The sequence below is a fragment of the Parasteatoda tepidariorum genome, chromosome 5 (genome assembly GCF_982258835.1).
Source record: "Parasteatoda tepidariorum strain Cologne lab strain chromosome 5, Ptep-v5.0, whole genome shotgun sequence".
In the NCBI taxonomy this organism is placed as follows: domain Eukaryota; kingdom Metazoa; phylum Arthropoda; class Arachnida; order Araneae; family Theridiidae; genus Parasteatoda; species Parasteatoda tepidariorum.
Window position 1 is genome coordinate 93,387,781 of NC_141759.1, and position 144,179 is coordinate 93,531,959.

The 144,179-nt window shown below is 29.6% G+C and overlaps 2 protein-coding genes and 1 long non-coding RNA gene across 9 annotated transcripts; 2 read left to right on the forward strand and 1 right to left on the reverse strand.

The window, feature by feature from the left end:
• The first annotated feature begins 9,711 nt into the window (after window positions 1-9,711).
• LOC107436544 (dnaJ homolog subfamily C member 5) lies at window positions 9,712-33,322 on the forward strand. Of its 3 annotated transcripts, none has more exons than XM_087164542.1 (9): window positions 9,716-9,885; window positions 15,723-15,811; window positions 17,433-17,533; window positions 20,287-20,368; window positions 23,313-23,369; window positions 23,543-23,695; window positions 24,447-24,587; window positions 26,002-26,052; window positions 29,848-31,277. In XM_087164542.1, the coding sequence occupies exons 3-9, from the start codon at window positions 17,505-17,507 to the stop codon at window positions 30,019-30,021; spliced, it is 687 nt and encodes a 228-aa protein (XP_087020668.1). In that variant the 5' UTR covers window positions 9,716-9,885; window positions 15,723-15,811; window positions 17,433-17,504; the 3' UTR covers window positions 30,022-31,277. The 3 variants fall into 3 exon arrangements, with proteins under 3 accessions (XP_087020667.1, XP_087020668.1, XP_087020669.1); XM_087164543.1 differs by having other exon boundaries at window positions 9,745-10,184; XM_087164541.1 differs by lacking the exon at window positions 17,433-17,533 and having other exon boundaries at window positions 9,712-9,885; window positions 29,848-33,322.
• Window positions 33,323-37,189: 3,867 nt separating this feature from the next.
• Window positions 37,190-82,084, reverse strand: LOC107436552 (uncharacterized). 4 transcript variants are annotated; one of them, XM_043042240.3, is made up of 11 exons: window positions 81,831-82,084; window positions 59,971-60,080; window positions 57,997-58,127; window positions 57,230-57,405; window positions 55,296-55,461; window positions 52,644-52,758; window positions 50,864-50,973; window positions 49,587-49,921; window positions 47,668-47,948; window positions 46,407-46,891; window positions 37,190-44,470 (listed from the first exon to the last, which is right to left on the reverse strand). In XM_043042240.3, the coding sequence occupies exons 1-11, from the start codon at window positions 81,908-81,910 to the stop codon at window positions 42,491-42,493; spliced, it is 3,969 nt and encodes a 1,322-aa protein (XP_042898174.2). In that variant the 5' UTR covers window positions 81,911-82,084; the 3' UTR covers window positions 37,190-42,490. The 4 variants fall into 4 exon arrangements, with proteins under 4 accessions (XP_042898174.2, XP_087020671.1, XP_087020670.1 ...); XM_087164545.1 differs by lacking the exon at window positions 81,831-82,084 and adding an exon at window positions 64,260-64,370; XM_087164544.1 differs by lacking the exon at window positions 81,831-82,084 and adding an exon at window positions 62,705-62,917.
• Window positions 82,085-82,217: 133 nt separating this feature from the next.
• LOC139426471 (uncharacterized) lies at window positions 82,218-95,714 on the forward strand. 2 transcript variants are annotated; one of them, XR_015433844.1, is made up of 5 exons: window positions 82,218-82,356; window positions 86,124-86,272; window positions 88,439-88,575; window positions 92,173-92,232; window positions 94,542-95,714. It is a non-coding gene; the product is annotated as an uncharacterized LOC139426471 (long non-coding RNA). The 2 variants fall into 2 exon arrangements; XR_011637743.2 differs by lacking the exons at window positions 92,173-92,232; window positions 94,542-95,714 and having other exon boundaries at window positions 88,439-90,599.
• Window positions 95,715-144,179: the final 48,465 nt, after the last annotated feature.

A 144,179-nucleotide genomic window follows, 5' to 3' on the forward strand; every position in this document is an offset into this window, starting at 1 on the left:
ATAAAAGGATATTAAATACACAAAAAAAATTAAGCAATCCTACTAAAATGGATTTCAATAACTTTCTAAGTAAATAATAAGCATTTTCTAATTTTAATTTGAAGTAACCATTAAAATATGAATTAAATAACCAATGTAACAATAAGCATTAAAATTTTTAAAAATAAAACGATCTTACTTTTAAATCAGCATTAAACGATAAGTCCAAACAAATTTTGTGCAAAGCAAAACTAAAATTTATTCATATATCACATGTAATCATATATCTAGATATCAAACATAATCACATCCAGCAGTTAAAAACCTTCAAAATCTGAGCTCTCAGTATCTGAGCAAAATAAGTTTATAAGTTCATTGTTCATTTCCGGGTCATCCCCGTCACTAGCACTTTCATCACTTTCGGTTTCGTTGCTTCCGGATAAAAGTTCGGCTTTCTTGAAACCGTTTATTACAGTTTCTTTTTTTACAGCTTTCCATGCTTGTGACACCCATGCGGCGACCTCATCATAACTTGCCCGCCGCATGTGTCCAGATTTAGTAAAGGAGTGGATGCCGCGCTCCATCCAGTTTTCCCACAGCCGCCTAACTTCTTGTTTAAAAACCCCATTCACAGTGAGGTCCAGAGGTTGCAGCACCTTTGTTAGGCCGCCGGGGATAACAGCAAGTTCCGTGGACAATTGTTTCTTGCACATATCTTTGATGGAGTCCATTTTATGGGAGCGCAGCGAGTCGAGGATTAATAATCCGCGTGGCTGGAAAAAAGCACCTTTCCTCCTCCGATAAACCAAATCCAGCCACTGTAGCATCATATCCTCGCACATCCACCCCTTTTCGTTGGCTCTTATTATAACATCTTGAGGAAAATTACCTTTCGGTATTGTTTTCCTCTTGAAGATCAGCAATGGGGGAAGCTTCTCCCCCGTTGCGGAACACCCAAGAACACAGGTGAAGGCCATTTTTTCGTGGCCGGTAGTCACTATGGCCACGGACTTGGTTCCCGTTTCTTCCACAGTCCTGTTTGGAGGGCAGTCAAATGAAAGCGGAACCTCATCCATGTTAATCATTTGTCCGTGATTAAGGCCACGTTCCTCCATTTTTTTCGACACAAAAGTTAAAAAGGAAGCCTTTTTTTCCACCCAATCAGTAGGCAATCGCTGCCCTACTGTAGTTTTTTGCCTTACTGACAAGTTCTTCCTCTTCATGAATCGGAAGCACCAATTCGGGCCTCCTTTAAAATCTTGAATTCCCATCTGGGAAGCAATTAATTTTGCTTGCATCCGAATACGAACAGTAGAGAGGGACAACCCTTTGGCCCTCTGCTCCTTTACCCATGCCGCCAGGTTATCCTCCAGCACTGGCCATCCAACAGTGCCATTGCGCCGAGCACGCTTAGTTTTGGGTAGAGTAGCCAAGACACCCTTTTCAGACTTCCACCTTCGGATGCACCGTTCATCTACATCAAATTCTCGAGCAGCAGCCCGATTTCCAATATCCTCAGCTCTTTTAATAGCTGAAAGCTTAAATGCAGCTGTATAACTTTTCCTCTTAATGGGAGGCATTTGAAATCTAACTTAAAAACAAGTTATGTTGAAATTTAAATAAAACAAAATAACAAAAAAATTAACGAGACAAAAATATTAACGAAAAAAAATATTAACAAAACAAAAATATTAACGAAAAAAAATATTAACAAAACAAAAATATTAACAAAACAAAAACGCAACAGAAGATCAGAATTGAAGATTAAACGATAAAAAAAATAAGCTAAGGAAGAAGATAATCGAACTCTAAAGGCAGAAATACGAGCAATGAAAAAAAAAATCCAAGAAAAAGCGCTCCCCTCCCAAGCATTTAAAACACGTTTCTATATTCCCCTCCCCCTACTTTCTCTTCTCAAATGAGACTTCAGAAAACAGCTCTTTTTTTATTTACTGACTCCGCCTAGGAGGGTGTAAAATTCGCCCACATTGCTTCTTCCTCTCTTCACTGACCTTGAGTTGAAAGTTATAAATTCTTCTTGAATTGTAAGAATATTCAAGGCCATCTCAAGCTCACTGGCACCATTCATTCATCAAACATTCACGTGTTTTTAACAAACAGCTGAAAAAAAGGGGAGTGAATACTTACTGATGAAACCATGACAAGTGGAAGAGACATATTTCCTGGAAAAAAACGGGGAGGAGAGCGTTTGTTTCACAGTGAATGTCATCACTGGCACCACCCTGATTTTCTTCATTCATTCCTTTCTGATTTATGCTTCTCCACTCCACGCCCATCCCCTGCACTCAATTGCTGTTCCTGAGGCAGAAGGGAAAGAAGAACTTTTGTTCTCTTGTAGATAGCGGTTTCCAGTAAGTGATTCTAAGAAGCATGGGGAAAAGGAAATTCCAGGTGCGTTGACCATTCTTTGGAGTAACATTAAAGATGAAAAAATAAATAAAAAGCATAAGTAACAGGTGGAAAAAATGATGATGAAATTTCCAGTGTGGCTTCTAAAAGGCAAAATTTTCTAAAATAATGCTATGTAAAAAAAAAATTTATGCTATATAGGCCGCCCCGTTAGATACGCCTTTTTATTAAATTTTAAAGTTTTAAATCAGTTACGCCGCGGCCTGTCTCCGCGAAATTACGGTAATACAAGAAATTAAATGTTTGTATTTGGAGCACATAGGGTAAAATTTAAACCTAATAATTTTTAATTCTATTTTTGATATTTTGTGGCTGGGGGCAAACACTAAATTTGTCCTATAAGCAATTCTATCTTATTTGACGCATAAGTTCATCAAAATATGCTAGATAAAAATGGGTTATGATAATGAAGTTTTGTGTTTATTGTACTTACTTTAGAGCATTTATAGTTTTTCAACTTATTTATTTAAGAGTATTCTTTTTATTCCTAATTTTTATTGGACTTTAAAACTTATGTTTGAAATTTGTTCTGTTAAATAGTTTTTTTTATTTACAGTATACAAATTGCAATTTACAGTATACAAATATTTACAATATACAAATTTCTCTACAGAGGCTGTTCTAATATTTTACTTTTAAGCATTATGATACTTGTTACTAACAGTAATCATGTGTAAAATTAGCATCTTCCAAAACCATAATTGTACGATATACTAATTAATTTTTTTTCTAAATTATGTAATTTAGAATAAAAATTATTTTAAGATATGTGTTACTTAACTGTTTAAAGGTAAAAGACGTAATAAAATATTGATGTTAACTCTAGTTCTGGGTAATAACAGAACTTTAACATCATAACATATTTCAAGGAAATATTGATATTTCATATTATATAGAGGTATTCCACGTTACTTTATTTTAACATTGGTCTATATTCTCCTCACTCAATTTAAGTTTGTAAGGATTCAGGATAATACAGTACAGAACCCGTTATCCGGAAATCGGAAAACCAAAAAACCGGAACGAAATTCGATAAATTTTCCTGCTATTTTAAAGAAAAATAATAATAATTTCCCTTATAAGAATTTAGGATTTTTCTTTCTTTTTTGAAAGATGTTTACCTTACCATCATTTTGGAAATAATCATTAGTGTATTACTTCATCGTTTTTTACTTTTTAAGATTGTTTCCAAAATTTATTTTTTTTAGTTGGGTTTAACAATAAAAAAAAACGGCTTTTTGTAGTGATTCAGAAAACCGGAAAAATCAGTTATTCCGAATAGCGATGGTCCCGATCGTTCCGGATAATCAGTTCCCTACTGTATAATATTTGATAATTATCATTATCAATAATAATAATAAACAATATCGTTGTTTTTGAAATGTACCACTGTTATGATAAATATTATTTATATGATATATATTATATATATTCAGGATATATATATATATACATGATATTATTAGATAATTATCATTACTGATATTATTCGTAACATTATCTTATTTAATTTCTGTTGACATTTATTATCGTCATTAGTAATTATTGTATATTCATCATTTATCATAAGACGTATATCTATAGAACAGAAAATATATATTGTAAATTTTTTTTTTTTCGAATATCATTATTGTATTTTTTAAAAAAATATCTATATTTCATGATATATTTGTTTAGCTTTTATTAGATCATTTTAACCTAGTCATTTTTTTAAACTAAATTAATAAGAATAATTGTGCATGATTGTTCCATAAGACTGCAGGTACACCTATAATGAACAAATATTTTAATAGATGTTAATCAGTTGTCCTTTTTTGCTATTATAGTTTCAATTTTCCTGTGTTCATAAATGTTTTGTTTGTTTCTATGTATAATAAAGTCCTATAGGATAGTATATTTTTACTTTTTAACTATACCTGAATGACCATATTTTGGGGATGGTTAATTTATTAATAATTTTTCTTGCTTTGTTGATAGTACTCAAAAATCTTTGAAATTAGTAATAGTAATACAGATAAGTAATACTAATTTTGGAATAATATTGTAATACCTACTACTACAGATTTTCTATGGTTTTTAAATCTGACTACAGAATTAGAATCTGAAAACTATGTAAAACTAAAACAAGAAGTTATTTTATGAATTCTTATTTCCTTTTTCGTAATTTGTTCATAGCCAATTATGGAATTTAATTATTATTTAAAAATTTGAAAACCAACTTTGATTTTAGTCGAAGCTTATTTATTTGTACTCAAGTATAAAACAAAATTTTTTTTGATACTTTTTAAACTCTAATCGTTGATTGTAATGCTATTAAATGTATTGGAACTTATTTTATTGCACGGAAAAAATTTAATGTATAAAATATCTGTTAAATGTTTCATGTTGCATTTTAGTATTGATGCAGGAAATACTGCAGAAAATTGTTTCCGGTTGCACAGAAAATTAGTTCTATGACTTTTAAATGAATACTAAAGGTTATCTAACATTGCATTTCAAGTAGTTAAGTTTATTCATTGCTCACCAGTAAATGCAATGCCATTTTTTTTAAATAAATTTTTATAACATAAATGTACTTTTTAAGACCAGTATACTAAGAATATTAGTTATTATGTTTAATATATTGTTAACTAATATGAAGTATGTAGGTAATATATTTAAAGTAATAATAATGCAAAAAAGTTTTTAAGTTTACATCTTTTGCCTGTAAATATTGAATAACTGCCGAGGAAATACTTTTTAAAATTTTCTTCTTGACACTTAGACAATCATAGACCACCGTTACGTGTAGTGCCGTACATTTTAACATGTTTTTTTTAATGTTGGATACATCTAAACATGTGTTTCCGCATTTAATGATTTGCATTATTGTAAGAAGCACTTAGTTCTCTATTTTTGTTAGATTTGAGAAAAAGAAAGGATTTATATCTAATCATTCCATTTTTTTATGTAAAAAAATACATTCTTCAATCACAATAATAACCAATCACAAAAATTTGTAGGATTTGGAATATTAGATTAGCCAAGCAAATATTTAGGCATTTATGGTATTAACAATGAAAAGTTTTTTTAAAAAAACAGTTTTTTTTTAAAGGTTTTTTTTCACATCTTGAACATAGAGATAGGAATTCAAATTCTAATAACTTGGTATGTTTGTTTTCAACAAATGTAAAATTTTTATAAATAAATTCTTACATATATATATGACTATACTATAAATATATATATGACTATATAATATATACATGACTATTTCTGAATAAGGCCTCTTTTCTAATATGTAAATCATTGTTTTTCATGCATTTGTATTTGAATTATGACCGGTGTTAAAAATTTATATTTACATAATATTTATAAATTTGATTATTGTTTATGAAATTATTCATTTGTTTTAAACTCAATTGTTATTTTTATAAAATAAAAAAAAAATTCTTTTATTTATTTTATTTTATGGAGATGAACTACAGTCACTACATTAAAATGTTTGTAACTGTTAAGTTTCCTAAGTTGTGTAATTTATTTTCCCTGAACAAGTTAAAACAACTGTGTATACTAATATATTTATAGGAAAAAATATAATGAATATAATAAAATATCAATAATCTTTCTTTCATATAATATACTTACAGAGCAGTTAAAACTGCAAGGGGGTAAATGATTTTTTTTTTTTCTAGTTAATCTGCAAATTTTCATGACTATATCAGAAAAGTTAAAATAAATAAATAGCTGGATTGAACTAATTTTCCACAATTATGCAAAGGATTTACATCCACGAAAGCTGATTCTAAGAAAAACAAATTTCAAATTACTTGTATTTTCGTTTCATTTGAAACCTTGAAAATAAAAATATACTCGAATGTCACAAGAATATTTATTTATAACCCCTAAAAATTTAAAAACAAAATTAATAATTTTTAATGTAGAGAAAAAAATTACATTTAAAAAAAAATTAGGTTAGACAAAAACAGTTATTTCTTGACCAACTTGATTTCCCCCGAATTCCTCCCTAATCATCCTTACTAATAATTTCTAACGTTTTCTTCATTATACTTTTCTTGGTTCTGCTTGTCTGCTTATAGACAGAAACCATTTTTCCCCAGTTCGACTCACCTTTACTGTGGAATAACTCTTGGGGAGAACTGATTTTTCAAGTTATTAATAGGTGAAAGTTTAGTAATCCTCAAAATGCAAAAAAAAAAAATTTAAAAAAATGGTAATCTAATCGTTATTTTTATGAAAAATGGATGTATACCATTCTTCCCCTTTAGTCTTCCTTTATCACGTGAATAGTGTTCATTTTTTCCTTTAGGAGTTCTGTAAAATGACTTTTAACAGAAATCACAATTGTGACGCTAGTGTAACATTAACATTGTTGTTTTATTCATTTTTAATACTTTGTTGTAATCATTTAAAAAAGTATGCATACAATTATTTTTTAGTTAATAGTGGACTAAAATTTAAAGTTTATTAATTTTCAAAAAAAAAAAAAAAGAAATTTACTTAAATAATTTTCTAGCTTATAAATTTTTTCTCATTAATTACAAGAGTAATTAACAACTACAAAAATTTGTTTTATTTTTATGTGTGAAAGTGATGACCAAATATTTTTTTTTTTTGTACCCTAAGGACTCTTCGTATACATCATTATCTCTTTTTGGCTAGATATTGCTATAATTTGTCTTTGCAATTTGTTTTCTTAGCCAATTTGTTTTTTTAATTCTCTCTCCCCTATTGAGGTAGTAATTTTTACATATTTAAATTAATTCGGGTTGTTTTGGGTTAATTATTTATTGATTAGTTGTTATAAAAATTGTGTTATCTTTCAATCAAGGCCTCAAATATCAAGGTTTGGTTGGTTAAAATACATTTGCTTGTTAAAATGTTCACAATACCATTATGAAAAATTATTTATGCAATAAAACTTCTCATGCTCAAAAATAAAATCTTTTTTTTTTCTGATTTGCTTAAATATTTGCCATCTAATTTGACTATTTCACATTAGTGATAATATATTGTAATATTTTAACTATTCTTTTAATTGTATCAAATTATTTAATGATATCAAATTGCGTTATTGTGTTACATTGAAATTTTATTTTAGTATTTTAAGTTATTGTTTTTTTTTACCTAACTTTAAGGATACAGAAAAATAGACCTTGCGACAAATCTTTAAAATATGTATTCTGTACATATGTTTCTGTTCAAATTGAAAAAGTTTTATAGACTGGACATAGAAAATAGATATTTGAGGTTTTTTAAAAATAATAGCTAATCAATAATAAATTAATATCCAATGAATCCCCATCTTCCTTAAAGTGATAATGATTTATAGAGAAAGTGAAATTCCTTATTTGAGATTATATTTTTGTTTGCTTACTTTACTTATGTTATTTTTTTTCTTGCACAATAATTAGTGAAATATGTTTTAAAATGTAAATCAGTGTATAGATTCTTTGTTAAATCTGTTTATCTTTGGCATCAAATGCATGTGATTGAGTTGTGTGATTTTTTTTTTATGTGTATGTGGGAATGTTAATAAATAGTTGAATGGAATTTGTGTTGGTTTTTCATTATAAATTTTCTAAGTATTAAGCATAATATACAATTTTAAAAAAATGATTGTTTGTTTTCATTGTCGAGTTTAATAAAAAAAAAATTCAATTCACATGTGAGTAAAAATATATTGTGAATAAAAATATCTCTGATGTAACTCATATATGAAATCAATTTTTTGAATTTCTTGCTAGATTTAATTCAAAAAAATAAAGATGTTATTTTTGCTTTAGCATAGAACTAAAAATATCAGTCCTTTGTGCCGGCTAAAAAATACATTTTCTTTTTCCGGTAAAAAAATTAAATTTTTTATCTCATAATTTTTTTTTTATGAAAAATATAGTTTTTTTCTTTTATGTATTTAATTGGCAAATTTGTACCACTTCGTTAATGGCGTCTTGTTTTAAAGTATGTGGAAAATACTTCTCAAATTTTTATTACTTTTATGCACTTCGTTTGAAACTGATTTTGGATGAAAGAATTATTTTCAGACACCCATATATGTCTACAAATATTTATAAAAAAATTTCTGAAAAAAATTTGTTTTGATTCGATCTATCTTCTGATATCTGTTTTACCAAAATTTTATTAATTTTTTTCTTCATTTTTTCTCAATATGAGATTTAAATTTACAGCTAGTTTTATTTGTAGAAATGGACGTTATATTTTTGAAAATGCCTACGCCTGTCTAGCTAACATCACTAACAATCAAATTATGTAGAATCTTTTTTTTTTTGTTGTTGCCATATTTACCTAATTTTTCAAAGGCATCTGCTTAGTTGATACCGACTTGCGAACCATATCAAGTTATATTTTAGACTAAGTTATATTTTAGATTAGGATTTATTGGAAACAGATTTCTTTCAAAAGATTGAGCGTCATATTTACCAAAAACTTCCATGATAGACTTAAAGTAGTTATAGAAAATAATATATATGTATATATTTCCTATTTATTATCTTGGTCTCAACTGAACTTGGCACAATATTTTATATTAGCTTATAAACTTTCACCATCTACTGTCGCTAACTGGTCAGCAAACAACTAGCTGATTAGCTTAGTAACATTTCTCCTGCTGCTCATGGCAGTATTTCTTTCGTGATCATGTCATTACTATTTTTAGTGCAAATCTGATACCTAAAAGTCGGGAATCGGACTTTCTGTCTTCCCTCTTACTCTCGTTTGCGAAAATTTACCATTGGCAAGCTCTATTCTGCCTATTATTCTTGTTACGAATCAGTGGATTAGCTGGAGTAAAAAGTTAAAGAAATATTATTTGAAGTAAAAATAGAAAGAAAAAAAAAACTTTTTGGTATTCATTTCTGCCTGCGATTATCTCCCTCGAGAGAAAAGGAAAATTTTATTGGTGAGTTCTTCACAGGAGAATAATCGGTTCTCAATTTTTAATGACGGAGTTTCTAAGTGAGTAATTGCATGCAAGGTCCCTAAAATTAAAGATACGGTAAAAAACGTGAAAAGAGCCCTGCGCCAACTATAAATCAACTAATAATATGTCAATCAGGTAATAAATGTTTGAAGTCCACACTTTCAAAGAAAAATTCCAGGAAAAATGCTTGCGCATTAAAAAAAAAAGTTATTTAAGCTTTTCACAAGATCAGTCGTTTCTTAAAAATGACAAGATTTCTAAGGGTTCAATTTAAAAATTTAACCGTTTAGAAATAATGCAGCGCAACTATGCTTTGAAAAAAAGTAAAAAAATAATTCATTTTCAAGCTTACTTCACTCTGTAACTGTGACTGTAATTAGTCATCGGTGCAGTTTGTTTATTTTTTACAATAAGTTTTATTGGCATATTTGGATTATTAAATACGTTGTACAAAATTTAATATGATATTTGCTTGCTGTGAACTTTCTGCACTTGGTTTAAACAGGAGTAAAGAATAGCCTACGTTCCTAATTGTGGTACTTATAATATTTTAACTATTCATTTCGCCATTGTTATTTCGCAATGATGAAATTTAGTTTAAGAGTGGATAGTTTATGAAATCTTCAAAGCTATATGTTTTCAATTTTTTTAGGCGCATGATTGTACACAACTTAACTAGCCAACTAACTTATTAATTAGAAAATTTATTTTGAGGCATAGATTATTTAAAAGAAACATGTCAATCTGTTATTTGGTGAAGTGGCCTTTCACTTTTAGTGCTTTATTTCATGTTTGTTATTAACAGGGGTGGCCCAACAGTCTTTGACGCCCCTAGGTGAGAAAAAAAAGTTCCATCCTATACTCATATTTATTTATGAATACCGACGTTGCTCAACAAATGTTTCCCGTCTTTCAAATGAAAACGAAAGTAGTGACTTGAGGGCGTTATCTTTCGATTGCAATATACTATTAATATTTAATCTTGATTAAATGTTTACTTGACTAATTTGGAAAAAACAATGCAAAGTAAACTATCAGAGTAATTAATAATGATGAAACTTGTTTTTTTTTTTTTAATTAATATGCATAAATTTGTTTATAAACAGTACACTATCTGTGAAAAATGTATATAATTATCTAGTTACATGTAGCCATTTATGCTATCTAATTTACATCCATATAGTACTATACCAACATGTATGGCGACTGACATTTCACAGAAAAGGTGAAAAAATTTCAAACAAGCAGATAATGATTTAGGAATTTATTCCACCCTTAGAAAAGAAATTAATACAAAAACATAAATTTTTTAAAATATATTTTGGGGACATTTATGTATTGTGATCTGTCAACCAACTACAATCGTCAAGGCGCCAAATTGATTTCAAAACTTAAATTCTTTTTTTTTTAGGAGTCAATGTCGAGATTTGCAGGGAGTAGCTATGAATATTCTCTTTGAGTTGTGTGATGCCACCTGGACATTACATATTTCAGTGTTTTCATTACAGAAAAAAATGGGAGAGAATTTCTCATCCTTTCTCAAAAACAGGATAAGATTTCAAAAAGTTAAGTGAGATTTCTAAAAATTAAAAAAACGCGAATAGACTTGGAAAAAAAAATTTCTTCAATTATAATACATTTTTAACATTTTCTAATTGAATATTTTTGCTGCATTATCATATGGAAAATGTTCTACATCTACTTTTTAATCAGCTTTTATATTTATTTGGCTGAAAAATACCCGTATTTGTTTTGTTTTGACCGTTTCTACCAACATTTGTATAATTTTCATTAGTCCGTCTTACATTCATGCACAAAAAATTTAAATGTCTTACATGAAGAAACCTTACCTACTGTGAACACGTGGTTGAAGAGAAATGTGTTATGAAAGGGGTTCCGTGGTTCGGGGAGTGGTGTTCTGCTGGGTGCACTGGTTCTGAAGATAACAAGGACCGATGTTCAAAATAATGAAAGATCAAAGAAGAACAGTGAAATGGAAATTATTTAAAATGGCAAAGGTCGAAATTTTGTGCGCATTTTGAAATTGATTAATAGAGTACGCGAACTTCTCGTGTTAATAATTTTTTATTGCGAGAAAAGAAAAATATATGTGAGATTCTTGCGCTGTAGTGAAAACACTGATTACATATTTCCTAGCTTTTAAAATTTCCTTAATTACATAAATTTATATTTTTAATCATTCTTAATCAATAAAGTTGCCAAATTTTGGCGACAGCCTAGTAAATGCACGCCAGAAACTATTGGTAACTTTCAAAAATCAAAGACAAACTCATAGTCATCTCTCGACAAACAAGAACATAATTTTTTTTAAAAATATTTTTTTGGCCTCTCTGCAAAAGTAGTTGTTGCAAATGGGTGTTGAAGGGAGTTATGTTATAACGACTATGTCAACCTTCATCTATCAAAAGGTACCAAGAATCGAGTTAACGTGTTTTATATACTAGTCATTTGGTATTTAATATTTGTAGTGGTAGTTAAGCCACATTACTCCCCTTCCAAAATTTTATCTATGATAGAATTCGATAAACAATTACCACTAGTTGATTCATGCTGTTTATATATTTATATCATTTTCGCTCATTATATTTTTTCTTCATTTTTTTATAGCATTTTGCTCATTATTTTTCTCTTATTTTTGTTTATAGCATTTCGTTCATATTTTTTTCAATATTGTTTATTGACCGGGATACTTTATTTACTTCACCCGATTATTTTTTTTTGAGCAGTATATTTTTAAGCAAATCAGCTGTTTATTGTGGATCATCCATCAAGTTCTTATCACATCCGGAGATCACCAATGAGGGAGATTTATCTTAGACTATGTCAACCTTCATCTATCAAAAGGTACCTCAATGATAGAATCGAGTTAACATGTCTTATATACTAGTAATTTAGTATTTGATATTTGTAGTGGTAGTTACGCCACAGTGTCAATATAAAAATACCCCCTATGTCGCATCATATGTAATGTTTACGATTAAATTTGATTGCATTTCAACAATTATGTATCTAATCCTGCAAGACATGTCTAGTCCTCCATGGAAATATTTGCATACCTGCCAAGTCTCCTGTTTTTTAACGTAGACTCCTGTATTTTATGACTATCTCTCGTTTACCCGTATATTCTCAAATTTTTCCATATTTGTTGAAGAAATTGTTTTAAGAAAATTTTGGTGATAGAATATCCACTGATGGCAAAAGTACTTATCTTATTCCTCAACAGATGGTGTTATCGTCAGTACTGCAGAATTGTGAGTGTTAATAGTTTAAGTCTAGCCCGTGATGGCAGAATTGATAAAGGGGAACCGGGTTTGAATCCCAGGGATGGCTGGTCAATACGAATTCTGCTTCCGATTCGCAACTACCACAGTGTTGGTGTGAAATATCCTCAATGGTAGTCCGATCACGGGTTAGAGTCCCCTTGACGTCAGGTTAACCATTGGAGGTTTTTGTGGTTTTCCACTCCATGTAACTCAAATGTGGTTTAGTTCTACCAAATAGACAAATCTCTCAATTTAGACAAATTTCTCTAAATACTTGATCCAGGAGTTCCCTTGTCTTCTAGTAGGGTACAAAATTGCTAGGCTACTGAGTTGAACATTTGCAGTCGTAAATCCAAAATTGAATCAGTTTTTCAGTGATGGTTATAAATTAAAATAGTTTAAGCAATTATAAATAATGGTTTAAAAAATCTTCTTTGGATTAAGATTTATATACATATTTTTTACTTCGTTAAATGTAAGTGCTTATATTATTTCCAGTTATGAATTTCTCTTTTTGACTTACATGATTGTGCACATTGTATCAAAACTTCACACGTAGCCTAGAAAATCTCACTACTAAAATATTTATTTTACTTCTCCAATGTTGGCAGATTTGCATAATATTGCCATCCAACGTAAAAACTGATGGATATTTGGATATAATGGCACCAGTAACCTTCGCCAAGGTATCAAAGAGACTTCTTTAACTTTAAAAGCTTTTTTTTTTTAAAAATGTAGTGGTTTGTCTGCAGTAGCTCAGCATTATATCCTTCGAATTTGACCTTATCTGTGATTTTGTTTTGTTTCTTGCATCCCAAAAACTGTAAAAAAATGAAATTGCTGATTACCAATCGATTATCATTTTCTTCAGTTAATTTAAATGAGATGAAACAAATATGTTTTTGCTACATCCAAGCTCTTGGGATAATAATTATTTACAATGTGTGTATGAATTCAAGATGAATATTGTGAAGGGTTTGCTTCTAGTTTGTAGAAATGCTATATGAGGCTGCTATTGAAATAATTTTATAGTCTATATTTAGATGGATTAATATGATACTCATTGAGTTCATTCATAGAATAAAAAGTCATGAAATATTTGGTTGAATATAAAAGTTATGAAATATTGATTATACACTGTGGAAACTTCATAATTTTGAAACAATTATATATGCTCTGAAAGCATCGGAGAGATTTCTGTATTAGTTCTTATTCCTAACTTATTGTCAAGTGTTAGTGCTAATTGAGCTTTAGCACTCTCAAAATTAAAAAAAAAAATCTCAGAAAGGTATTAACTTAAAGGGTATAACTCATAGCCACCATGGGCAAATATATGTTTTTTGAAGTTAGAAAATGTTAGTTATGAAGTTAGAAACGTTGCGTATTGTAGAAAGTGGTTAGTGGAAACAGGTCACAATACGGAAATATCCCCTGAAGTATTTATTGCAGGCTATGGATCATACAGACATTTAAATCTCTTCTCATTATAAAACACTTTTTTTTATTCATTCTATTCCAGAGTTTCTCCCTAGGTATAAAAAAGGGTGGGGCACATCCTCTGTAAAGGGGATTCACTTAATATCGTAAATATTTTTCAGAATGGGTAATATTATGTAATAACTGAATTTTATGCTCAATACTTTTTAAATTTTCCTCTCATACTATTTTATGAGTATATTTCAAATGGTAATTCTCTTTCGTGTTCAAAATAAGAGAAAAATTTGTAGTTTATAAAAATAATTAAAGGTATGCTAAAAGGCAATCTCTGTGTATATTTTTTTCTTCTAAAAAAGTAAACTAGCAAAAAATTATTAATTGGTAATCAACTTGAAAGCTTTTTCTTATAATTTAAACAAAAAATTATTGGAAAATAGGATTTAAAGATGCATTTTTTTCAGAAAAGGTATTTATTTAAAAATTAGTTTTAAAGTTTAAAATCACTTAAAAAGAAATTATTAAATCTCCCCCTCCATCCGGAGAAAAAGATACTTATAAAAATTGAACCAGTTGAGAATAATCTTAAAGTAAATATTTGTTATAGTATTAATTTAACCTATAAACACAGATAATTTTATAGCAGAGCTCATTCTAGGCAGGGTAAACTGGGTGCAGCACCCTGCTGCCCTTTTAGTCAAAATAATCCACCCTGTTGCCCCTGAAGAAAAATTGGTGCCCTGATGTAATAGACTCCATATCCTTTTTGTCCTTTCTTTCCTTAACTCTTCTTTATTTTTTCCCCCAAACTCTACAATGGATTTCTTAAACTTTTGTTATTTTTAACTCTTTTTATATAGTTTGTCATTGCTGTCAATACATAGATTTATATGGGAAAGGAAAAATAGCCATCAAGCCCCCCTGTTGCACTTGTCTTTGAAAGTTTGCAGTTACGTCCACTATCATTAAATCATAATTTTTTAATCATTTTAATTATTAAATCATAACTACAGACACTTAAAAACATACATTTATTATTTTAGTAATATATGCATGCATTTTAAATAAATTACTAAGCTAATTAGCTCATTAACTCCATAGATATGTTAATTTATTAATAAAAATTAGTATTTAATACAATTGCATTGCTACTTTTAGTAAAGTTTAAAAAGGAAGAAATTATTGTAATTATTTTTAAACCTTTGCACCCTGCCCTTTTTTCTGCCTAGAATAAGCTCTGTTTATAGGTGTGTAATTATTATTTAAAATCAACTGTGATGAATAAATTATTTCAAAATGGAATATAAAAAAAAATGCAGTGTTTTTAAGGGATGGTGGCTTACTTTTACAAAAAGGGCAAAGACAACGCATTTATTTTATTGGGATCAAAGATAAGCGGGGCAGGCCGCCCTTCAAAAAACTCTTATGGAGAACACTGCTTTTCTTAACATTATTGTGTAAAAATTATTTTTTTAACCTAAAGCAATGTCTTTATTTTAGTTTTGACTTTTAAGAAAAGTATTTAAAAATAAAAATTTATTCATGCAGATGATCGAAGTTTGATTTAAGAAGATTTAAACCTTGTATGTCGTTGCTTATATAGTATTTTAAATCAAGATTATCTTATTTAAAAAATGATTTTCTTTAACTTTCAGATATTTGGAAGTTTTCCTGCAGTTTTACATAATAAGTTTTTGCATACTTAACCAAATTTAATGGCTGATCATCCAGCTCGCAAACTCAGGTAAATTGTAATTGTTATTTTGTTTGATGTTGTAGTTGTATGCATTTTTTGCAATTTAAATCATAGTTAATAAATTATAAATTCTGATATGTGGATCATAAGCTTCTCTCAAATGATTTTGTAACTAAACTATATTATGCTTTATTATATTAAGAATAATGTCTCAATTTATCATAAAAGCTGTAATAGTAGTTAAAATTTTATGTTTTTAGCAGCCAGGGTTGGCAAGATTTTGCCGCAGGTGGAAAAAACCATGGTAAATACCTGTAAAAACCGTCCTGGCAAAAACAGGTTTTTGCCAAGCAAAGTGGCAAAAAGTGGCAAAAACCTATATTTTCCAAGATGAGAGGACAAAAACACATTTTTGATACAAAATTATTCCTAAAATTGAAATATATACTATGAATATAAATAATTACAAAAAAATTAACAAAACTATTATTCCATAATTAAATGATAATGTATCATTTTAGTAGTTTAAAACATTATTGATTGGAAAATTTGTGATTATTCTCTTTTTTCCAGTGAAATGAACTTATTTTTAAATTAATACAAATATAATTTAAAGCATAAAATATCTATCAACATGTGTAGTTAATTATTGTACAAATAATAATATTTATTTGTAAAAAAACATTTATTTTAGGATTCTAAAATGAAAAGAGATCAAAAACTTTCAATCTTTTAAAAATTATTACCCTTAGGTATATTAATTATTAATATGCTAAAAATAATTTTTTCATGTAATGTATCAAAATTATTATTCCTTATGACTGATTTAAATTTGTTTCAAGTATTTTGTAATAATATTTAATCAGCAATTTAGATAATTTGGTTTTTGCCGGCTTTTACCAGTTTTTGCCGGTTTTTACCAGGTTTTTGCCACTGTCCTGGCAAAAACCCCTTTTTGCCGGCAAAAACTCTAACCCTGATAGCAGCTGAATTTTACTTTTTCGTAAGCTGTGAAAAATCAAATAATAAATGAAACAGTTTTTATAACTCAAGGCAATTTTTGAAAAAGAAGGAAGAGCATGTACCAAAAAAAAAATGACAGTAGTTAAAAAAATTTTATTCATTATATTTTGTTAATTCATTTATATTTAATAAATTTGTATGGAAAATTTCTATCAGATTTTTTTTTTTTTTTTGCCACACTCTAACATTTAACTTGTTAACATTATGATAAATTTATTGTTTACGTAATGTTAAGTTTGTTTTTTATCAGTCAACAAAAAATTAAATATTATTATTTTTAAATTTATTTCTTTTATTGATTTTTAAGACCTTTTTATAAATGTTGCGAATTTTTTTTTAATTTTTTTTTAGAATTTCATTAGACGTATTTTAATATGATTGACCATTTTTGAAATTTTGTATCATTTTGCAAAAGTATTTATTGAATTACTTTTGAGAAATTTTTCATTTCATTTTTAAAAAATATAATTTAACTATGAAGATATGAATAGCATAGAGACTACAAAAGCTGTTGCATAATTCTTTTGCAAAGTTATAAAATTTCTTTTTTTTTATAAAACAATTTCTTTAACTTTCAAAAAGTGCTTTCTTTGTACACTGTTTTTATGTGTTTTTGTATCTGAATTATTGATGTTTTGTGTCGTAGGAGCACTATTTCATATCTTTTCCTCTGTCCTCTAAATTTCTCATATTTATAAAATCTTTTTATAAGAAAAAGATGTCTGTTGAAGATACATTATCTCTAAGGTAAGATTTGCCCCACCCCTTCCTTTTTTTTGGCTAATTTTTACTTCTTTTTTAATTTTAATTTTTTTTAATTTAATTTTTTAAATATTTCTTGGATCTATTTCAGTTATGATAGTTAGAAAAGTTGTTGACGCTGTAAACATAATTTTTCGCATTAAGAATGAGGTTTATTAAATTTTTTAAAAGCTTCTTATTAGTTTTATTTAAAAACTAAAAAAATCTAGAGAAGTTAATGAATTAATAGTTTAGTTTTGATATTTTTAGGAAACTTTTTTGTTTAAAACTTTTTTGAAACTTTTTTGTTGTAAATAAAACTGAGTCCTTTTTTTTTAATGTTTTCTTTCATGACAACATTACACACTTACTGTTAAAGCAGGGCATATAACTTTTTTTTACTTTCAGTCAGTAACAGATTAAGCTTGGGTATAGAGCAATTTTATTCATGTAGCTAGCTTTTATCAATTGTTGGCAAAGACTGTAGATTTTAGCGTCTATGTATTGTGGCACATAATACAGTTGTACCATCTTATTAAATTTATGAGCTGAGGCACTCATTGCTACCAATCTTATAAGTTATAATTCACACTTATAAGAAAATAATTTCTGATAAATTATTAATTTTTTACAAGTATAAAAATGCTTAAAACTATTCACCATGTCTACTAAGCTCTGCTACTACTTGAAATTGAATGATTCAGAGAAGCTAATATTTAGTAGTGCCCATGGTTGACTATGCCTATTTGCTCTGAAGCATTTTTATTTTGTAACCATCATTGAACAGTCAACCCAATTTTGAGTTCTTGGCTGCCAATGTATAATTCTGTAGTCTAGTAATTTAAAGCCCAATCGATAATGCAGGGAAACTCTTGGATCAAGTATTGGGAGACATTTTTGATCGAACTAACCTGCATTTGCAACACATGGAGAGAAAAACCTCACGTGGTTAGCCTCGCGGCTAGGCGATTTTAACCCATTATCCGGCTACTGCTGAGGATATTTTGCGTCATCACTGTGGTCACTGCGAGCAGAGTATGTAGTTTGTATCGACCAGCCATCACTGGAATTCAATCCTAGGTCATTTCATTGAGGAGTGCTCTATTTCCTGAGCCACTGTGGCTCTGACCCACCTTATCTCATTACGCCATACCATCTATCCCAATTGTCACATGTCACTGTATGTTATCTAAACATAAAATTGCGCTATTCAGCAGTTCTCTGAAACAATTTGCCTAAAAATAACTGGGGATAACCTTGATATAAACTGACAATTTATTTTTGTATCACTAGGAGGCTTCGCCCCCTGCTCGCTGGCGCTTGCCAACCCCCGGAACTGCTTTCACAGTTCATTTCGGATTGCTTCGCAATCCGTTGCTCGCTCATTGGATACGTTCTTAACGTCTAGCTTTTGTATACATTTTTGAACACTGAAGTTCCGAAAACTTTTCACTGTAGAAAATTCTAAACTTGTGCATTTCAATATTAATTTGAAATTGCAAACAGTTCACATATTTTTCTTAATCACACTATTCTAAATTTCAGTTGTTGAGAAAAGTAACTGTTGTAAGTTTTGTTTTAAAGTCTTTCCCACCAGAGGGCTAAAACCATGTGTTGTAAAGCAATATGAAATAGTACTGAACGCCGGATGTAAAGCATCGGCTTCGATGAAGATAATTTTGTGAGAATTTTTTTGATAATTCGGTGAGAATTTCCCCGATTAGCCATATGATGCTCACTACGTGCTCTTGCGCGCCGAAGCCTATCAATTAAAACGTATTAGTGTTTTATGTAATATAGATTAGCCATATGATGCTCACTACGTGCTCTTGCGCGCCGAAGCCTATCAATTAAAACGTATTAGCGTTTTATGTAATATAGATTAGCCATATGATGCTCACTACGTGCTCTTGCGCGCCGAAGCCTTTCAATTAAAAATGAAAACTGTTGCCAATGCGAGAAAAGAAATATCACCGGTTTTATTGATACATACGTATGTATTAGCGTTTTATATAATATAGATGGTTCTCTATTTCTGTTTGATTCAAAAAGCACATATATTGTTGTCATTAGAATGCATGTCTTTTACAGTTTGATTCAATAAGTAACACCAAGTTATTATTAATTGTCAGAAGTTATCTATAGCAACTAAGGAATATTAAGACAATTTTTATTTATTGAAATATTAAAAATTCCTAATCATGTTATAGAAAAAAATATGTTTAATATGTTTACTGAATTAGATCCAATTACCAATTCCCCATTCTAAATAGTTTAGCACCTATTTTTTACTTATAGGTAGATGATATTTTGATTTGTATATTAGAATATTCCTCATTTTGAATACATGTAGATTCTTTTGATAATTCTCGTTTCTTTCATTTTTTTCCTTCTGTAGTTGCTTAGATAATTCAACATTAAAGTTTACTTATTTGTTATTTTAGCCTTCAGCTTTTACTTCTTTCTACATTTTATTAAATAGAAAATTTTTTGAAAGTGCTAATAAATAGTTTCCTCCTAGAATAACTTGCAATTCAAGTCGTTTTGCCTTATACTTTATCAATGAAAGCATAAGGGAATGAAATTGTTTTACTTGTTTTGCTATCTAAGCAAATAAAATAGTTTTAATTGTGCTTTTTTATGTAAGTGTAAGTAAGCAAAATGGTTTGGCTTGTAATTTACTAATGAAAATATTAGCAAATGTAATAGTTTTACTTTTATTTCTCTGAATTAATTCTGTTTTCTGGTAATTATTTTAGTACAACTGGGGAAAGTTTGTATCAGATTCTTGATCTTCCAAAAACAAGTACTCAGGAGGAAATAAAGAAAAAATATCGTCAGGTAATTATGAAACTTTTATTACTGTAATGCCTTTTTTTAAATTTAAAATTTAAGTTTAGAAAGAAAAAAAAACACAACTCTGGTGCTTATCATTAGCTAATCCCTTCTTTTTTTCTTTAAAAAGCTGAGTTATTAATGTTTGACGTGAAAGTAATATTCCATTGCTACCAATTCTGCAATGTCCTTACACCAGAGCCTAAGGCAGGGACATAGGGGACAGTTGCCCTGGGCCCCCGCATCAAAGGGGGCCCTCAAATCAAAATAGATTTTTTTTTTTTTTTACATTTTCTTTTTTATGAACTATTTTTAAATAAAATATCAATTGTAAAATCCGTCACTTTTATGTCAGCTTCTTTATGAATCTATTGTATGAACACAATCTATATTTCGTAAATCCATGGCTTTCTGGGACGAAATTCAGCTAAATTTTCGCAATTACGATGGAAAAATTTGGCCAATCAAAAGCCTGTATTTTTACATATCGCGAAATGCAATATGTTTACAAAAATACAAGCTTTTGATTGGCTTAATTGAGCCATTGTAATTGCAAAATTTTAGCTGAATTTCGCCCTAATGTCAGCTAGGATATGAATTTTTCGCAGCTTTATGACAAAGTTAATGATCCGAAAACTGCATTCGGCATCATGGGCATAGAATTGTCAGAAAATCTATAAAATGGAGAGAACAACATTTCATCTGCCATTGGAGGGGGGGGGGGAGACTTAAGCTATTTTAGGTTCCAGTCAATTTTCTTGTTATTTATAAAGCTGTGAAAAATTTAAATACCTCCATAAAGTTTTTCATTACTGAAGTAGTGAAGCAGAGGGGGGCCCCCAAGAAAGTTTTTGCCCTGGGCCCCAATTAGGCCAAGTCGGGCCCTGTTCAACACTTGTTATCTACTGGTTGCTTAGCTTGAAAAAAACTATCACTGTAAATGCAAGTTTTAATCACTTTTAATTCTAAACTATCCACTATTTACTTTTTCTCAGAAATGAAACAGTCCTAAATATACATCCTGTATAACTGGTAGTAAGTTTTGGTAGTCAAAAATATTTTTTTCCTGCTAATTTACTCCTGCTGCAGAGATCTAAACTGGTTTTACTACCATGTTTTTCTCCTTTCTAGGCTACTAACAACCCTACTTAAAATCAAATGGTCAAGCATATGTTTGTCATTTTTGAAACTTAAATATGTTTGCTTGCTCTAGTTGCTTGCTTGTAAGTTAGAAAAGTGTTCTATATTGTGATTTGTTTCTAGTTAAAATATTAATTTTTAAATTAAAATAAGAATCCAATTGTTCCACACCTTACCTGTGGAATATATTATTCTTTAACTTTTTTATGCATGATATTTTTATCATATTATCATTCCCTATGTTCTCATTGTAAATTCCATTCCCATTGTGTTTGTCTGCCCAAAACAATCAATTCCAACTCTTACAAAATAAGTAATAATCAACGAAAGTACTACTTTCGCTACCAACATTTTCACAGGTTTGAATTGACTCTACAAATGCAGGAGTTTGAAAAGCAGCGATGGAATGTTTAAAATTCACAAAGATGCTATTGAAGACATTAGTTTTCAGCTAGCTAGCAATTGAAGACATTAGTTTTTCAGAAAATTTCTAATGGTGCATTGTCACTGTTTTGCCTTAAAGGTTTGCAGTTTGGTTATAAAATTCGTTTTGAATCACAATTATTGACATGGTTGGAGGATGAGAAACAATATTTTTTTATTTTGGGCCTATGCAATACCATAATTCTCCATATGTGTGGATTACTGTCCCCTTTAAGGGACATTGTTGTATCTGTATGTATCAGTGTACCCTTTGAGGGACATTGATATATCTGTGTTCTCTTTGAAGAACATTGATTTATCTGCATTCTGTGTATCAGCATTCCCTTTGAGGGACATTGATATATCTGTATAAGTATGTATCAGTGTTCTCTTTGAGGGACATTGGTATATCTGTATATATTTGTGTTTTCTTTGAGGACATTGATTTATCTGTATCTGTGTTCTCTTTGAGGGGCACTGATACATCTGTATATATTTGTGTTTTCTTTGAGGAACTTTGAGTTATCTGTATCAGGGTTTCCGCTACGGTAGCTTTTTCGCAAAATGCGAAAAGACCCCTCAAAAATGCTAAAATTCAATAAAGCATTTTCGCATTTTTGCTAAAGGACTTTACTAAATTCCATTTAAAAAAAAGCTTCCGCGAAAAACCATGACGCTAACATCCATGAAAAAAACTTGATCAAACAAGAAGGATTTATCAGACAAGATTTTATATACCAATGATGTGTCTGAACAGTACCCATTAATAACTTCTGTTATAGAGTATTGTGCAACAATACCAATGCACACTGTTGACTGTGAAAGGGGCTTTAGCTGCCTTAATTTGATTAAAACTAATATTCGAAACAGGTTGTTAATCAACCATGTAAACAATTTGTTAATGATTAATATTGAGGGCCCTGAAAGTGCATTTAACTTTCAAGATGCATTTGTAAAATGGGCAAACATGAAAGAAAGGAAGATTGTTAATTATAAACCAAAATGTTTTGATAAATAATAAATGTGTTTTTTGTTTTGTTATAGGTATTCTTTTTGATATTCTTGTACATTAAGCTATTCTTTGTCAGATAACTTACAGTACTTGTTTGATATAAAGTAATTTTATAAGCCTAATGGCATTTTAGCACTTTGCTAAAACTTTTTTTCAGATTTTAGCTTTTTTGCTAATGAATTTTTAGACTCAGCTTAAACCCTGATCTGTATATGTATGTATCAGCATTTTCTTTGAGAAACATTGATATATCCGTATTTATATGTATCAGTGTTCCCTTTTAAGAACACTGATCTATACATAATATCTACATATAATAAATAAAGAAATATGTTAAGTAAAGTTTTAACTTTTTGTTTTATTTGTCTCTTTTAGCTAGCCCTAAAGTACCATCCAGACAAAAATCGGGATGATCCTGAAGCTTCTGATAAGGTAATTGATCTGTATTTGTTTTTGTAATGTGAAAAATAAAATAATAATAATAATACTTTTGGTACACAACTAGTGACATTTATTAATGCAGTATATATAACAAGTTTGAACTGTAGATGTTTTATTTTTGTGATTTTATTACATTCAAACTAATGATTTCTTTTGAATTTTAGTTTAAAGAAATCAACAAAGCCCATAGTATTCTTAGTGATGAAACCAAAAGAAATATCTATGACAGTTATGGTTCATTAGGTCTTTATGTTGCTGAACATTTTGGCGAGTCCAGTGTAAATACCTACTTCATCCTATCTAGTAAATGGTGTAAAGTAAGTTTGTGCCTTTTATTATTATTTTATATTAATAGTACATTTTTTAATTGTAAATTAATTATAAAGGTTAATTAGAGTCTCATATTTTTTGAGAAATATAAATCCTGAAATTAATTTCCTTTTATGAATAAAAACTTATCAAAATTAAATTCTATGAATTTTCGTTATTTTTCGTTTTATCATTTCATTGTTAACTCCTTCCTTCTCGCTCCTGTGAAAATGACGGGGTGGGGTTTCATCCTCTATTTCTCGCTCCTGTGAAATTTTCGGGCTGGAGTGTTCAGTAGTAACGCACTAATAAGAATGAAACTAATTCATTTCTTTTGCCTGGAAAACATTTTATTTCTCATTTTACATACCAGATGGCAGTACCAGGATATTTTTAAGGTAATTGTAGATAGTTATTTTATTTTTAACTAGATGTCAGCACTAATCAAATACGTGTATTTGGCAAAATAGGCACTTTTATGACTGTTTTCTTGAAAATTATCCGATCGTTAAGGGGTTAAAAAAAGAATAATAAATAGTCTATGTGTTAATATTGAAAAAATAAATTTGTTACCATGTCAGTAAGATAATTAAAGCTTTGTGTAATCATTGCAAAATCTAGTATAGCTTACCATAGTTATTTTCTTCATATATATATATAATTAAATCTGTATTTAGTTTCCCTTTTATTACCAATAATAATAATTAATATGATATAAATTGCCTATTAATCTATATTTTTTACCAATCTATATTTTAGGCTTTGTGCATATTCTGTGCTGTAATTACTGGGTGCTATTTTTGTTGTTGCTGCTTTTGCTGTTGCTGTAACTTCTGCTGCGGTAAATGCAAACCTCCTATGCCTGAAGAAGAGGAGGAAGAAGCTGCTGAAAGAGAAAAGGTAATTTTCATCTTCATAGAACCAATTAATCTAGTTAATGCAGCTCTGTCGTTATTGATAATCTTAACAAACTAAAGAACAGAAAAAAGTAATATTTCACAAATATTAAATCCACTCACATCAATCTTAAATATTACAGTTCTGTTAGGCTAATTAATTTTAACTATGTATTCCTTAATCCTTGATTATAATAAGTAAATAGATTAGGAATATGCTTTCCCAAAGCATTTAAATGAATTGCCATATTTTAAATGTATGTAATTTTTAAATGATGATTTAAAAAAAAAATGAAAACAGACTATAATCACTTTTGCAGATTTGTAGAATTTTTATTTTTTATTATATAATTATTGTAGAATGTATTATTTTAAATAATGTTGTAAAACAATGGCAAAAATATTACATAATGTATTATGCTATGAATATTGTATTACAGTCAATTCGCTATAACTGGAAGTACGATAACTCGAATATTACTATAACTCGATTTTTTTATGAGGTCCCGACCCTTTTATCTTCAATTTCATGTTAATTATTCTCGATTACTCGAATTTTACTCCCTTTAGCTTGATTTTTTTTTTGATCTCTTGAAGCAAGAAAAAAAACCTAGAAGCTGATATCTTGTCCCTTCCTTTGCAACACACACACAATGTCTTTCGCACTCTTCATGGAGAAGCTAAAGCCGTCCCTCTTGAAGTATGTGAACAGTGGTTAAATGAAACGTTACCAAATTTACTTCAAGGATACAGTTAAAATGTTTTCAATATTGATGAAATGGGTTTATTTTTTAAATGTCTTCCAAATAAGACTATGATGTTTAAGGATGGAGGAAATGCGTCTGGGACAGAGAAATTGCCCTTACTTGCTATCGGAAAATACCGAAATCCTCGATGTTTCAAGAATGTAAAAACGTATCCTTTGGATTACAAGTCTAACAAAAAGTTTTGGATGACATCAGTATTATTTGAAGACTATGTAAGAAAATTGGATCGGAAATTCTTCGCTAAGAAAAGAAAACTGATACTCTTTATGGATAAATGCACAGCGCATAGGGATCTACCTAATTTGAAAGCAGTAAACTTGCAGTTTCTCCCGCCAAACACAACAGCAAAGTTGCAGCCGATGGACCAGGGTATCATAAAGTGCTTCAAACAGTCTTATCGTAAATGGCTTGCCAGAAAAATGATCTTAAATATTGTAAGCATTTAGAAAATTTGTAATTAATAAGCATTAATTAAATAATCCGACAATATTTTGAAAGTCCAAAACTGAAACTAATGGTAAGTCGAACTTCCGATATGTCGAAGTTTTTTGTCAGTCCTATCAGATTCGAGTTATCGCGAATACACTGTATTTAGTTAATATGGTAGATGGTTTTTCTGAATACTATTCTTACTTTTATTAATGTTTGCAGTGCTTCAATGGAAAGGAAGAAGAGGACCAAGATGAGGAAAAGTTGGATGAGGTATTTTTATTTTCACTTTGCTTTTCAATCTCATTTCATAATTCTAATATTAAGAAAACTTGCATTCTTGTTTGAATGTTACAATTCTGTTAAGGCAATCCCAAACTTTTGGTTTGATATCTTAATTTATGTGGTCCCTCAGTGAACTGATCGTAAAGACACTGTTCCCAGTAGAAAGTCGAAGTCAAGCATCACTGGCTGCAGTTAGTAAGCGTGTGGGTGACCACTTTGATCAGCCTACGTGGAGAATGAGGGTGCGCTGTATAGGTCCTCATTAAATTGTTCTACTGTCGACCTGTATCCGACTTCGCACGCTGGTCGTCGGGCTGCCGAAGCGAAGGAGCCATCCCCTCTACTGAGGATCAAAATTGTGATGGCATGCAAGGGTCGCATTCCCCCTAAAATTCATGAAATTCCTAAAACTATGTGCAAACCCTAAAATTCCTAAAAATCTGATAAAATTTTGTTGGCGTTCCTAAAAAATTAGAGTTATAGGCTGAATATAAATAAAAAAAGCAATAATCTAAAATATAAGAATTTAACTACATTAATTAAAACTGTTTTAATTTTGCCACATGGGAATTCTGATCCTGAGAGAGGTTTTTCGATAAACAAAGCAATGCTTAATGTGAGTCACCATGAGAATACTATTATGCCTCTTAGACTAAACAAATATACCATTCGAAACTATGGAGGAGTGTTGAAGATCACCACAACACTATTGAGGGCAGTAAAAGAATCTCACAAATCATATCAAGAATATATTAGAAAAATGATCATGATTAATTTGTTTTTCTCTAACTTCTAATATAAATTGCTGATTTGAAATCTAATAATATCACACAATAGTTTTTCTTAATAAAGTAAGGTAAAGGGTAATAATAAAGTTTTGATTAAGAAGGTAAAAATTAAATAAAAATCCAAGTTGGTGTTAATTTATTTTCTCTCTTAATTTATTCTCACTTTTGCCTGTTCCTGAATTATGCACTTAATTTCTGATAGGTAATATGTAAAGTTGAAATTTCATTTTTACACTTTAGAGATTTCATTCTTGACTTAATAAATTTCAGAGCTTTATTTTATGGCTTGCAATTATTTATGATACGAGGCCTGTCTAAAAAGTATCCGACCTTTGGCCGGAACAAATATTTCGAATACCTGACGGAGTTGGGACCCTAATCCCCTTCAAAGTAGGCCCCTTGTGCTTGCACACACTTAGCCCACTGATCCTTCCACTGCTGGAAACACCTCTGGAAGTCTTCCTTTGGAATGGTGTTCAGCTCCGTCGTCGCGTTCAGCATTATCTCTTCTCTACTCTCAAAACTGGATCCTTTTAGTGGCGTCTTCAATTTTGGATACAAGCAGAAGTCGCAAGGAGACAGGTCTGGAGAGTAGAGAGGTTGGCGAACGGTTGTAATTCCATGTTTGGCTAAGAAAGTGTGGATCAATTGGGATGAATGTGCAGAGGTGTGCTTTTTGTTCCGGCGACAACAACTTGGGTACGAATTTTGCAGCCAATCGGTTCATGTTCAAATCTTCACCCAAAATTGCATGTGCAGAATCTTTACTCACTCCAACCTCTTCTGCAATCTCCCGCACTGTCAAACGACGATCTGCCATCACCAAATTTCACAACCTTTCAACATTAACTGCACTCTGAGCAGTTTGAGGCCTGCCACAACGCTGCTCACTCTTCGCTGATGTGCGGTCATCTTTGAATCGGTTGAAACACTCCTTAATTTGTGTTACACCCATCACTTCTTCTCCAAACACCTGCTGAATCTTACGAATTGTTTGGCTTTGAGAATCACCAAGCTTTTGACAGAATTTCATGCAGTATCTTTGCTCAATTCGTTCAGTCATCTTGCGAGAAAACTAAATCTGACGAACACTACGAACAGCACCTTACTTGGCGACCACTAGCCAGCGAGTTGCCCAAGCGAACACGGTGAAAAAATTCAGTCATGTGCATTAAGGTTCCTCCTTCCACTGTGCACTAAGGCGCCGCCTTAAAGTCACTACTTTGGGCAGGAAAAATTAATGTCGGATACTTTTTAGACAGACCTCGTATGTGTGGATGAATTGTAATAATCTTCTGTTGTGTAATAAACTACCGTGTGATCTGTTTTTATCCTTGCAAAATCATATATTACCCCTAAAATTTACCTAAAATTTTTTGAAAAAAGTTCTTAAAATTACCCTAAAATTTTTAAAAACTTTGCTGCTACCCCTGGGCATGTCTTCGGATCATCCTTGGGGATGTTTCCCAGACTGTTGCCAATAGCCCATTGTGCAGCTCTAGTTTGATGTAAATAAAATACCTACCTACCTTAATTTATATGTTTGCTGAGATAGCAACCACTGCAAATTTTCTGAAATATTTTGATAATTTAAAGCTAAATTTTTACTAGACTCTGACCCCACTTCTGAAACTTATTTTATCGTTTGGAATTAATTATTAAACTTCTGGAATATCAACAATATTTATTTTGTGTTTTAATATAATTTTGGAAAGTAATTCAGAAAAATATCTTTATTAATATTGATAATTTTGAAATGTTTGATTTAAAAAACAAAGAAGTAGTCCTTTAACTTCAAAAATTATCATTACAAGTTTGCCCTCGTGTATTTAAATATAATAACGACTGTTTTTTTCCCTTTATGTATATAATTATTTAAAATTTTAAGTTAATTTCAACATACTCTTTTTATGAATGTAAATTGATCTTTCATAAGAAAAATTAATTACTGATTTTTTTAACTCTGGTTATAAATAAGTTTTTGTTTTTAAATATTATACAAAAAATTATTATTTTAATCATTAATACATTTGCATTCGACTTAATAAGTAAACCATAATTAGGTAAGACAAATATTTCAAATTGCTTTTGCTATTGTAAAATAACTTTTTTGTTATTTTAATTTTCGGACATAGTCACATTCCTGTTAATTATCATTATTATCAATCCATTATTGGATGATTGTTTTCGCCAAAAAATTTAATTATTGGAAAATTCTCCTGGTTTTTGTACATTTTAAAAAATTCCCTAAAATTGAGTTAGTTTCCTAAAAAATTCCCTATTGAAACTTATGCACAGATTATTGCTTACTTGAATATTTAAATAAGTATTACTAAAATATAATGAAGCGAGCCTCATTTAAAGAAATCAGTTTTAAACTTTTTTTGTTCTAAAATGTTCAGTTTATATTTATTCAGAACTCCCTTTCTGAATTAATTTTAAAAAAAATCTTAGTTATTTCTTATGAATTAAATGCCTATTATTATACAAAATTATCAGTATACATAATTCACAACATTTCAAGCATATTTAATACCAATCATGACCGGAAAATATTGCACTTTTTCTATTTTGATGTCTATAAAAATCCCTAAAAGTCCCTATATGTAAGATATTTAGTACATTACGCAACAATTATCATGAAATTTATATTTTGTTAAATCTACTGGATTTATTTTTATTTATGTTGGCATCTATGAGATTATAAGTATAAACTGTTTTAGTATTTGATATTTCTTTCTGAAAAAGAGTTCCATTTGGATTGAAAGAAATGCTTTTTCTACTGCGGAAGAAACTTGCCATTCCGGATACAAATATTTTAACATGCTCTGCTAATATATTTTAGAATTTTTTCATGATTTCGCAAATCAGTACAAAAGCTTCTGCTACTCTATTTGTATTTAAATTTATTTGAAAAATTAATTGTTTAATTTACTTTTTATTTTTGTGTCTCCTACACATATTGATTTTAAATCTTCACCATACATTCTTTCAGAGTGCCCCTAACTCTAGTAAAGTTATAACTGCCCAACCAACAAGTTCATCTGAAAAATCAACGGCCATTCCTTTGCCACCACCTGATTCTTCTCTATCTGAAAAAACTAGTCTAAATGCTACACCACAAACAACTTATGATACTGGTACTGGCAAAGAAGAAACTGATAATTAAATATCAATTTTCTAGTAATTGAAGTTGTGTGGAGCAGGGTTCCACTTGGAATCAAAATTACATGTATTGTAAGCTAAGTTTAGTACCAATTTTCATTTTTTTCTTCTTATTCCTAATGCATTCCTGTTGATTACCTGTTACAATATTGTTGCCAGTTTATCAATTAAAATTTATGTTTGATAAGCTTAAGTCTTTCAATAGATAAAAAATCAGGTTTTTATTCAATAACAAGTTTTAATTTGTGAGCTTTAAAATTTTATATATTGTTCACCAATCAACTTTAACATAGGGATTGGTTGAAATTTTAAAATCTTTTGGTGTTAAGCCTTGTTTTTAAATGCTCAGACGTACTTCGTTTCCAAGTTACGACTGAGTTCCTTTTTTTTTTAATTTTATCATAAATTAATAATTCTAAAATTCTACTTTAGTTTTAATTTTAAGAACTTGAAGGATATAATTTACTGAATCTGAGAACTTAATAGATATTTGTCTTTCTTGGACAATGAAATCAAATCTCAGATGAGGAAGATTTGTTGTTTCACAAATTTGAATTCATCTTTTTGAATAATTTATTTTAAATTATTTTAATCCAATTACTATCTGATTAATTCAAAAATGTCAGAATTTTAAGTAATGCTGAACTGTGGGTTCTTCTCTAACTATTTTTTTAGGAAGGAATTTTTTGTTTTTAAAATTTTTAAAAACATTTTCTTATCTAAACATAAAATGTTTTGTTCATTTTCTCCTTCATATAATGTTATAACTATCTAGCGAATGTGACGTTAATTGTATTTTTTGCATTCCTGTTGTTTTTAAATTTTCAAATCATATTTTAAAATTTTCGACTAAATTTTTTATAATTTTCGACTATATATTTTAAAAGTAAGTTTTTTTAAATAATGATTTTATCCCTAAATTTATAATTTTATCGGATGTGATTTAACTTTTACTTATTATCCATGTATGTTACAACTGTACTTTCTTGTCAGTTTGCTCAAGTAAATTTTTTTTATTTAAAAATATTACGAAAAGGCATTTATAACAACCATCATATTATAAACACTTCAATTTATTTAAGAAATATATTTTCCTCTTTTTATTATCAATTGTCAATATATTTGATTGGCACTTTGATTTATATACTTTTTATCTTAAAATGTTAGTATTATTTTTATGTTCTATTTTGTGAAGTTTAAAAAAAAATGTGTTAAATGTATATTGATGTAAATAGAACAATAAATTGTGTGTGTAATGAATTTTTCTTCTAAAACTTTCTGATTGTATTCACAGTTCCATTGTATATTTTTTAAATAATTTCTCAGTACAATTTATTCGTTGTTTTAGTTACTGTTAATGCAAAGAGCTGCAAATTATTGTTAAATTTAAAGGTGCTATTGAAAATATTGCATTTTCATGTCGTAAAAATATTAATACTGAACAAGGCCATAGACATTGTAGTTTTACAGTTTCTTTCTTAAATTTTAAATATCAAAGGATTTGCAAGTATTTTAAGTTATGCTACATTTTCTTGAATATTCTGTTAAGCACTATTTTCTCTTTGAATAATATGCAGGGAGGGGGGGGGGTAATTTTTTTTTTCAAATAACAATGTAAAATTTGAGAATTGCTGAAACTATGACTTAGATAATTGATAAATGTAGTATTGGTTTGTTTTCTAGCCGTTTCTTGGATTGAAGGTTAGCAGAATTCCTTATTTTGATACAAAAAATGTATGTCGTTTTTAATCGGGGATGGCAAAATTTTTCCACAGTGGAAAAAACTATTGAAAAACCCTCTCAGAAGAAGTAGTTTTCTTTCTACTCAAATATAATAAATTTTTTCTAAATTAGAAATATGAAGAATTAAAATTTTTTTTTAATTAGCTTAGCATTTGAGTTTAAATAACGGTTTTAATTTTCAAGTTATAATTAAAATATCATTTTTAAATGAGTGAAAACTTAAAACTGTAATTGGAAAGGAAAATAAGTTGGTGGAATTTCTCAAGACATTAAAATAACTGTAGTTCTTCAGTAATTTACAAAAATGAGTATAGTATAACCTAATTTAATAATTTTATTAACAAACTTTTGAAATACAATCAAATATTAACTCCAACCAACTCTTAAATAATATAATATAGGATTTTAAAATTATGTATAAAACAAAAATAAATATGAAAATAGTAAATTTTTTATACAAAGGAAGTTAAACTTTTAAGTACTAATAAAATTTAATTTCTTAACCCTTTGACACAGAATTTTAATTAAATATTTTTTTGTTATAATTTAGGTCAAAATAAGTGAAAAAAATATTATTTAGAATTTTAGTGATGTACAGTAATGAAATACTGCTCTTTTTCGGCATTAGTGGTAAAATCTTACTAACAACTATCTTTCAACTTTGCGGTTATTTAGGTCTAAGAGAACCAGTTATTCATCATTGAAATTTCTCTTATTTATAAAATCAGTTATTAATAAATTAAGTAGTTTAAAACATAAAAAAAAATGTTTCAATTTTGGATTTTATATTATTTTTATATTATTATTAGTTCCTTTTTTTTTTGCTTCTTTCTTTTTTGTCCAGTTTCTTTCATTGTCCTTTAAGAAATATTTCTTCCAGACAAAATGCCGACCTTGTTTAGAATCAAAATAATAAACTATAAAAAAATATTGAATACATGTAAAATGACAGATGCTTATTTTAAATACACGATTTATGCATAAAATAATTGTTTTGTATTTTTGTTTAGTTTTGTTATATGGGATGCTCTTACTATAATTACATATGTATTAAATTTTAAAAAAAGTTTTTTTTGATCTGATTTTTAGTTTTTGCAACTGCTCAACTACATTTACATCTGTGGTTTTAGTCTAATGTAAATCTAGATTAATATCTGAACACATTTCTAAATAAAATTTAGAATCTTGTTTTTTACAAATAAAATGTAGTTTTAACTAGTTACATTTACGGTCAGTAGCGGAGCTGTTTACAAAAATTCTTTCTACCATGTATTGATATTTTTGTATATGGAAGGGTATTTTCGGCCCTTTATTTTTAAATGTTCAATTGTTATATTTAATTTTATAGTGATATATTAATATCATAATCTTAGTCTTACATGTTTTTGGCTTTATTAGAAAGCTTATTTTTTTCTTTATTTGCCAAAGAGAAAAAGAAAACTGGATTTGTGAAAGTATAGTAATCAATGTATATGGGTGTCAATTATTAAACTAGTCTGATGTGCATATCTTAATAAAAAAGATTTCATCAGTTGTATAATTAAATCAGTACTGTTTGAAAACACTAGCTTTTTTATTTTCTTGAAGTTTCTCACAATTTATTTAAATACTCATAGCCTTTTGCTTTATGTGAATAAAAATTTTATTCGAGCTTAATACTTTTTCTATATGATCAATAACTTATACTTATTTAAAAAGAATATGTGTTTTTATTTCATTATTTATATTGAAGTGCGCCAATTGTTTCTGTAATGCATTCATATTAAGTAAAATTTATATATATATAATATTTTTCAGTTAATAAAAGTTTTTTAGTCACTACATATTTATTCAGGGTTATATCACGACTAAATTTTTTCTTCACAGTATTAGCACATATGGATTCAGGGTCTTATTATGCGGCTGATTTTTTTTTTGCACTGTTAGTAATACATGATTCAGGGTCATATTACTTAATGATTTTTTTTCACTTTTAGTACATAATAATTCATTGCCATATCACTCGATTGATACTTTTTCACACTATTAGTACATAAAATACTCAGGGTTCATATCACACGACTGGTTTTTTTCCCTCACTATTAGTACATAAATATTGAGGGTCCATCTCACACAACTGTTTGTTTTTTTTCTCTCCGCACTATAAATATTCAGGGTCCATGTCACACTTTTTTTCCACACTATTAGTACATAAATATTCAGGATCCATATCACATTACTGATTTTTTTTCACACTATTAGTACATAAATCAGCCTTTCAATGGGTTGATAAATGAGTACCAAGCTTGGGAACTAAGCCCTGGGGGTTCCTTGTTCGGCTGAGCACCTGACCGGAACATCTGCTCCTGCACCCAGGAGCCCAAGAAAACTGAGATGGGCACAGTAGGCCTTGGCCCCTCTATGGGCTGTCGCGCCACTGAGTTTAGTTTTATTAGTACATAAATATTCAGGGTCCATATCACACGACTGATTTTTTTCTTCACTCTTTTGTATGCACGGTAGGTGGAATGTGGTTTTCTACTTCAGATAGCTCAGGAAATTGTGAACACAATCTGCTTCCAATTTGAAACAAAATAAAGTATAAGTATTTTAATAGCTTAATTTAAGTGTTTCTTTCAACAGTCAAACCCCGCTATAGTGAACGAAATGTTCGGTCCCTTGCCTTGCTATACATGAATAATGTTATTTTATTTGGATATAGTGAACCGAAAAAGTGATGAAGTTGGATATAATGAACTTTTTTCTGTCTTTCGACTGATTTTTTTTCTAAATTTTTTTGTAATAATTTTAAATTTCTACTTCAAAATAAATACATATACTGATTTTTAAAACCAGCTATATAAGGGAATGTAATAAGCATTTTTCATTGTTTGCTTCTTTTAATTTCACTTTCCCATCCCTAAACAAACCAAGCAGATGTTTCCAACCTAGGCAGATGATGCACCTGTAAGGTGTCAGTGGGATCAATATGCATTTTCTGTCAGAGGACTATCCAAATTTACAGTTTGTAACATGTGGAAAAATAGGCAATTAACAATTTCTTCTCGTGAAAAAAAAATTTAGATGTCAGAAAAAAGTTGAGAAAAACAGATCACAAGGATGTTGACGAAGCATTACTGAAGTGGTTCAGAATTCGAAGAAGCCGCAATCTTCCAGTATCTGGACATTTGTCGATGAATTTGCTAAGCGATTTCGTGAGACTAATTTTATGTGTTCGAATGGCAGGTTAGACAGAAATTCAGGAAAAATAATCTGAGAGTCGGGAAGTGTTTCCATATGTGATGTTGAGGATTGCTGATCAGCTAAGAATTACTAATTTTATTTTGTGCGCAAGACGAAGAGTAATAAAAAATAACACATTTTTTGTTACTATATAATATTTTTCAGTCATTTATTTGAATAATGTCTAATAAAAGGGAGGAGTTTGGAACCATTAAATTGCCTGTGTAACGGATATAGTGAACTCCCGGTTATAGTGAACCGAAAATAGCAGCCCCTTGAAGGTTCACTATAGTGGGGTTTGACTGTATTTGTGTTTTAAGTCGATCTGTGGTTGCATAATTAATCATAATTTTTTTTTTTTACCTGCAATTTTACTTAACCAAAAAAAATCATGTTAAAATCAGTTATTTTTTCATTCGTAAAGTTTGTATAAGTTAGGCAAAACCATTTTCAGCCTTTACTTAATTCGTGTTCACTAGATATTTAAAAATAAAGGTTTTTTTCTGGTATTTACAATAATAACTAATATTACTACATCATCCACCAACTATCCTTTTCTTAACGAATTAGTATATTTCCCCCCCTAAAAATATAAAATATTCAGTTTGAATGTTTAAGTTAAATAAAACTATTTTGATCAAATAATTTCAAGCAAAATTTTTTTAAACCAGAAGCAAAGGATCAACTGAATTTATGCTCATAAAACATGCCTCATTCAATTTGTTTTCTTTATAGGAAAAACTACCCATTTTTGTGTGTAAGCTTAAATAAAATGTAACAAAAAAGCTTGCGTTAATTATGAATTCTTAGACAATTCTGCACAATTGTAAAAACATGCTTTACGAAACACCTGCACTTGCATTGTTTTTTTTTTTTCCAATTGCATTGCAATATTGTTGAGCATTAATACCAAAGAAAGAAAGAACCTTTATTTTTGTTTAGTTAAAGTAAACTAGGTGAATTTTAAATAGTTTTTTTTTTTTTTTTTGAAAGTAGATACAAGGTATGGAAAAAAAATCAGTCTTTACAATTTTTCAGAATATAAGTTCAAACCTCCTAATTAAGAGTAAAATTAAAACGCACATTTAAATACAGTACAGAACCCGTTATCCGGAAATCAGAAAACCGGAACGAAATTCGATAAATTTTCCCGCCATTTTTTAAACAAAAAATTTTTTTCCTCATAAGATTTTAGGATTTTTCTTTCTTTTTTGAAAGATGTTCACCTTACCATCATTTTGGAAATAATCATTAGTGTATTACTTCATCGTTTTTTCTTCTTTTTAAGATTATTTCCCAAAAAAAATTTTTTTAGTTGGGTTTAACAATAAAAAAACTGCTTTTTGTAGCGAATCAGTTATCCGGAATAGTGATGGTCCCGAATAATCGGTTCCCTACTGTATATAGATAACAGAACGTTTTCTTTTTTACCATAAAAGAAATTATAAATTTGTTTAATTTTGGCACAGTTTAATCACTTTACATTTGCCAATTTTGTCACCTATTAAAAATCAAAATCTTTTAAAAAATACTAATTTAAAATGTATTTATGAATTTCTTTGAAAGACTAATATTATTTAAAAAATTGTTTGAGAGACCAGTCTCTTTCAAATATATTTACAAATAAATGATTTATATTTTCAGTGTTAAGATAAAAATATCATAACCTTCAAATTTGCAAGACACAAGTTTCTTGACATTTAAACGAGTGTCCATTAAAAATAAATGCGAAAGAAAGAATTTTTTTTCTTCCGAAATAAGATTTGCAGGTAAAAATTTAATGGTGCTGGAATCTAGCTGGTGTATATGTTATTTAAATTTTTTATTGTAATAAAAAATAGCTTTGAAAAAAAATAATGAAATTAAAACTGATTAGATGCATTATTGAAATTGTTGGCATTACGGCTCCTATGCTCATTAAAATTTCTCATGGAATATAAAGACTATTTACTAAGAATCAGATAATTCAAAAATGTTTAATGATCTTATAAACTTCCCTTGTGTTTTTTCGTTATTGCTCCTTAGTGATTAATTTATTGTAATGTAATTTTATTTTCCATCTTGTGTCTAAACTAACAAGGATACTTATTTGGACAATTGAAACAGCTAATTTTGTTACATTATTAAGAAATATTTCTTCGTTTGCTTTTAAGAACTAATTGGAAGGTATATATGTATTATAAAATTAAAATAAAGAACAAAAAATATAGAAAATTAATAAACTTTATTTTATTGACAAGTCAGAGTAATTCGTTTTGCTATACATATACAGAAATATACATACAATTTGAGCAAGTAGTCCAAAAACCATTTATGAGTTTTTTTTTAATAGAAAAAACCGTTTAAGTATGAGCGTGACCACACAGAATGAAAAAAAAAATAATAATAATAAATTATAGAGGGAAGCACACATAATTAAATCCGTCGAACTGGCTTGGATTGGGTGTATAATATTAATTTAATAAAATTACTAAAATTATTCTTAAATAAAATGTTATTGGAAGGAATTGAATACATAGGATACTCCTTTAATTTCTTGAATTAACTATTATAACAGGAAGAAATTTTTAATCTAATTATACAAAAGGAGTTTAAGAATATGTAAAATTATTTGTTGAAATAGGTATGTGTTACTCAAAATTCATAGTTTGTACAGGATATGACATGTTACTATTAATGTATGAAACACAGGAATTCTAAAGAATGTCCAGCATTTTTAAGCTAAGTATGAAACGAGAATTATTACATTACTCAATTGCATAAAATGCCTAGGAATTCTATAGAATAAATTATTTTTAGGCAAAGTAAGAAATTTGCGTTTGTTTACTTTGCCTAATCCTTGAATAGGGTGCAAGCATTTATTCTATAGAATAAATGCTTTCAGATTAAGTATGAAAAATTAATGTTTACTTTGCCAAATCATTGTATAGAATACCTAGGCATTGTGAGAAATACATAGCTGGTGTATCATTAGTCATTCTATAAAACGCATATGCAATGTGTGAAATATAAATCATTTCATGCTTTACCAATTGATATTCTATATAATGAATAGGAATTCTACAGAATGCAAGGTTATAAATATTGGCAGTAACAAATACAAGTCTCAAATTTTTAGTTAATAACTTACAAATTGGAAGTTTTTTATCGTTACTTATGAGTATAAAATTTATGTACAATATTGTACTTAATTTATTGCTTCCAACAATCATTTGGACTTTCATTTCAATATTTGTCAGATATGCTTGCATAGTACTTAATTTATTGCTTCTAACAATCATTTAGACTTTCCTTTCAATAATTTGTCAGACATGCTTACATAGCTGCCAATATGAAAAGGTAAAAATTTAATATATTTTTTGAAATAACAAAAGTTTCATACTAACAGTTGCTAATATCTAAAATATTGTAAACACTGGGAATTTTTTGTAGTCTATAAAACAAAAAATATTTCATGAAAAACTATAAAATTAAATTGACGACAATATTTCTCTTTTATGATATAAATAAAATATAGGTTTTAGCTATTTTTATTATATTTCTGAACAGTAAAAAAACATTGAATTTCATTTCAAATTTATTTCAGAAATTGAGAGTCATGAAATTTTTAGAATATTTTAAAACGCAAAACTTTAGGGTAAGTACTATAATGAATCCATCATTTAACAGACAATAAACTGAGTAGTGAAATAAACACCCCTAACTACAAGGAATTATTTAAAATATTCAAAATACAGGAAACTTTTCTGATTAAACCGGGCGAAACTGACAAATGAGTTGGCAGCTATGTGTTCAGAACATTGAGGTACTAAGTCATAAAAGTGAGCATAATTATAAAAAAAGGTTTTTAAAGCCAAGTAATAAATTTTAACAAAAAGCATTATAAAGTAATTGCCAGCGACAGATTAAGATGGATGCTATGACGAAGAGAATAGTTATTAGGATCTACAATTGCAGTCTAATTGAGTCAGCATAACTTTTTTTTAACTGCATATTATTGTATTGCAGGAGTTACTATTTTCCCCACCTGCTCCCAGGCAGAAAAGTGCTAAATGTGTAACTGATAACTTTCTATCATTAACTTAATAGTATTTTACAAAACAAGATGCTAAAGTGACATTTTTAAAGGTGCATAGCCAGATTTAAAAAAAAAAAAAAAACTTTTTTAGGCACTTAAAAAATATTCTTAATCACTTTCTAAGGGGAAAAAAATCATAATTAAGAACTGTACAGTAACAAATTTTTTTATTGTATAATGTTCTTAATTTATAATTATAAAAATTTTTTCAAAAACTTTACAAGATCATGCTAAAATAACTAGTTTCTGATGAATATTGCAGAGAATCATAAAATTTTTTGTAATTTAGAATGACAATCGACACGGCAGAGAAAAAATCTCTTTTTTAAAGATAGAAAATTAAGCGCTTTTTACAAACCCCGAATAAAAAAAAAAAGCACCTTTAAGGGCTTTGAAAAAACGCAAATCAAAAATAAACACTTTTTAAAAATGCTACACACCCTGTTATAATAACAGTTCAAATATAAAATGTTATTTGTTTAAAATTTTTGTACTGATTGGAACATAAAAATTTTATATAGAACATTCCAGAAAACATCTGGATAAACTATCGTAAAACAATTTAAGAGCTTAGTGTAAGAAAGTCTTGTTTTGGAAACGGTTTTTTGACATTTCTATAAAATGTCACAAATAACATATAGTGAATTTATATACCACTTGTAGATTTACTAAATGTTCGTCTTCCAGTAAGCTCTTCAATTATGCTAAGCATATCAAAAATAGAATGAAATATAAATTCATTTGCAAAAACTTAATCTCAAGACACCAATTAATATTGCAGGTCATAGTACTGAATTTTTTTTTTCTTTTCATAATCCTTATTTAGAATAAATTAGCTCAGTCATTTACATTATACCAAAATTAAGATACATCCATTAAATTATAGAAAGCTCCCCTTATCGAATCAGTGCTCATAAAATAATTTTATTTTATCCAGCACAAAGAAAAATGGAGAGCCTGTTCAATTATTTAATAGATAAGAAATACTATAATTAATTAAATATAGTACAATATATTAACTGTTGTGCATATCCTGCATTTTTCAGCTATCACTTAATAAAAGTATCATTCAACATAATAAGTATGATTTTTAATAGCAAAATTTTGGGTAATATTTATACATTCATAGATACAAAGAAAGGTTTATCAATCTTTTTTGTGATTGTATTGATTTTTGCGTAATAATCAATTTTAGGATTACAAACTTGCAATAAATTGCATAGGAAGAAAAAAGGTTTTCATGTCTGATACATTAATTCAAGGTTAATCATAGTTGAGGTAGTTATCAAATGTTTCATCTGTCAAATACATTGGATTTGATGAATTTTAATAACTTGACCTTTGTAGTGATTGACTGCAATGATTCATCAGATTTAGATCTTTTTTTTTCCCTTTTGACTACACTTTTTACCAATAGCTTAAAAATGAAGCATTTAATTTTTATATTTACAATACAAGTTTTTGAATTAATATTTTTTAAACAAGCAAAACTTGATATTTATAAAAATAAATCTGCAAAAATGCATCACTATTTTAATGTTTTCTAAAATGTGCATTAATTGTAACACGAAAGCATATAATTATGTTTATCAGAGGTGGTTGTGACACAAAAGTGAAAAAAAAAAAACTAAAAATTTCATGTGCAAAATATTGATATCAAGTTAACAATTTATGTGCCATAAATGTTTCATTTTTAACTTAATTTTTTTAACTATTTTTATAATAACTAATTCATAAAAAAAGCTACTTCTTACAAGAATAGCGCTATTGGAATCGAGTGAATATAAATCGAGATATTGGACTTAAAAAACACGAAAATACATTGATATTCTGATATTCAATTTTTAAATCACAAAAATAAGAATCACGATGCATAATTCTTAGATCGCTTGAAAACGAATCACAATGCGTAGCTTTTAAATTACGTACAAATATGAAAATCGATGTTTAATACTACAACAGCTTGAGTATGAATCACAATATTGGATCTTAAAAATGCGTGAATACAAATTGTGACATTCAATTTAAACTTGCATAAACATAAATCGGGCTATTGGATTATTAAATCACATGAATAGGTATAACTTTTTAATCAGGTAAATACAAAATTCGATGATTGATATTAATATTGTGTGAATAAGCCTTGTGATATTAGCAGATTCCGATGAAGTTCCAAACATTCAAAATGGCGAAAATCTGCCAAATAAATGAATCTAATTGGTGGAAGAATCTCGTGTATTGAAATGTCTCGTTAACAGGATATAGCAAAAGTTTCAAAATTATGCCAGACTATTACGTTTTTGCTTCTCAGTGGTCCGTAAACCAATGGTCTCGAGACACAATGCGATACTTGAAATTTTTGAGGAAAAATCACATGCCCTGTTTCTAATTTTTAGATCCGGAAGAATGATATGAAAAACCCGGAATACAATTGCCCCTGGTTTATAATACAATTATTATTTTTCTTTCGAGTCGTGCGACAAAAGTTTTATACCCCAATTATTACACGGAAGAATTTAACAATTAAAATGGGTTTTTTCAACTTTTGTGTCTCTTGAATTCCTAATGCTTAATTGAGATTCGTAAAACTCATTGCTAGGAAAATGCTTAAAGAAATTTAAGCAAGATATCTACCATTTTTGATAAACTATTTATAATAATAGATAATTGCAAAATAGAAGGGAGAATCTGTATGTATACTTCTTAAAAATATTTAAATCACCAATATTGTATTATAGTAGTAATTTAACAAAGAAAATTTTTTTTAAAAATGTTATGAAATTGCATTTGAAATCAACATATTTATTTCAATTCCCTTTTCACTAAAGTTTAGTTCCTACAGCTGTCTTACTATTTCCTAAAGAATTTTTTGAACAATCAATCAAATTTAATAGTTGTCGGAAAGGAACATTTAATAGAAATCTTTTCATAACAAATGAAAAATAAATTTTCAAATAAATAACATACAGATATTGGAACAATTTATATATATAAAAAAACTTGAAACACAAGACACATTTATAGTTTCCCCCTTTTTCATAAGTCATAATTTCCTTTGAATTATTTCGTCGAAGAAAAAACTTTTATACAACAATAGTTATAAATACATATATAAATTTCTTTAAAAAAAATTATGATGCACAAAATAAATAAATTTCAAAATGCACAAAGTAAGACGAGCAAAATGTGACAATATATACACACTAAATTCATTTTTCTATAAATGTTAATGCAAATTCACTATAAATTTGCTTTTGTGTCAAAATTAGTCCAATATCACTGAAGGTTGCTAGAAAACCTATAAATTTTCAATGCAAAATAAAGATATTCAAAATAGAAAGATAACAGTAAGAAACTAACATTCCAACAATTGTCTTTTTGCTATGTACAAACTAAGCTTTTCACATATAGTTACTATAAAAAAAGAGTACTAACAAAAAGGTGATGCAGTTGGATCTATTGTTTTAAATCTATCTTTCAAATTTCCATCACTGCTATTATCACAATCAATATTGGAACTATCACTTAGAAGAAAACTTGGAATTGAGCTACTATCAGAGGAAGATAAGTTGGGAGAATTGGAAATCCTATCAGATTTCAGAGTAGTAGTCCGTTTGGGTCGCTGATTGTAACTATTGTAGGAATTATTAGGTGGGACTGTAGCATCGCAAGAATTAAGTGGTGAGGCATAATCCATACTACTTTTTCTATTACGATGAACAGTCCGTTTTTTTTCTTCACTTTTGTCGGAAAGCCTACGTTTCTTGGGGATAGTTTTAGTATTTTTTGGTTTATCTTCGTTTTCTGCAGTCTCTGTTTCAACGAGTCTCGAAGCATCTGAAGAGTTTTTGGACTCGGCTACGTTCTTTTCGCCTTTGTCCGAAAGTCTGCGCTTTTTAGGGATACTTCTGGCATTTTTGGGTTTTTCCTCCTTTTCCACAGTCTCCGTTTCACCTGATGGAGATTTCGAAGCGTCAGACAAGCTTTTGGGCTCGACTGGTTTTTTGCTCGCAGCAAGCTTAGAGAGGGGTTGCGTCTTACGCTCGACTAAACTCTTCTCGGAGGAAGCTAGTCTGAGGCGCCGGGGATCGACAGGGTTGTGAAGCTTTGCCATTCGCGGATCCGCTATAGCGCGTGGCAAGTGGCTTGCGGGAGTGGGTTTTATTTTTTTGATGATCAGGGGAGGAACTATGGGGAGGTCGTCACCATCATGGGAGGGTGATTCTTTGGGAATAGCAATGAATTCTCTCTCAGGTGATGGAGACTTTTTAAAAGAAGTTTTGCCGCTGAACTCGAGTTTCGGAGGGTCGAAACTGTTTTCAGAGTCGGAATCTGGTTCAGACTTAATAGATACATTGTCACTTTTTTCAAGAACAGGCGGTGCAGTGCTTTTTTCTAAAACGGGCGGCTGCGCCATTTTCTTTTCTACAACAGGTTCAACAAGGGCATTTTCAAGGATTGGTGCAGTTTTAAATTCTTGCTGAGGGGGTGATTTAATGGTTTCTACTATCGTTAGATGGGGCGGCGTATCGGAACCAGAATTACTACGAGAGTCTCGCCTGATAGTTCTCGGATCACAAGCTCTTTGGGCAGACATAGGAAGCGGATGTTTAACTTCTTGTGTATTTCCTGAAGACTTAGTGGAAGGATTGCTTTCAAATATGTTGATGAAAGAATCTGGCTTTTCATATTTTAACAGAAGTTCTGGCATTGGAGGAACATTTTTTGGTGGTGGTGGTGGAGGTTTACTGATTTCTTCCTCTTTGCCATTGCTAATTGGAGTTTCAATTTTTGGAGCAGGCTGGAGATGTTTACGAAGACGTGGATCGTTCAGCAACTTTGGGTTTGACTGACTAGCATGTAAATAAGGTGTGTAATTAGGGGGTCTGGTATAGATGCCATGCAATTTGTAGGGCACACTGTCTTTAGGAAATTCATTTGGAAACATATTAGGAGGTTTAATCACTGAGTTTAGATCTAACGAAGGAGAGTTATTTCCATTATTATTATCACTTACAACTGGTTTAGGAGCATTTGAAGTTACTGGAACAGCAGGTGCAGTTCGTGGATCTCTGTTTTTAAGTCGAGGATCCATAGGAGCAGGTTTAGGAAGAGTTTCTTTCGACCCAAAACTGTCAGAAGGAATTGCAACAGGATTAGGCAACAAAGTACGACGCTTAACATCTGGTATCATAGGAGCTCCAGGTATTGAAAGAGCTGGTGGAACTGTAACTGGTTGAGTAGGGGGTGGAACAGATCCTAATATGTCTTTTAGAAATGGTGCTAATAAATTGGGTTGTTGTGATCCAGTTGTAGTTTTAGTTCTTTCCATAGTGTTTTGTTGAATTTTGTTGAGCATTGCCATCAAATTTACAGCAGGTTTGGACTCAACTGGTTTTGGTGGAGGCGGCTGTGAAGAAAAAATGTATAAATTACAATTTTAAACAATAAGTTAAACATTGTTAATTTATTAGGGAATTATGGAATGCTTTTTTAAAAAAATCCTTAGTGTTTGTTTTAAAAAAATTAGTTTAACATGCAAGCTTGCTGTCAGGTTAACATTTATCAACGTGGAACATCTATTTACAGTGTTCATTGATTTATGCCAACAAGTTTTTTTAAAAATTATTTATTAATAAGGCATTGTAATTGTTACAAGGTATTCTAATAAGAGAAAAATTTTTTAAATTGTATCATCTCATAAACACAGCAAAATTAGATTAGTACTGAATAGCAACTGATTCCTAGCAAACCACAATTTCAGTAGTGCAAATATAAATTCATTTCTCGTGTCCAGAAATATTTATAGCAAAAAAAGAAAGAAAAAAAAACATATTAATCTATAATAAAAGTAATATATATCTATATAAAAGGATACTACTTATTTTGATATTTTACAAGTTAAAAAATAATAAATGAAATGCAAAATGAGTTTTTAGATTTATTTTCCAGCTTGTTTCTAAACATTAAATTATGATGCATTTCTATTCCATTTTCAATTAATTTGAAGCATGCATTTACAAGGACCTTTTCCTTAAGGTTTTTTTCCATATAATTTTAGAATTAACATAATAAAGACAGGAACTGCTGCGTATTTAAAAAGTTTATACCGATTCCAAAATAAAAATGAATAAAAATTCCTCGTTAACGAACAATAAAATATATAAACCTCTAAGAAGAGTGAAATATGTTATCATTCAACAACAACAAGATGGGGGAGAGCAGTGAAAAAGCTTAGCGTAAGAGTTCACTTTCTATAGGTGAAGAAATTTAAAATGTCCGGAACATGAGCATATTTTTGGGGGGAGAATTAAAAACTAGAATATTATTCTATATCTTTGGTTTACAAGAGTAGCAAGCTCCTTAAATAAGTTATAAGTCTTTATTTATTCTTCTTCTACAATACACCAAATAAATTGTTTATATTCATACTCCGCCTCTCTATCACTTCAAATTGTTGCGCTTTCTTACTTTAAATCACTGGCATAAAACCAGTTCCCTTTGTACCCTCCGACTTAAATAATAATTGAATCATAAATCAGGGTGCATAGCCAAATCTCTTAACAAAAAATAAGCACCTTTAAAGTACTTTTTTTTTTATTATATACATTTACTAAAGGCAAAATAACTTTCAAAGACTTGACATGATCATGACAAAACAACTAGTTTCTGACAAAGATCTCTTTTCTTGATTACATTAGCCATCATAAAAAGATCGAAAGATTTCTCGGTTCGATTTCAGAGGGTGAAAGAAAAAGCCTGAAATGGAGAATATCTTGCAAAATGCAGCAGAGTTGCACACGAGAGTGCTAGAACCTCACCGTACCCAGCTCAGTAGACGCACATGCGGACTCGCAAGTATAAATCTTAAAAGTATCAAGTATAAATCTTAAAAAATATTTGAGGAAAATATTTTATTTGCATATAAAGTAAATCAAAGGCACTGACTAATCAATAGCCATACAGTCAAATCTAGCCAGCAATGTAACTCACGAGTCTCCAACATAGTTAGTTTTTTCACCATAGGTTAGTTTTTTTAGGCTAGACTACATATATATTTAATAGAATAGCTCTTCAATATAACAGAAGGTAAAAAAGAAATCAATCTTAGAAAAACCCACTTTAGGGTGGGTTTTACTGGGTTTTTCAGAGTGGGTTTTGCCCAGTAAAACCCGGGCGGGTTTTACTTGGTAGGTGGATTTTTTGCAACCCTGCACGTGAACTGGATTCTATCATGAGGTACCTTTTGATAGATGAAGGTTGACATAGTTGATATTTAAATCCCCACAAAACTTTTATTGCCTGATCAGAAAATCAACATAAACCAACATAATTTTTCTACTTACAGCTTGTTGAATTTTCTTCAATACATCAGTCAAAAGTTCATCAGAGTCCTCATCATCATCTTCACTGCTGTACCATTTAGTTTCATCAGGTTTGGAATCCTCTTTTTCTTCATCATCATCATCCTCACACTCTTTCTTAATTTGAGATTCTGTACTTTCAGAAGTATTGAACTGTTTCTGCTGATTGTGCTGCTGGACTCTCATAAACAGCTCTCGCTGCTTCCGAGGCAAGTGACTGGGTATGACGATAGACGGAGCAGGCGGTTCGACAGCAATATTGGCGGTTCCCGCGTCGCTTTTTTCTTTAAAATGCTTATTGGAATCTTGGTTAGAAGCTTCGCTGTCACTTTCTTTGTTTTCCATTACAGATGAGGCAGATTGAGAAAGGAATGGAGGACAATCGACGGAAGATTCCATTTCACTGAACTGGGTGGTTTCGTCAAACTTTATATCATTTGAAAAATCTAAGTCAGAATGAGTATTTTCTGCAAAAAATAAAATAATTTAAGCTTTTAGATACAACAGGAATGAGATTTGCAAAAAAACAGAAAATAAAAATTCAATAATGCTATGTGTAAATATATTTTTAATTGAAAAAAAATTGAAATTAGAGCAAGAAAAAAAGCATGTCAGAAATATATACAGTACAGAACCCGTTATACGGAATTCAGAAAACCGGAAAACCAAAAAACCGGAACAAAATTTGATAAATTTTCCCGCCACTTAAAAAAAAAAATTTTTTTTTTTCCTCATAAAATTTTAGGATTTTTCTTTCTTTTTTGAAAGATTTTTACCTTACAGTCATTTTGGAAATAATCATTAGAGTATTACATTATCGTTTTTTCTTCTTTTTAAGATTATTACCAAATATTTTTTTTAGTTGGGTTTAACAATTAAAAAAAACGGCTTTTTGTAGTGATTCAGAAAACCGGAAAAATCAGTTATCCGGAATAGCGATGGTCCCGATCGTTCAGGATAATCGGTTCCCTACTGTACTACAGTGTGCAGCCACATTTACAATAAAAAATAAGCACCTTTTAAGTATTTCTTCAGCACTCAAAAAATATTTTTAATCACTTTCCAAAAAATATCACAATTAGGATTTGTGCAATAATAAAAATTATTTTTCCTATCGTTTAAAGTTTTTAATTTATAAATATAAAATCAATAAAATTTAAAAACATTTTCAAAAACAGAACATTATCATGATAAAAATTAATGTTATCAAATTCTCTTACTGAATTTAAAGATTTACACTTACCATCAAAATCACAATTCATTTTTGGTTTAACATCGTTCATTGAGCGAGAATCTTCCCAATCAAAATCATCCAATGGTTCCTGCTTCACAGCAGGAACGTCGACATCTTCGAAATTTTCTTCATAACTATAATTTTTAGGGGGAGAGTTGTCATTCATATTTCTGGATGCATATAGGTGGTGCTGATTAAAGTCAGAAGGATGACTCAATCGATCAGGATGTTCTTGTTTTATCTTCGGCTTTTGCGGAGAATTCAACAAGGTTTCTTGATAAAAGTTTGGTCTGAAAATATATTAACTGTTAACATAAAAGAAATCTATAGTGAAATCGTTAAATATAATTGTTTCAGCGGTTTTCACAATAGACTGAATTCTGACCAATTAAAAAATACGGTAGATCTTTTGAATGCTAATCTTGAAATGTAAGGTTTAATTTTATATAGAATTTTGTGTGATATAGATCATTTCCTATTAGTATTAAACTTCACTAAAGAGGGCAAAATATATTTGAAACAGATCAATATAAAAGCTTCATAATAATTTTTAGATACTAATACTTGCATCAGAAATAATTTCCAACAAATTACTAAATTTCAGTTCACAGAATTGCAATTGTGCTAAGACCTTTTACAGTAAGAGGTTTATTTGAATTTATTAGAAATTATTGTGGGAATTTTTAATAGACTATAAAAAATAGTTTTTACACATACATTGGTTAAGTTCTAACAATTGTTAATTTATGTTCTTGAAGACACATGGAAAAGTGAAATTTGAAGAATTGAAACTAGATTACTTTATACTGAACAAGGAGTATTGTAATGCTGATTTTTATTTATAATTCAGGCAAGTCAAATTTATAGTTTTTTTCAACACCTAATGTTTTAAATATAGAGTATTTTTTGATTTTATTTTTGTTTATCTTTCTGTTTTAACTAAAGCGAATCATGTTAATGGACTGTTTCTGATAGACTTAATAGACACTTGTATGGTAAGACAGAAAACAAGCAACTTAGAAAACCGAGATTCTTAACACTAAAGTCATATTTCAGAACTAAGAACCAATTTTTTTTCTTTTGTTTCTCTTGATTTTCTTTTTATCAGAATTTATATTATGACAACATTTTTTAAAAGAGGATCAGCATTTATATTATGACAATATTTTTCTTCTAACGAAAATTATTCATTTATGGTCACTTTTTTTCTTAAAACATGACGATGTAAATAAGTTAATATTTTTATCGTTAAATCGTTCGTTTAAAAATTAAGAAGGTTTTTGTTTCGGTTCTTATCTAGCCTACTTTTTTTTACCGACATTTTTATTATGATGCAAGAATTAAGGGGGCTTCTATTATACTTTAATCTTTCTTATTTTCTTAAAAATACGGTAAACACTGAAATGTTTAAAAGTGTTTCTGATAGACATAATCTCTTTTAATGTTTTATGGATAATTTTTTTCCAGAAAATATTATTTTCAATTATCTTTAGTGATCTGTAATTTATTTAACACCCTTAGTGGTCACCCCACAAATAATACAACCAAGTTTTGATTATTTTACAAAAATGACTTAACTTATTTCTTTATAAAAATATTTATTAATGATTTTTTTATTTTATTTTGAAAGTTGTTATTCGGCCAAATCACTATTCATTACTTCACTATTAGAAATACCTAACACATCATAAAAATTTTTTTTAATCAAAATTCATGAAAAATAAATGGTTAAATTAAGTTTTAATTAAATACATTAATTTAAATTCTTTTGGGAGAAGTATTTAAAAATTAGCTTCGTGGCACGGCCTTCATTTCAGATTTTAAAAAAAAGTGTCAGATCTAAATAACATATAAATGAGTTTTATTTATGCTTAGTTCGGACTCATAATTGAAATTAAGATTTTTTAATCAATGGATAACAGACTTACCTAGAAAACTGTGGTGGCATTTCTTCATCTTCTTCGTCACCTTGCATTAAACTTATTTCAAAACTGGGGTGATTTTGATGTTGCAACATTTTCATTTCTTCTTGCCACCGTTTTGTTTCTTCAGATTCTCTGATTCTGCGAGGGGGTGATCCTAAAAGACAAACTCGCTTTGGTGCTGGTGGAGCCTCAGATGGAGGAGTTGGAGGTTCTGGACTGCGACTACGATGTCGTTTTCTCTCCCTCTCAATGCCCCTATCGTGATCTCGCTCGCGCTCGTCTTCTCTAATAAAATCATCCCTGTGGTGGTCTCGATCTCCATGAACATGCCTTAGGTACTGCAAACACAACAACTTTATGTTAATAATATTCATATGGGTAAACAGGGTGTGTAGCCAAATCTTTCAACAAACAATAAGCACCTTTTAAGTACTTTTTAAGCACTCAAAAAATTTTTTTAAGCACTATATACATTAACAAAATGCAAAATAATTTTCAAAGACTTTGGATGATCATGAGAAAATTACTAGTTACTGACAAAGAACTCTTTTCTTGATTACATTAACCGTTGTTAACCGTCCTTTAAGCACTTTTTAAAAATGCTACACACCATGGTAATGTAAAAACAATAAGCTTACCTTAACAGCAGTATCACAAAAACACTAGTCTTTTAAATATTTAAACAGAAAATGGAATGAATTACAGACTAGTTTTCAGGGGTCTGTCTAGATTTTTCTGAGAGGTACCGATTTTGTGAAAATTTAGACATAATTTGTGAAAATTAAAAATTATATTAAAAAATCAACACAAAAATATAGTAAAAATACGGATTTATCGTTTCTTACGGGATACAAAAATAAAATTTTAAGAATAAGTATTTTGTGAAACTACCGTTTTTTCAAAAGTTGAATTTGTGAAGGTACCGCAAAACGGTAGTAAATTTGGCCTGGACAGACCCCTGGTTTTAGGGTTCGAATCAATTGGTGATTCGTATGTCAGACCACCATGAAATAATAGTCAGTGGCCTCCCTAGGACCAGCAATCAAAGAAAAGAGATGTTCAGTAATGCAGTGGAATTGGAAATCATAATTGGCATACGAATCTTGCAATTCTATATTATTTGCAATGGGTCATCCATTAATCAAAACAGATTTAATACTTTTAAAATTTAAACTTAAATGTTTTTAGAGATATTAATTATTGAGAAGGAAATTGCTTGTAATATATGTTTATTATGATAATCTATAAATATTTCACACTAATCTTAAAATAATACTCACATCCGCTAAAACTTTTTTCATTTCATCTGTCAAAGGGTCATGTGAAAATCTGCAATCTTCTTTGGCATAGCACACAGAGCCAGTGTGGTAAAATTTACAAGGAAACTCTCTTAGTTTGTATTAAGGAAAAAGCATGATAAAAAACATATCTGTAGCTACTATATTATTTCGAAGAATATCTTACAGATTAGTACAAAATCACAATAGTTATGTATTAATTACATTTAATAGGAATGATAATACAAAATAACAAGATGCAAGACATAACTTTTTTTTTTTTTTTAAACACGGCGCATAGCCAGATTTTTCAACAAAAAATAAGCATACTTTAAGTACTTTTTAAGCACTCAAAAAATAATTTTAATCACCTTCCAAAAAAAAAAATTATAACTAGGATCTGTGCAGTAACGAAAATTATTTTTTTCTATCGTTTAAAGTTCTTAATTTATAAACATAAAATGAATAAAATTCAAAAACTTTAGATAATCATGATAAAATAACTAGTTTCTGATAAATATTGCATAGAAAATTATAAAAATCAAGAATTTTTTATAATTTAGAAAGACTATCTATACGGCAAAGAAAAAAAAAATCTATTTTTAAAAGATAAAAAATTAAGCACTTATTACGAACAAAAAAAGCACCTTTAAGGGCTTGTTAAAAAATGCAAATAAAAAATAAGCACCTTTAAGCACTTTTTAAAAATACTACGAACCCTATTAAAAGTGTTCAGTGCACTTAAAAAAATTAAAAAGACTTTTGTTGGAAGCAAATTTTATCAACTAGCTACATTTTTGTTAAAATTATTCTTGATCAAATTCAAATGGGCAAAAATTATAACTTAACGAAATATTTAAGTGTTCTTTGAATAATATATTTTTAAAATCTCATATTTTTAAAAAAATCTGCCAATCTCAAAGTATAATGATTTTACGATCAATTTAGAGTTTAGGATTCATTTTTAAACATCTTGTTAAATGAGATAAAAATAATTATCAGCTGCGTGGTTACTTAACAATTATAAATGGTTCCCCTTTAATATAAGATTAGATTACCTTTGCTGAATACTTTAATATAAATTTAAAACAATTTTATCTTTTAATTTTAACCAAGCCAAACTAACAAAGTGACAAAACTTAATTTTATGAAAATAAATTAGTAAATAATCCCTTAATTATCCATGTTGAAAAATCTAAATTGCAAGTAACTGATTTCAATTATATTATTCTACGGCTTCATTGTTTTATTTAATTACATTTCATACTTTTTTGAAAAAAGTGCAATAAAGTTATTGATAATATGGTTATTTTTCAACATCCTTAAAAATATTAAAAACATTGGAAAATGATTTTAAAAAAAATAATAATAAATATAGAAAGAAAGGAAAATTATTAATATACAGAAAATCACTGATCTGAGGAAATACAGAAGGACCTTAATTATTATAACTTTATTCACCTGAATATTTTTGCTATTGAAATTATTTCTCAATTTATTATTATTTTTCGAAAATTTAGGTTTGCCTTTGCCTTTTTTTCCCCTTCAAAATATATGCTGTTAGACCAAAGCAATATCCCTTGTTATTAATTGAGTACGAAATATACTATCAAATAAGTAACTACTTTTTTGTTTCCCATTTATTAAATAAAGTTAAGAGAAATATCTAATAAATAATTAAAAAATAATGAACTCAAGTAAATTAGGTAAGCGATTGAGGATCTAAAAATAAACATTTTAAAACAAAATAATGTATAATAGTAAGTATCTCTGAAAAGGATATCATGCATGTATACACAATGTGATCCTTTGTTACAGTGTCCACTAAGATAAAATTTACACAGTTCCTTCTTCTTGTATCTCTCTGGTACATTGTGAGAAAATGGACAATCAGCTCCCTAAAAATAAAACACTCATTAGAAACAAATTTAGAGAAATTTTAGTTTCATATGCTAACTAAATATTATGCTTACAAACAATTTCTAGAATAACTTTTAAAATAAAAACGTTTTGCTATCGGCCTTTGGCAACAAGCCTGATTACATTTCAAAATTATTTACAACAACAATATAGTATAACTTTAATGGTAACCAAGCCAAATACACAGCACAACTGCATTTAAATATTCTAATTCCTTAATCTCTCCTCCAATCCTAACATCTTAATTAGTTTTAAGCAGTATATTAATTTTTTTCACAGTTTAGCCATAGCCTGTACACAGTACTTAGATTTCACTTTTAACTATTTTCAAGAGTTATAAGTTATGAATTGAATTTAGAAAAATGTTTAAATCTTTCTAGTAGTCATTAAATCACACATGCCACCATAAGTATGAGTTCAGGACCTGCCATCAATAATAGGTATGACATTATGAGGCACCATAGCAGTATTTATGTTAAAATTTTTTACAGCCATTGATGATTAAGAATTTATTAGTTACTTTCTACTTGATCGGCACATTTTTCATTGAAAATGTAACCTATGCCCCAGGGTTGGCAGGTTTTTGACATGTGACAGTTTTTGACAGTTTAAACCATGGTTTAAACCGTCACGTCAAAAACCTCACTGTCAAAAATGTCGAAAATGTCAAAAACCTATATTCATATGTGAAATTTAATTAATACAGAAAATTTATATATTTTTTAAAGGATAGTGTTTCTAAATATGTTCTAGAAAAAATAAATTTAAAATTTTGAAGAAACACTTATATTTTGAATAGTAACCAAAATCTTGTACTTTTGAAAACTCACATCTTTTGTAATATTATGTATTCATTTTCATGTGTTATTAAAACTCACATCTTTTGTAATATTCTGTATTCATTTTCATGTGTTATTGAAAATCTACAGTGATATTATTAAGAAATTTATTTATAACCAAATTTAGTGTATAGTATAGATTATACTAAAAATTAGACATTTTTAAAGATAAACATTAGCAGTTTTGTACATTAGACATCTTCTTTTAAAGAAAAATCTTTTTAATATTCTTTTAAATCTTCTTAATAATCTTTTTAACATAAGACAATACAAATTTAAGTGCTTTCTGTTAAATACACAGAGTAGTTAGTGTCGATTTACAGTATATTCAGCCTATTCATTTACTATGCTGAAAATTTAGTTTATCCAAATACTTGTGAATTTCATTTTGCTGAATACGATGTAGTTTTGTTGAATATCTAAATATTCAGCTGTTGAATAATTACTTCTTGCTTTCAAGATATGCATTATTTGTATTCTTAATACAAGTGGAGAAAAAAAAAATAAGAGATAAAAATTGTTTTAAAATGATAAGTGTAATAATTATAAATAAATATAATAAACAATATGAATTATATTTATCATTATTCATAAATTTAACTACTTTTAAATTCAAATTAACATACTGGATAATAAAGATATTCGGTATAACATTAAAAATTTTTTTTTATACACTTGTATCTTATATCAAGTTTGTATTTATACAACATAACTTGTAAGTTCCTTATAAATATTAGTTATATGTTCCTTATATGTCAAAAATGCATAGTAATAAACTTTTAATTTTCTTAAGTATCAAAAAGAAAAAAAACATTTTTTTAAATATAAATATTTAAACATTTTTTGTGCAAAATTTTTCTGCACATGCATTTGAATATAAATTTCTGAGATTTTAAATCTGTTATTTTACCTTAATTTTAATAAAAAAATATTTTAAAACCTGCTGATTACCTATAGTATAATTAAATTTCAATATAATGCATGGCAACTGTTGGTAGTTTTGAAGTTAATATATTTTCTTGGCAAACTTTAGTTTTTGACATTTTCGACGGGTTTTTGACGGTTTAAACCAGTATTATACCCCTGTCATGTCAAAAATCACTTTTTGACGTCAAAAACCCAACCCTGCTATGCCCCTTCCACCTTTTGTACTACTAACTACTCAAGAAATCTGTAATCATCCCCAATTAAACAAGAACATTCAAGTTATTTTAAGGGATTCAACAGAGTTAAGTTAAATTTTATAATAATTTAAAATTTACAGCAAAAAAAGTAATATAATTAGCATAATTTCCTTAATATGATTAAATTTCAAATTTATTTTGTAATGAATAAATTTAATGTTTGTTAATCCACAATTTTGTTAGTTGATAACGTATAAAATACTTAAAATTTTACATCAATTTAGTTGGAAAGGTCAGAAAAATTTTTCTTTTCAAAAAATGAATCCTTAAGTGTTTATTAAATTTTAAGAAATGTTTCTTATTAATAAATAATAGTTTAGAATTTTTAATTAAGCGGTCACTATTTCAAATGTAACTTAACAAAATTTTCTAATTTTGCCCTATTGCTCATGTTACAGCAGAATTAATTTATCTTATTCCAAGCTTCTCATATTACAGGAAAGATTTTATTGTTTCTGAAAAATGAAACGATAAGAAAATAGAAGTAATTACTTTTGCACATTTTCCCTCTTTAAAGTATTTACAAGGTTTTCCTCTAGCTGCATCTTTTCTATATCTCATCACTCTATGGCCTTTTGCATCTTTTCTTGTAATAGCTTTTCGACTGGACTTCTTAGACTTTTTGGATGACTTTGATCTTTTGCGTCTTTTATCATCCCTGTGAACAATAATAAAAAAAATATGTTGGAATAAAATTTCATTTACTGAAAGATAATCAGGAATGTCGAAATTTTGCCTATAAACTAGTCACAAATTAAATTTTTCAAGAAACAGATCAGTAATTGCATTTAACAAATGATGAAAATGAAATCAAAATATATTATTTTAGAAGGTTTGGAATATTTGTAAATTAAATTGAAAAAAATTTAGATTTTAGGAAAGATATTTAAATTGAACAAGACTGAAATAATATTAGACTTTAAAATGTTTTTAAATGATACTAAATTTTAATATATTAACATTAAATTTTTTTGGTTAATTCAAAAAAAAAAATAATTAAGTTCTTCGTAAGTCACACTTCTATTTCAATAATGAATTAATATCTAAATGAAAAGCTAGTATTAAATTATCACAGGATTTTTTATATTTATTTCAAAAGGTATCGACAAGTTAGAAATTTTTAAATCGAATGATCAGATTTGAAAAGTTACACGTAATCATCTTGAATAAAAAATTTGCTCTAACATATAACAGAAACAGCTACCCTAAGTTTGATAAATTGAATTTCATTCTTCTCGATTTATACAAAAGCTTAATTCTTCAAAATCTAAAAAACTATGAACATTTAACATGCAAGTTTCTTCCATACTCGATTCTTAATAAGTTAGATTTAAATAAAATGTTATACAGATGTCGAACCTAATGTTTTATAAAAGTTTCATTTCATTCTTTATTTAACCCTTTCGCGACGCAAAGCGCGAAAGCGCGCTTACCGCTGAGGCCGGCAGTCTCTCTAGCGTGTGTCTCCCCAGGGCCGGAGGGTTTTTTGTTGTTAAGCCTAATTCCATGAAATTACCGAAATATCAGCGCGTTGTTTAATATTGTTCTGTAGAGTATTTAAGTGACATATGCTTTATATATATTTCTATGGATACTTTATTTACTTAAGTTATTTCTTGTTTAAATGTAATATAAATATTAATAAGTTTAAATATTTTGCATAATTTCCTCTATTTCCAGCTCAGTTAAAAAATTTCGACGCTTCGACATTCTAACGGTACAAAAAAAAAATTCAAGCCTACAAGATCTAATTATCCACTAAAAACTAATCCGAAAATCGAAAGTAGCGAGAGATAAAAAAAACTCCCTTACTTACTGTAAATAAATATCACGTGCTAATTTAAAGAGCCCTCGTAAAACATTCCCCCCTCCCCTCCTTCCCCTAAAAACCACGTGAATGTACTTTCATCTTGAGTAGAAGGTCAAATCTACATGGATCTGAAACCATATGGACATACAATGCCATCTTTTGGAAGAAATTTCATTTTTTAAAGCGTTCCGAAACGCTGGCACAAATAAGTGACGGTCGGGGGTGAACGAGAAAACTCTCTGACACGCGGGTGTGTCGGCCGGGAAGTGAGCGCGTTTCTTGCTGTCACATATATGTGACAGTCGGCTCGAAAGGGTTAAAAGAAGTATTGCAACATTTAGCACATTTAATAAGCTTTCTTCGCTAAGATTTTAACTATTTTGTTCTTTAAATCCATTAAAGAAGAAAAATCTAAAATTTTAGATTTAAATTAAGTTTGCTGAAAATATCATATTAGTCAAATATGGTTTAAAAATTAGTCAAATATAGTTAAAATAAAGCTTTTTTTTTTAAATAATGAAGAAAAAATGCAACATTACAGCATGGTTGTAGCCCACTTTTCTTATCAAGCATGAATTTCATGATGAAAAAAAAACTGTCAATATTCAATTCTTACCGTTTTTTTCGATCAGGGGAACTAGGTGGCGTACCCCTATAAGCTTCAAGTTCATTTCTGTAGTCTATGGGTTTGCTGTCTGATTTTTTATGTTTAGGAGATTTAACAAACCAGCTTTCATTTTGGTCTGGATTGTTTTCAGTTCGATCATGATCTATAAAATTACCTTGTCTTTTCTGTAAAAGAAAAATTGAAAGTTATTTCCAGCTAATGAATAAAAGAAAAAAAAATAATTGTCGATTTATGTTATTTGATCAAAGGTATTAAAGCGATATAACAAATATGATACTTTACATGTTATGAATTAAAAAATTTCTATATTCTTTATATTATAGATTTTTTCTTTGGTTTATCATTTACATTCATTACACTTTAAATGATCATAACTTTTTCAAGAATTTATTATTCAGAAATCTCAGAAACAAGGTCAACAAATAGTATTAATAAGTGAACTCTGCAAAGTTGATCTCTATTATTAAGCTCCAAATAGGAAAAAAAAAAAAAAAATTCCTCATTAACAAACATTTATCTTCTTGTCTATCATAAATACTTGTATCAGACTGATAAAGTTTAAAATTTCTACAACTGCAAAAAGCTGGAAATTGTGTAAAACTATAGGCAACTATTTTCTACAAATACTTGAAAGTTAATAAAATATTAAACAAAAAAGGTACTCTTTTTCAAATGATATTAAAAATCACTTAACTAATTATTAAATATGCTTTAAACTTCAATCATAAAATTTTGCAATAAAAAATAATACTTGCCATTTTATGAGGACTGATACTTTTAGTATGATTGGTGGGAGGATTGACCGGCCCTTCCACATTTTTAGCCTGATTGATTAACTGTTCAATGTTTTGCAAACAGCTTTCATCAAGAGCATCCTTCAAGGAACCTATAATAAATCAATTGATTACATGATTGACTGGGGTATGGCGATAAGTAATTAAAAGTTCCCTTCAATATTTCTGACAGAGAAAGTTTTAGACATGTTAAGTCAAAAACAAGATCACTTCAAACCTATATGCTATAAATGCGGAGACTCCAACCTCTGGTCATCAGAGTTGTCAGTAATGATTATAAAACTTTCAGTAGTTTTACAACAAAATATGTCTGGGCAAATGTAAGAATTATGAAATAATTAGTGATTTGCATTTTTAAAATTTTGCGTGTCACATTACTATTGTATATAAAATATCGAAATTTTAAAAACTAGGTGGAAATGGCTGATAATACAGTAGGGAACCGATTATGCGGAACGATCGGGACCATCGCTATTCTGGATAACTGATATTTCCAATTTTCTGAATCGCTACAAAAAGCCGTTTTTTTTATTGTTAAACCCAACTAAAAAAAAAAATATTTGGAAATAATCTTAAAAAGAAGAAAAAACGATGAAGTTATACACTAATGATTATTTCCAATATGATGGAAAGGTCTTTTTTGAAAGATGGATCTTTCAAAAAAGAAGGAAAAATCCTAAAATCTTAAGAGGAAAAAAAAAAATTTTTTTTTTTTAAAAAATGGCGGGAAAATTTATCGAATTTCGTTCCGATTTTTTGGTTTTCAGGATAACGGGGTTCTGTACTGTACGATGAATAATTAAAATAACTGCCAAGAAATTATAAATAACTGTTATAACAGTGATAAAAAAAACTTTTAACAACTGAGGAAAATTACCACAAAAACGATGTGGATTCATGACGGAATAAGAGTCATTACTGAAGCACAAAATTTGTGGGAGTAATAACTGTGAATGAAAAAGATCAAAACCATGCTTTTGTACAATACGTGACGCAAATCAACATGGCAAAGAAAAAAAAATCTAATTTTTGGAAAGGAAAAATTAAGCACTTCTGTTGGAAAATGTGTTTTTGTTTCGATTGGAGTTACATTAATCTTCAAAAGGTATTTCTATAAACCAAATAGAGACAAAAATATAATGAAGTTAAGTATGCAGATTCCTTAGGAAAATTCTGTTCAAATTTGGTGAATCTACATTTTTCTCAGTTGTCTGGTCGAATAATACTGAATACAGTTAATATTTATTTTGGGGAGTTGGAAGAGCTAAAAAACTGTTTTGTTCGATTTAATAAAGTCATTCTGAAGTATAACAAATAATAATATAAAAGAGAGAATGATTGTGGTTTTTTAAATTGTGTTAGTACATGCCACATGAGTAGTACTTTATTTTATTTTATAACCGTCGTTGAACAGCTGACCCAAATTTTTGGTTTACGACTATTAATGTTTAACTCTATAGCCTTGTAATTTTGAACCCAATCCAGGAGACAAGGGAATTCCTGGATCAAGCATTGGGAGAAATTTGCCTTCATGGAGGACTTTTTGATGGAACTCACCTGCATTTGCGTTACTTGGAGAGGATGACCACAAGAACCTCCCACGGTTAGACTGACGGCAAGGGGACTCTAACCCATGATCCGCCTACCACTGAGGATATTTCACGTCAGTACTGTGGTCGGTGCAAGTCGGATGCGTAATTCGTATCAACTGGAATTTGAACCAGGTTCGTTGGAAGGCGAACGCTCTATCCCCTGAGCCATCGCGGCTCACATGAGAAGTATTAAAAATGGGTCTATACATATATAAACATATGGGAAGCATATATGGGTAACATGACTGGGTAGTATTGTTACTGATTTATTTTATATTCACTTTTTTTTATATTTTATAACACAGAATGAGTATGCAGTTATAAATAATAATAAATGTCATACTGTTAGTAAAATCTTTTTCTTCTTCTTGTTCAGCCCCAGAATCCAATATTTCTCCTTCTTCCAAATCAACATCACTCTCACTGCTCTGGGATGAATCATCTTCATCATCACTGTAATTATAATAGTTAACTTATAATGTAACTGAAAATAGCGAACATTTAAAAAAAAATTCTGAAATTAATATAAAGTAATTGTCAAATACTTCCACCAAGGTAATATTTTGAAATAATTAGAAAAACCTAACTAATAAATATTATAAGTTTAAATTAGCCCTTCAGAAAAGAATGAATTCGCATAGAATTATATATGCAAATTGTATATGGGAATCAACTAAAACAATGTCTAGTTTAAAATATAATATTGCAATCTTATATTGAATGCTTTATTTTTGCGATCATTTCTTTGACAATGTGCCATTTAAGTGAATTACAAATATTATTCAAAAAGATAATTTAAAATGACAATACTAAAATGTTGATAAATTTGATTTAGGAAAGAAACTGTTGACCAATATAAAAATAACACAAATTACTTAAAAGTAGAAAATAGTTGCAGTACATCGTTATAAACTAATTATTATTATTAAATTTTTTAAAAAACTTTTTAGCTAAAGGCACCAAACAACTCCAAAAAGCATGTTAAAACACGTTCTTTGCAACTGATAAGTACCTTGGAAATTAAATAACGTAATAAATAAAACCATGCTTTTGCAACAGATGAGAAATGAATACACTTAACATTTTCCAACTCAAATTAACTAAATGTAAATAATTTAATAAATGTCACAATAAAAAAAATTACAGAATTATTATATTATTAAGTAATAGAAGTCACACTCATTTAACAAAATAGTCAGCAGAATTTTTTTTTTTTCAGAATGTGCTTTACTTTATTGTCACTTATATATATTCTGCCATAAATATAAACTTAAAAGTTATGCATTGATAACATCCAATTCCATAATCAAATTTAAACGCCAAGTCCATCTTTACAAATACTTATTTCTAATTCAGAAGACAAAGAAACTGAGTAATATTTAACTCATATTTCAGTAGTAAAAGCTAATCTAAAAATTAAAAAACAAAACTTTACACGAGTCATTCTATAAAACTTTTAACATAACTAACTCATTGATCACACTTAGCTAGAATTTATATCTATTGTAGAGATAATTATTTTTTTCTAGGAAATTAACTATGTCAAAGTTAGAGATATTTTCTTTTCTTTCATCGACTTTTAAAAAGTCAGCTGGAGAGATTTTATGAATTAAAATAGTCACTTGTGTTGTAAAAATTTTAAATTAAATTGTTTAAAACAGATTTCTAAATATTATTCCTCATTGAGTTGAAGACCAAATGAATTATATGAAGTACTAGTCATGTAATTTTCATTATAATGATAACTTTTAAATTCATAATCCAGCTATTACTAAGTCTATTTTAATATCAGTGTTGTACTTAATATAGGCGAAGAGCATTGAATAAATCCTTTGATTTTAAACTGATAAAAATTTACTAATTTGCAGGACAAAACAAATGTAAAAAAATGGTGAGTTCTATTTCAAGAATAGTTTTATTTAAATTTACTTGTCTTCATTAATCTTGAGTAATTATGTATTAAACTTTCATTTTATGCAAGTATAAATGAAAACATATTCAGTACTCTAAAATTTGAAATGCTAAAGAATAAAGAATAATTTGAAATGCTTTGCTAAAAGAATTAATTATGCAAAAAATAAATTAACTAAAATACTGCAATAAAAAGATATTGCAAACTACCTGTAAGAAAATTAATCTCATACTATTTATAAAATATATTTTATATTTCACAAAAAATAATAAAGAAATAATTAAGATATGACTACAGGCCTAAAACACATGCGAGAAAGAAGAAAAAAAAATAAAGAAAACTTTCAAGTTACAATTTGATAACAAATATCACTCAATCACTTCAGTACTTAATGTATCTTTCATTGTTTCTGTTAAGAATAATAGTATTTTAAGAATCAACTAAGTTATGTAACACACTTAACAAAGAACCTCAAAATTTTAACTTAAATAATGCTTAATCTTTTTTATTTAAATTAAAACATGAAGATATTTTAGAAATTTTTTCTTTTATTTGGATTAAACTTGTTTTTATTTAAATTTAGAATAAATTAACTTATTTTAAATTTAAAAAAAATTTAGACTATAAATAAACAAACAATTAAAAAAAACTTGGATTGTTATGAAGAAAGAAAAAAAAAAAAGACCCTACAATTAATATTTAACTTCTAGAAACTATGAAGTTCTATAAAATATTTTTGTTTGAATAGCAATCAAGAATTTATTAAAATACATATTTGAGCTTTAACTCACAAAAGAAATCTAAACTATTTGACAAAAGCATTAGTCGATGTGGTTCATTTTTGCTCATAATGAAATAGCAGCAGTTTGAAAATAAATATTTATTAAGTTTAATGAAAGATAGGGAGGGGGGGGGGCTTCCTTCAATAAAGTTTTCACTTAGCTACTGGCGCCATCTTCTGATCAATTTTACGAAAGTCGTGACTCATAATTTTAATTAAATTAAATCATTTACCACTTAAATAAACTGATCTGACGATTTAATAACGAATTTGTAATAAATAAATATATTTTCACTTAAATTAACAAAAAAGAACACATCACTTATAAGAGAAGTAAGATATTAGGATTTAAAATGGCGGATCGAATGCTGAAAGGATTCTAACCTCCCCATCTCTGGTGATTTTGTCATTTCACAAGGGGAATAACTTTCTGTAATTAATTTAATATTTTCTAACATTTAATTTTAACGAAAACACGGTAAAATATAAATTCTGAACACAATATGCGAAGCATTTAACGTCAAATACAGGATGCAAGTGATTATAATGAGGTCAATCAGAACCAGAAAATGTAGAGGGTTTTTTATTGTTCTTTTCCTACACGCGCTGAGGTCATAGTAAGAAAACTAGTTTTCCTGGTTACGCTTTTATTGATTTTCAGCTGCTCTCTCAGAAATTGGAAAGCGTTTCATTTGGAATATTCAAGGGCTTTATTTCGAAAAAAAAAAAAAGGATTGGAACTATAATCGGCCAAGTTTGAAAAAAAGACTTAGGTTTAAAATAAATGAAAAACACAAGATTAGTAACCTAAAACTCTAAAAAATGTTTGATGAAAATATTGCAAAAACTGTTAAATTTTAAACTTAATGTGTTAATATTCTTGTTTGTAACAAATGTAAATGGTATGAAATCAGCATGAAGAAATATATAAAACATGCAATAGTTAACAGACCATAGTTAATCAGAATTTAATGCAAAAATAAGTAAATCGATGGAACGCTACTTAAGTAAACTTCCCCCGAGTTTCAAATGTGTAAAAATTCACAGAGGGGAAAAAAAATTGACGCTTTTAAAATTCTAAACTCTCAGTAAGAAATAATGGTTTAATTTAGAGCTGAAAATAACCACTCGCGAAGTGTCGATTCAACAACAGAAAAAAAAAAAAAAAAGTGAAACAAATTAAATGAACAATTAGTCACTTTTTTTCTTTTTGAAAATGATTAAAGTACATCAATTAAGGAAGACTCAAAGAAACATAATAAACTTGTAATGGAAAAATTCAAGTTTTTTGACAATTCACATATTTCCAAGTTCATATGTATACATTAAATGTATTTCGCCTCCCGAAATATTTTCAGTATATTTAACTAAATTTTGTCATATATTTATATTGTTAAATTACTTTTTTATAGCCTAATCAAATGTGAATTTAAATATATATATATATATATTTTATCCAAGCAACATAAAAAAAAAAAAAATTAAGTTGCTATTAAATAAAAAGGTCACTGACTAATTTAGTTTGAGAAAAAAGTGGCTACAAAGTTATTAGTCTACCGGCCATTGCCCAGAAATTGAATTTTCAGGTCTAGTTTAATATGCAACACGCATCCGTTTGTAAGACGATAATTTGTCATTTGATATTGCAGTAAATATTTGAACCGTTATTTTTGAAAATGGTGCAAGTCCGAGGCTTCGATTAAGGATTGATTGAATTTAAAAATAAAGGCGAAGATTAATCGATTTTGGTTTTGTAATTTACACTAGAAAATCGAAAAAATATCACAATGTAATAACGATTATTAAAAACATAAGACTTTTTAGCTCCTAACAGACTTAATCCACTTACAAAAATAACGGCTCCATTGATTATCAGAAAAGGGTCAACATTTAGATGTGGTCAGTACAAATAATGCCAATATGAACTAGATACTGGTACCTCTTTCGATAATGCAAATATTTAGTCATAACTGATTTCGAACAAAATATACAAGAATGAATCTCTTAGCACGTTAAAGTATTTAATAATTTTAGTTTTATATTAATACAATAATTCACTTTATTACTAAAAATATACTGCAATTTCAATGACCAATCGTGGAACAAATAATACGTTATCTTCGTATTATCGTTTGTCAAACGGCATTCCTGTGTTAATGATTCATATTGCAAGAACTCGTTTATTTTATCATTGATTCAACTTACTTAGAATAGACTATCTAAGAATCATACATCATCTTGACTGTGAGTCATAGAACAAGAAAGGAAATATTTTTTTACAATTTTACTAATTACATTCTGAAAATTTTCTTTCGCGGTATGGCGTATTCTTAAAAAAAATATTAACTGTACTAAAGAAAAAAAATTACAAATTGGGATAAGTTTTTTTTTTCCAACCAACAGACACGGTTTAAATTTATCTACATATCTTACACACAATAATAATTAAACTACTGAAATTCCATATTACAGGGTTGCCACAGAAAAAAATTGAACAAAATAGTTGCTTTTAGTAGCCTAAAACATGAAAATAGTAGCCAAAAAATAGGAAAATAGTTGCATAGCTAAGAACAAAAATATGACTAAAGTTTTGTTAATGACTTAATTGTCATATACCATGATCCATTCAGTCAAGTTGGTGGCAAATATGATAATTTTTATATAAGCGTAGATGTTTATATATATGAAAAGTGATTACTCAAATTCGAAATTCGTATTAATTTTTTTTTTTTTTAAAATCATGCGGAATTTTGTAGCAATAATCATTGAAAAGGCGATCGAGAAACGAAAAAGACTTACAATGGAGTCTGTGCAGATTGAATGAATTAAAAAGTGAAGACTCAAATTTGCAATTCAAAATTTTCCAAATTTTTTAAGAAAAAAAAAGTTTAGTATGTTCAGAAACTATCTTGTGGGGCTCAAATTTTCAATTTATGCTTTAAAAAAAAAAAACATCACTAGGAGTTTAGAAAAGTCTCCCAATAGTCTCCTTTTCCTGAAAATAGTTGCTTTTTTAGCCTTTTCAGGCAAAAAAAAATTGCCATAGTCGCTTTATGCCAAAAATAGTTGCATTTTAGTGGCCTATGGCAACCCTGATATTAGAAAACCAATTTCAGATGTATAATCCACGATCTTTCAATTTTGTGATTTGAGAATAATAGCGGAAACAATGGACAATCAAAAAAATAATAAAGAATTAATTCAATTAACAATAATTATCCCAAGTGGGAATAGTATTAAATTTTGTAAATTTCTATCAATAAAATAAGGCCAGTCAATAAATGCACCACTCTATAATATAATTAACATCAAGAATTCTTTTCAATTAATAGTTTTTAATAATAAGTTATTAGAAAAATATTTTACCTATATAGTACCTTGGTTTGATATTATGAAAATCAGATTAAAATTTATAACCCTTCAGCCCTTATCAATTGGTCATTAAAATTACTAGGTCGTTCTGATTAACTGTGTGGATAGACCGGTGAACTCTTAATGAACAACAATTATTTTCGATGATCCATTCTCGGAAATTTATGAAATACATATTCACAAGATTTTAATGTTATTTTACAACACTAGACAGTAATTTAAAAGAAAATTAAATAACAATTCAGTCATCGTTTCATTTATTTAAATAGTTGTTTGAAATAAAAGCGGTATTCAGTTATAGATAAGAGTTGCGCATTGTAAGTTCAAATGTTTTAAAATATTACACACTGATGTCTGTTGCATACCTGCCAACTGTTCCGGAAGATTTTATTTTCATATTTAAAGTGGTAGCCATACTCATGTTATTCCAAATAACTTTTTGAATTATAAGGATAATTATAAATGAGTTTGACCACCACTGCATATAAATAATTATAACAAATATATAAAAGCATAATAATCCTTGCGCAAGCGAATTTCAACGGGATCAAAATATAAATATATTTTCGAGTCAGATTGTTTTTCGTTTATTGTTTTACAACCACTCTGAAAATCGATTCTCGGAAAGAGTGAAAGTTGGCAGGTATGCTGTTGAATAATAAATTAATAATTCTAGCTTTTAGTTTTTTGGAAGGAAAAAACAGGTATCAATTGGCTTCAGAAAGTTTGGAGACTGAAGAAAGAGACTGAGAAAGTGAATCAGTTTGTAAATTGACTCACTTTCTCTTTATTAACACAGGTATAATTAAAAAAAAAAAAAAAATTAAGGGAACGTTCGAAAATTATGTTCTACTTTATTTTATAACCGTCGCTGGGCAGCTGATCCAATCTTGAGTTCACTACTGCTTAGGTTCAACACCATAGCCTTGTAATTTTTAATTCATTTCAAAAGACGAGGTAACTTTTGGATCAAGTATTTGGATTCGTGGAGGACATTTTGATGGGACTAACCCGCATTTGCGTTACACGGCGAGGAAAACCACGAATACTTCCCACGGTTAGCCCAACGGCAAGGGGACTCTAATCCATGATCCGTCTACCACTGAAGATATTTTACGTCAGCACTGAATTCGTATCCACCAGCCATTACTTGGATTCGAACCCGGCTTGCTTCATTGGAAGGTGTAAGCTGTATCCCAAATTATTGCACGACAAAATATATAGTAGACAAAATATTAACTACCACGAGTTTATTTATTTGTTTTATCTGGAAATATTAGGCGCTATTTGCATAGATGAAGCAGAACTCTACGTACAGACTGAGTTATTTTATTTATTTTTGAACTAATGTTGCATATGAGGGATTTTTTTAGCCTGTTTATTCTGTAACAGAATTACTTTGAATCCATCATGCAATTTCCCTCTTCGTAAAATTTTTTTTATTTATTATTATTTTTTTACAGCCGTAACCTAAGACAAGTAGGGAACATATCTACATTAAGTTCTTAAAAGTCAGAATTTAATTAATTTGTAATAAATGTATCTAGAAACTCTAAGGAAAGATTAATTGAAGAAAAAAAAAAGACAAAATATTAAGATTTATTTGGCAAATACATATAAAAGAGCTTGCGGCATATATTTATAGCATGAAATTCATTTAGAAATCGATTTTTAGAAAAGAAGTAGTGAATTACAACGGTTGTGATAATGATTAAAAAGAAGCTTTCGAATTATATATTCACACAAAAATGAATTCTATTAGAGATGAATATGCGACGCATAAAAAATGAATTCAAGGACATTCACTTTTGAAGGCTTTTACGCCTGTCTCTCCCCTCCCTCTCTTTCTACCCGATGAAATGACAGAACCATTTCTGCGAAATAAAGCTTGTGTAGTAGTAGTTGATAGTATGCTTCTGCGCATGCTCCAGTTTATGGGAACAAAGCCAACAGAACCAAACCGACGTAAACAATATGCTACTCTTGTTTTCGTAAAAAAGGAAAGGGAGGAAAAAAAAAAGAAGAAAAAAAAAAACTCTATTTGGAACAGGTTTACGATAAGTTAAATTTCGTAATCAGTTTCCAGAAACGCGACATTATTTTTTTTAAGTATTTTGCAACTCACATTTTCAGTAGTTTAATAAAAATCAATAATCTAATTAAAGCGCTGCACATAAGAATTTATTTCAACAGCACGAATTATCTTAAGCTTTTATCCATTCTAAAAATATCTTTTTTTTTTAAATAAAAAATTTAAGGTTGCTTATAAATACGGGAAGGTGGGACAAAACCAGATGTAGTTTTTTGGTATAATTAATATATTGTGTTATAATTAATAAAGAAATTTATATTGATACGCAAATGTGTTATAGAATATACTTCGTGTTATCAGAAATATGTTGGTTGAAAATTTTATAATAAACATGTCTTTAATTTAATAAAGAATTTTGAAATAAGTGACTAAATATTAAAAATTTTCTTTAAGTATTAATTTTGTCTTTGAATTAGGATATTTTTTCCTACCCTCTTTACTTCCTAAAAGCTATTATTTTGCTACGTTGACAGTGTTAAAAGAAATATTTAATATTCTAGATAGGGGTGCACAACTTTTTTTAGGTGAAGGGCCACTTGCACAGCAGGTAGATTAACGAAGGGCCGCATGCATATTTAGTTCAAGTTAGCGACACATATAATTTTTATATTAACATTAGTGTTTTAAGTACTAAATATTTTTTTTACCAGTAAACTTAAATACCATATTAGCAGAAAATTAAATACTTTTAATTATTTAAATTTATTTCTATAAAAAAACTGCTACTTTTTAAAAAAAATTTTTTCTTCATTTATCGAATATATATTATAGATAATATTAGATAAAAATTCTAACAAAAAAAAAAAAAAAAAAAAAAAACTTAAGAGTTTACAGAATGAAAGGGCAAGAAAAATAAACACGCATTTTATAGAGTAATATAAATTTGAATTAAATATTTTAATTAACAAAATTTATAATGTTTAAAGAAACACCAAAAATTAAAACAAATCCATTTTAGTACAAAATAAATATCAATATTTATTAATATTATTTTTCAGTTATTATTTCTATTTAAGAATTATTAGAGGTTTTAAGAATTTTATATAGAAAACGTTTTCTTTTTAGTTTTTCCCCTAAAAAAATCACCAAAATTAAAAAATAAATAAAACAAAATTAATTACTAACAGTAAAGCAGTTTAAAAACTCGCAATTTCGTCAAGTTTTCGAATTTTTCATAGTGCAATAACATTGTATTAATAATATATATATGTGATAAAAATATGGGATTTTCAAAATCACATGGAAAAACGTCCTAATAATTTTCTTTGAAAAAAGGTGAAATTGGCACAAATAAAACAAGCAAAAGAGTGTTCAATTCGATGCGGGATTTATAACTCACGAGTCGTAATAAATGTATCGAGAATTTATAAACCACAAGGAAATTAGTAGTTATAAACGCTAAAAAAAGATCTAAACATTATTTGGATTTATGTTGATATGGGCGAAAGGGAAGCGAGGCAAAAAGTGGTTATATAAATGTGTAATTTGAAACTCGTGTTTCGTAATGAAATTTCTCGATTTTCAAAAACTCGCGGTAAACCGCAGCAACAACTGTCTTTAAAAAAAATCATTTTGATTTATGATGAAATCGGTACAAATAAAGAACGTCAAAAACCGATGAATTAGATGCGCGATTTATATATCACAAATTGTAATAATGTATCGGAATCTTAACAAACCACATGAAAATTGGTAAATATAAATGCCCCCCCCCCCCCCAAAAAAAAATCGAAATATCACTTGGATTTATGATGAAATCGGTAAAACTTACTCTAATTTGAAATCCGCGTTTTTCATACTGAATTAAAAATATTAGGTCTTTTAAAACCATGTGGAATTTCGTAGAATGAAAAAGCGATCGAGAAAATTTCTTTTTCAATAGAATCAGTGCAAATTGAGCGTATTAAAAGGTGATGACTTAAATGTAAGATTCAAAATTGTCAGCATTTTTTTTTTTTTTTTTTTTAATTCATTGCGTTCAGAAGCTTTCGAGGGTCGCAGGTTGAGCAGCCCTTCTTCAGAAGAATAAAATAAAATTTTAAATGATGGAAATTGTTAATGAAGCAAACTGCACTTTACTTAGTTTTTTTTAGTAACTTAAAATTATTTTTCATAAATGTATAAGCTTTTAATTAAAAAAAAATTTTTTTGAGGATTTCATCGTAGATAATTTTTCAGTTATAATAAGCTAAAAGTTATGTCATGTAAAAAAAAAGATTTAAAAGACTTAATTTTTTCAAGTGATTTTTGTCGACAAAAGTTCAACCCTGTCTCTCCAAAGGAAGGAAAAGAAAGAAGAAGAAAAAAAAAAAAAAAAAAAACAGGTCTTTTTAATCGGAGGGGAGAAGAATGGGCGGATAAAAACGAATTTATTTTTAAAATGAGGAAATATTGGCTTCCTTTAAAAGAAATAACTATTATAGGGTGATCACACACAGGAAGAAAAAAAAAAATCCGAATTCTATGGGCAGAATTTAACAAACATCTCTTTTTCTGTAACCGGAAACATTTAATTTTTCAGTTACTAGCTAGCCATTAAAATTTTTAAGTAATCCCAAAAATGTTAAAAAAAAAAAAAAAAAAAAAAAAAAAAAGCGAAAATATTGAACCTAAATTTTAAAAAATTTATTTTATCTGATTTTCCCAGATTGGTATAATAACCCTATTTTGTGGTTACCCTGTATTTTAATTAACTACAACCGTAAAAAAATAACAAGTTGTTCAAAAGTTTCTTTCCTATCTATCAATTTGGATGTTGGGTTTAAAATTTAATAAACTTTCTGACATACCCCTTAGAGCAGAATAGATCCATCCTATCGAGCAAATGAGGTTCGAGGGTGGGGGCTTGAATTCCGATAGCCCTGGTCAAATTTTTTGTTCGGCAAAAAATGCTACCAAATTTTTAATTCTTTATTTTATACTTAACTAATTTACTATCTAAAGAGGAAACGAATATTTTCTGTTACGTTAAATATAACACAAATAACCAACTGTGTCAAGTTGAAGTCTTAATTTATAAGTAGGATCTAAAATTTAATTTCATAAATTATTACTATATCAATAAGGGATATTTTGATTTCTGCATTTTTTAATATATAGGAGGGTTTATTCAAAAATCGTGTAAAATCATTTTAATTCATATTAAAGAAAAAAGTATTGTTAAAAAATAAACAAAATACAGATTTTACTGGTTTTGTCAGGTACTTGAAATTCAAATGTTTACAGCTGCTTCCTGTCTAGTTATGAATTTATTTATTTATTTTATTCTCCATAAGATGGAAAAAAATAGAAAAAACAGTCGTAAACAATGAGAATGGTTATCAAAGAAACATACATTCTTGAATTTAGTTATTTTTATTTTGAGTTGAAAAGTTCGATGAGAAATACTGCCGCAATTTTGTATAAATGCATATCCTTTTCATAACTTATTCTTTACATGGTCGTATGATTTTTTTTTTCTTCATTAGGCTATTTTTCTTTTCATTTTTTATTAGCACTTCACTTAATTTAAAAAAAAAAGAAGAACCGAAATATTAAATAAATTATGGATTATCAGCTGTTTATAAATATAATTGCAAGTTTCACGAATCAGAACTGGTGGATAATATAAACAAAAATGTTTAATTGTTTAGATAATAGCACAAAAATGAAATTATATTTGAGATATTAATATTTTGTTGGAAATACATTTCTTTACCATAGAATTATGTGTTTACATTTATTTATAGTATGGATTTAGAATTCAATCCCCCCCTCCATTAATTACATAGGATCGATTTTTTTTTTGGTTGCTCCTTTTAGTAATATAATCAATGAGTTAACCCGAGCACTTATGTTCCATTAGTACAATTAAATTATAGTATTCGTTAGTATAAAATAAACTAGTTTAATATTTATGTGATAAATTAGGGATCATTAGTTGCTCAAGAGGGGAAGGAGTCTCAAAGGATAGATCCCGCTAGCTGTTTTTGCTTTCCTCAGTGAAATAGATACCCCACAAAAACAAATTGATAATTTATGAGCAACAAATAGTTTGTGGTCGCCCCCTTTTGCATGGAGGACTGTAGAACACCTTATCTTAACAATTTGTTCTTGTGGAATATAACATTTCTTTCAATTTGTTTTTGTGGGATATCTATTTCATTGAGGGACGAAAAAGCTGCTAGTTCCAAGAACCGAATTCCAGTTCTAATAGAAATATCGAATTAGCGTAGGATGATTTTTCTAAGTCTAATTGGTTTTAGAATTGCAAGGATACGAAGGTAAACAATAATTGCCGCACGCTCACGACTATTTACGGACTGTAATAAAACTAAAATACAATTTATTTTATTAGAACAAGTAGCTAATACCTTTTTGTAATAACATTTTTGTTCACTTTCATAATTTTATGTGAGGTATAACCTAACTGATATCTAAAGATATCATAAAAGAATTAAATATGGGTACTATATTTTATTAAATTTAAGAATTTTCTTTTGAAGAAAATGTGGGGTTTAAATTGAGCTGGCAATTCTAACACCGAATATTTATATCACCTTCTACGCAAGATAAAAAGGAAAATGAGTTGTTTTGAAAAGCTTGACCCGCTGAACTATTTTACAAACATAGGAGTTTAAGGTCAATTAAAAAAGAATAAAAATAAAAGAAAGTGATTTTTTTTTTCAGGTGATAACTACTAAAATACATAACTTGGGAATTAAGCTTATAGAAAAGGAAAAAAAGAAATCGACGTATTATAGTATTTAGCGAGAAAAAAATCTAGCCAGCAAACAGAGAAAAAAAATTCATTCGAAATTTTATTAAAAAAAAAAAAAAAAAACTGTCACAAAAAGAAAAATGGTATTTTGAAAATACTTAAACATACCCTGTTCTTAATCTTTGGTATCACTCGTTTATTTGAACAGCTAGTCTATGCTCACTTTCCTTAAGTTAGATTTAACGTTTTTTTTTTTTTTATCCTTCCTTAATTTCGTATCGACAAACATAACAAAATTCAGCGCAAATTTCTTCGTCTAAATTATCTAGCAGTTGCATTCTCGAATTTACTAATGTAGCTCTCGATTAAAAAGATTGAAGATCTCTAATCTATAAAAATTTAGTTGAATTCAAGTCAGAAAAGGCAGAAACTAAAAAAAGTTTACCAAGCCATCTTTGCTATTGTACTATTTTTAAACGTAAATCGATTGCACAATTAAAAAAATTACAAGAGACATGATAAAAGAATCTTCTAATTTCAAACGGAAAGTGCATTTTTCTCAAATAATAGTTTTACTTAAGTTTGAGCACATAAAACTTGTGAGTATAAGTCTAAATAGATTGTGATTTAAATTCCTAAATACAACGAGACTTTATAACGTCATTTTTAGCACATATTATCGCAAAACGTTTCCCTTTGTCTTTCTGAAAATTTCCAAAAAGTCGTCAATTTTTGAGATTTTCATATTTTGTTATAATTCTAATAGCTTTTTATACACTTATAAGATAAAAACTATAGAAAAGATGTTATTTTTTTTCCTTCTACAGCGATTTTATATTATATTGAAGATAGAAATTATAAGCTCAAAAGCCAGAATCGGCTAAACTACTTTAAATCTACACCAAGTAAAGGTTGGAAAGGGGAAAGAGAAAACAAAAATCATCAGATGCAAGTGGGTTAGGAAGCTTCTTTAAACCCCAGCGTGGAAAAAATGTAAAAAATTGAGGAGAACAAGTGATATTTTCTTAACTTTTCAATACGGAACTAATAATTTTTCTCCCTATTAAATAAATAATCCCACAAAACTGAAGAGCCAAGATATTCATTGATTAAAACCTTCATTCGCTTAAAATATCAGAATACGTAGTCAAATCTTTCAACAAAAATAAGCACCTTTTAAGTACTTTTTCAGCACTTAAATATATTTTTAAGTGCTATATACATTAACAAAATAATTTTCAAAGACTTTACATGCCCATGATAAAACAACTAGTTTCTAACAAAGAACTCTTTTCTTGCTTATATCAGCCATTATAAAATGAACAAGAGATTTTTCAGTTCGATATCAGAGTGTGGAAAATTAAGCCAGAAATTGAGAATATCTTGCAAATAGCACATGAGAGTGCTAGAATCTCATCGAACTCTGCTGTGAAAAGCAAGCTTTTACATAACTAGGGATCTGTCCAGACATTTTGTAAAAGGTCCGTTTTTGTAAAAATTGTGAAAAATTACTCGTAATTTGTGAATATAAAATAAACGTTAAGTCACATTCTTTCAAACAGGGTCCGGCTTTTGTGAATTAGTACAAATAGGGTCCGCTATTGCAAAAAACCTTTTTCAATGAGTTTTTAAATTGTAAAGACATGCAAGATTATGCTCAAGCACTGTAAAATTATAATTAAAAAAATTAAATTTCTAAAAATGAACAGTAATTGCTGCTACTAAATTAGAGATGCAACAGACAAATATTAGATATTTAGCCTATACTGCTGAACGTAGAATATTCATTTCGGACGAATAATGGAAGAATCGCCTGCCGAAGACAAAACTTAATTCGTTTATATCCATCTTTCTTGTTTTCTGCCCTGGGAAGGGTTTATTCAATTAACAAAACAATAATGAAGACGGACAAATTTATGAAGGGACGGATTAAAAGAAAAATCATTTTGTGAAGGGTCCGTTTTTAAGTTAAAATATTTTGAGAAGGGTCCGTTTTTATGAAAATATATTTTGTAAAGAGTTTTCTAAACAGACCCCTGATAATCCATGGTGAAAATCGACATTCCTTTTTCGAAAAGGGAAAAATTAAGCACTTTTTAAAAACACCCAAAATGAAAAAAAAAACACCTTTAAGGGCTCTAAAAAAAAACGAAATTTGAGAATAAGCACCTTTAAGAACTTTTTAAAAACGCTATGCACCACGATTATGTAGGCTTTTACTTCCAATTTGTAATCTTTTTGAAGCGAATGTAAGTTTTAATCTAGAAAATTTCACAGTTATTTAAACTTTGACTCTACTTCATTGATTTATTTTTCAAATTAGAATCAAACTTAAATGTTATCGTTTGTGTTAAAGAGGGAAACAATCGAATGTTAAATTAAAGCTCTATTTTAAGAATTCAACCTTTTCCTCGCTATATTGCCGTGTATAAACAGGGAAAGGGCCATCAACCAAGGTCCTTCGTTGCTATGGCAATTTGCAGTGTCGCACGCAATCCCGATTGTTTAGGAAAATTGTAGAGATTCACTTCCCTTATCTTACGAAGTCTATTCACGGATACCGTCCAAGGACCCACAGTTTACGTCCGCACTCATTCAAGTAGTTTATATCGAAAATATAAATAGCCAGATAAGAAAAAACTTAATGTTAAAAAAAAAAAAAATAAGTTAAAAGCCTAACTTAGGGAAAAAAATCTACCAGGGCGCATAGCGAAATTTTTCAATAAGCACTTTCAAGTACTTTTTAAGCGCTATATACATTAACAAAATGCAAAATTAATTTTCAGACTTTACATGATCAGTGGTCTGTTCAGACATTTTGTGAAAGGTCCGGTTTTTGTAAAAGTTGTGAAAAAATTACTCTTAATTTGTGAATATAAAATAAAAGTCACATTCTTTCAACCAGGGTCCTGCTTTTATGAATTTGAGCAAATAGGGTCCTGTTATTGCAAAAAAAAAACTTTTTCAAGGAGTTTTTAAAATGTAAAGACATACAAGATTATGCTCAACACTATAAAATTACAATACAAAAAAATTAAATTTTCAAAAATAAACAGCAATTGCTGCTTCTAAATTAGAGATGCACCACACAAAAAAAATTTTTTTTTCGATCCATCTTTCTTTTTTTCTTCCTGGGAAGCGTTTATTCGATTAACAAAACAATAGTGAAGATAGAAGGGTCCATTTTTATGAAAAGATATTTCGTGAAGGGTCCGTTTTAAACAGACCCCTTATGTTATGATCATGATAAAACGACATGATAAAACGACTAGTTTCTGACAAAAGAACACTTTTTTCTTGATTACATTAGTTACCATAAAAAAATAAGACATTTTCGGTTTGATTTCAGGGGGAGGAAAATGAAGCCTGAAATTGAGAATCTCTTGCAAAATGCAGCTGAGTTGCACATGACAGTGCAAAGATAATTCTCACTGAATCCAGCTCAGTATATGCACACGCGGACCCACAAGCATTACCAGGGGTCTGTTTAGAAGAAATTTGGGTCCGTTAACGGACCCTTCACAAAATATTTTAACTTAAAAACGGACCCTTCACAAATTTGTTTATCTTCATTATTGTTTTGTTAATCGAATAAACCCTTCCCAGGAAGAGGGGGGGGGGGAGAAAGACGGATGTAAACGAACTAAATTTTGTCTTCGGCAGACGCTTCTTCCTTTATTCGTCCGAAATGAATATTCTGCGTTCGCTATATAGGCTAAATACCAATCATTTATATATTGCATCGCTAGTAGCTGCAATTGCTGTTTATTTTTTAAAATTCAATTTTTTTAATTATAATTTTAGTGTTAAGCATAATCTTGTATGTCTTTACAATTTAAAAACTCCATAAAAAATTTTTTTTGCAATAATATTTGCACAAATTCTCAAAAGCGGACCGTGGTTGAAAGAATGTGACTTAACGTTTATTCCATATTCACAAATTACGAGTAATTTTTTCACAATTTTACAAAAACGGACCTTTCACAAAATGTCTGGACAGACCCCTGATTACATCAAACATGTAAAATGATTGGTGCTTTCATACGACGCGGAACGATGGCACGCCGAAATGGTGTTTGAATGATTTTGAAAAGGTTGAATAGAAAAATCTGAAAACCACGCTTTTGCATAATACGCGGCGAAAATCGACATGATAAAGAATAAAAAATTTCATTTTTCGAAAAGGGAAAATGAAGCACTTTTTAAAAAATACCTAATAAAAAAAGCACCGAAAATAAGCACTTTCTAAAAACGCTATGAACCCTGTCTATACCAATCAGAGTGCGTAACACATGTCCACCCCCCTCTAAAAATATAACAATGAAGTCACATACGACCCCTTTTCAACAGGAAAAAGACAGTATTATAAATTACATAAGCATATGCATTTTATTTTAAAATGGGGTTTAGATCGTAACAATCGTTTAAAGGCAACGAATCTAGAAATTTTTTTAAAATTATTATATAAAGTTAAATTTTAGTCTTGCACAAAATGCAAACAATGAAATATATTTAATTGAAATTAATTTTCATCAGTTAAAATTTTCACGAAATTTACGACCTAAAAAATAAAAGATATTAGAAAATGATAACGATATCAAAACAAGAAAGAGATTAAAAAATTAATTATATATTTTCTACTCCAAATTTTATAAATGAATTAAACGTCTATTTTGTTTGTATGCCAAGTTTCGTTTTTATTTAAATTTAGCTAAAAAATTAAGATTATTTTAGTGAAACTCAAATCAAAACACAAGGGGGTGTTACTATTTTCTTACTTAAGCAAGAGATGAGTTTACGTGTGCAATAAAAAAATGAATAGAAGCGACAAAAAATATAAAATTGAAGTTTTAATTTACTTGGGATCTTCGTATAAGTTGCGAAATAATAATTATTATTTTTTTAAGTAATTTTAAGTATTATGAAATTCTATTTCAGCGTTCAAAGGGAAAGAAAATAGTTGTTTTTCCGTAATCGATCGTAAAGAACTTACGTTATTTTTTCAGTTACACAGCGGTTTAGATGATTTGCTTATTTTTGCTGACAAAGAAGGGGGGGGGGGTTACAAAAATAATAAAAACTGTTCTGAAAGAAAGATATTCAAAATGGCAACGATAACCACGTGCGCGTCATCCGCTGTAAGGCATTTATAAGTAATCCGTTGTGTGACATTCAATTTCATTTCATCTGTAGTTGTCTTTTCTTCATAACAATAAAAAATAATTTTTGCGCTTGCAATTTTGAAGAAAATTTCTTTGTGTCATATAGTAAATATTCTAAAAGCTTCTTAAAAATAAAACATTCAATAAAAGGTACAATAATCGTTTTTAGCAAATCAGAGAAATTTAGCAGGAAAATAAAATCTTTCTGCCTTTCCTATTATTATTATTTTTTTCCCCTCGATGCACTTCTATGCCTTAGTACTCCGGATGGAACCCACTGGGCAAATGAATACTGATAAGTTCCCTTAACTTTATAACGCATTCAGTACTTCCTTTTTCATAAAAATAGTCTTAACAGAAAAAAAAAGGTTGTTTTGTTGATAAACAAATAAATAAAAATAGCTTGCGTTTTTGAATTTTTTTTTAAAGGGGAAACTATTTAACTATAATTTCCCAAATCAGAGCACTAAGACCTCCCTTTCAGAAAGCTAAAATCTTAAGTTGTCGCAATTTCATCTGAACAAACATGAACGATAAAAGGCTTGCGCCTAAAACGGTTAAACAGGACAAAAACAAGATCTTAAATTTTAGATCATCTTCGCCAGTCATTAATCGAAAAGAATTCTAATCAAAAGCAAAACCAATTGTTTAGTTCAAAATACAAATTATATATAAAATATCAACATTTTGTAGAGCACCTTCCGGGTCTTTTTTTTTTTTTTTTTTTTTTTCAAAAAAAAAAAAAAAAAAAAAATGAACAAGTCTGAAATATGACATTATTGAAATACGAGTCATCCTTTCACATAATTCTTAAATTATTAATAATTTAACGAAATTATAATTAAATATTTTAAGTTTAAATGTAACTAAAGAAATAAATCTGCAAGAAAAAAGAATACAAAACAGAAACGCATTATTTATGGTTGAGTAACTACTAGATCAATTTTTAACCCCAGATTTTAACATTTTTTTTTGTTCCTTTAAACTTCTAGTGGTAATGGCTGACTTTTGAAGTTATGTTAAAAGTCAATTTTTTATATTGAGTTAAATACAGAAATCAAGCGGTGCAACAAACTTAGTCCTGCGGTAAAACAAAACGAAGAACGTACAAGTTATTAAGTCACGGAGCAGTGAACCCGCCCCCACCCCACATCAAAACGTACGCAATCTAAAAAAAATGAGAAAACCAAGCTAATTATTAAAACGTTAAAAATATTTTTTAAAAAAAAAAACTATTAAACCAAATTAAAACTGAGTTAAAAAATTAATAATTTCTGAACAGTTAGATTCGCATTTCAACTTAAATATTATTTTTCTGCATTATACCCCAACTTTAAATTTCGGTAAAACTTATGCAATAAATGGAGTCATCGAAGTAATGGCATTTTTTTTAGTAAAAAAAAAAAAAAATTATGATGATAATAAACTTACCCGAGGTTTAATACTCAATTAGTTATCCTAAAATTCACTAAGTTTTGAATAATTCATCTTGTAACTTACTTTTTGAACATGTAAGTATTAGATCGCCTTTACAGGGATAAAAGGAAGTCTACTACTTCCCTGACAATGCACGTAAAAAATTAATTACAAGAACGTAATTTCCTCATTCCTTACACTTAAGTATTTTTTATTTTAATAATGGACATGCGTTTTATTGAACCCAGTTACTTCGAAGGTTGTAAAGTAGGGATTCTTAAAGCTTTTTCAAAGTTATTATTATGCTTTGAAAAAGTTAAAAGAATACATACGGGAACCTTAGAATTAGTTATATAGATTTAATATTACTTCCAGTAATAAAATAAAGCAAAACATAAACTAATTTGCTATTCAATAAAAAAATAGCGATAAAAAATTAACATGCTGTAAGTAAGTAGAATTTATTTTTTGTAACAGTATGCAACCTTCCCGCTTTTTTAATTCTTACATAATGGAGGTTGAATTAAATCTGATAGTTCACCAATATTCATACTATCAATAAAAAACCGTCAAAATCCTTTCTAACCTAGTCGCATAAATTACAAAGTATGATTATCTTAGAAATTTAAACTTAAGGTTGAAATTTTTTTTTAGATGGAACTTTTTTCCATACCAAATACACTGCAATAGTTAGTACCTAAAATTGAATTAATAATTTATGAAATTTTTTTGTCTTTAAAAAAAGTAAAACGGCCTATTAAAGCATGTGATAGAAATAGAAAATTCGAACAATTGAAAAAAAACATTATTTACCTTGTTTCTTAGCGAAACGTATTTTAAAAAAAATAATAAGTATTCACCATTTAAAAAAAAAACGGTACTACTTTTTTCTTAAAAATCATTTTCAATTACAGTAAAAGTAAAAATTATTATAGCCTAAAAACAAAAAAAAATTTCAAAAAAGGAAACGATAAAAAAAAGATATCATGCAGGGGGGGGGGGATACGGTTGCGCAGATATTCATCACCCAAAATTAAAAAAAAAATAAATAAATAAAATAAACAAAGCAAAAGTTTGGAAACATTTCACCGAAACAGATAAACATGTATTAATCGTTGAGTGAGGGGGGTGGAAGAGGAGGAACTGATAGGAGAAAGTAGACTGAAAAAAAACTCAGGGTTTCATAGACATTGCGAAATGATACCATTAAAAAATTCATGGAATATAATTTCGCAATATTTATTTAAGTTAACCTCGGTAATTTCTGTTAAAGAGTAAAAATAATAATAATGCAAACTAAAAATAATTTACTCGCTAAGACTAAATACATAAAATAAATGAAAACTATTAGGAAAAAAATTCAAAAAAGGAAGTGGAGAGGATGGAGGGGAAATTCAACGTATCTTTATTTTTTTATTTTGAGCTTTGCTAAAGGGATGCTATAAAAATTGAATCGTCTATTGAATTCTAAACAGGGAAGGTGGGGAGAGCGTTATTTAACAGCTGTGAAATCAGGTTTTCTTTCTTTTTTCCGGACTCCTTCTACACACTTGAAAAGAATAAGGACTTAACTTGCGCAATTTAATGGTTATAAAAAAAAAAGAAGAAAACATTGGCAATAAAGACAAAATAAATAAAAATTTAAATTATAACAAAATCAACTGGTTGAAACAAACACTCATTTTAAAAAAAAAAAATTCTTATAATTTACAACAATTAAAAAATTCAATTAAGAAAATGAACTAATCGAATAAATTTCATAAGAGTATAAAAAATTTAACAAATCAATTAACAACGAATTTAAGAATGAATACTAAAATAAATCGGTTTAACAGTAAAAAATATTACATAATCTAGTACAGATTTTTTTTAAAAAAAGATTTTATCCTTACACCTACCCTACACCAATTCTAAGACAAAGACAGGAAGGAGGGAGAGGGGGAAGGCACTCACTGACTTGGGTCCAATGCGAAATTTTGAAATCTCTACCAAATTTTGAATATAATCTAAAATAATTTTTATTATCATATGAAAACACAGAATAAACTTTAAAAAAAAAATATGTAAAGATTAAATAAAATTTTTTAACACTCCGCCTGAAAATTCATCGACGGGGTTCACACAAGTACGCCGAGGGGATCAATATAACGACATATGCCAAAATCACTAATAAGTTTGAGAAAAACATACAATAAGCAATTATAATTTAATACACTTAAATAATAAATAAAAATTTTACTAAAAATTATCGAAAATAATACAAGAAAAAAAAACAAGATTAGTTTTAAATATAATTCGACAATAATTGTCTTAATAAATAATAATCTTAACTTTGCAAAATCATTTTTGTACTTACTCTTGCGACTATAATTAACTTAAGTCGCGTTCAATTTAGAATCCTTCTTCACAATGGCTGACGTAATAATAAATCAGTCGGCCATATTGGCATTTTTTTTTTTTTACCTGGCTAAGATCTTATCATTATTCTTTATAAACGAACTAATTATTATTAACCTCTAAGAGTATTTCAGGATTAATGTTAATTATTTGATGTTATTACTTTATGACTAACTTTACCTTCTGCATCACATGCATTTAATTATAAAATTAATATCTGGTAAATTTAAAATTATCTAACCTCACTGGAAAAGCGAACAGCTTATTCCGTTAATTTTGGAGTTGTTAATAATTTTTGAGCCCTCCCGAAATGAAAATATTACCAAGGTGGAAATATGGATAAAACTGTTGGGATTTTGTTTGATACTCGACCTTTTTGTATCTCCGTCAAGCTTTGTGTCTTTGTTAGGATCCCCTACCAAGGGTGGGGAAACCTCACTCTGTAACGCCATTCCCCTCGTACTAGTGTAGTAAGAAAACTAACTATTATGATTAAATATAAAATCTTAAAACCATGCCACATAGATCCAATTTCTTCTTACACAATTTCAGATTTCACAAGCAATATACTTATGCGTCTCTCTCCTGCAATGGCGGTCCATCGAATAATGCTAGTGACGTCATATCAGTGATTTGGCGTATCTACGATTTGTAACCTAGAAATCTGATTGGTTGCTTTCAAATTTCGCATTTTATGAAAAGTTAAATATAAGTTAAAGCTTACTAATTATTACTTTAAAAATCATTATTTTTATTTAAAAAAATTAAAATTTAAATTATTCTATCCTTAACTTTGTTTTTTAGAATTTAATTTTTGCAATTTTGAAAAGGTCAACAAGAAAACAAGATGGCGGAAAAGTTTTGTTAATTCCGGGATTTCTCAACCAGAAAGGCATAGGTATGTGAAATTTTTTTTGTTGACCTAGTTAGGCAATTTTATGTGCAATAATTTTTAACATTTCACTGAACATCAAAATTAATCAATTATATTTTCTATTAATGTTGCTATTTTCAATTATTTGTATCTATATTTATATAGATTTGAAAGTGTAAATCACAAACAATATTCTAGAAGTTTTGTATTGAATGAAAAAATCTATAAATATAAAAAATTTTAATACATATCTGAATGTTTTTAATATCGGCTATATACGAATTACGGTAATATTAATCATGAAATCTGTTAAATGTTTGTGACTGAACATATCAATTTAATTAATAAATGTGCCATAATTTGTCTATTTGGAACAAAATTCAGGGGGGGGGGGACTGAATCGAATTATAATTAAGGAATATTTCATGATCATATAAATACAAAATATGTGATTTTGTTCTTTTCTAGTTATTTTTCATGAGACAAATACAGTTCTGCTCGTTTTGTTTCATTTTCAACATGTAAAAGATTCAGAAACAGCTGTTTCAGATAGCCAATAAAAAAAAAAATTTTCTCATACTGGTACTCCTCGATCTTTCCTATTTTTTTTAATATATATATAGTATTTAAGTCATTTAAACGCGTATGAAAGTTATAAGTCTTCTAAATGTTACACATTTGTAAAAACAAATTGCCCAATTCTTTTTACATAATTTATCGATATGATGTTATGTATGACTCGACGCATTTCTTTTAGTTTTCTTTTATAAGCTGAATATAAATTAGTCATTTATAGATGTATATTATGTGCGTCGAAAATAGATACATAGAAAAAGCTACGAAACTAATTGATTTAATTAAATGATTATTATTTTAAGCCAAATATATAGAAATTCTATTTGTCAGTTTTTAAGTGAAAGTAGCCAATGTTTCTACAAAATGATCTGTTTACTACTACATATAATAATTACATTTTCTGGTTCCTGTTGTCAATTTTATGTTTCTTAAATATAAATGCAAATCACACTGACTGTAGCAACTCTATGCATTTTTTTCTTCTCATATCCTCCAACTACTGCGAAATTTCCGTAGTTTCTGAAAATATTTTGTCATCCACAACATTGAAATAATTTAAAAAAACAAGTAGTCATTTTTTTGGACTGATTAAAAATTCTGTTTTAAAACTTTTTTGGCTTTGAATTTTTGATTGGTGATATTGAAAACTTTTTGAGTTACTATTGGAAAATATTTTTCATCAATCAACCAAAGTGTTTGAAGATTTCTAACCATTTTAATGCAATTTTTCGCAGATTAGTGTTCTTGTAAACACCTACAGTTTATCCTGATTTATGGCATTTAAATTTTTTTTGAAACTTAAATCTTTGTAGAAAAAATTTAATTTATTGAAGAAAATTTATATTAAAAAATCTTTTCACAGTACCTGTATGTATATAATTAATATGTAATAATAATGTTGTTGCTAATCTCGGAATTGTCTAGCAGCGCTAGACGACTCCCATGAATCCGAACACCTCCAAAAAGTCCATAAAAAGACTGGAATCTCGCAGGACCTCATCTTTACTGAATCCCAAGCAAGTCAGAATATGCGCAGGGGAGGCCATGTCTGTCGAGCACCAATGACATTCAGGATAAGTTTTTTGGCCCCGGTTGAAAGTGTGGCCACTCAAGAAGCGTGAAAAAACAGTTTGATGGGCTCTCGGTCTAAGATTGTGTTGTAATCCCATTTCATTTGTTCAGGTGTCGAGTAGCTCGGTTGGAGGGGAGAGGAAGTAAGAGCTTAATGATATTAATTATTTATTTACAACAATATTTATAGATATCATTATTGCACTGCTCATTTGCGCGCACCTCTACGCTCTCTTACATTTGCAAAAACAAAAAAGACACAACAGTTGCGGCGCTGCGCCACCTGCCGGACGTTAAGGGGAAGATTATAATAATTGAAAGATTCTCCCGGTTTTTTTGCAAAATAACAAGAGTGGTTGGGAGGAGTTCTTATGGTCTTGTTAAATTTCATTTTTGTAGGGAAGAAATTTCACTAAAGGTAAGCTTCCCACAATGATCAGTGTCTTCTTCGGCAGCGGATTTGACCTTGGAAGTCTGCCCTCTCATTCCCATCAACCCCAACATGTGAGGAATCCACTGAAATTGTATAGAATGGTTGGATGAAAGCCTGTCAATTAGGTCTTAAATATCAAGGCTGGTCTGATCTTCGACAATATCCCAATTAGAGATATGCTGGATTGAGGGACGACTATCAGTCAATATCCAAATATTTTGAAAAGTATCTGCCCGAGCAGCAAATTGCAAGCCTTTTCTGATAGCAATAAACTCAGACCTAAAAACTGAACTGTTGTTGGGATTATTGATCTTGTATTCAAAAGCACCCGTAGGGAATATACCCTCCACTACCGGAAATTCCTCCTCCTCTGCTACCATCAGTGAATATTTTTAGGGAAGCACGGGGAATATTCTGGATAGTCTCTTTGGCCAGGCCTCTGACGAGGTCTGGGAGCTCGGAATTTTTCGTCACACTAGTCGAGAGTTCCTTGTGAAAGTACGAGTCCCCCACTAAGGTTGCTCAGAGAATTAATAATAATATTAGATACCTATTACTGTAATTTCACAATTGAGCATCAATGGGATTTATTTCTACATTGGTATCTGTTCCTGGCAACTACAATTGCCAGGACACTGAAGGATTTTGTATGAAATGAAAAAATAAATTATTTAATGGCTTTCCTTGGGTTCACCTTTAAAATTTGCTCCTTGATGCCAATATGCCTGATTGGTGCCAAAACTTAGTGACTAATTCTGTTAGGTGCTGATACAGAAATTATTTTTTTTCTTCTTCACAATCTTTCGTAATGAAGTATCTAATGCCAGCAATACAAATTCTACATACCATTTATTGTGGCATCTTCCTAAATGGGAAAAAACTAGATACTCTACTAACTAGATAACTATTTTAGTTTGAGGAGAACTCCTCCAGACTAAAAGTCTGGGAACTGTCTATGGTAGTAAGTGAGAGCACATTTCTAATGGGGGTGTAATGGAAGAATGAAAGTGTCGATTGGTTTACTCATGCCAAGATTAAGACAAAACTATTCACCCTACACCCCTATTCGAAGTGACTTTTCCTTGTAACCACAGTACCTGCTACGATGTCCTCTAACCATAGTACCCGCCACGATGTCAGGAGAACTCCTCCAGACTGATGTCTGGAGGAGTTCTGATAGCCGCACTATATCTAACTTTGAGTTGCAAATACTGAGATGTAAAATATTTGTAATTATTAGTAAGTCATATTTATCAAATTAATTTAGGAAATATCATTCAATCACATTTAATGGTTGGTTGGTGTCGTATCCTCTATTGAATCATATTTGCTGGTGTGCTCATGGTGAAAACATCATGGGGGGGGAGGGAGGTTGCCAGAGCCTCCGAAGAGGTTGGACTTCTGCCTGTTGGTTCGCGGGAGGTATTTTATTTCCCTCCTACCACCCAAAGGTATTAGCCGATGGAGGCATTCCCCGATCCGCCACCTGGGGACGTGCTCTCTAGTGGTTACAGGCTCCCCCGAGCGATCACATTTAATATTCCTCATAATAAATCAGTGAAAGCTAATTATAAATAATTTTATAATAATAACATTTTACGATTGTGTTTGGTTTTTTTCTCCAAAAAATAGAAATGAAATAGAGATATAAATGAAAATGATTTAATATGTGTCTATTAAACAAAGACTAATCTTGATTTTTCTTTTTAAGGTTTTACTCGATGGAAAGGTTGTTCTTTGATTGCATTTTCAATGTCTGAACCTGCAGATTGTACTTTATTTTTTGAGTTCTATGCATTAGCTTTACTGTCCACTTTTTGAAAATCAGCTCTAAATTTGAAAATGAATTAGGATTTACTGGTAATATATTTTTTTGGTTATTTAAAATATTTCTTTTGGAAAAAACTACTGTAATACAAATTAAGAACTTGACAATTAAAAAAAGTTTCCATTATGTGATTCTTTTATTTTGCAGTTTTGTTAGTAATAGTGTACAAGAGCAACAATCAATGAAATAAATGACATGTAAGATATTGTATAGTTTGTCTAAAGTAAGAACTCCTCTAGTCATTTATCTGGACTTGTGGCGGTGACTATGCTAATGAGATATGACTATTTTAAGTAGAGGTGTGGGTTCATTGTTTGGGACAGGTAGGGGATTTTTTGCATCAGTCTATTGTGTTAGCCCTAAAGTGAAGAGAAGCTACCCTCCCTGTAATGCACTATTCTTGTTTTCTTAGCAGCAGACAGCCTCAGATTTTGTGGCGGGGGGGGGGGAGTTCTTACTATAGACAAACTATACCTTATTTCAGTGTTTCCCAAACTTATGACTTTTGTGTACCCTTTGTAAATTTTTCGTAACGCTGTGTACCACTAATAAAAAAATGAATGTATTTTTTACTATAAAAAAATTGCACAAAAGTTAAAAATCACAACTGACTGTTGATACCACTAATTATTAACTGTTAACTTCAAAAAATAGCCAATAGAAAAATACGTAATAGTAAATTTTCATGGCTAGCTTTGTTTTTAAATAAAATTTTTTGAAATTTTCGTTTGTTGCGAGATATTTCACATAAGATCGCGTACCCCCACAAAACTGTTCCCGTACCCCTGGGGGTACGCGTACCACACTTTGGGAAACACTGCCTTATTTGATTTTGTGTGTTACCACTTGAATAGATGGAATATGTACAAGAGCTAAGTAACTTGAATTATATCCTAAAGAGAACTAATATAAGGGTCCTTATTATCATTGTTTCTTCATTTCTATCAGTTTCATCATTTTTAAAAATTTGTGAACCAAATATTGTTAATTAATCACTGAATAATGTATACATGTTTTTCTTGGTCAACAGCCTTGTGGATTGTGTGACCATACAACCAATTTATCAGTTAGATATAAATCAAAGAGTAATTAAGATGTAAAAAAAATATATTAAAATTCAATTATTCTGAATTTCTCTCTCTAAAACAAGCTTTACTTTTTCTTCCATAACTTAAATAAACTGAAAATTTTACTTCTGTGTGAAGAGCTTTAAAAGAATCAAATAAAAAACTACTATCGAGGGTAAATCCAAGATTTTTTGCCACGGTTCTGTTTTTCGAATTTTGTGAAAAATAAAAAATAATTTAGTTTTTGTGAAAAACATTAAAGAATTTTTTGAAAATAATTCTTATTATATTTCTAGTGAAATCAGAAAAAAACTTAAAACTTAACTAATTAAAAACAGTTTTTTCGTATTTAGTTAAATTTTCAAGCTCTAAATAATTACTGCTATAAGCTATTGTAGAAAATCTAAGAATTAACATTTCATATTTTGGTAAGGAAAATTCTATCTCAAATTTTTTTTAAGCAAATTGAAATGTTGCACACTAATATTTATATGCTACATATGTTTTACATCTGACATTTTCCTTTCAGAGTTATAAAGAATTTTGTTAATTTGCGTTTACATTTTAATTTAGTTAAATTTAATTTCAAAAAATTTATCATTAGAAGCTTAAAGAAAGATGGTTGCAATTTCATGTAATAAGTTTAAAGCCTCTCTTGAGCAATGTTATTAATTTTATAATGTGGTTGTGCAGTGCTAGCTTAATGATAGGCTTTACACGTTCTAGGACTCAATCTTAATGGTGCGACTTCAAATATGCTAATTATTTGAGCAGACGATATTTTAAGTTACAAAAGCAGGCATAAAAACGTACTTTATCTAAGTAGGCATGCCTTATTTTTCCTTAGCCGATTCAAATTTATGACTCCCAAAATATATTTTAGGAGTCATAAATTTGAATTCTAGCCATTATTAGATCATTATTAAGGGTGGTCTGTTTTTAATTTTGCTCACTGTACATTGAAATATCCGATCAATGTCTGTTGCAATATTGAACAACATTTTTTATTATTATATTCTCTGATAATTATATTATTACTATAATTTAGATCAACTTTTTATTGTGAATTTACAATTTGTTTCAAATTATTTTGAATTTTGATTTATACTTATGAATGTCTGTGTTCAATAGGAATTTTCCAAGGAAACGGCATGTTTTTTATTACAAAGTCCTCAACTCAAAATTTTCTATGTGTTCCATTCTTAAAGATGCTCAGCATTGAGGAAGTTAATATCTGGAGTTTTACTGTCTCATCATCTGCTTTGAAAGTATATCTGCTTAATATAAATCTTTTAATGTAGACATTCACAACCTTTTTTATGTGAGGGCAATAGAAAAAAAAAAAGTCAGTGAGCTGTAATAAAATTAGTTTTTATATCAATTAATGATAAAACCTTTATTCTGTAGTATACTAAAAACAGCATCAAAAGTATGAATTTGTTTTAAAAATTAAAAGAGGAGGTATATCATTTAGATAAAAACTATGAAATTAAAAATATTTGAAATTATGCTTACTTGAAGTTATAGTAGGTTTTTTAATCACACTGTAAAAAAAAATTAATTCTACTTCTTTTACTATTTAAACAGGGTTGTCGCTCCATAGGGAAAACTTGGAAAATACTGGGAATTTAAAAATCAACTAAAATAACAGGGTAAAGGTTGAGACTTTTTAGTTATTCTTTAGACACCGGGAAAATACAGGGAATTTTTCTTATTTTCATCTTTTAAAAAATGGTAACCACTCAAAGTGCGATCTATGGGATATTTAAGGATGATATTTCTGCTATATTAAACTAGTTCATTTACTATAGCATTATTTGTTGTAAGCATGTTCAACTGTTCCTTTTTTCTCCAAGTTTTCTTAGCAATTATAACTAGATTAATTAGACTAATACAGCTCATGCAAGAGAACAGTGATTGTGTTTTTCCTATTAATATCTTGTGTATGTCCAGGGAAAACACGATGAATTTTTTTTCCAGATTTCAGTGGCAGCCCTGTGTAAATTTTAATTTTTTAATAAATCTTTGAATCACATTTGTTTTGAACAAGTGGCAAAAAGAAAATTTCATTTAAAAAATTTCAAACTGTTGTAAAATTAAAATTTTTTGAGGCCTTTAGTTACATTCCATTTTGAAATTATTATTTGTTTTATTGATGTTTCTCCCAAGCTTATTAAAATTTAGTTTGAGAGATGTTCCTATAAAATTTTTATATTTATAAAATTAGTTTTTTTGGTTGTCATTTTGTATTAAATACTGAGTTATTCATTTCTTGTGAATACTCACAATTTTATATGATAAAATTTTTAAATACATGATATAATTTTTAAAATTTCAATGAAAATAATTGTGTTATTCAATGCTTTATTCAATAATATAGTTTGCTGTGCATTATTTTATTTACATATTTGGTTTTTTTTTTCAACATTTTCAGAGATTATAACCTTTCATTGAAGTCAAGCCATTTTTCATAAGAAACAGATTCAAATTTTCACAAAATGCAGAAATTTTAGATTTATGGGTTCCTTGAAAAATGTCACTTATCATGTTTTTCTATAAATGTCATGTTCAGTTTTTGCCAATACTTCAATAGGCTTATAAATGTTATTACTGAAACTTTTGAATTAATTCAAATTTGAAATTAAAAATTTTTGAATCTGATAAGTTACAGTGGTATGATCGAAGTGATAACTTAGCATTAACTTTCACTCATTTTTGTTATCATTTAAGGTATATATGCTTGCAGATAATTGAAAGAAAACAATTTTGTGACCCTTTATGCATGTTGGATATGGTTCATACTTTTCTAATGTTATATATCCAGTATTTTGAATTTATATTAAGTATACATTTTCTTATGGGTTTTCTTAATATAGTTGTAAGATTTATTGAAATTGTAATTTGTATATGATTACATAATGAATCTGTGTATTCTACTTTTTGACTGAATTATTTACTGAACTATTTTTAACTTGTTTTATAATTTATTGTTTTTACAGATCCTTTTCTCGGATATATTATGAAACTGAAATTAGAAATAGTTTATTCCCTAGCGACAATTTTACCTTGGCCCTAGTTGGGCTCAATATGGGTCCTGTAAGAACGGGTCCTTTCGGGGGGTAAGAACAGGTCCTCAATATGGGTCCTTTCTTTCTCTCAGTGGCACGGCAGCCCATAGAGGGCCAAGGCCTACTGTGCCCATCTCAGTTTAATAACTTGTACCATGGTACCAATATTGGGATGTCTATGTTTTTTAACATTGGTCCTAGAATGGCCTATATAGAGTCTACATTGGCCACATGGGTGCCACTCTTCAGTCCTGGGGACTGAAATCAGTCTTGAGAAAAATCAATGGACTAATAAATTCTATCAATTAAATAAAATTTTCTTTTTTTTTTTCCTTTTAAATTAAAAATTTTTTTTTGGTCAAAATAAAAAAGTAATATTATATCTTAATGAAAACATATGATATGGTAATAATGTCAAGACTTTTATTTATTTTCTTTTTGTCAGCTTCACTAAATCTCATTCTTAAAGTCTTGAGAAATAGGATTAAGTGAACTTCATCTACTTGAGTAATTAAATTTGTACTATTGCTGAATCTAAATCTGCTCAAGTTTGATTCCTTCACCTTAACCTATTGTCATGCTGACCAAAGTTAAATCAAGATTTTTTTTTAATAACAAAGAAAGAAATTATTATGCTAGAACAAAAAATAAATAACAATGAAGTGACAAATAGAGGTATGAATGGTTTCAGGTTGTTCAGTAATAATTGTAAAAAATTATACAAGGTTAGCTGTTTTCTTTTTGTTTGCTAAAAAAGCATAAAATAAGGAGAAAAAAAATTATAGGAAAAATAAACAAATGATTTAATATGTAGGCCAGGCTATTATCAAGGAAATAAAAATTTCGGTGTCAGTGAGCTATAAATTTCTAAAAGTTTGGTAAACAACGCTAGACAGTATTATTTAGTCAAAAAATAAGTTCAGTCTTGGAATTTTTTTAGAGTGGCACCCCTGATTGGCCAATATAGAACCTTATTGGGTATATAATGGATATAAAATATAGGGTGAATCCTTCAATTCTATAAAAACCGATATTGGTATGGTTGCAAAGTGGATTTTTCACTTCTGAATTTTTCTGTTTTCTTGTTATAAAATTTTTAACTATCTAAGGGACATTGGTTTTTACGAATCAATTTAGCTTTAGCTTATAAAATAATGCTTCTTTTAAAACAAGTTGTAGGTGCGATATGGCCAAAAGTGGCTTTTGTGCCAATAATTCTAAACAAACAAACAAACAAAATCTTGTTATAAAATATAATAATAATAATAAACCTTTTCATTTATATTTTGCTTTCCATTTTTTTCTTTTTCACAAATGATGAATTCCATTTTATGATGAAATTTTACTTCTATAATAATTTTGAATTAATAGCAATACAATAAATAGAATGTGATTGTGATAATATTAAAGACCCGAGTACCCAATGCTTTTGTTACTATCTAAATATTAATTTTTCAATAAAGAATTGTTCATTAGCAAATTAGTGCAATCGAAAAGGTATTGATAGAGCAGTGATATGTTAGTAAAAAACAAAGAGATTTCCCTCAAATTTTGATTAAGATATTCCTTCAAAATTATAATAACTTTAAGCTTGACAAAGTTTTAACAGTTATAATTTCTAATCGAAACTTTTTGTAAAGAATGCTAAGCCAGGTATTCCAATTACTTTGCAAGAAATAGTGAATTAAGTAGCAAAAATTACTTCATTATATTTATTTGAATTATTTATTTTTTTCTATTATGAAGATCTTAAATTTAATTCTTTATTTTTTTATACCTATATATGTTTTCTTTTAGATTTTTATGTTGAGTTGACAATTTTGAAATCAAGAAGTCTTGCTTGGATTTTTTATCTAGGTAAATAATTTTTCTGTTCATCAATTTATTAAAATGCTAATGAACTAATGACTTCAGCTTTATTTTAATTCTTTTACTCTTATAATATTAATAATTGTTATTTGAATGAATTTTAAAAAAATAATTAAAAGACAGTTGTAATATCTAAAAGTGATGTAAAAACTTAAAATATGCTTGCCACTCTCTTTGTCACTGTTTATGAGGTCCAGGATAATACCAGCACTAATTAATAACATATTTTATTCAGCAAAACAACATCAACAATGGTATACAATTAACAAGCAGACAAACATAACATCTTACATCCAGATCTCGTACGTAAAGCCAACTAATATAGAAGTATTTGGAGGAGGTTATTCATTGGATGCGCGCATGCGCTAACATTAAAGTTTCAGTTCGTATTTCTAAAAGTTTCACTTCGGATTTTAACTTACCACACTCTTACGATAAGAAAATATATGAAATTCTCAGGGATTTTAAAAACACCATTTGGAATTCTTACATCTGTAATTATAAAATTTATCATGTCTTATAAGAAATTATCCAATGGTACAACAATATTAAAAAAAAAAATTTCTACTTATAAATATCTGTTTTGAATGAATTTTTGTGCATAAAGTTTGAAGTTATTTATATTTATTTTCATTCATACGTATTGACTGTTTACAATGAAACCGTTTATTTACAGACAGTTTATAATCGTTTTTTTTTTCTTTTGGTTCTCCAACTATATTCTCATTGTTAAAACTAAATTCGAATTCAAAAGACTTAATAAAAAGGATATACATCTGCCATTGGTGGTAAAACATAATTATACTCTTCCCTCCTTTTTTATCCTCCTTCAAAAAATTGAAAACATATATTAATTTATAGGCAAATTTCATTAAGCATGCTGGTTAAAGCTGTGAAAATCTATTAAACTTACCATATTTTATTTGGACAATCTAGGTTGATTGGAATAGTAGCCATTCTGTAAAATAATCTTAATGAAAAGAGATGTCAATTGCCTTTTTGTGCCATTTTTTATTGTAAGCCTTTTAGAGCTTGGACAATGTTTTAACAAATTAGGAAAGGTTTTAGTTATTAATTTTCTAATGCTTTATAACATCTTTTCCTGGAAGTACAGCAGTTAGCATCTCAGAGTGTTTAAAAAAAAAAAATGCGGAATTTATAATTATCACCTTATTTTAATTTTAATTTCTGTTTAAATTCTGATCAATTTATCCAATTTTCTATGTTAATCGTTCAGAATTACATTTAAGTTTTTCCCTTTTAATATCTCTTTAAACATTTAATAATTTTTTAAAAGTAAATACGTGATTATGGAAAAATTTTTGTATCCTGAAAATTCTAAAGTTGCAAAAAAATATATTAAGTTTTGTGATTGATCTTTAGATCACAATATTCACATCTTTAAAATCAAGATACACAAACACTGGTTAAGTACTTGCTGTATTTCCGAAATGTGATAAATAGTATAATGTTTTTTCTTTATGTGAAAACACTTAAATTTTATAGTCCCCATAATGTAATTCTAATTAATCAAGAATTTATTTTAATTTAAAATGACTTATTCAATTTTGTCAAATTGAGATTTCTGAACCCTGTGGATATTTGTCATTATTTATTCACAAAAATGGAAATACAAACTAGTTTTCTCTTCACACTTGCAGCAAACTCTTCTTCATTTATGTCCCTTTTTCTGCTTTTTGAAAATGTGCTTTAAAATTTAGTATCTTAAAATGATTTGTATGTACTCTTTCATAAGTAAAAATAGACTGCCTTTTCGGACAATGACATCTTAAATTTTTACTGTCCTTCAGCCTAATGGATGTTGTTTCTCATAAATCAATTCTAGATGTAAAATAAGCATCTGATAGTACCAAAAAAAGTATTATATTTTTCTCCTATTTTGGATTTAGTATAGCTGATTGTGTTAAAACACTATAATGCACTCGTAAAACATCTTGTCTCACTAGCTATATTGTTTATTCTTTAAGTAGAGAATAAAGATTGAAAACACATAAAATTTTCTGTATTTTGCATTTAATTTCTTACGCAGTTATGTAGTAAATCTTCTGCATTTTTAAAAAATGGCGATAGAGAAGTATGCAATGGCAATGTGTGTAAATTTTGAAATAATTCATATCTTTAAATCCCAAAATTAGAATGGGAAATTTTTAAAGATTTATTATCTAATTCTGATACACTAAAATATAACTATTTGTCTCCTAAAAATTCGATTAAAGCACAATGTTTTATTCCGTGTCCAGCATTTGAGTAATGTTTTTCTTATTTTTCTCTCGTAGGATACTGTGATGTCAAAAGGAATTTTCTTTACTGATTTAAATCCCAGTAACTATGCTTTACAGCAGGGTGTTTGTTTCGCACTTGCTCTGCATTAAGCCTAGTTTCTAGGATACACCTTTCCCATTTTCTTTTGCTGCTTTTCAATTGACTAGGTTACTCCATAGGCAAGTTATTTTATTTCTTTTTATTTACAATACATTTATTTATAAAGTTCATTTAATTGTATAATGCTCAACACTTTTCTTTTTATATTTGGTTTATGCATAAAGAAACTCTTTTTAAATGCTTTATTATTGTTCTATCTATTAATACTTATCTTTTAGAAAATAATAATTTTTATTCTATTGTTATCAGATGGTGTTTAACCATTGCTAACAGACCTACCTACTCTCAGACTTTAGTATCCAGTCTCAGGTGCTCATATCAACTATATATTTTCTCATGCTTTTTTTCATGATAACTGTAATGTATGAATCAGTGGACCCAAGGCACACTTTTACAGCCTCCAGCTCAGCAATTTTGTAGTTCAAATCAGTTTGGATTATTTTTAATTCCTTTTTAGAACCTTTAAAAAAAATGTATTTTTAAATGTTTGATAATTTTTTTTAAAAATCTGATTTTTAAAGAAAAGTATGACACTGCTTTTAACATTGTTTACAGATCATTACTGAGAGTAATACAGTGGGTGATCGGTTAACGGACACTTTCACGAAAAGTTTTTGTGCTCGGATGACGAACACTTTCAAGAAAGATTTTTTTGTGTTCGGACAACGAACACATATTCGGATAATGAACAAAACGAATTCTAACGAACACTTCTCGGCCTGAAAAAAAATTAATATTAAGCATTTGTTATTTTACCTACAAAATAAGAGCATGCTTAGTATTGATAATTACTAAATGAAACTTGAATTAACTATGAATTTAAAGGTCATTCAATAATTATTATTATGACTAAAATCAATACACACTTGAATACTTCAATTTCAATATGAATATCAATACTTTCTGACAGCTGATAAGTTATGGGCTAGTGGATTTGGCTAGCAAAGAAGTGCCATCCATGATAAAATGGAGAGGCTGCTTTTAGTTTGGATACAGGGCCGGATTAACCTATAGGCACACTAGGCACGTGCCTAGGCCCTACGAAATTCAGGGGCCTACGAAAAACTTGGGAGAAAAAAATTTTTTAAAAAAATCAAACGTAGTGGAATCAGAAAAACAGTTTTGTTTTTCTGATTCCACTGCGTTTGATTTTTTTTTCTTTTCACGATAAATTTCGCACTCAATAAATTCATTTTATTCATAAATTTTATCATTAGGTTTTTTTTTGTTTTTTTTTTTAAAATTCCGTTGATCTTGCCTTGTTCCGAGTTTTAATATTTATGCTAGTGCCTTTTTTAACTATCGTTTCGGTTCGATAATTTTCAAGTGTTTTGATTTAGATTAATAAGTTTTCCTTTTATTTTATTGTCCCCCCCCCCGTTTAATTAGGTATGAAATATATTGCATTATTTAATCATTGGTTTTGTTTATATAAGTTAATTTAGGAATTGTAATTATTTTTAAAAAATAAATATGAGAATTTTGTATTTTTTAAACTTGTTTTTCTTGTCTAAGCTTGTAAATTTTTTATTCTTTTAAATGTTATATTTCTACCATTTTTTTTTCTCTTTGAAGTTAGGAGTACCTTTCTTTTTTCTCTTACTTTATGCATTACACTTGTCGGTATTGCAGATAAAGTTCGATAAACAAATTCGTAAATTAAAATCCATATTAATAAAAGTGTAAAAAAAAAAATATGCAAGAAAATTTCAGCATATATTTTGAAAAGAGGGGAGGGCCCAAAAACGACTATGCCTAGGGCCTACGAAAGGTATAATCCGGCTCTGTTTGGATAGGTGAACCGGAAATGAAACGAGATGTAACTAGTATGCCTATCATTCAAGAGATGGCTTGAGAAACTGAAAGAACAAACTCCAGGTTCGTCATGCGAGGAGTTAGAATTCGAGGCTACCACTGGCTGGTTTACAAAGTTTAAAAGAAGGTCTGGGATTAAACATGTATTGATGCATGGTGAGTCTGCTAGTGCAGATAAAGAAGCAGCTGAGAAGTACTGTCTCAAATTTCAAGAATTCATTAAAACAGAAGGGTATCGTCCACAACAAATATTTAATTGTGATGAAACAGATTTGTTTTGGAAGCTTCAACGCCCCATAAGCAAAAAATGAAAAGGACTGATTAATATGCAATATACATGTATTCTTTTTTAAAAAACTTACTAAGAAATTATACATTTTTTAAAATTTAATTTTTAGGGTCTCCAGAACGAATTAATCGATCTCACATAGAAGTCAATGGTGAATCGATGATCGGTAAACGAACAATTCGGATAGCGAACATAGTCTTGGAACGGATTATGTTCGTTAACCGATCACCCACTGTAATAGTAATATCTTAATTGGTTTTTTTTTTTTTTTTTAAAAAAAAGCTGATTTTGAAATTTGAGTAATACTTCTGTTTCGTTTCTGATTGCCCATTTTTCTCGTGACAGTATTTCTGTTTTAGGAGAAGTTTGTTTTATGATATTCTAGTTACTCGATATTTTATAACCATTGTTGAACAGCCGACTTAATTTTGGATTTTACGACTACTAATCTGCAACTACGCAACCTTTCAATTTTGAACCCAATCTGGAAGATAAGGGAACTCCTGGATCAAGTATTGAGAGAAATTTGCCTTCTGGAAGGACTTATTAATCGAACTAGTCCACATTTGCTTTACATGCAGAGGAACACCACGAACACCTCCCATGGTTAGCCTGACAGCAAGGGGCCTCTAACCCATGATTCATCTACCACTGAGGATATTTTATGTCACCATTGTGGTCAGTGCAATCCGGATGTGGAATTCATATTGAAATTTATTATTTCAATGACAATTCTGATTTATACTTAAAAGTAAAGATGCAAGTTTGTATTTCTTTCAAGGATTCTAGATGATTTATAATAAACAATTTTTTTGATTGAATTTCTTTATAAAGGTGAGAATCATTTGAGGTCTAAATAGCTGTAGTATAATCTTGTGTTTAAATTTTAATCGAAAGAATTTGATTTGTAGGTGTATCAATTCGAGGGTATTTCATGGCTTTGTATATTGTTAACAGATATCATATTACAATGATAATTTTGTATTGTAAAAGTAAAGATGCAAGTTTTTATTTCTTTTAAGGTTTCTAGATGATTAATAATAATAAAAAATTAGTTTGAAATTCTTTATAATGCTGATAATTATTTGAAGTCTAGATAGCTGTAGTATAATCTTGAGTTTAAATTTGAATCTAAAGAATTTGATTTGTAGGTGTATCAATGAATTTGTGGGTATTTGGTATCGTGGCTTTGTATATTGTTACCAAATATCATATTGTACAGATAGTAATTTTGTATTGATATATTAACTTTTTTCATAAATTAAGATTTAGTTAAGTTTTTTTTTTTTTTGTTTATTTATTTGAACTGATGTATTGTGTTGCTGTCTATATATATATTTTAAATTGTCTTGAATACTCAGGGAATTTTTCTGAGAAATTATATATGAACCTTGTCATAATATCGAATGGAAAAAATAAAAATCTGCGGAGTTGTACTTTAACTTTATCTCCAAACAAATTTTAATAATTTTTATATTTCAAACCAATGCTACATTCTTGAGTCATTAATAAAATTTTCAATGAGATAAAAAATATCAAATTTTTCCAAAGACTTCATTATAATGATTTAAACTTTCTTAATACTGAATTTTTTTTTCGCCACAATTTTCTATCTTCGATGAATAAAACAAAATTAAATTTCTGTGTCAAATACTTTGCAACTTGCCTTTTATAATTTTCTTATAGAAATTAAAATAAAAGCTCCAGAGTTTGACAGTTTTATATATGAATTATGCTTTTTCCTTGTATAATAATTTTGACGAATTGTAATTCTATAAAATTTTGATTTTTATGTGTAATTTAGATAACTTTATTTGGATATAGATTTTGGTATTTCTATAAAAATAATACATTTATATGCTATTGCTGTCTATATGCTATTATATTATATGCTATTTATATAATTTATGATAGAGAACACTGTGGTCATTTATTAAAACCTTAATAATACAGCATTTAAATTTAATATTTTTTTATTATAAATTTGTTTACTATATATATGAAATTGAACTACTTCTCATATATAGTGCTCTAGAACCTCAAGAAGAAGGGGGGGAAATGTGGATTATTTGCTTTGTTAGTCTGAGTGAGAACTTAATATGTGTGTTGTTTTTATTACGCTTTCCTTTGTAGACAAAATGGAGTAAATTTTGTGAGCATTTTTTTTTAATTGTTAAAAATGATGTTATAAAATAAATAAAAAATAACATTATAAAATAAATTAAAAAATAATATTGTAAAATAAACAAAAAATAATAAGATAAATAATTGTATAAAAGCAGCAAAATATTTAAAATATTTGTGACATGCTATGTTGTGTTACTGAGTTATAATTAACTTTAATAATTAAAAAATTAACTCTGCTGAAATCTAAAGGGATAAAACAAATCATTCTTTAATTATGGCTTGTTTTATAACTTTGGAAGAATAATATATTTAAATTTATGATTAGGGGAAGAAAATATATGAATAGACATATTTTTGGTAAACTCATGAAAGGACATATCATTACATTCGTAATTAAATAATAGTTAAATAATAAGTATATAATATTAAATAATACTTAAAATAATAGGTTTATAATGATCTGTCATAAAACTATGTGTCACCAGGAAGAAAAGAAGAAAAAAAAACAAATTCAGGATATTTAAGTTGAAATAAATAAATAGTAAAAAACCTAACAGTTGGCAAATAAAAGAACAACTGATAAATTAAATGGGAAAAATAAAAATATACTGAGTAGAATTTCATATGCATACAAATTTATTTATTTGTGAATAAGATATTTAATTCTGAATGAAATGTAATATTTATTTCTTATGTTTCAAACGAATGTTACATTATTGAGACTAGAGAATATGAGTGGTATCAAAAAAGTTTGCATTGAGTTACTTTTTTCTTTCTTTCCTGTTATAGTTAAAACTCAAAGCGATTCAAAACTAGAAAATGTTTAAAAACTGGTAGAGAACGATTGAAAAAATTAATTGTTTTTCTAATTCTTCTCTACCAAAATATATTTGTGGCAGGTCTTATCCTCATGATTTAGATTAGATCTAAGATAGGTTGAAATAGTGCAAATGATCCATTAACTTTGAGGCAACCACTGATGTTTTTAGGAGTATATCCTCTATAATAATGTTGGTAGTTCAGGATCTGCTCCTGAGATGCTGGGATGTTACAGCTTTAGCACGGTGGAAAAATTTTCACAAATTAAAATGAAATGACAATCGCATGAAATATTTTCACTTTTTAAATTTATCTCCGTTGTGGCCTCTGTTTTACTATATTTGATTTTCCAAACCTTCATGCCCCAGATATGCAGAACAGAATTTTAATGCACTAAATATATTACAAAGCATGAGATTCTTCTGTTTTTTGGTGAAATTTCAGACTTTCAAAACTTAAGAAAAAAATTTTTAATCTTTATTTTTTCATAATATTTCTTCTTCTTTTTTTTGTGGCTTAATTGTTATTTTAGTCTTTTTAATCATGAATTATCTATAAAGCTTAGCAGTTTGTTTGATTATCAATCTTCACGTCTCTCTATACTAAAAGATTTATGAGCCACTGTTTTGGGTGTTCAATGTAACAATACATTTTGATTTGCTGCTCAAGAACTATAAGACTTATGAACTTGAAATTAGAAGTTGTGTGGAAAAGTGTATAAGGATTATCGTAAAATGAAAATTTAAAAAAAAACTGACATTGGATAATTATTCTTAAAATTATTAACTGTTAAACTTGTTGGAAGAAATATCATACCACTCTCCAAGTTCAAATTTGGCATACTGATAGGGTTATATTTGTATAGATTAGAGTTTGAAAGGGATATATGAACTTTTTATAGTGAATTTTTTTCCTCCTGTTTTTGCTTTAAAGTGTGGTTTATTTTATTTTATTAGATGTTACATAATTTTTTTTTGTAGGTAACTGAACCTGGAATTTTATTCTTCTTTGTCTGGAGTAGTCCAGGAACTGTTTTATTTTATTGTATTTCTTTATTAGGTCTTGTGTTGATTTGAAGAATGGCTCGACTTAAATAATTAAAAATATAATTCATTAGAGAACTTATAGAAAAGCTTATTATAATATGAGAAAATCATGTTTTGTAAAAATTTTCTTGAACAATTAAAAAAAGAAAAGAGAAAGGTTTCAAGTATGGAAGAAATTAACTTTTGATGAAAAAAGAGGTCCCGCAGTGGCTTGATCGCCGAAGTCAAGCATCACTGGCTACGGTCAGTGTGCGGGTGGGTGACCACTTGGATCAGTCTGCGTAGGGACCGAGGGTGTGCGGTATTGGTCCTCGTTAAACTGTTCTACCGTAAACTGCTCGAGTTCGCATGCAGGTCGTCGGGCTACCAAAGCAGGGGTGCCATCCCCTCTGCAGAGGATCGAAATTGTGATGGCATGTCTTCGGATCATCTTCAAGGATGTTTCCCAGACCGTCGCCAATAGCCCATTGTGCAGCTCTAGTGCGACGTAAATGAACAACAACAATGAAAAAAGAGCTTCTGAAATGTGTTAAATGCATTGATTGTTAGTTTTGCTTTTAAAAAAATTTTAAAACAACAATCTTAATGTTTATTGTAAAAAAATTCTGATTTCATAATCTCAGTTATACAACTTTGCTTTCAAATACTTTTCATGCCTTTTTCTATGTTGTGTAAAAAAAATCAGTCTATTTTTATTATTAGTTTAAATGTTTATAAGTAAAATAATTATTGCTTGAAAACATATTTTTTATTTTGTTATTCTTAAAATGCATATGTATTTGTAAATGATACACTATGAATTAACTATAAAGAAATCGATGGCAATCTCGTGTAAATAGAAAATAGTAAGAATACTTTGTTATTCTAATGCGCCTGTAAAAAATGTGGTGTCACCTCCTCTAAGATTAATAAAATATTAATGTTACGAAGATGATTTTATTTTTAATTTTGAAAACTAAAATGAGAAAATTTACCTTTGATTTTTTAATGCTAACTCTTGTATGACCACCTTTGCGTGATTAGTTGCGAATTGTGATACTTTCTTAAGATAATTAATTAGAATAATTATAGCTGCCAACTCAACTGGATTTTGCCTTGTTTCACCTGGATTTAATTAAAATTCTCCTGGTTTTCGTACATTTTAGAAAATTCCCCAAAATTGAGTAAGATTCCTAAAAAAATTACTATTGAAATAAAATGTTTGTATTTATTGCTTGCTTGTTTGAATATTTAAATAAGTATTACTAATATGTAATGAAGCGAACCTCATTTATAGAAATCAGCTCAAAACTTTTTTTTTGTTCTAAAATTTTCAGTTTATTTTCATTTAGAATTCTTTTTAAAATTAATTAAAAAAATATCTTAACTATCTTTGATGAATTAAATGCATGTTAGTATTCGAAATTATGAGTACTTGAATAATAATACATAATATTTCAAGTATATTTAATGTCAATCATAACTGGGTAAATATTGCATTTTTTCTATTTTGATAACTATGAAATTCCCTATGTGTAAAATATTTAGTACATTATGCAAAAATTATCATGAAATTTATAATTCGTAAAATCTACTGGATTTTTTCTTATCTATGTTGGCAGCTATGAGTAATTCAGGGCTGATTGTGCTCCGGAAAAAATCCGGATTTCCGGAATTTTCGCTAACAGTGATCCGGAAGTTTCCGGAAATCAAATTTTCAAAGTTGGAACTTAAAAACACGGTTTATTTTATTTGTTTGTAAGGGAGAGCCAGAGAGATACTTTATTAGCCTATATTCATGATTAATATTCATTTTTTATCAGTAAATAGTTGTTATAATCATAAACTCAAGAAAGAAAGACATTTGTAAATATTGATTACTTCTCCAGGTCATCATAGGTATGTGTAAAATTTTAAATATATTTTAAGTAAACTAAGAAATATTGAGAAAAAAAGAACATTTTTTAAAATTCTTTTTGTGTGTTTTTTTTTTTTAAGCTCAAGAAATTTTCCGGAATTTTGACTTGGGCTCACAATCACCCCTGGTAATTATTGACTGATCTTGTTGCCTAAATGAATAATATTGTTACTTTAGGCATTCTTGAACCACTCCTAATTATTTTAACTAATTTAACCTTTTGAGCAATTTCTTAAAAAGTATCTTAAATCTCATAGTAGACTAATCGTAAGACATGGCTCCCAATACGTCTCTGAAGTCAAGCGTCACTGGTTGCGGCTAGTGAGCGGGTGGGTGACCACTTTGATCAGCCTGCAAAGGGACTCAGGATACGCGGTATTGGGGTCCTCGTTAAACTGATCTATCGTGAAGTGCTCGACTTCGCTCACAAGTTGTCTGACTATCAAAGTAAAGGAGCCATCCCCTCTGCAGAGGATCAAAATTGTGATGGTCTGCCCAATAGACCATAGCCCATTGTGCAGCTCCATGGTGTGATGTAAATAAAGTAATACAGTCAAACCCCGCTATAGTGAACCATCAAGGGACTGAAATTTCGGTTCACTATAACCGGGTGTTCACTATATCCGTTCCGCGGACAATTTAACTAATGGTTCCCAAACTCCTCCCTTTTATTACACATTATTTAAATAAATGACTGAAAAATATTATGTAGTAGCAAAAAATGTATTATTTTTCATTACACTTCGTCTTGCGTTCAAAAAAAAAATTTAGTTATCTCTAGCTGATGAGCAATCCTCAACATCAGATATGGAAACACTTCCCGACTCTCAGACAATTTTTCCTGAATTTCAGTTATTCCGTTTTTTAAACATGTCTAACTTGCCATTCGAGCACATAAACTTAGTCTCATAAAATCACTTAGCAAATTCATCGACATTTGTCCAGATACTGGTAAATTGCGGCTTCTCTGAACTGAGAGCAAAAAGGAGTTGAAATGAGGGCCTTATCAACACATATTAGTTTCCAACCCTTTGACCAATAAGGAATAATTACTCATTCCATCTGACAGAAATCTGCATGGCTTGGAAACATCTGCTTGGTTTGTTTAGGGATAGGAAAGTGAGATAAAAGTAGTAAACAAGAAAAAATGCTTATCACTACATTCCCCTCTATAGATGGTTTTAAAAATCGGTATATGTATTTATTTTGAAGAAGAAATTTCAAAATTATTACAACAAAAAAAAAATCAGTCGAAGACAGAAAAAAGTTCATTATATCCAACTTCATCACTTTTTTGGTTCACTATATCCACAAAAAATAACATTATGCGTGTATAGCAAGGCACGGGACCAAACATTTTGTTCACTATATCCGGGAGTTCACTATACACCGTGTTCACTATAGCTGGGTTTGACTACTAAAAAATATTCTGAGACAATTTTTTATTTATTTCAAAGTTGAATGCAATCAGGATTCAATTTTATTGAAGTTCAAGTGATAAATTGGTGTTTAAGGTTGAAGACGAAATTTAAGAGGTCTACCATCTTCTCAGGATTTTGGTGTGAGTCTCCTGCATTTCTTTTATATTATAATCGTCGTTGAATAGCCGACCCAATTTTCGGGTTTACGACTACTAATGTCCAGCTACGTAGCCTTGTAATTTTGAACCCAACCCAGAAGACAAGGGAATTCCTAGATCAAGTATTGGGAGAAATTTTGCCTTCGTGGAGGACTTTTTGATGAAGCTAACCTGCATTGGCGTTACACGGAGAGGAAGACCACGAGAACCTCCCACGGTTAGCCTGACGGCAAGGGGACTCTGATCCATCACCCGTCTACTACTGAGGATATTTCAAGTCAGCACTGTGACTGGTGCAAGCCGGATGCGGAATTCGTATCGACTGGGATTCGAACCCAGTTCACCTCATTGGAAGGCGAACGCTCTATCACCTGAGCCATCGCGACTCAGTCTCCTGCATTATCTCCTATCTCAGGAACTGAAGTATTTTTCTTATTAAATAAACGGGTGCATATTTTGTTTTTGATTGAGCAGTGGTGGCTCAGGTGATTGAGCGTTCACCTTCCAATGATGTGAACCAGGTTCGAATCCCAGGGAAGGCTCTTTCTTCTCGTATCGGCCAGCTCCGAGCGCACAGACCACAGTGCTGACGTAAAATATCCTCTGTGGTAGACGGATCATGGGCTAGAGTTCCCTTGCTGTCAGTCTAAGCGTAGTAGGTTTTCAGGGTTTTCCTCTATATGCAACGCAACTGCGAATTAGTTCCTCCATTAAGTCTTCCACGAAGTCAAATTTTGCCCGATACTTGATCTTAAGTTTTACTATTTAGTAACCTCTATTTTAAATTTTTATTCTATATGTTTGTTTCTTCTTTTAAAAATTATGAATGGAGTAATATTTATATTGTTTCTATTTTGAGAAAGAATAATGCTTGTAAAGAAATATTCTTTAAAAGTATATTATAGTAAAATATAAAACTTAACTAACGTCAAACGGTTGAAATTTGAACCTTATAAAATAAGCTTCTCATATAAATATAGATTTCTGATTCAAGCTATTTTTTTAAATTTTAAGGAATTTTTCTATGATATGTAGCAAACCAGTGAAAAAATTTGTCTTTTTTTTTCTTTTTCAAACTGTTTTCAACACGTGACTTCCCGCTTGTCATTATTTTTACACATTTAATTTTTCTATAAAATTGTGCAAATCATACAACAGAATCAGAGTAATGGGTAGTAATTGTGAGAAAAGCAAGAAAAAGAAAAATTCAGACATTGAAATTCTCTTTTCATTAGTAAGAATTACCACAAAAATGTTAAAAGATTTAATTTAATTCGCCACTTTTTTATGATAAATTTTATGATTATAAAAAATTCGAAATAGTGTCTAGTATGAATTGGCATCGAGTATATATACTGTGAAGATCTAATTACAAGCAAAATATTTTTTTTAATTTGGTAATTTTGATATTTTTCGGTTTTTAACTATCAAAAATAGTCTTATAGTTACTAAAAAAATCTGTAAGATTATTGGAATTTTATATGTACTAAAATATAAAATCCAACAAAAAAAGTAGTCTTGGAAAAAAAAAAGAAGAAATTCATTCATATTCAAAAATTTATTAATAATTGATTCTATAAATTGAAGAAATTTTAATGATGAATAACACTTTCTCTTCGATTTAAATAACTTCAAATTAGAGAATATTCTCAAATTAACTCAGAAAAAGGCACAAGTGTTTCATGCTGTATATCATGAACTATTTAAATACTAAATATGATGTTTTTTTTTTACCTATTTTGACTTAAATTAATACAAAATTAGGAAAAATATGTTTAATAAAAATTCTGCTTCGGAGAATTATATTAAACCTATCTCGAGATCATATCGGACTAATAGTTACGAAGTTATAAAGGTTTTATACACATGAAGTACCATTTCGTACTTGTACACACCTACGCATCTTGCATTGCTATTTAAACAAGCGAGGCATTGTTTCCTATGTAATTTTTCACTTTCAATCGTATGAGACTATACAAGAATTTATAAAATGAATAATTCAAAAGATGCAACGATTTTCATGCATAAAAATGACTTATTTTGACATGTCCTTATGTATACTTTTTTATGCAAAAATACATTGGGTACTAATTTCTCTTAAAAAAAAACTTTTTATTTTAATTACTGAGTTATAATGATTTGTGATAGTAGAACGTATCCTTCATCCACTCTTAAATTTATGTTACATTTTATTACGCTTAGATTAAACAGAAAACACTTAAAAGGAAACTTTGAATATCTATCCATTATTTTAAAGAATATAATTAAAAATAAAATTGTTAACACAATTTTTTTGAGGTGGGTAAAGAAACGAAATTCTTGCTCTTAATTCATTTGTTTTGTTAATCAGTAAACAATAAGGATTAGACAGCAGCAATCAGACCGGAGCTTCATTGTCTCAAAGCTTAATCATTCACGAACCTGAAAATGATAACTGTGGTTTATACATAGCGAACTAATTATGAGAAAATTCTCTGATTCACTTCTTAAAGTAGTCCGCAACTGAGGTTGAAATATTACTTTGGCATTTAAAACAGATTTAGCTATTTAACCATAACGGTGCACTTTGTTGAAAGGGATTAAAAAGAACGGTTTTTGCAAGATTAAGTAAAAATTAACGTGTTTTTTGTTAAGACAAAGAAAGGATTTAGCGCAGGCTTAACCGTCGGTTTGTTTCTTTGACTTGTAATACTGTTGTTGATCGACAGAAATTGTCTCATCATTCAGAATTAAGAAATGGTTGATGTTTTAAGGGCTAATTATGTAGTTGTAAAGAGAATCTGTAGAAATTTACAAAACTTTTTTTGTTTTTAATATACATATGGTTTTTAGACAGATGGATGGAATTGACATAAAATTAACACTTTGCTCTTTAAGAATTAAAAGGGAGGAAGATGTGTTAAATATATATCGCTATCATATTGATGGTAATTTGGAGCCAATGTGCTGTACTTTTTATGACCGTTTCAAATTTTTGATACAATTTATTTGGATATAAATACCCTAGGGTTCAGGCATTGTCAAAATTTAACATGTTATTAAAAGAGGAAAGACGTGTTAAATATATATCGCTATCATATTGATGGTAATTTAGAACCCCTTGTGTTGTTCTTTTACTGTGCTTTTTATGACCGTTTCGAACTTTTGAAACAATTTGTTTGGATATAAATACCTCAGGGTTCTTACAGGTATTATCAAAATTTAACATGTTATTAAAGGGGGGAAGACGTGTTAAATATGTATCGCTATCATATTGATGGTAATTTAGAACCCCTTGTGTTGTTCTTTTACTGTGCTTTTTATGACCGTTTCGAACTTTTGAAACAATTTGTTTGGTTATATATACCTCAGGGTTCTTACAGGTATTATCAAAATTTAACATGTTATTAAAGGGGGGAAGACGTGTTAAATATGTATCGCTATCATATTGATGGTAATTTAGAACCCCTTGTGTTGTTCTTTTACTGTGCTTTTTATGACCGTTTCGAACTTTTGAAACAATTTGTTTGGATATAAATACCTCAGGGTTCTTACAGGTATTATCAAAATTTAACATGTTATTAAAGGGGGGAAGACGTGTTACATATGTATCGCTATCATATTGATGGTAATTTAGAACCCCTTGTGTTGTTCTTTTACTGTGCTTTTTATGACCGTTTCGAACTTTTGAAACAATTTGTTTGGATATAAATACCTCAGGGTTCTTACAGGTATTATCAAAATTTAACATGTTACTAAATTTGCGTAACAGGTAAAATACATATGCAGGATTTACGTTAAAAATAGGTATAGAATACATATGCAGGCTTGTGTGCTGAATTAAGGCTTAACGTAGTATTTATTTACCAAATATTTCTAATTTACAGAATCATGTGCCTGCGATTTCTTTATAACTAACCTCTCCTTATAATTTTTTTTTCATTAAGGCACTTTTCGCTTACAACTAAATTGCGTCAGTCAGAAATGTTTTTCTGGTGGATTCAATATTTAATTACTAAAATTTTAAATACATGGCAAAGAAATCAAATTTATAATTTACATAATCATGCTCCAGCAATTTTTATAAAACTAAACTCTCCATTTGATTTTTTTTCCTAAAAGCATTTTTCATATTACTACTAAATGATGCCTATTACAAATTGTTTCTCAGTGGATTCAGTATTTAATTACCAAAAATGTAAACGTTTGGCAAAGACATCAAGTTTACATAATCATGTGCCTACGATTTCTTTAAAACTAAACTTGTCATATAATTTTTTTTTCATAAAAGCACTTTCCGCTTCACTACTAAATGTTGTTGTTGTAGTTCATTTACGTCGCACTAGAGCTGCACAATGGGCTATTGGGTAACATCCCTGAGGATGATCTGAAGACATGCCATCACAATTTTGATCCTCTGCAGAGGGGATGGCACCACCGCATCGGTAGCCCAACGACCTGCACGCGAAGTTGAGCACTTTACGGTAGAACAGTTTAACGAGGACCAATACTGCACACCCTCGGTCCCTACGCAGACTGATCCAAGTGGTCACCCACCCGCACACTGGCCGCAGACAGTGATGCTTGACTTCGGTGATCTGCTGGGAACCGTGTCTTAACAATCAGTCCACTGCGGGACTCACTACTAAATGATACCCGTTAGAATTTTTTTCCCCGGTGGATTTTTAATTACCAAATTTAAATGTATGACAAATAAATCAAATTTATAATTTACGTAATCTACATCGTAGTTTTTAAGCAGAAAATTAATACTTGTCCCTTGAAAATATTTATCTCGTTTTGTTTTAAAAAGATTTTAAGTCTAGAAAAAGTAGCAAAAGGCATGGCTGATCTCTCATTCTCTGTACTATCTGTCCTTAGTGTGGGAGCAACGTTGGCCCACCTAATATAGTCCCCCTGAAAGAATTACCGACAAATCTGCCCTACTGATACCTGAATTACGAGTGTCAATTGGGTGGGCAATGAACGGAAAAAAATTTGGTCGAGAGAGGGTCCCACAGTTTGGTTCTTTTAAAGTTAATTTTATTTTTTGCGTATCTCACCAAATCTCGAGAGAGCCTGTATGGTTTAGGTGATAGAGCGTTCGCCTTCCAATGAGGTGACCTGGGTTCGAATCCCAGCAATGGCTGGTCGATTCGAATTCCGCATTCGGTTTAAACCGATCTCAGTGCTGACGTAAAATATCCTCAGTGGTAGACGGATCATGGATTAGAGTCCCCTTGTCGGCAGGCTAACAGTGGGAGGATTTCGTGGTTTTTCTCTCCGCGTAACGCAAATGCTGGTTAGTTGCATCAAAAAGTTCTCCGCGAAGGCAAATTTCTCCCTATACTTGATCCAGGAGTTTCCTTGTCTTCTGAATTGGGTTCAAAATTACAAGGCTGTGGTGTTGAACATTAATAGTCGTAAACCCAAATAATTGGGTCGGCTGTTCAACGAAGGCTATAAAATATTGAGAATTTTTGCTCACAATTATAAAATTCGTTTATCCAAATAGAATTCCATAAAGATTTGTTATATTTCATTATTTTACTTAATGAGAGTAGATAAAAATTTGAATTTAATTAAAAGTATGTAAGAATTAAAAGTATGCAATTTTTTACATAATTTTAAAGAATGTAATTTTACATGGCAAAATATAACATTTGAGCGACATTGGTCGAATAGTTTCTGAGAAATCGAATTTAAAGAAGCCGTATATTTAAAATTCGATTTCTATTGAACCGAGTTTGCTCAAATTTTGAATTTTGCCATGTAAAATTACATTCTTTAAAATTATGTAAAAAATTGTATACCTTACATTCAAATTTTTTTTCTTCCATTTTTTGAATAAAATAATAAAAAACAATAAATATTTACTAAAAGTTATATTTTGATTGGAGTTATCGTTGGATTAACGAATTTTATAATTGTGTGAAAAATTTTTGAATTTGCATAAAAAGCTCACGAGATGTGTCGAAATACTCAAAAAATATTCTGACCCCCTACATTTTGGGGGTCAGAATATCCAAATCCGTCGAAGAAGAGGTATGTTTAATCATAGAAAGTACGTTTTTGAGTTTGATTTCGTAACTTAAAATATCGTCTGCACTAATTATTTAACATACGTTTTTGAGTCTGATTTCGTAACTTAAAATATCGTCTGCACTAATTATTTAACATATTTGAGGTCACCCCTTTGAATCTTTAAGATTGAAGATCTCATTTGCGCACTGTATAATCGATTTACGTTTAAAAATAGTATCCTAAAACGATCATTGAATAAAAGTTATGAAACAGCTGACGCCAGTATAGGTGAGATTTATCAAAAATTATTTTCTATTATAATGTTTTTCTATGGAACTAAAAAAATATAGTCTGAATCGATATCTGGTTACTAATGATAAGGTTATTTAACATTAAGGTTTTATTAAACATTTGCCACTAACATAATATTGCTTGTTATAAACAAAGCAGTTGGTTTTAATCTCTTGGAATTAATCGCAATTACTTAAAAAAATAATTGCTGATCTTGAAATTGTGATCTAACATGGTTTACTTACGCATTGGAGCGTTTGTTGAAATTTACTTTTTGATAATTGATACTCGTTGTTTTTCGAAAACAAACGTGTGGTATTCTTTTTCAATTCGGTTGCAGTTAGTATTTTTTTAAAATGCATTTCGTTAATTTAATTCTATAAAATGATTTAATACTGGTTAGTCATCAGACTGGGTGAAAATCGGCAATCTCGACGAAAATTCAGATTTTTTTTCTTAACTATCCATATTTAAACTTTAAGTCATTAGCCTTTCAAAACCTTTTAAAAAAATTTTTTACCGATTTTAAGTGCAGTTGTTTTTCCGCTTGCTGGCAGACGACACTGAAATCGGAAATAAACTCACGAAAACAAAATTGAAATGTTTTTGTTTTGCTTTGAGTATTTCAACCCTTATTTGTTTGAATAAATTATATATTTAAGGCAAATAAGATTCCTTTTCAGAAATTAATTTTCGAATTAAATTCGCTAACTAACACACATAACTAAAATATTTTATTATAAAATTCTTTGTAATTTTGAATGTAGATTTTGGATTATATTAGCGAGATGTTTTGAACTATAAGATGAGATTTAAATTGGAGGCTAAATTCAAGGCCTACTGTGCCCATCTCAGTTTTCTTGACCTTGGGCTCTAGGGTGCAGGAGCAGATGTTCCGGTCAGGTGGCCAGCCGAACACGGAACCCCCAGTGTTCCCAAGCATGCTTGGTACTCATTTATCGACCTTTCCCGGCCCAAGGATCGAACCCAGGACCTGTGGCACGGGAAAGCGAAGCACTACTACTCAGCCGCCGGGCGTCATCAAAACAAATAACAGTTCCCAATTTTAAATCTTATCTGAAAAAACGAATATTTAAAGCATTTCCTCCTGCTGACACGTTTTTACTTACCTACAACAAATAAAATTTCGAAGCAAACAGAGTTTAGAACAAGCTGCTTTTATTATTTTCATTTAACTTAAGTTACTCAAGCACAGTAATTGACGTGACTATAAAGCCACTCCACTGCCTGCTAACCACAAAGACTTTATACAAACGGAACCCGAATTCATGATGAATAGGATAGGGGCCGCTTTGCGTCCCAGGAGTCCAGTTAAATCACACTACTAGGACTAGGTGTCTTTAAAGCCATGTCTTTAAACGATAAAGTTTTTTTTAAAAATTTATTAATGCCTGGCACTTGGGATGTATTGTCTCGTTGGCCAGGAGTGCCAGAACTGCTACTCTCTTCTCGTTACCCAGTGGGCACCTGTGGCGGTGGAGCAACGTCGCCCACTTCACACAACCACAAACCCGTTTATAGGGCGGGTCACTTTCACACACATAGGAGAAAGAACATAGAACACAGAGAGAAAGAAACATCCATGCCCTGAGCGGGATTCGAACCCGCAACCATCGGCTCCGCAGTCAGACACGCTAACCACTCGGCCACCTGGTCGGCTTAAACGATGAAGCAGTATCTTAAAATAAGAAGAAACTTCTATTAGATGTGAAAAATTTAAAAACTGGTAGTTGTTAGATTGAGAAAACAAGATTATTTAACAATTTCCTAGCAAGCAAAAATATTTGTGCTAAAACTGACCACCAGAATTCTTTAAAGTAAAGTGAATTCAAAACTTAAAAGTTTTGAATTCACTTCTCTTTAAAGAATTCTCGGCCAGCCTCGTGAAATATTAGTCACCAATTTTTAAACTTTTCCAGACTGTGACTTCACAGCGCGAGTCTACTACCACTATAAAAAAAATTTCAAGGTCCTCAGGAATCCTGTTAAAGAATCATTATACCTATTATTTTAAAATTTGTTTGTTAAATCTATGAAACCCAATGTATTCAGTACATCAAGCTCAAAACTTTTCATTGCGATATTACTACAAGAAAAGCAAGTTTTTTTTTTTAAAAAAAAACTTTTTCTTAGAACTTCCAAAATATTACATTTAGCCTTAGGGTTTATTCTTTAAAATATCAATTACTAAGATGCCTTTCAAAGTGATCTGGATTTTTTTTTCTTCTAAAGAATTTTTTTTTTAAAAAGAAAATCTTTTTATAGATTCCATCATTCTCTGGCCAGTTTACTGCTCCAGTTAGTTTAAAAATAAAATTTTCTATTTATAAATTATAATGAGATGCATTTTTTAGTTGTTTTCGTTATCACGCTAAAATCCAAATTATCATATTGCGATGATGTGAAAATTATTAGTTCCAAATGAATATTTAGCTATCTTTAAAATAATTCAGGGTTAAAGAGGGAATAAAAGGGCTAGGTCATTCCTTTGAAGAAACTCGTGCCGCTCCGAGCTTCCGATTTAAGTCAGTGGCGTCACGGAGGAGCAGCATCAACTTTTTGCTTTAAAAATAAAGTGTTTCACATCCAACTAGCATTCTTTTTTTTTTAAATTACATCAATCAGGGTGCGTAACATTTCTAAAAAGTGCTTATAGGTGCTTATTTTTGATATTAATTTTTTAAAAGCCCTTAAAGGTGCTTTTTTCATTGGGTGTTTTTAAAAAGTGCTTAATTTTCCCTTTTTCAAAAGGAGATTTTTCCTTTTCCTTGTTGATTTTCTTACGAATTATGCAAAAAGACACAGTTCACGTTGTTCTATTCAACGTTTTCACAATTAATTCAACTCCAATCTATTTCGGCACATTGTCAGTCGGTAGCGTGTGAAAACGCCATTCGTTTTACACGATTCAAAATTTCATAATTTTTGACAATTGTCAAAAACAATGCCAATTTTTTTTTTTTTGACATGAGTATTAAAACCTTAAAAATCATCAATTGTCAAAAACTTTCCAATCCTACCTAATTGTGATATTTTTTTAAAGTGCTTAAAAATAGTTTTTGAGTGCTTGAAAAGTGCTTGAACGGTGCTTATTTTTTGTTGAATAATTTGGCTACGCACCGTGTCAATACATTGGCCGGGTTAGCTTGGTTGGAAGGGCGCTGGTCTCAGGTTCGTGAGAACAGTAGTTCGAATCTAGTCGGCGAAGACTCCCAGTGTAGTAAATGGTGACTGGTGCACGTTAAATATGTCGGGTCACAAAGTAATACACGTTCCCATAGCAAATTATATCACTGGGGGTACTGAATTGGAGATTGATCGTTCTTGGTTCAGGTCAAAATTACGATTTGTGGTTGAATGAATGAGTATGCCCTATAAACGGGTGTGTCGTATGGGTGTGGCAGAAGTCAAATACCTGGCCATAAATGGCGCCGTTGGGAAACAAGAAAAATCGTACCCTTTGCCTTAATTGCCTACAACAACATATCGATACATTCATTGTTTTTCAGCATTTTTTGTTATTTTTATTATGACGTGATTTTCATCTCATCTGACTGCAAAAATTTAACAATAGTATTCACATATTAGTTTGCACGATAGCAATCGACGAGAATTATTATAAAACACAAAATGAGAAAACGCAATTTTCCATGTTTTACCCCAGAAACTCTAAAGGTCACATCAAAGAATTATAAAATGTATTAAAAGAAATCATTCAATTGTATTAGAAGAATTCATATTCATTCGTTCAAGAACTTTCATAATAATTTCGCCGTTGAAATCAATACCATCTCGTAACTTTAAACAGAAAAGAAAAAAAAAATATCCTGAATTTCAAAAGTAAGAGTTATTAATGCTTAAAAATTCTACCAACTTCATAGTTTAATTTTTTAATGTCATTATTCTAAATATTTATATATATATATTTTTTAACTATAACACTTTACTTTTAAATATTTATGAACATTGCAATATTTCTATTATTTATACGTTAAAAGTTTTTTTTTAGTAATTGGCATTTAAGGTTTTTGTTTCCTTGTGATAATGTATGAAAAATTTGCTATTATATATAAAAATATAATAAAATTAGGCATCCCAATTAATAAAATATTGTTATCGAATAATATGTAACTATGAAAGTGTCCTTATATGCTTTCTTTTTTTAACAGTAAAAGTAAAAAACTGAAATTAGAAAATGATAATGAAACGATGACGACAACTATTGAAATATTTTTCCAACTTTGAAATGTTATTTCGTAATACTATTCGGAATACTCAGAAAATGTATGGGTACTATATTTTTGAGTATAAATAATTTGTTAGCGGTGCAAAGTTTGACAGCTATTATCAGAAAAGTGTCGAACTCTTTTCTTACAGAAAGCGTCCTGCAGTGGACTTATCGTATAAACGCGGTTTCCAGCAGAAATCCAAAATCGAGCATCACTGGCTGCGCTCAGTAAGCGGGTGGGTGAGCACTTTGATCAGCCTAGGTAGGCACCAGCTAGGCAGCCTGGGAAGGCACCACCTAGGCAAAACCCATTTTCAGCAAAAGGTGCTTAAACGCACCATTTAAATAAATATTTGTTATTGATCCTGAGTTGTATATTTTTTATTATTTTTTATTTTTCTGCTATTTTTAAGGGTTCTGAAATCATTTTTAAATCTATATTATATAAAACGCTAATACGTACGTATATACATACGTACGTATTAGCGTTTTATGTATGTATCAATAAAACCGATGATATTTCTTTTCTCGCGCTGGCAACAGTTTTCATTTTTAATTGAGGGATTCGGCGCGCAAGAGCACGTAGTGAGCAAACCAGATAACAATAACCAGAGTGAGCATTATCAGGTTGTTCAATTCAGATTCATGCACTAAAAACATGACAATATTTAATTTAAACTCAATTAGGAATTAATTAATTAATTGAAGTGAGAATGCTTTAAAAGGCCGCTGTTGAATTGATATTTTTCTACTGGGAGCTACCTAAACGTCTAAAAAACGTTTAAGTGTTTGTATTGAATTTTTTTATATTTCGCGTTTATTTATGCATTGAATTTTCACGCTTTAAAATGCAGAATATTAGTGATGCAATATTTGATAATTTATTTTGCTAATATGTTTCTTATTTAGCTAATGTTTTGATTTTTTCACCATGTACAATCTAAATAGCTAATATACTTTTTTAAAAGCCAATAAGAACATTGGTAGAATTCTTCTACATAAGTACAATACTATGTCTTTGACGATAAAATACTATGTCTTTGATGATAATATATTATGTCTTTGCGCTAGAACACTGTGTTCATTGGCGAGCGAGCGCAGCGAGCCATGGTTCACGGCGTGAACCACATAGGATTGCGTAGCCATTCTCGGGGGATGGCGAGCGTTAGCGAGGAGGGGGCGGAGCCTCCTAGTTATTAGTAATTCATTACGAGCAAACTCTTTCTTTTAAAAAACTTTTTAAATACGCTGTAGTCTATCATCTTGAAACGGTTATTGACAAATTCGACTTTATAAAAATGTATAATTATTCCACTTGAGGTTTATCATATAATTTTATTGTGGATTGATGTTGCAAGTTCTATAAAGAAAATTACCATTTATTCACCATTTCATTCCTTAAATAAAGTATTTTTCATGCTCAAAACATTTTTTTTTCTTTCTTTGTGAACGTAATTTAAACACATTAAGCATATTTATATAAGAATACCACGTTTTATGAAATTTTTATTCTTGGCCTAAAATGGGTTAAAATACCCAGTCGGAATGTCGACCTCTAATGGGTTAATAAATATAGTTTTATCACTGTCGTTGAATACCCAATCGAATTTTGAGTTTACGACTACCAAATGTTCAACTCCGTATACTTGTAATTTCGAACCCAATCCAGAAGACAAGGTAATTCCTGGATCAGGTATTGGAAGAAATTTGCCATCTTAAAGGACTTTTTAATGGAACTAACCCTCATTTGCGTTACATGGAAAGAAAAACCATGAAAACCTCTCATGGTTTGGCAAGACTACTCTAACTCATAATCCGTCTGCCACTGAGAATATTTTACGTCAGCACTGTGGTTGGTGCATGCCGGTTAAGGAATCCGTATCGACTAGCCATCGCTGAGATTCGAACCCGAGACACATCATTGGGAGCGAGGGCTCTATCCCCTGAGCCAACATGGCTCTAAAAAATATAATTTGAAATATTTTTGGCTACCACGATACGTGAATAATTAGGCTAAGATGTACAAAATAGCTGATATTCAGATGTCAATATTTTTAAAGGCAAAAAAAAAAAAAAAAAAAAAAAAAAAAAAAAAAAAAAAAATTACCAGATTTCTGTGAAATTTAATCACTCAAAATTGCGAATTTCACAAGTTTTGAAATTGTTCTGCCATTAAAATAACTGTGAAGTAGTTTATTTGTCAAGATTAATTGAAGGTGATTAAAATTTTCCCCTATTCCTATACCCCTATATAGGTATAGGAGTATCCCTATTCCTATTCCTATACTCCGAACATAGGATGCTTATGTTCGGTACTCAGTTAGAAATTTTGAAGCATATTGAATCAGATTAACGTTCAAATTTTCCGCAACCTTAATATGCCGCTAAAATGAACCATATTTTCGTTAACCTTCATTACACAATAGTAAGGGTTCTCCATTACGTGGTTACATAGGACATAGAGTGCTCGCCTTCCTATGCGGTAACCCAGATTTGGATTCCAACGTTTCACCACAGCGGTGACATGAAATGTAAAGAATCCTCAGTGGTAGACAGATCATTGGTAGGAATCCCGTTGTCTATGGGCAAACGATGGGAGGATTTTGTGTTTTTTTCTTTCATATTACACAAACGCGGATTACGATTTTATCAACATTTCTCCTATGAAGGCTAGTTTGTCCTAATGATTAGTTTCCTTGCTTTCTAAGTTTGGGTTCAAAATTGCACGAATACGGTGTTGAACTTTAATATCTTCAAACTCAAAAATGGTTTGGTTGTTCGACACTGTGAATGAAAATAAAATGCGGTGTTTCAATTTAAATAAGAACACGGTGCAATTTAAAACTTTATTCATATTGTTGCAAATTTGCACCGTGTAGTTACTTTGCTTTCTGATTTGAGTTAAAAATTACACGACTACGGAGTTGAATTTTGATAGCTGCAAATTAAAAAATGGGTCGGTTGTCCATCGCTGGTTGTAACTTTGAATCAATTTCGTACCTTATTAATGTGTGCTGTAATATGGTGTCGATATTATGGTTCAATCTTGAACAAACCGATTTTCTTCAGAATGTGTCGAGATGAAAGGCTTCTTAAAATGAAGATGAAATAAAAACCATATTATGATTCAAAGTACCAATAATATGTTTCAATATTAAACTGATTTTCCTGGAAGTACAACGCGCTAAGAGGCTTAAGATAAAGATGAAATAAAAGCCGTGTATTATGATTCAAGATATCTATATTATGGTTCCAAATTGGACTGATTTTTCGGAAAATGCATCGCACTAAGAGCCTTCGTAAGATAAAGATGAAATAAAAACCATGTATTATGCTTCATCAAGGTACAAATATTATGCTTCAACATTAAACTGATTTTCCTGAAAGTGCATCGGAATAAGAAGCTTCTTAAGACAAAGATGAAATAAAAACCGTGTATTATGGTTCAAGGTACCGATATCATGATTCAATATTCAACTGATTTTTCCTGACAGTGCATCGATAAACCGTAATATGGTTCAAGCTCCATGGTTCAATATAGAACTAACTTTCCTGAAAAACTAGCGAGATAAAAATGAAATCGAATCTTAAGACAAAAATGAAATAAAAACCTTGTATTATGGTTTAATATTGAAGTGACAGTGCATCGATATAAGAAGCTTCTTAAGACAAAGATGAAATAAAAACCGTATTATGACTCAAGGTACATGGTTCAAAATTGAACTGACTTTCCTGAAAAAGCTTTGAGATAAGACGCTTCTTAAGACAAAGATGAAATAAAAATCATATTATGGTTCAAGGTACCGATATCATGGTTCATTACCGATATCATGGTTCATATTCTCCTGAGAGTCCATCGAGATAAGAGGCTTTTTAAGATAATAAAAAAATATATATATCTAAAAACTTTCTCCTATTTTCAGAAGTAAAAGTAACCTGATAAGGACTTGCAATTGCAACACTGTTAATGATCGTAACATAGAATTTTTATTTTAACATTTCTCTTCCTTTTCTGTTCTTTTTTTTTCTTTTTTAAACCACAGATTCCGGAAATATTTGATCTGAGAAAGGTGATATTTCTTCCAATATTGGAAAAAATATCTTCCATACCCCTCTCGGTGCCTCACATACCCTTCCCCGCACGATAACAGGTCAGGTCATTGCAGTTCGTCCAGAGAATATTTGGGAAAACGATCACGCATCGCCCCCAAGGCTCTTCTTTAAAAATCGTTTGCGGTCAAGGTAGTTCATCCTCTTCCCGCCAGGGTATTAAATTTATTGGAATTGTTTCTTCCTGGTTGTTTGGCATGCAAAAATAGAAAGAAAAAGAGAGATAATCTATATTTCGTTGCTGATTTTTCTTCTTTTTATCTAGCCGGGGAAGAAGAAAACTTTTACCTCCTGATCTAGTTCCGTAATCCCACTTATGTCTGGATAGAAAGGCAATTGGGAGAATGGAACTTTAAAATTAGTTCTGATCGAGAAAAAAGTGAATGCGAAAACTCGATTTCATAGTATGGGTTTTGGAGTAACGAAAGTTTAAGATATTTCATTCACGAATTCTACACAAGTTGAAGCTGACGCAAATTCATATTTTAGGTAAAATCTGTTGTTATAATTGTTATTTTAATTATTTAAATATATTGGGATTGTGTGCTCTATACGAAGAATGGCTAATAAATCATATGCAAGGCGTAAAAAAAAATTGGAAACGGTCAAAAATCTCTCGAATACATCACGTTTTTAAAACTCTTTTTGTTGTAGTGGTTAAAATAACTCAAAATTAAATTTTTCAAAGCCAGAGTTATAGGTCTAAGCATAATTTTATCTACCACTGGAAAATATCGTATCGTACACTCTAAATATATTTATAAAACAAATTAGAAAAGGCCTGTAAGGCAGAAAAGGCTCTCGCTGGCCTTGGAAAGTATTAATAGCGGTAAAAGGGCTGAAAGTTTATAGATATCTAGACAAAAAAGAGAAAAAACCGGTAAGATTATTTCATTTTTAGGTTTACGGAAAGGTGGTCAGCGTCCTGAAAAAAACTTCAAAGGAAGAAAAAAAATTTAGAACTTACTTTTTTATCTTTCGGGAAAAGAATATTTCTGTTAGAGAATCCTGTTCTGAGAAGATTAATTAGTAATAATAAAGTAGTTAGGTTCAAATATTCGTATAGAAATTTTACTACCAGTTTTTTTTTTTTTTTTTTTAAAGTTTCTTAAAGGTTCCAATCTGCTATCTTTTTATGCAATGAATGACTGAAAATCTTGCTATTTTTTTTTTTTTAAAGTTTCTTAAAGGTTCCAATCTGCTATCTTTTTATGCAATGAATGATTGAAAATCTTGCTATTTTTTTTTTTTTTAAAGTTTCTTAAAGGTTCCAATCTGCTATCTTTTTATGCAATGAATGACTGAAAATCTTGCTATTATCTTTTATTCGTTTTATAAATTTGGAATCACATTTACTTCGCTTAACGTGATTGCAAACATACGCATTGAATTAACACGTTCACGCCGGGATGACCCACCGGTGGGTCACGCTAGATTGTCTCATCTTGGCAGCGCACCGGAGTAAAAACTGGTAACAATAAATTTCATTTTTTAGTTTTTTCCCGGGAATAATAAGAATCCATAACTACCAATTGGTTTTAACTGATGCAATTTTTATATTGAAATGCTTCTTCGCCGTGATAAATTTCCTTACAGTGAATTGTTATTGTAGAGAATAGATTAACTCCTCCCTAATATTATCTAATATTGAAATAGCTCTTCTACCAATATTTTCTCTTTTCCCGTACCAGTATTTTCCCTTTTCTCGGCGTGAACGTGTTAATTAACCCTTTAATGGGCCATTTATTTCTAGTAAAGGTAAATTAAAGTATTTTTGGAATTGAAATTGATATAAGAATAGTAATTAATATAAGAAGAAAAAACTCATTTAGCTTATAAAAAATTAATCTGAATTTTAAAGTATATTCACCAGGACCTATCAGAAACTTATTGACTTTTATTTTTCGTCATTTATTAAATATATTTTAGAAATGCTACAAACTTCAAAAGGAATGATGTATTTTATAACTTTTATAAGTATTTCTTAAACTAACAAATGGTTACCAATTTTATTCAAACGCACTTCAAGAATGCTGAAGTTATTAACAAATGGAAACCTATATTAAAAGTGGTAAAAAAGTTCACCATGGACTTAAAAAATTGGTGGTAAGTATACTTACCACGGCCTTAGAAAGGGTTAAGGTCAGCACGATTCCCTAATGTTGCTTACAGGCTGTTTTTCGAAGCCTCCGTCGTAATATGAAATGATGCTTCTTTGCAAATAATATGCTATTTTTATAACTGCTGTGAGTTTTACTAATGACTGTTAAAGTCAAGTTTAGTCTATCTAAAGCCAGCGCTGTCTACGCTTATTTTGAAAACTGACGCTAAAGGTCAATCTGAAGAAAAGCCACAGTTTTGCAAAAATGAAAAGCATTTGTGGTCTAATTTTTTAATATTTAAAAACTTACTCTAATGTTGCATTACTTGGACTAATAAAAATTTGCAAAAACTGAGAATGAGGCAGTGATTTTGATAATTTTCATCTAGATGGAAAAATGTAGCCAAAATGACAATTTTTAAACTTTATTTAACGAAATCGCTAAATCCCGATAATGTGCAAAATTCGTTAAATAGAAAATCACCTTTTGAAATACTCAACACAAAACAAGTTTTCAATTCATAAACACAAGATATAATTAAAATAGCAATTGGTACACTTTTATCTTGTAAACTAGTATCTACTATTTATTTTATAAATCTTTACCATAAAATAAATCTGCATGGTAAGCAAGAATAGAGCAAAACATTATCCAGTGTTACACTAGCATGTTACATACATTTTCAACTAAACGAAGCTAAATTTATGTATAAAATTATAGCTGCATTTATTATAAAGTAATTTTAAGCATGCATTACTACGTACGTTCTTAAGTTTAATTGCTACTGATAGAATCCGTTAATTTTGTCAGAGTTTTTCGTTTGAAATGCAAACAAAAAGGGAAAGGGATTTTAGTGATTTCTCTAAAAGTTAAGTGGCTTCGATAAATCAATTTAATGTCATTTCACCCACAAAATGTGTTAACAAGTTTGAAATATTCTGAAATATTTATGGGAACAGGGAAAGTGGATCTGAAAGAAAATTTCGTTAAATAGAAGATTTACTTCGCTATTTGGAAGTTATTTTATGAAGAAATTTCCAAAATGTTCCTGATTCCTCCGAAAAAAAATCGCAAAATAGAGAAATTTGCAAAATGGAAGTTCGATAAATAGAAGTCCGACTGTATTTAAGTTATTTGTCTGTTGTAAAGCCCAGATAATTCTTCACGGCAAGATCATAGTTATAATTTAAAATCATCGCTTTGTTTGAAGTGCAAGGCACTTAAACCAAAGAATATATAATGTGTATTCTTATATATTTTTTGCTTAAATTGTGGCTTTTTTTATTTTCCTTGGCGACAATGCCTCAAAATACCTTGTTTTCCAAAAATTCGCAACTTAATTTTTCTTATGCTAAATGTTCATTTGTTTCCGTTGATCCTCTAACTATCAGAATTTTCTGAAATTTGTAATCAAGGGTTATTTTTGCACGTTAAATCAAATGCAGTTAAAATATTGATACGTTTTTTTTCAAAAAAAAGTGCGATTTTGCGTCAAAATAAGTTAAATTTCGCCATTGTTATTGTTAGAATAATTTAAGAGATTTATTATTTTATTTAATAATAGTCGAAAAAATTTTTGAACTGGGAGGTTTGCAGAATTTTAAAGTATCTAATTTTACATGACAAAATGCAAAATTTGTGCGAAATTTGTCGAATAGTTCCCGAGAAATCGAATTTTAAAAAAAAGTCGTATATTTAAAACTTGATTTCTCAGGAACTATTCAACCGTTTACGCTTGCATTTTGTATTTCGCCATGTTAAATTAGATACTTTAATATTATGTAAAAAATTGAGCACCTTACATTTCAAAATTTTTTCGACTATTAATAAAAAGTTACTAAAAGTTATATTTTTGCACGAAATTATCTTTGGATAAACGAATTTTATAATTGTGTGCAAAAATTTCTAAACTAGCTTAAAAAGTTATCGAAATATGGCGAAATACACAAAAACTAAAATAACATTAAGGGGTTCAAATTTTGGATTGCTCTCGTGACCAAACTATTAAGAACATATTTCGCAGATCGCAGCAACTCCCCTATATTTTGGGCATACGAAATCAGATATCTTTATCCAGGGGAAGTACGTTTTTGTGTCTGATTTCCTAACTTAAAACATCGTCTGCACCAATTAATTAGTATACTGGAGGTTACCCCCTCAAACCATTAAGATGTTGTCTTAGAACGTGAATATCCGATCATTAAATTAAAAGTTATTCAGGATGGTTCTTTTTTTTTTCTAGCACACTGTACATCAACATAAGGCATATCAAGATAATTTTTGTTTGCTCAATTATTCCACAGCAGTATGATGTAGTGAAAAAAAAATTAATTTAAATGCCTCATTATTCAAAAATAAAACAAGAAAATGCATTTGAGTGGTTAGTCGTCTTAACTTGTCTGAATTCATTCACTTTGTTTTCTTTCATAATTTTAATAAAATAATATATTTTTTTTAAATTTTATTTCCAATGAGCTGCACAATCAGTCTTCCTGATGAGCAGACATAGTGCGTTCTCCAGAAGTGGTATCCACTCTTTCAGGACCACCACGATGGGTGAGATACGTTGGCTATGTTAATTTGGACGTCTAGTTTCTGCCTCACTAGATGGCAGCACCGAAACTCTATTTGGATGCTAAAGTGCACTAGGAATTTAATTTCGCCGGAAATGCCAAGAGCTAATAAGGGACTCCAGGGATCTTTTACATGGCGCATAATCATACGACATGGCCGAAACGTAAAACTAAACTGATTCATCAAACTCTGAGGTCGTATTTTTTTTTTTTTTTTTTTTAAAAATTGAAGTTTGATGGGTTTGATTAAGGAAAGGAGAGGTACCAGGCTCCAGTAGGTTGGTAAATTAGAAATTTAAAATATTAAATCATGAAGTTAAGACTTAAGTTAAATTACATAATATAAAATATGAAGATACGAAAAGACAATATAAGAAGAAGAAATAAAATTGAGTAGAGAGCCGATTATCCGGATCAGTCCGGATAATGGAAAACTCAAATAAATAGACAACTTTAAATAACTTTCCTTCACTCTTTTTCTAGACTTGTGCCTATTATAGCATATTACAAATGGCGTGTTTAATAATTAAACTTTTTTATTGTTTTCAAGGTCACCGAGGGTCAAAAGCCATTTTTGACCCCTTACAGATATGTTTAAAATAAGAAACAATTTTTGCGATTTTATATTTATTTATATATTTTTGTGTGGAGAAGTTGGGAAAAATGCGCAATCCTTGAGCAATCCAGATAATCGGACAATTTGTTAAATCGGTGCTCGGCTTCTTACAAAAACTATGTGTAAGAATTTACAATTGAATCAAGTTACAACATAAGTTCAAAATGACTTGATTAAAATAATTTAGAATGAAATAGATTAAATCACAAATTAAATTTAAATATTAAAGTTAAATAAAGTCATAGTCAATTAATCCAAAAGAATTAAAGTCTGTATCTCTGTTAATGTGATGTATGTCCCAGGCTTTCGGGTGATTACTAATGGGTTGGTCATCATTCTAGAATTAAAAATTGATAGATCTCACGATACCTACCCGAAGGGGTCATCGCATACCTAGGGAGCCATTAATTGCAGTAAACTGCGCATGTAAATTTTAAGAAATAAATTGAATTTAGAAAAAATATATTCGTAAGAATTAACTTAAAATAGGTAAAAAAGACAGATACAGATGAAACTCGGGAAGGATTCATTTTTTTTTTCTGTTCCATGAGATTTTGATGCTAATTATTTCTCTAGATATCTTAGATGTTTTCGCATCGCTTATTTTAAATCTGCAATTAATTCCTCTCAAACAGATACAGTTTTCAAAAAAATTAAAAAGATGTTCCTAACTGGGATTTTGTTTAAAATTTACTCGAATGTCCATACTTCTCTGCTACGAAGGGAGTGGTATGATGGAGAAAATGCTTTTCTGTTTATGTTGCGATGCGATAGGAGAATATATATATTTTTTTGTTTTAAGTGTTTTTTATTATTGCCGCAGATAAGTGTATACGCATGTATATAAACCTATACGCTTTTATGAGTTAGTATATTCGGAAAAAAATAAACTTTATTTATTAATTTTATGAACAAGATTAAAACTAGTTTTTAGAGTTTATTTCATTCACTTTGAACAATAGCGTTTTTTACAACATTAGAAAAAGGAAATAACATCATAAATTAAATATTAATTTTACTATGGATTTTTTTTTCTTTTTTTTTGCGCGAGTTTTTATTTTGCATCGCTAATTTCTAAATCTGCTATCGGTTTCTCCCTACGAGATAAAGCTCTTATGCTTTTTAATAGTACATTTCTTTCCAGGATTTTCCTATAGTTTTATTAGAGCTAAGTTTGGATTTCTGGATTTGATTATTATACCGGTATCATCTGCGTAGAAGGCTTTAATGCTATTGTAATCTGCTTCATTTATAGGGAAATCATTGGTGTAAAGTATGTATAAAATCGGTCCAAGAATGCTGCCCTGAGGTACTCCGGCTAAAGTGCTTCTTTTTGATGAGATGCAGTTTTGGATAGTTACTTGAAATGCTTGGTTTGAGAGATAGCAGGATAGAAGCTTGATGAGTCCAGGAGGAAAATTTAGTTGCATTAGTTTGAATATTGTACCGGTGTGCCATACTTTGTCAAATGCTTTTGAGATGTCGATCATTAGGAATACTATTGTTTCTTTGTCTACTATTGCTCTTCCGGTGTAGTCTATTATTCGTAGTAGCTGATTGGTTGCATCTAGTTTTTGTCGGAATCCATATTATTCTTCTGGAAGGGCTGTTAAAAGTGGCTTGATTCTGTTGTCAATTACTTTTTCATAAATTTTTCCAATTATATTTAGTAGGCTGATAGGTCTGTAACTCTCGGGGCAAACTTGGATTTTTGTTTTTCTTGAGAAGTAGAATGACTGATGCATTTTTCCAGATTTGCGGGTAGTGATTTAAAGCAAGGCAGCTATTGATGATGTGTGTGATCTTCTGAATATAGTTTGGTGGTAGCAGTTTTATCATGATATTTTTGATTCCGTCTTCACCTGGAGCTTTATTGGTTTTTTAGGTTTCGGATGATATTACAGATTTCTTCGTTGTTTGTAAGTTCTATTGCTTTTGGTATAGGATGATCTTGATGAAAGTTCTTTACTTTTCCGGTGATTGAATTATGATGATTTTGATCTGAGTTTGAATTTGGTGAAAATTGGTTTTGAAGGGAATCTGCAAATATTTCTACTTTTTCTTCTATTGAGTATGTTGTGCCAGATGGTCCGTTGATTGGTCTGTTTATTTGCGGTGCTGTTTTAAATATTTTTGCCATTTTCCAGACTGAGTTATCATTCATTGGTACAGAGGGAGGCGACTTTGTTTTGCCAGAGTTGATTATTGTATTTCTTACTTTGTTTTTTAATCTGTTTATTAAGTTGTCTGATTTCACTGAGGTATGAAGGATCTGCTGTTCGTTGATGCCGCTTTCTTTAGTAGTTTCTAAGTCTGATGATGTTTTTGATTTCAGGTGGGAGTCTGCAATGATGAGCAATTTGTTCGGTTTCAAGTGTTGATCTTATATAGGATTCTAGGATTTCGAAATGTACTTGTTGGATATATGTTTCTATTGTAGGCTCGTCTTCTAGGGTTGATAAACTGCTATTGTTAATGGTGAGTATGTTTTTGTAGAGATTCCAGTCTGTTTTCAGTTTAGGTTTTTCAAAGTGTTTGGTGGTTAGGCCAACGAGCAGTTGTACAGGCAAATGGTCAGATGACAGGTGGTTTAGGGTGCAGGCGACCATGGGGACTTGGATGTTGGTTATTGCTAAGTCTAGAATGTCAGATCTATGGTTGAGTAGATTAGGAATATATGTGGGAGAAGTAGGAGCATTGACGGTAAGTTGATATTTTATGATGATGTTTTTAAGTAGAATTCCAGTATGGTTAGAGTTATTGCAGTCCCCTGTTGTATGTTTGGCATTGAAGTTACCTGCTACAATTGTTGGCAGATTGGGTGGAAATAGGAATCTTAGGTAGTCGTCTGTGAGTTTATTTCTAGGTGAGTTGTAGATGCCTGTGATTTTGATAGTTTAGCAGTATTGATATTTGCTCATAGCCACTGTCATCTGTAGAGTTATATTCTGTTGTGATCAGGCTGTTTTTTGCTAGTAGTGTCACGCCGCCTCCTCTGTACCTTCTATCACACCTATATGTTTTATAGTTTGCTATTGTAAAGTTGAAGGTTGGATTAAGATGAGTTTCTGTAACTATTAGAATGTCCGGGTAGTGATCTAAAATAAAATTTTTTAGTTCGTGCTGTTTTGCTAGTTTCCGTTGGCATTCCAAAAATATATGTTGAGGGAAGGATTTTGTATTATTTTAATATTTATCTTCTTCTTGTTGGTTTGATTGGGCTGCATTTTGAATTCGTTTAAACATGTTAAAACCCTCGTTGTCCAGCATAAGGATGAACAATTGATGACATGTTTTGTTAATTATTAAATTGGTACTTAATATTTATAGTTGTAGTTACGCCACATTGCTACAAATCAGACAAAAATAAGGAAAAAATAATACCCGTATTAGACATTAACGCTAAGTCTTGTAAAGGATCTTAAGGACCTATGGTATCCAAAAGGAATAAAGATTGGGGTACACCTATTAAAATTAAACCATACTACACATTAAAAACAGATAAAGTTTTAGCTATACACTTTTTTAGAAAGCCGACCGGTCTGTGTAGGGGGCAGGGAACTGTCCTTGCACCAGAAAAGTTCTGGGTTCGAATCCCGGGCAAGGCATGCATGTTCTTTCCTTCTCCGTACTGTCTGTCCTCACTGACGTTGGCCCAACTAATATGATGCCCCTGAAAGAGAGGCCAACAAAATCGCCCTGTATATCCCTGAATTGACGGATGTTAACACAGGTAGGCATTGGAGAAAAAAATTTAGAAAATAAAGAAAAATACGGATTAAAATGCACGAAAAGTATTTGGCAAAAATTTTAAAAAGTACTTGTTTCTTTAAAATAAAAAACAAATTCGAAATTATCAATAAATTCAAATCAATGGTTAAAATCTGATCATAAGATCAAAACGTGAAGATCCGATCATAAGATCAAAAGTTATTCAGGGTACTCCGTTTTTTGTTTTTCGCACTGTACTTTTTTTGGAGGACATAAAAATTTGTTGATCACTTATATCACAAATATTTGATAATTTCCTTACATTTCTTAAATTACTGTCGAAAAAAGAATGGAGTTTGAAGGTTAAAAGAAGAAATTCGCTTTAGAATGAAAAATTATTTCACATAAACATGAATTAAAACTTCTTAATTTCACCACATATTTAACAAAGCTAATTTTTTATTCAAAATTATTTTATATATTGGTGAAAATTAAGTTCTCCTGCTATGTTTGTCTTTTAAAAGTACCGAGGTAGGGACTATATTTCGAAAGTAGTTTGTAGTCGCTACAATTAACTGCAGTCGATATTTTCTTTAATTCATTAAAAGGAAACTGTAAGTAAATATTGTTCCGATAATTCCAAGAATTAAGCTTCTTTTAAAGATTTTCTTTAATTCATTAAAAGGAAGCTGTAAGTAAATATTGTTCCGATAATTCCAAGAATTACGCTTCTTTTAAAGATTTTCTTTAATTCATTAAAAGGAAGCTGTAAGTAAATATTGTTCCGATAATTCTAAGAAATACACTTCTTTTAAAGAAGATTTAAAGATTTTCTTTAATTCATTAAAAGGAAACTGTAAGTAAATATTGTTCCGATAATTCCAAGAATTATGCTTCTTTTGAAGAAGACTAATTCTAATCCAGATAGTTAAAAGCTAGGGCTATCATATAATGAACGTTCAATATCTCCGGTCATTGCACTCAAGTCTCGTAACTGCCTTATTTCGATTTTTTGAATAAATTCTTTTTTGAATTTGTCCATTTCAATAGGAACTTGACCAGCAGTCCAAGTAATAATGAAGAATAGAAAACCATTTATAATGAAAAGATCATTATTAGATGATAATAATATTTATAGTGAATAAAGACTCATCGTAATTTTTTGAGTGTACTGTAATCGATATTTTCTTTAATTCATGAAAAGGAAAGTGTCAGTAAATATTGTTCCGATAATTCCAAAAATTACGCTTCTTTTAAGCAAGACTTTAAGGATTTTCTTTGATTCATTAAAAGGAAACTGTCAGTAAATATTGTTCCGACAATTCCAAGAATTATACTTCTTTTAAAGAAGATTTAAAGATTTTCCTTAATTCATTAAAAGAAAACTGTAAGTAAATATTGTTCCGATAATTCCAAGAATTATACTTCTTTTAAAGAAGATTTAAAGATTTTCCTTAATTCATTAAAAGGAAACTGTAAGTAAATGTTGTTCCGATAATTCCCAGAATTACGCTTCTTTTAAAGAAGACTATTTCTAATCCAGATAGGTAAAAGCTAGGTCCATCATATAATGAACGCTTAATATCTCCGGCCATTGCACTCAACTCTCGCAACTGCCTTAGTTCGATTTTTTGAATAAATTCATTTTTGAATTTGTCCATTTCAATAGGAACTTGTCCAGCAATCCAAATAATCGTGAGCATGAATAGAAAGCCATTTATAACGAAAAATATTAATTCAAAAATGTCTTCCACATGTTTGTGTCCATCTTCAGCAGCAAAGTATCCTATTAGTCCAAACGATTGCCAGAAAAAAGTATTCATGATACAGAAAATTGGGAGCGAAAATAAGTTTTGAATACTTTTCAAAAGATTGACAATGTCGTTTTTCTCGCTGATTAACTCCTTCTGGGTTGATTTTGTAAATTTATCCGGTTGCATTTTGCTGGTTTTTTTCGTTAAATTTATGAATTTACTGCAAATATCGTAACAAAAAGCACAATACAAGAACGCTGTATAGTTACAAGATGTGTATGTTAGCGAGTGAAGAAAACGTTTGAGAAGTACTAAAACAAACTGAGTTGAAACACTTTTGACGTTATAACCATACGTATAATAATAATGCCTCATAGTTGCATTTTTTAACATCATAGGTATGTACGTAAATAGCATAGATAATATTAATAAACAAACTGCCACTCCATTTAGCCATTTTCTTTTAAAGAAGTTTTTCATTGATCGAGATAATAAAAGATCGCTCATTTTTTTACGTTTGAGACTTAGAGACAAAAATGATAAGGCATTCATTGTATTCGACGCTTCAAAGCTAAGACAAATCTTCCAAGTGTTATTATTAATTGCTATAATAAGGGGAAGAATTATACAATCTATGTAGGATAAAAACAAAATGGCGCGAGTAACAAATGAAGAAAAGTGTATCCACCGCTTTTGTTTCATTTCAATGAAACCTAAAAAACTAAGCGTTATGCTGAAAAGATTTATCCTTAGTGAATTATAATTATTTTTTGACATCTTTTCGGATTCTGTATTATGTAGTAGCCAGAACAGAACTAAAATTGGATTTTCCCTGCCTTAAATGTAACTTGCACATTTATAAACGCAAATTTTGAAATACTAAACAACCATTTCTAGCCTATAGAACTGAACGACCATATAACTATAAAAACAGAAATGAAATCGAATTTTTATTGCAGTTGACGCACATTTCTAAAGGCAAGTTCTATTTTTTTCTCCGATGTATGCCTGCATTTAATTCGAGTGCACGAATATAACCACAAACGCTGAACATTATTAATTACTTAACCAATTTTGATCTAGTTTAGTCATTAGTTAAATCGATTAAATAACGATTACTAGCCAATGGAACTGAACTGAAGGACTATTGAATCAAAAGAATAACTGAAATCGATTTTTTACTGCGGTAAAAGTTACATTTGTTCAAGTTGCATTTTCTATCAATACTTATATGTTTCTTTTACGATATTCAAATGCGTAAACATCATCACTAACATTAAACAATAAAAAACCATTAATTTGAAGAAAAAAAATTTCATTTGCATTTAAAATACGTTAAATCGATCAAGTTACAATTTCTAGCATAAATTATGAAATTGATTTTCAATATTTAATATAGAAATGTATATTTTGTTCTAAAAGTAAATATCACTAAATCAAATATCATTGAATCAAATTGTTATAAAATACTTGGATATTATATTCCTTTTATCTCCTTTAAAAACAACTGAGTTTTATTTTTTACAGTAATAATTTTGTAAAAACTTTTTTCCGTAATTGATGTAATAAGAAAATTATCGAAGGTCCTAATTTTTTTCTTCTTAATGAAATGGGCTACTTAATTTCTCTCCACAATTCCAAGAATTACGCTTTTTTTAAAAAGACTTTAAAGATTTTCTTTAATTCATTAAAAGGAAACTGTAGGTAAATATTATTCCGATATGAATGAATCCTAAAATCATACTGATTTTCTCACTTACGTAAATTGAAATCGACAAATTTCTCAGTTTAAGCATTGTTAAAAATAGCTGATTATGTTAATGCATTGTTATACTATTGATAACCAAGGAAACAGAATAGCTTAATACTTTTTAAAAATATTAATTTTCGCACTTTCTTATTATAACATTTATTGACGTTTTTTTTTCTTTCTTTCTTTCTTTTTTAAATTTTTTTTAATTGTAAAATTGCGTGTGCATAAGAAAAGCTATTTAAAAGAAATTTTAATATTCGTTGAGTGCATTTTGATCTTTGCCAACATTAGATAAATGAAAATAACAACACCAAGTAAGTATTGATAACACTGAGGAACATTTTTTTTAAACCGATCTTAGATACTTTCGCTGATATCTAAGATCACATCTTCAAATCTACAATCGGTTTCTCGTCACAAGCTACAGTTTTTATCCAATTTTTAAATACATTCCTAAACAGAACTTTCTTTTTAAAATTCACTCCAGTTAATACTATGTGTCGCCACTTTTCTGCTACGCCAGGAGTGGTAGGAAGAAGGTGCTAATGCATTTCAGCTTACGATGCGATATGTTAAGTTTCAGTGTTTTTCGTCTTAAGGCGGGCCACACACAGAGAAGGCAAGAGGTAAGAATGAAGCATACAGGAGAATAATTCCTAAACTTTTGGACTGAGGGGATGTGCGCGCATTAGCACTAAAGCACTGCCGTGCAACTAAAACTGAACAACGTAAGGGCTTCAAGGTTGATTCCGAGAAAAGTGGCTAGACAACTACTAAAAAAAAAAAAACTACTCATAGCTAATGCTATGAATGCTGATATAGAATTTCAAAAAAACAGATAAACAAAATTTATAGTTGAAAAAAATTGTTTTTGCAATATGAAGTTTACTATACAATGATGCCAAATACGTAAAAGACAGAGTTGCCAATTTCGTACGCTTTTCGTATAATTTAATTTCTGTGGTACCTAAGTTTATGTCTTTATATATTATTTTTCATTTATTCGAATTTAATTTCCGCACCACAGTTGGGGGAACATTTTAGACCAGGGCATTTCAGACAGACCCCGTCAAAAAGCTGTGGCAGAATTTAGACTTGCGGTGAGTCATGACTGTCTTCCGCACCACCTCCACCGCATTGGTATTTTTACGAGTCCGAATTGCCCACTCTGTAGGAAATTCGAAGTAATGGATAGGAAGCACTTTATGGGGGGATGTTCGGCTGTGGACGGAGACTCCGAAGTGAAAAGATATTGGAGTGCTAGGCATCTGCTAATGAGTCATTGACTTCTTTCTCTTATCTATGTTCATTCTCCTTGCTAAGAGTTTGTAATTTTCTGCCATTGGAAATAAAATAAGAATAAAAATAAATTCCCGCACCACTACAAGTAATTGATTAAAAAGTTCATATGCAATGCCATATTGTTCTAGGGTTTTCGTGGCTATAAGGCTATTAAAATGTTGGCAAAAATACCAAAAATTCTGAAAGCTTTGATTTTTAAATGTCTACCACTCTATAAAATATTTTTGAAAAGGCGTAGCAGTTGGCAGGCCTGACTAAAGTATGAGAATCTGACTCTCGTATGTCTCTTACTTACCGCTTGTCTCCTTAATGCGGGGCCAACACCTCCTAGGAAAGAGAAGGTCTCAGCTCTGGTTACCATAAATAAGAAATTGGATCCTTTAGTAGTCTAAACGTAATGACATCCTTCTCTTTAACCACCACTGCGCAGCTTAGTAGCCCGAACGCAGTGACATCTTTCTTATTTATCATCCACTGCTCAGCTTAGTAGCCCGAACGTAGTGACATCTTTCTTATTTATCATCCACTGCGCAGCTTAGTACCCCAATTGCAGTGACATCTTTCTTATTTATCATCCACTGCGCAGCTTAGTAGCCCAAACGTAGTGACATCTTTCTTATTTATCATCCACTGCGCAGCTTAGTAGCCCGATTGCAGTGACATCTTTCTTATTTATCATTCACTGCGCAGCTTAGTAGCCCGAACGTAGTGACATCTTTATTATTTTTCACTACTGAGCAGTTTATGTTCGTTACGTTGATTTACTAAATTGATCCGTGCTGAGGCCTTCTTCTCTCTTCTAGAAGGTGCTGGCGTAGCTCACATTGGAATTATTTTCAGAGAAACAGACAAGTGCATATGTATGTATATAAACCTATACATTCTTTATAAACTTGTACATTCGGGTGAAAAAATAATCTAAAAATATCTTTTTGAAAAAAGTCTGTTGCTTTTAGAACAATAATTTCGGAATTGAAATCCCCCATCCGAATTATCCATGATTAAGTACTTGGATAAATACAACAAAAAATGTTTACGCCAGTATAATTACTAAATTACCAATTTACGTAATTAGTTAATTACATACAAGTTTAACTTTTACAGATCATTCAAGTTTCACTTTTTTCAAAAATGAGCTTGAGTATTTTATGTAGTTATACGGGGTGTTTATAAATTCCCAGACCCATTTTGATGTTTAATAACTCATAAAATAATGAAGATCTAAACAAACTTATGGCTTTTATTGATGGAAGAACTCATATATTTTCCTTCTCAGGTTTGAATATCTTTACTTTTGTAAATATCGTCTGCGCGAGTGGTTAATTTTAGATAATTTCATTTTCCAGTCTAAATATCTGTACTTTTCTAAAGATCGTCTGCTTATTAATCGCATTTTTCTCTCTTTTGTTTTTGGCAACTATTGCAATGTTATGTTTACTTTTGATGTGTTTGTTCTATGTAGTACTTTTCTATGTGATGTTTTATTCGAGCGGATATTAAGGAGAATGCATACACCATAAGAGAAAGCACAGATTTTATGGTGGTTCATAGAAACGAAATCGATAGTGCAAGCACAGAGAAATTGCAGAAGAATTTACCAAAAAATCCTGTTCAAATTGTTCAAGATTTGGATCCGGACGATAGGCCTAGGAGAATGGCGTTTGCAACAGATATGGAAGGAAGGATAGAAGATGCTGCTTTTCTGAAGCGCATACTGCTCTCCGAAGCATCCTTTCATGTTTCTGGCATTGTTAATCGCCATAATGTGCGCATATGGGGATCTGAAAACCCCCATGAATATCGTGAGACGCAAAGGTATTCCCCAAAGGTTAATATGTGGTGTGGACTTATGCACGACCGAGTCATTGGGCCTTTCTTTTTTACAGAAAAGACAGTCTCATCAGTCGTATACTTAGACATGTTGGAAAACTTCGTATTTCCACAACTAAAAGAGCTTCAGCAACATGTCTTTTTGCAAAAAGATGGTGCACCACTTCATTGGGATATCATCGCTCGTAGTTCTTTGAATGACCATTTTCCAGGAAGATGGATTGGGCGAGGAGGCCCAATTCCTTGGCCACCCAGATCACCTGATATAACACCGTTGGACTTTTTTCTTTGGGGATTTATAGAGGATAATGTTTACAGGAGGATTGTGTCGAACACTGATGACCTAAAAGCCAGAATTACAACCGCAATAGTCTCTGTGGATGCCGACATGCTTGACGCTACCTGGCGTAAAATTGACTACCGACTTGATATTCTCTGTGCGACGAAGGGGGCACACGTGGAAGTTCATTGACAAGGGTGATGAAACTTTTTGAGTCTATCTAACCATTTATGTTATTATTTTTAAGCTATCTTTATTATTTTATGAGTTATTAAACATCAAAATGGGTCCGGGACTTTATAAACTTCCTGTAAATTTCCCTCATAATTATACGACGCTTTGTGGAAAAGTATTTACGTTCGGCTACCATAGCGAGCTTTAATTCCTTTGATGAAGAATTTTTTCTTTTTAATCTTTTTGTATTAATTTAGGTCAAAATAAGTAAAAAATATTGTATTCAACATTTTAATAAGTTAAGTTTATGAAATACACCATGAAACGCCGGTGTCTTTTTCTATGTTAAAGGTAAACTCTTGTAAATACGGTTCACTTCCAAACAATAATTCTTCAAATTTTTACTTATTTGCAGTTATTTAGATCTAAGAGAAACAGTTATTTACCACTAAAATTTCTATAATTAACTAAATCAATTATTGATTGATAAATTCTGAATCAATTATTGATAAATTCTAATTTCTAAATTCTACCTAGCATGACACTTAGTGGAAGTTCTTCTGTTATAATTTGTTTGCCTTTTGCTATTTTGTAAAATAGCTAGATGTTTTCAACATATCAAAATGCAAACAAATTATGGCAGGACTACTTAGGATGAAGTTTTCCTGTTTTTTGTGGAAGTTCTTTTTCTTCTTAGTGGAAGTTCTTCTGCTATAATTTGTTTGCCTTTTGCTATTTTGTGAAATGGTTAAATGTAATCAAAATGCAAACAAATTATGGCAGGACTACTTAGGATGACGCTAAGTGGAAGTTCTGCTATAATTTGCTTGCCGTTTGTTATTTTGTAAAATGGTTAGATGTTTTCAAAATATCAAAATGCAAACAAATTATGGCAGGACTACTTAGTGTGACGCTTATCGTCACTTAATTCAAAATCACAATAAAACATTTAAAATAGATTTATCGTAAATTGCAAAATAATTGATTAGATTTAAAATACTGTGGAAACTTCCATTAGTACATAGAACTTAAGCAAATACAAATAAACTCTCTTGATTAAAGTTAAGAAATATGTGTCGGAAAGGGTTAATTAGAAGTCTACAGTCCAAGTTTGATCTCTTATGTGACCTTTCCAGAATTTAGCAATAGTTTTATCGAGCAAAAAGTTTAGTATAAAAGATCCAAAAAAAGACAACAAAAAGAGAGCAGTAGTAGAAAGAGTAGAACCGAGTCATTTGAGGTTCACCAATTTCCACTATGAACATCAGTATGGGAAAGTTCTCTCCATGCCAATTAGTTTATTTGTTACTAATCAAAGCCTTTTAATTAGTTTAATTTGTTATTTAAATTTGTATTTGATTAAAGCATTGTTAATTTAACTATTTTAAATAGTTGAGGTATGTAAATTAATTCAACAATATATGCATAAAATAAACGATCACTGGTTAAAAATAATAGTAGTAGTTGTGTCTATAAACCACCGTAACATTAGGATGAAGCTCTTCTGCTTTTTGTGGAAGTTCTTCTGCTTCTTAGCGGAAGTTCTTCTGCTATAATTTGTTTGCCTTTTACTATTTTGTAAAATGGTTAAATGCAATCAAAATGCAAACAAATTATGGCAGGACCATTTAGGATGACGCTAAGTGGAAGTTCTTCTGCTATAATTTGCTTGCCGTTTGTTATTTTGCAAAATGGTTAGATGTTTTCAAAATATCAAAATGCAAACAAATTATGGCAGGACTACTTAGTGTGACGCTTATCGTCACTTAATTCAAAATCACAATAAAACATTTAAAATAGATTTATCGTAAATTGCAAAATAATTGATTAGATTTAAAATACTGTGGAAACTTCCATTAGTACATAGAACTTAAGCAAATACAAATAAACTCTCTTGATTAAAGTTAAGAAATACGTGTCGGAAAGGGTTAATTAGAAGTCTACAGTCCAAGTTTGATCTCTTATGTGACCTTTCCAGAATTTAGCAATAGTTTTATCGAGCAAAAAGTTTAGTATAAAAGATCCAAAAAAAGACAACAAAAAGAGAGCAGTAGTAGAAAGAGTAGAACCGAGTCATTTGAGGTTCACCAATTTCCACTATGAACATCAGTATGGGTAAGTTCTCTCCATGCCAATTAGTTTATTTGTTACTAATCAAAGCCTTTTAATTAGTTTAATTTGTTTTTTAAATTTGTATTTGATTAAAGCATTGTTAATTTAACTATTTTAAATAGTTGAGGTATGTAAATTAATTCAACAATATATGCATAAAATAAACGATCACTGGTTAAAAATAATAGTAGTAGTTGTGTCTATAAACCACCGTAACATTAGGATGAAGCTCTTCTGCTTTTTGTGGAAGTTCTTCTGCTTCTTAGCGGAAGTTCTTCTGCTATAATTTGTTTGCCTTTTACTATTTTGTAAAATGGTTAATTGCAATCAAAATGCAAACAAATTATGGCAGGACCAATTAGGATGACGCTATGTGGAAGTTCTTCTGCTATAATTTGCTTGCCGTTTGTTATTTTGCAAAATGGTTAGATGTTTTCAAAATATCAAAATGCAAACAAATTATGGCAGAACCATTTAAGATGACGCTAAGTGGAAGTTCTTCTGCTATAATTTGCTTGCCGTTTGTTATTTTGTAAAATGGTTAGATGTTTTCAAAATATCAAAATGCAAACAAATTATGGCAGGACTACTTAGGATGATGTTCTTCTGCTTTTTGTGGAAGTTCTTCTTCTTCTTAGTGGAAGTTCTTCTGCTACAATTTGTTTGCCTTTTGCAATTTTGTAAAATGGTTAAATATAATCAAAATGCAAACAAATTATGGCAGGACTACTTAGGATGACGCTCAGTGGAAGTTCTTCTGCTATGATTTGCTTACCTTTTGCTATTTTGTAAAATGGTTAGATGTTTTCAAAATATCAAAATGCAAACAAATTATGGCAGAACCACTTAGGATGACGCTAAGTGGAAGTTCTTCTGCTTTTTGTGGAAGTTCTTCTGCTTCTTAGCGGAAGTTCTTCTGCTATAATTTGTTTGCCTTTTACTATTTTGTAAAATGGTTAATTGCAATCAAAATGCAAACAAATTATGGCAGGACCAATTAGGATGACGCTATGTGGAAGTTCTTCTGCTATAATTTGCTTGCCGTTTGTTATTTTGCAAAATGGTTAGATGTTTTCAAAATATCAAAATGCAAACAAATTATGGCAGGACCATTTAAGATGACGCTAAGTGGAAGTTCTTCTGCTATAATTTGCTTGCCGTTTGTTATTTTGTAAAATGGTTAGATGTTTTCAAAATATCAAAATGCAAACAAATTATGGCAGGACTACTTAGGATGATGTTCTTCTGCTTTTTGTGGAAGTTCTTCTTCTTCTTAGTGGCAGTTCTTCTGCTACAATTTGTTTGCCTTTTGCAATTTTGTAAAATGGTTAAATATAATCAAAATGCAAACAAATTATGGCAGGACTACTTAGGATGACGCTCAGTGGAAGTTCTTCTGCTATGATTTGCTTACCTTTTGCTATTTTGTAAAATGGTTAGATGTTTTCAAAATATCAAAATGCAAACAAATTATGGCAGAACCACTTAGGATGACGCTAAGTGGAAGTTCTTCTGCTTTTTGTGGAAGTTCTTCTGCTTCTTAGCGGAAGTTCTTCTGCTATAATTTGTTTGCCTTTAGCTATTTTGTAAAATGGTTAAATGTAATCAAAATGCAAACAAATTATGGCAGGACTACTTAGGATGACGCTTAGTAGAAGTTCTTCTTCTATAATTTGTTTGCCTTTTGCTATTTTGTAAAATGGTAAAATGTTTTCAAAATATCAAAATGCAAACATATTATAGCAGGACTACTTAGGATGACGCTTTGGGGAAGTTCTCGTGCAATAATTTGTTTGCCTTTCGTTATTTTGAAAACCTTTTTTCAGCCTTTGAAACTTCATAGTTTATCCTAGAATTACCCGAACTTACTTCTCTTTAAACTTTAAATTTTGAAATAGCAATGAAGGCATAACAGAATTTGCCATGAAAAGTTTCTCCCACTCTATAGTGTCCTCTTAAACGATTAACCACCATCATTACTACCATCACCACAATTTTTTTTGGGAGTCAGTGGCCGTTTACAATTCTTTTCCCATCCATCTTGGCGGTAGTAACATGCAGGTGTACAGTCCACACAAAAAAAATCTTGGAAACATGAACAATTTTTGATTTAATGATCGAATATTCACGTACTAGGACTTGATCTTAATGGCTCTAATAATATGCTATTGCTAATAATAATAATATGCTAATCCAATTGCACATACAGTATTTTAAGATTCGAAATCAGACGCAAAACCGTACTTTAAATATAAAAGCACTTTTTTTCAACGGATTTGCTTTTCTGAGCCTCAAAATATGGGGAAAGGGGGGGGGTAGCTGTGATCTGGGAAATATCATCCCAATAATTTGGTCAGGAGAGCGATTAATAACACTTTTTTCGTATTTCGCTTTTTTAGCGAATGGAAAAACTTTTGCTCACAATTTCAAAAGTCGCACACAAAAAAAAAAAAAGAAAAAAAACAACATAAAATTAAAGTTAGAAAAATAACATTTAAATTTTAAAACATCTTTAGACGCATTTAAACTATGAATTATAGGTTTTGGAAACTTTAATGCACGTAAAAAAAAAAAAAAAAAAAAAAAAAAAAAAAAAAAAACTTTATATTGACGTTTGAACCATCCTGTAAACAAGGGTTGCTCAAAAATATAAAATGTTGGAAATACATCTAATACTACTTACAATAAAATTAATTAGTTGTAAATTTGTTTTGACACATCATTATATCAGTTGGGATCATTTTGATAGACGCTAAATTTTATTCATAGATCTTTTCATGACGCCAACAGAAGTGGCATTTCCGCACCAAGGAAATGACACTGACTAAAAATAAAATCGTTTGCAAAAAAATCATGTGCCTTTGATAACAATTTTGAAGTCAGTGGAGGTAACCTCTGAGAACTACCAACCTTTATCAACGACCATTATACTGTGGAAAGGTTTCACTGTATTATGCTCCTTTAATTATATAGTGGTATTGTAGAAGGAAAAATAGCTTTAAACTCCTTGTGCTTATTTTGGTAGGTGCAAATTTCTCATGGGTAATAATGACACCATTTCTGAAAGCTACAAGCATAATCTTTAACCCCTTGGGGACGGGTGATTTAGAAAAGCATTGGTACAAAATCAGAATCAGGACGTAATTAAATAAAAAACGGTAACTTAAATGTAGTTGTTTCTAATTTGACAGACTTACTTTGCTTTTACTTTAATTATTGTTAGTCTAATCATATATATAATCGATGTTAATTCAAAGTATAACTAAATAGTTTTTATTTTGAACAAAGTAATGGTGAATTAAATAAATCAAACAATTATAACTCCGCCCTCAAATAAACTGCTAAAGAATTACTTTGATTACCAGCTTTATCTTTTTACCCTGATTGATACGGTTTTATGCTGGCACGTATTTGTGACAGTCGGCGCGAAAGGGTTAAAAGTGTGCCAATGTAAAATTTTCCGAAACATTTACTGCTAAAAGAAAAATCATTTACTTAGAATTGGTATCAAAGTTTTTCCACTTTCTTGTTCAACCCCTGAGCATATTCTAGTACGCTCAACCAGAGGTCGGAAGCAGCGAGTCACTAGTAGCGAAACTACTGTAGTCGCTACTTTTTCCGTAGTTTTTAGTGTAGTTGTGTATTTTTCCGTAGTTTTTTTTAAAGTAGTGTAGTTAGTAGTGCTATAGTGTAAAAACACAGTAGTTTGTAGCTATTCCTGGCAACTACTTTTTACGTTAATTAAATAAATAAACAAAACTCAAACGCAAAGTATTTTTCGAATCTGATTGGTGCAAATCTTTCGCGGGCTCGTCAACGTACGCAATGAGAATGCCTCTGTGGCCGAGGGTTAATAAGATCTACGTCTGATGCACCGAAAAATCCGATCATGAGTTATTCAGGGTAGTCCGTTCTTTATTTTTCGCACTGTACTTTATTTCTTGGAGGATATGAAAAAAAAAGCATTGATCGTTTAAATCATAAATATTTGATAATTTCCTAGCATTTCTTAAATCAGTGTCTTGAAAAGCATGGTGTTTGAAGGTTAAGAGAACAAATTCGTAAAAAAGTGCTTTAGAATGAAAAATTACTTCACGTTGAACATGAATTAAAACTTCTTAATTTCTCCTCATATTTAACCAGGCTAATTTTTTATTCAAAATCATTTTGAATATTGGTGAAAATTAAGTTCTCCTGTTAAGTTTGTCTTTTAAAAGTAGCGAAGTAGGGACTACATTTCGAAAGCAGTTTGCTAAAGAAGTAGTTGTTATAGTAAACTACAATTGTAATAAAGTAGCTGTAGTTAATTGCAAGCAAAATGTAGTTTTCCGACCACTGCGTTCAACCACCTGTCCAAATCAAATTTGTCCTATGATCGTAGAACCATCCTGTATAATTGTAGTATTGTAAAGTCTCATCACTTGTATTATAAGGATTGTGCAGTAATGTCACTATTTATAAAGACTCATCGTAATTGTTTGAGTGCACTGTAGTCGATATTTTCCTTACTTCATTAAAAGGAAACTGTAAGTAAATATTGTTCCGATAATTCCAAGAATTACGCTTCTGTTAAAGAAGACTTTAAAGATTTTCTTTAATTCATTAAAAAGGAAACTGTAAGTAAATATTGTTCCGATAGATCCAAGAGTTACACTTCTGTTAAAGAAGATTTTAAACATTTTCTTTAATTCATTAAAAGGAAACTGTAAGTAAATATTGTTCCGATAATTCCAAGAATTACACTTCTTTTAAAGAAGACTTTAAAGATTTTCTTTAATTCATTAAAAGGAAACTGTAAGTAAATATTGTTCCGATAATTCCAAGAATTACGCTTCTTTTAAAGTAAACTATTTCTAATCCAGATAGGTAAAAGCTAGGTCTATCATATAATGAATGTTTAATATTTCCGGTCATTGCACTAAACTCTCGTAATTGCCTTATTTCGATTTTTTGAATAAATTCATTTTTGAATTTGTCCATTTCAATAGGAACTTGACCAGCAATCCAAATAATAATGAACATGAATAGAAAGCCATTTATAACGAAAAATGTTAATTCAAAAATATCTTCTAAATTTTTGTGCCCTTCTTGAGATGCAAAGTATCCCATAAGTCCAAACGATTGCCAGAAAAAAGTATTCAAGATGCAAAAAATTGGGAGCGAAAATAGGTTTTGAATGCTTTTCAAAAGATTGACAATGTCGTTTTTCTCGATGATTAACTCCTTCTGGATTGATTTTGTAAATTTATACGGTTGCATTTTGCTGGTTTTTTTAGTTAAATCCATGAATTTGCTGCAAATGTCGTGGCAAAAAACACAATACAAGAATGCTGTATAGTTACGAGATGCGTATGTTAGCGAGTGTAGAAAACGTTTGAGAAGTACTAATGCAAACTGAGTCGAAACACTTTTGACGGTATAACCATACGTATAATAATAATGCTTCATAGTTGTATTTCTTATCATCATAGGTATGTACGTAAATAGCAGAGATAATATTAATAAACTAACTGCCACTTCATTTAGCCATTTTCTTTTAAAGAAGTTTTTCATTGATCGAGATAATAAAAGATCGCTCATTTTTTTACGTTTGAGACTTAGAGACAAAAATGTAAAAACATTCATTGTATTGGACGCTACGAAGCTGAGACAAATTTTCCAAGTGTTATTGTCAATTGCAATAATAAAAGGAAAAATTATACTATCTATGCAGGCTAAAAACAAAATGGCGCGAGTAACAAAGGAAGAGAAGTGTATCCAACGCTTTTGTTTCATTTCAATAATGCCAAAAAAACTAAGCGTTATGCTGAAAAGATTTATCCTTAGTGAATTATATTTATTTTCTGGCATCTTTTCGGATTCTGTATTATGTAGTAGCCAGAACAGAACTAAAATCGGATTTTTCCTGCCGTAGATGTGACAAAATTAAAAATACTAAACAACTATTGCCAGCCTGTAGAACTGAATGACCATTTAACTATAAAATCAGTGAATTTTCAAATTATCGAACAGCGAATCAATCGAATTTTCATTACGGTTCAGGCATATTTCTAAAGGCAAGTTCTATAATTTCCACCAATGCTTGTCTGCATTTAATTCGAGAGCATGAATATAACCACAAACACTGAACATTATTAATTACTTAACCATTTTTGATCCAGTTTAGTCATTAATTATATCGACTAAATAACGATTACTAGCCAATGGAACTGAACTGAATGACTATAGAATCAAAAGAACAACTGAAATCGAATTTTTACTGCAGTAGACATAACATGTGTTCAAGTTACATTTTCCATCAATACTTATATGTTTCTTTTACTATATTCAAATGCGTGAACATCGTCACTAACATTAAACAATAAAAACTACTAATTTGATAAACATTTTTGAATCTAAATTTGAAATACATTAAATCGATTAAGCTACAATATCTAGTATTAACTATAAAATTGATTTTCAGTATCTAATACAGAAATGCATCAAATATCATTGAATTAAACTTATATAAAATTTCTTTCAAAAAAAAAACTGAGTTTTATTTTTTACAGTTATAACTTTATAAAATCCTTTTCCCTAATTGATGCAAGAAGAAAATTATAGAAGGCTCTAAATTTTTTTAATGTAATGGGCTATACTTAATTTATCTCAATTATCTTTTACACCTGAAATCATACTGAGTTTTTCACTTACATAAATTGAAATCAGGAAATTTCTCAGTTTAAAGCATTGTTAAAAATAACTGATTATTTTAATGCATTGTTATACTATTGATAACTAAGAAAACAGAATATAGCTTAATATTTTTTAAAAATATCAATTTTCGCACTTTTTTTTAATCATTTATTGACGTTTATTTTATGAAATTACGTTTTCAATAGAACAGCTATTTTAATAACAATATTATTTTTTTTAGCCTGATCTAAAACTCAATTTTGTTCTATTTCGACAATTTATATATATTTGAATAATCTAAAAATTAGTTTATTAATTTCATTACCAAGAATAAAAATAAATTTTAATATTTGTTGAATGCATTTTGATCTATAGCAGTTTTGCCAACATTAGATAAAGGAAAATGGCAACATGAAGTAAGTATT

Bases quoted from the DNA above. Each gene is read 5' to 3' on its own strand.
- LOC107436544 (XM_087164541.1), top strand. From the start codon at position 15,783: ATGGCTGATCATCCAGCTCGCAAACTCAG. The intron at 20,369-23,312 runs GTAATTATGAAA...TGTCTCTTTTAG, and splicing joins TAAAGAAAAAATATCGTCAG to CTAGCCCTAAAGTACCATCC. The intron at 26,053-29,847 runs GTATTTTTATTT...ACATTCTTTCAG, and splicing joins ATGAGGAAAAGTTGGATGAG to AGTGCCCCTAACTCTAGTAA.
- LOC107436552 (XM_043042240.3), bottom strand. From the start codon at position 81,910: ATGGCGTTACAGAGTGAGGTTTCCCCACCCTTGGTAGGGGATCCTAAC. The intron at 58,128-59,970 runs GTATGACATTTA...GATTTATTATAG, and splicing joins AGAAAAAGATTTTACTAACA to GTTCCTTGAAGGATGCTCTT. The intron at 50,974-52,643 runs ATATCCTTTTCA...AATACAAACTAA, and splicing joins ACATTGTGTATACATGCATG to GAGAGTTTCCTTGTAAATTT.